The sequence below is a fragment of the Carassius carassius genome, chromosome 38, assembly GCF_963082965.1.
Source record: "Carassius carassius chromosome 38, fCarCar2.1, whole genome shotgun sequence".
NCBI classification, from domain to species: Eukaryota; Metazoa; Chordata; class Actinopteri; order Cypriniformes; family Cyprinidae; genus Carassius; species Carassius carassius.
Genome location: NC_081792.1, coordinates 19,312,199 through 19,418,267, shown reverse-complemented (window position 1 = coordinate 19,418,267; position 106,069 = coordinate 19,312,199). Strand labels below are relative to the sequence as shown.

Genomic DNA, 106,069 nt, shown 5'->3' with positions numbered 1-106,069 from the left:
GCTATATAGCCTAACCCTAGTGGTTAGAGAGTTTGACTCCTAACCCTAGGGTTGTGGGTTCGAATCTCTGGCCGGCAATAACACGACTCAGGTGCCCTTGAGCAAGGTATCAAACCCCCAACTGCTCCCCGGGCGCCGCAGCATAAATGGCTGCCCACTGCTCCGGGTGTGTGTTTACAGTGTGTGTGTGTGCTCACTGCTCTGTGTGTGCACTTTGGATGTGTTAAATGCAGAGCACGAATTCTGAGAATGGGTCACCATACTTGGCTGAATGTCACGTCACTTTTCACTTTTCCTGTAATCGTCACCTCAGCCTTTTGGAGTCTGGTCATCATTGTACTTTGAATGTTTCCAGTAGCTCCATGAATGTTCTGTTAAGTATCTGCTTCTGTGCACTTGTTTCCTTCGCTTTATTTGTGCTCTTGTGTTTACTAAACATCCAGTGAACCGAGGCAGCAGTTTTTCGATACTGTGACATGTTGTGTATACAAATACTCTGTCTCGATATCCATTGTTAAAAGAACTTTAAACATTGTTCCAAGTTTAGGGTGATTTTACAGCCAAGACTTTCCAGACAAAACATTTAAAAGGTAGCTGCTCTGACGCTGTCTTAACTTAATTTTTAAATGTAAACATTACCAACCGTATCGGATACTGGAAAACATTTCAACAGTTTCACACAATGGCCACATGGTGTCAGTAAAAGAGTTAACAGAGAAACACACAGTCATACCACGAGCTTTCTTGAGGATCTTCTACACTGAGATAATCACTTAAATTTGGACTCGGGTCCAAATACCATGTTGACTTAAATTGCTTTCAGTTAAAGCTATTTTTAAAACCTAATTCTCGGTACCAGATTACAGTTGCAGTGTCTTACACTCTCACCAAAAAGGTACAAAAATTGTCAATGAGGCAGACTAAGGGTAAAGCTAATGATACACTATAAAAATGCAGTGCAGTACATAGTAGTTCATTTTATATTTTGTGTTATTTAGTTAATGCTTATTTACTTTAATTTTAGTATCATGTGTTACATGATGGTCTTGTGTTGATGACACTATGATTATTTGTCACAGTTGCTGGAGATGACAGCTGTATCAGTACATTTTACAATGACAATCAAGTTTTAATAGCTCAAATTTATTAACATTTTATAATTTCATGACAATTATGAAAAGTAACAAATATAGTCACAAAATTGCATCCCGTAATGTTTGTTGTCATTGTGAGTTGTCACTACGGTTTGACAGTTATCGTTATGCTGGAAAGTGTGTAGGCATGACAGTAACTCGTTCTTCTTTAATTTATAGACTAAAACAAAAACAATAGGCTTACACAATACTGAGAATCAACCCTGCATGAAAATAAAAAGTGCGGTAGCTAATTTGTAATTTTTGTTTTATAAAACCTTATTAATACGTTTATTTTTCACTGTACAAAATTCTACTTTTTCTTTTGATTTGGAGTAAAAGTAACTTGGACTTGTTTTGGCGAGAGTGACAGCTGGAAAGAGGGCGTGGCCTCACTGCGCGGCCGCTTTTAAAGCAGCGTGATTTACTTTCTTTTCAACATACATCCTGCCCTGCTCACCGAGAGACCATCTGAAACTAAAAAGCGTCAACTTGCAAAAGTTCTGTTTGGAGAGTGGCTAAAAGAGCTGACTTCATTTCTAGCAACTGGTGGGATCGTCGGAACATTAATGAAACCTGAACCGCAGTAATAAGTTGTTCACTTCATCGAAACATCAGCAGAAATCATGACGGCGGAGCAGCATCAGCTGAATTTGGACTACGGCGACTTTGACATGAGGTTTGGTGTGAAGAAGGAGTCTGCAGCTTTGGCACCGGACCGCTCTTTTATCCAGCAGTGCGGTGTACACGTACCAGGCTCCGTGTCCAGCACACCCATGAGCACCCCGTGCAGCTCTGTGCCTTCATCACCGAGCTTCAGCCCGAGTGGACAGAGGAGCGGTGCTGACGATCTCTACTGGACCCTGAGCACGGGGGCTTATCCACAGCACGCAGATCCACACTGTCTTGAACTGACACCTGAGGATGTCCGGGAAGCCTTAGGCGCCAATCTCATGCATGCACACCCTCCTCAGCTCCACCAGGCAGAGATGGAGGGATACAGGAGCATGGGTCAGTTCCACGCACCAAACATGCATCAGTATCATCATCAGCAGCAGTACACCGAGCTCGGCCACAATCCAGACTTCGCGCAAGGCAAAAGCGTGGAGCAGTTAATGGAGCATCTCGACTGTTCATCTCAAGGCGCAACGCACCTAAAGTCCCATAATTTCCACCAGCAGACGCACCACAGGCGCAGCGAGCGCGCGGAGAGCCGCTTCTCCGACCAGCAGCTGGTGTCCATGTCTGTGCGCGATCTCAACCGACACCTCCGCGGCATGAGCAAGGACGATATTATCCGCCTCAAGCAGAAACGCCGTACCTTGAAAAACCGCGGGTACGCTCAGTCTTGTCGGCACAAACGCGTTCAGCAAAAACACACGCTGGAGAGCGAGAAGACGAGCCTGGCGACGCAAGTGGAGCAGCTGAAGCGCGAGCTCAACAGGCTGGTGCGCGAGAGGGACGCGTATAAACTCAAATGCGAGAGGCTCGTTGTCGGAATGAACTGTCAGAGTAAAGGACCCTCTTGTGAAAATCCATCGTCACCTGAATTTTTGCGATAGTTCAGCACACAAATAAGATTTCTAACATTTCTTCTTCTTTTTCCAAAAAAAAAAAAAAAAAAAAAAAACATGGTCTGACCACAGAAACATGCCTAAAAACCAGTTGGAAGACAAGCAAACCATCTAAGTCTGATTTTAGGTGTTTCTGTCAGCAGAGGAGAAAGTTTTTATTCTGTTATTCAGTACTTTATGTTTTTACTAGACTTTACCTCTGACATGTCAAGCTGGTTTTGATAATGTATCTTCTATCTTCTAGTTTTCACAACAGTCTCCATCAGTCATCTCAGCTATGCAAATGACATTTTACCTTTTTTTGGCAATAGAAGCATTGCATTGGTGTTTGTGTTTTTTTGTTTAATTAATCAGTTATACCATGTGTTCCAGTTGTTCCTTGAAACTCTTGAAGAGTAAACGATTGTGATTTCATTGTTACCTCCAGAATAAATTTTTGAAAAAAAAAAAAAGTCATTCGGTTTCCCTTGTTTTGTTTTTTTACACTTCCCCAGAACACAGTTCATGCTGTATTTTATTGCGCGAAACATACATAGCACAGATGTTTTATATGTAACCCATCAACAGACTGACTTGAAACACTAACAAATATGTTAACCTATACACACACACAAAATATCATGAGAGCATAAAAACCCCAGTACACAGGTATGACTGCTTGCAGCAACCTTTGACCTTGCTTAACGGCTGTTTCCTGAGACAACTGTGTTTCTAATGACTCGAGAGACTCAGCGAAGAGCTGCGCGGCACTGATTGTACCAAGGTGGAAATAAGTTTAGCCCTCTGCTCTCTCCTTAAAAGGAAAGCAAAGGCCATCCATCTGAACTGTTGTTTGATTTCTCTTGAAAGTAATTGTTGTACTAAGAACTCCAATAACACTGACCATTTAGCTGGAAAGGCCAGCCCATTATGACAGACTTCACGAGCAAAGTGAGTAATCTACACTCTAAACCACAATGCGCTTTGGAACATTTGCACTTGTAATGAATTAAAAAGATTTAAACATGCAAACTTAAAATGTGCAAATACTTTGGTAATGAAAATAAATTTTAAAAGCTAAATAAGTTGCTGATACACTTTCACAACATTGACATATAGATCTTCAAGCACTGGTTGTTATTTTTGCATTACACAACTCTCCTTCTCTCGGGATCCAAACAACATGTGTGGCAAAACAGCCTTTAACCCTTGACCTTGTTGTCAACTGGTCCTTTAGTGCAAGTTAGTGCAAGACCGACCTCTTTGTAATGACCTGCCACCTGTGCAAGACAGGGCCACAGGTGTAAAAGCAGTTTTTCACTAAGCAACAGCTTTATGATCTCTTTCTCATCCCGTTTAGAATGAAAAGTAGCTTGACATTCATAAGTGAGAATGATTTTTAATTAATAGGGTGCTTTCACACTTGGTTGGATTGGAGTTGTTTGCCCCATTGGTTAGTAACGACGGCGCAGAATAAGTAAAAAAAATGCCTAGCATTGCTCTTTTCACTTTTATATGTATGTTTGTTTCCAAAGTTTCAGTATAAACAGCACTTGCATCTGTCTTACTGTACTGCTGCTCTAAAGAAGCCTGAAGGCGAACAGAAATTAGATATAGGCCTTCAGCTCTCTGCATGCAGTGCGTCAGTAATGCTCGTCAGGAAAGTGAGTGAAAGACACATTTTTATCAAATAATACGTCATTTATAGTGGTCTACTTCCACGATTTGGCACGATTGTGAACTGTGCCTTGTACCCCCAGGCCACCCCTAAAGCAACCCGGGTGTGCACCAAAATAGGTTTATCATTTATTCAGGTTTCTTATTATTCCACAGTAAGCTATTCTGTATATTTGCTGTATATTTACACTGTAGCCTACTCAACATTGCTCGGGTTCCATCTACATGACTGTATACAAATGCATGCATTTTTTTTACATGTAGATAATCATTTGTATCATTAATCTTTGTTTTGTTTTGTTTGCTGTTCTTGTTGTGAGAAGTACTCGATGCACAATGTTTTATCACAGCATATGCAGTGGCGTTGTAAAAGTCACTAACAACCTCTCCCTGCGCAAGATATTTTGGCTAATGTGAACCCTCCCGTCCCCTCCTTCCCCCACTCTGCCTTTGCCCGAGGGGGAGGGGGCCATTGAGTCAGCACTTTGCCCAAGGTGTCTGCTTCTCTGTGGCATCAGAGGGTCACTGAAACCAGAAAGACTGGAGCAGGAAGAGACCAAGAACAAGCAAAAGCGCAAAAAAAGTTGATATTAGATAAACAGAGGCTTTTGAATTTCCGGTAGAAAAATTGTAGTTAGGATGAGCTGGCTTTAAAGTATTTTTTATACATAAATCCATTCCAATGAATGTCAATGTTTAGTATTAATTTATTAACTTGCCACATTGTTTGGCATTGGCAACTGCATGTGTAGTTTTAATATAAAATACATTATATTTATTACATTTATAAATTTAATGTAATATACATTTATATATATCACATTAAATAAAAAAGAATATTTCATTTTATACTGATAATAATATAAAATAATAGTATTGAATATATTGTGTTTGATAACACTGATTAATTACATTAAAAAAAGAATTACCTTGTGCCAGTTAAAGCCTTTACATATTTTTAATAAATTAAATATGTCTATTTCATTTAAAATTTTATTATAATGTACATTATATGTATAAATGTGATATATTTTATAACTGTATTTATAATTGTATATTATTTCATTCACAACTTCAATATAATAGACATTGTATTACATTTATAAATTTAATATAAAAATGTAATAACATTTAAAAACAAGATATATTAAACAAGATCTACTTTGTGCCATTAGCATTTAGAATGTTTTTTTTTTTTTTAGTAGTAGTACATACAACAGTTGTCTGTAGTTTTGGTACAAAAACCCTAGCAAGTTCAGTTCAGTTAGATCACTAATAAGTATTCTCTGGCTGAACATTGAGTCAAGTGCCTGATCTCTCAAGCAGAACTTGGCTGGTCAGAACTGGTCTGTTCCTGCTTTCAGGGTGTTTTGTAGTGTGGATAACACCAATGTCCTCTATCTCTCTCAGCCTTCACGTGAACAGCAGCAGCCGTGTGGCAGTGAGGATGGATGGGGATATATGGCGCTTCCTCTTTCACTTCCTAAATAGAGGTCTGGTCAAGTGACTCTGTTCGAGAGTGAGGGGAGATGAAGTGAAGGAATGCAATGCGGCGACGGAGCAAGTGGTTTCCGCTCAGGATGTCCACTTGTTTCTGTGTTTGGAGCCATGACTGCTAGTGGAAGGAGGGGGGAGGAGAGATTCTTTCTGATTTACTGTTTCATAAGCACTTTAAATCAGTGAAATTCTTGACTTACTTTACTATGTCAGTAATGTAGTGCAGCAATGTTATCTGCAAACAGAAGTCAAACCAAATTGAAGGGAATCATTTTTTTTTTTTTTTTTTTTTTTAGATTTTCATTATTTTAGGCCTCTAATTTTCATGGCAAGGACAAAACAGTTCTTGTTTTGTGTCCTATTTTTATAGTCATTTATACATGTTTGGAATGACATGAGGCTGGGTAAATGATGACATTCATTTTTAGGTGAACTATCACAATATTTTGAGTTTTTTACTGCATACTTATGAAAAGGGTTTCTAAAGTGGAAGCTAAGGTGCTTAGGAACTTTGCAAACTCGTGCATTTCATAGAAGAAAACCTCAGATAAGCAGATGCTCACTGGTCTTTGTGCGTCAGAACTGATGACAACACTTCATGAGCACACAACATACACATGACCCACTGAGGAGAATTCAGGCTTCCTCCCACACTGTCACTTCCTTCTCCCTAACAGACAGCTGCCACTGATACACTTGCCTTTTAGCCTGGCTAAAGTACAGGATTAAACCAGCCATAAAACACTGTGGGTCATGCCTTTGTTGAAGTCTCGTGTGCTTTTATTTTGAAACCACAAACCTGAAGGCTGAACATTTCATGAGCACTGAGTTGACAAAAAGTATTCAAAATAGATTCAAGAATTTGAGTGAATTTCCCAAGTAATGGGCTGAGGCTGGGGTCAAGGCATACAGACGTGTCAAGTAATTTGGCTACAGTTGTCTTGCCACTCATGACCCACAGACAATGTCAGAGGCATCTTGCCTGGGCTAAGGAGAAGAACTGGACTGTTGCCCAGTGGTCCAAAGTCCTCTTTTCAGATGAGAGCAAGTTTTCTATTTCATTTGGAAACCAAGGTCCTAGAGTTCACAGCCCAAGTTGCTTGAAGTCCAGTGTTAAGTTTCCACAGTCTGTGATGATTCGGGGTGCAATGTCATCTGCTAGTGTTGGTCCATTGTGTTCTTTGAAAACGAAAGTCACTGCACCCGTTTACCAAGAAATGTTTGAGCATTTCATGCTTCCTTCTGCTGACCAGCTTTTTCAAGATGCTGATTTCATTTTCCAGCAGGATTTGGCAACTGCCCACACTGCCAAAGCACCAAAAGTTGGTTAAATGACCATGGTGTTGGTGTGCTTGATTGGCCAGCAAACTCACCAGACCTGAACCCCATAGAGAATCTACGGGGTATTGTCAAGTGGAACATGAGAAACGAGAAACCAAAAAATGCAGATTAGCTGAAGGCCACGGTCAAAGAAACCTGGGCTTCCATACCACCTCAGCAGTGCCACAAACTGATCACCTCCAAGCCACACTGAATTGAGGCAGTAATTGAAGCAAAAGGAGCCCCTACCAAGTATTGAGTACATGTACAGTAAATTAATATACTTTCCAGATGGCCAATGATTCACAATTTTTTTCATTTTTTACATTTTTTTTATTGATCTTATGACGTATTCTAATTTGTTGAGATTGGTGAGTTTTTGTTAAATGTGAGCCAAAATCATCACAATTAAAAGAACCAAGACTTAAACTACTTCAGTCAGTGTGCATTAATTTATTTAATACACGAGTTTCACAATTTGAGTTGAATTACTGAAATATATTAACTTTTCCACGACATTATAATTTATTGAGATGCACCTGTACTTGCAGCATAATCAAATGTATTTATAAGCATATCTTTAGTTGCAGCTCAGCACTACTTCTGCACAATTAGAGTGAATTAAGTACAAAATGAGTTGTTCCAATTTAGCAGACTTTAAGTAAACTGGTTTAGTATACTTAAAGTACAGTTGCCTGGTATTTTTATTTAGCACATAAATATGTAAATGAATATGTAGTATGCTGAGTACAAAATAAATGTATTTTAAATATATTTTAGTATAATTTGTTTTTTCACGGGTGAAAACGAATTTTTAAATGTTGTTCGCACACAAAAAAAAACAGCTTTTACAGTGCTTTGCCAAACAGATGACACTGTCAGCTAAAAAAAATGTGTCATGTTCAATGGAATTAAAGATGAATGTTTTTCATAGAATACAGACTTTCAACATGCTTTCGTCTTAAAGGTGGAGCCAAATGTCGCAGATAACGTGGAATAATTCATAGTGAAATGTAGTAAATGACAGTGGTTCCTCATTATTGTTAAATGAATCCCATGCAGTCCAGAATCATAATCGTTTCTAAAAAAAAGAGTTTTATGTACTCCCAACAAAATGTGAAATAGGACAGGGATGAAGGAAGTCCTGCTGCTGAAGTTGCTGTGACATGCTCATTGCTAAATAACCAGTGTTAGAGTATCATTGATGCTATTGATACTTTTATAATTTTAGTTTTATTTAATATTTTGAATTAGATTTTTACATGTTGATTTAAATTTTAGTTAGTTTTGGCAATTCTGTTTTCGTCATGATTATTATTATTATTATTATGTATAGTTTTTTATTGTTTGAGTTTTAGTTATTTTAGTACTTCAACATAAACTAAACAAAAATAGGACATTTTAATTTTTTTCCCATTTCAATTAATGTTTGTTTTATTTCAAGTAATTAAAATGTTTATATGTAGTTGACAACCGTAATATCCCTGCAATTATAGAATCATCTCAACATTTGGCTTTTTGCCTCCATAATATCAAGGATGACATGATATGACATCATAAAATGAGAAAAGAAATAATGGGACAAAGTGTTTGTTTTGAAGAGCACAAAACATTTCACGCCTCCAGATAGCTGGTGTTTTGCCACTTACGTATGTCTCTGCTGATCTGGAAACCAGCGTGTATAGTGTAACAGGAGCATGATGGCGAAAGAACACGGGAGACAGAGAAGACGAGGTTTCCCAGGTGGCAAATAGAGATCAGGCTTCAAAGGGTGTTATCAGGCCTCACCATCTCATGTCGAGCTCGCTTGTCAGCACTTTCTCCACCAAGGGCATTTGACACTCTTGCTCGTATGTGCATCAACAGAATGAGGAAGCAGAGTGTTATTTTGAGGTAACATTTCACAGCAACAACTGGGAACCACAAACATTTAACTGCATTAATGTTTCTCGTAATGAGACCGCATTCTGTATACATCTTTTCTAATAGATACCACAATACACATAATCAAATAATCAAACAAAGCTGAATTTGTAGATGGGTGTTTCTTCAACGTCAGGCTGATCCCTTCGAAACGTTTTTACCATGGCTTCAATAATTTTGCTACTTTATAAATACCTGTTATGTATAGATTTTATTTCAAATTGTTATAATCTAAACAGTAAGATTAATAAACAATTTCCATGACTTGCATACATTTCTACACAAATTCAGATTTCAGTTTTTTCCCTCCATTTAGTGTACTTGGTCAGTGTATATATATATATATATATATATATATATATATATATATATACAGTATTTTGGAAATGACAATAAAAATCATTATATATATATATATATATATATATATATATATATATATATATATATATATATATATATATATATATATATATATATATATATATATATATATATATATATATATATATAATTATTTTTATTGTCATTTCCAAAATACTAGAAATACTGTAAAAGTTTTCTATTTTAATATATTATAAAATGTAATTTATGGCAAAGCTGAATTTTCAGTCATTAGTCTACAGTGTGGTCCTGGAATTATTCTAATATTATTATCAGTGTTCAAAACAGTTGCTGCTTAATAATTTTGTGAACACTAATTAATTTTTCAGGAGTTCAAAAGAACAGCATTTATTTGATATAGAGATTATATTATAATCATTGACTGTCAGTTTTGATAATTTTACTTCATCTTTGCTTTAAATATATATTTGTTTTTTACAACATTTTCTACCGGTCAAATTTTTTTTACAGGAGTTTCTTATGCTCATCAATGTTGCATTTATTTGATCAAAAATACAGAGGAAAAAAGTAATATTGTGAAATATGAATATGATTTGATTTAATATTAAAATGTAATTTATTTCTGTGATGCAAAACTAATTTTTCAGCATAATTACTCCAGTCTTCAGTGTCACATGCTCCTTTAGAAATCATTCTAATATACTGATTTATTATCAGTGCTGGAAACTGTTGTGATGCCAAGTATTTTTTTGGAACCCGTGATACTTTTTTTCAGGATTCTTTGATGAATAAAACGTTAAAAAGAAGAGCATTTATTTGGGAATAGGAATCTCTTCTAACATTAAACAGTATAGTTCAAAAGTTTGGAATCAGTAAAGTTTTATTTTTATTTTTTATTTTTTTATTTATATTAGGCAAGGATGTGTTAAATTGTTAATAAGTGATAGCAAATATTTATATTGTTAGAAAATATTTATATTTTGAATACATTTAAATAAATTAACTTTTCATTAATCAAAGCATCCTGAAAAAATTATCGCAGTTTCCAAACATTGCCAGCATTGATAATTCTAATAATAAATCAGCATATTAGAATGATTTCTTAAGTTTTGATTCCTTAAGTAATGACTGATGAAAATTCAGCTTTGCATCACAGAAATAACTTATATTTGAAAGGATATTAAAATCCATTATTTTAAATGAAATAACATTTTGTATTTTTTATCAAATAAGTGCAGCCTTGATGAGTATAAAAGACTTCTTTAAAATACATTACAAGTCTTACTGATCCCAAACCTTTGACTGGTAGGGTAGAGTATATATCCACTGCTGGTAAAAGAAGTCTCTCCTAACCAAAAGATTTCAATTTTTGAAATCTATAGGCATAACATTCTTAAAGATGACATGCACTCATAGCACATCATATTTATGGTCAGCCAGTGAAAACCTCTGTAAAAAGAGACTGTAAACATTTATTGTCTATTCATGACCGTGAAGACCGACAGCTTTGTTGAAAAACAGACACTTTTAATTGTAACTGCTGGTCGTTTTTATTGCCAGATTTATGCAAATATCCATCTCAGTGCTTGTGCAGTGTAAACAAGCATTTAGTGCTTGGAGACAGAGAAAGAAACACACAAGTATGGGAAAAGATTCACTCTGTCACCTCCACAACGAACTGTGATACTGAGAACAGTAGCGTGCCACTCCCTGCTGTCAAGCCACCATAAAGAAGAAGTGTATAAATACAGCCGATAAACAAAGCACTGAGTCTGCAGAAAGACTTTTTTGTGGTGTGAGAAAACTGCCTGCTAGTCAGTTACAGGATTAGGACAGTCTGTGATGTTTTACACAAAATAATTCGTCCTGATGATCTGGCAGAAATCAAATGAGCTATACTTAAAACCACAGATAGACAGCTTTGCTAACAATTAGCCTTCGTAATGAGTCATAAATCATTACAAAGGTCGTGACGTTGACCAACAGGCTGTGCCATGTAAGTCGTCTCTTAATGTGTGATCCAGTGCAAGGACTTTCAAGGTTTATGTATTAGTAATATTATGTAAACATCAATACACTTTTAAAATTATATTTATGCATTTAGCAGACGCTTTTATCCAAAGCGACTTACAGTGCATTCAGGCTATCAATTTTTACCTATCATGTGTTCCCGGGGAATCAAACCCCCAACCTTACGCTTGATAACGCAATGCTCTACCAATTGAGCTACAGTCAAGTCAAGTCACCTTTATTTATATAGTGCTTTAAACAAAATACATTGCGTCAAAGCAACTGAACAACATTCATTAGGAAAACAGTGTGTCAATAATGCAAAATGATAGTTAAAGGCAGTTCATCATTGAATTTAGTGATGTCATCTCTGTTCAGTTAAATAGTGTCTGTGCATTTATTTGCAATCAAGTCAACGATATCGCTGTAGATTCAATTCAATTCAATTCAAGTTTATTTGTATAGCGCTTTTTACAATACAAATCGTTACAAAGCAACTTTACAGAAAATTATGTTTCTATAATATTTAGTAGTAGCTAGTAGTTTGTGCACTTTTGACAGGATTTTAGAAAAAATAAAAAATAATAATAATAATACAAGACGTAGTCAGCTAGACGATGAACTATCAATATTATTAATTAATAGTAATTATATGATGCAGTCACACATGTAGCAATAATTGTTAGTTCTGTTTGTTGATTCAAGGTTAGCATCATCTGGGGTCCTCTGAGGGTCAGCATCATCTCTTCTCAGGTGTTCTGGATCCAGACTGGAGCTTGTGTAAATCCTAGTTACCACGGGATGTAAATCCCGTGGCAAAACATAGAAACAAAATAGAGACATCATTAGCATAGCTGCTGATCCAACAAAGTAAAATTAGTTTAACCCAAGCTAAAGAATAAAAATGCAGATGCAACTACACTCACAATTTAAGAGATACATCATTCGAATGCTTGGCGAAAGAGATGCGTTTTTAATCTAGATTTAAACAGAGAGAGTGTGTCTGAACCCCGAACATTATCAGGAAGGCTATTCCAGAGTTTGGGAGCCAAATGTGAAAAAGCTCTACCTCCTTTAGTGGACTTTGCTATCCTAGGAACTACCAAAAGTCCAGCGTTTTGTGACCTTAGGGTGCGTGATGGGTTGTAGCGTGGTAGAAGGCTAGTTAGGTATGCAGGAGCTAAACCATTTAGGGCCTTATAGGTAAGTAATGATAATTTGTAACTGATACGGAACTTAATAGGTAGCCAGTGCAGAGACTGTAAAATTGGGGTAATATGATCATATTTTCTTGACCTCGTAAGGACTCTAGCTGCTGCATTTTGGACTACCTGTAGCTTGTTTATTGACGAAGCAGGACAACCACCTAGAAGTGCATTACAATAGTCCAGTCTAGAGGTCATGAATGCATGAACTAGCTTTTCTGCATCAGAAACAGATAACATGTTTCGTAGCTTGGCAATGTTTCTAAGATGGAAGAATGCAGTTTTTGTAACATTGGAAATATGATTTTCAAAAGACAAATTGCTGTCCAATATAACACCCAGATTTCTGACTGTAGAGGAAGTAACAGTACATCCGTCTAGCTGCAGATTGTAATCTACAACATTCTGTGTGGTGTTTTTTGGTCCAATAATTAATATCTCTGTCTTATCCGAATTTAATTGGAGAAAATTATTTGTCATCCAATTTTTAACACACTCTGTTAGCTTAGATAATTGGGAAGTTTCATCTGGTCTCGTTGAGATATATAGCTGAGTATCATCAGCATATCAGTGGAAGCTAATTCCGTATTTTCTAATAATATTACCAAAGGGCAACATGTATATTGAAAAAAGAAGGGGACCTAGGACGGATCCTTGTGGCACTCCATATTTTACTGATGATAAATGAGATGACACCCCATTTAAGTAAACAAAATGGTAGCGATCGGACAGGTAGGATCTAAACCATCTTAGAGCCTGCCCTTGAATACCTGTATAGTTTTGTAATCGATCTATGAGTATGTCATGATCTATGGTGTCGAACGCAGCACTAAGATCAAGTAAGACTAGAAATGAGATGCAGCCTTGATCTGACGCAAGGAGCAGGTCATTTGTAATTTTAACAAGTGCAGTTTCTGTGCTATGGTGGGGCCTAAAACCTGAAATGGGGCCTGAAATTCTTCATACAGATCATTTTTATGCAGGAAGGTGCTCAATTGAGCAGACACAACTTTTTCTAAAATTTTAGACATAAATGGAAGATTTGAAATAGGCCTATAATTTGCCAGTACACTAGGATCTAGTCTTGTTTTTTTAATAAGAGGCTTGATAACCGCCAGCTTGAATGGTTTTGGGACGTGACCTAAAGATAACGACGAGTTAATGATATTGAGAAGCGGTTCCTCGGCTACAGGTAACAGCTCTTTTAGTAATTTAGTGGGTACAGGATCTAATAAACATGTTGTTGGTTTAGATACAGTGATAAGTTTATTTAGCTCTTCCTGTCCTATATTTGTAAAGCACTGCAGTTTATCTTTGGGTGCGATGGATGAAACTGAAGTGTTAGACGCTGTAGAATCTACATTCGCTATTGTATTTCTAATGTTATCTATTTTATCAGTGAAGAAATTCATAAAGTCATTACTATTTAACGTTGGTGGAATATTTGAATCAGGTGGCGTCTGGTAATTTGTTAATTTAGCCACTGTGCTAAATAAAAACCTTGGATTGTTTTGGTTATTTTCAATGAGTTTGTGGATATGCTCTGCCCTAGCAGTTTTTAGAGCCTGTCTATACCTGGACATACTGTTTTTCCATGCAATTCTAAAAACTTCCAAGTTAGTTTTTCTCCATTTGCGTTCAAGACTACGAGTTACTTTCTTGAGAGAGTGAGTGTTGCTGTTATACCATGGCACAGTACGTTTTTCTCTAACCTTTTTCAATTTGATGGGGGCAACAGCTTCTAATGTATTAGAGAAAATAGTGCCCATGTTGTCAGTAATTTCGTCTAATTCATGTGTATTTTTGGGTACAAATAGCAGTTGAGATAGATCAGGCAGGTTATTTGCGAATCTTTCTTTGGTGGCTGGAACAATAGTTCTGCCCAGACGGTAACGCTGAGACATATAGTTAATATCAGTTATACGCAGCATGCACGATACAAGAAAATGGTCTGTAATATCATCACTTTGGGGTACAATATCTATAGCAGTAAGATCTAGTTAGATCTTATTAGATCTAGTGTATGATTAAAACGATGAGTGGGCCAGGTGACATTTTGCTTGACTCCAAAGGAGTTTATTAGGACAGTAAACGCAAGTCCTAATGTATTATTTGCATTATCAACGTGAATATTAAAATCTCCCATGATTAGCGCCTTATCAACTGTAACTACAACCCGAATTCCGGAAAAGTTGGGACGTTTTTTAAAGGAATTTCAAATCACATGAGCCAATATTTTATTCACAATAGAACATAGATAACGTAGCAAATGTTTAAACTGAGAAATGTTACACTTTTATCCACTTAATTAGCTCATTTAAAATTTAATGCCTGCTACAGGTCTCAAAAAAGTTGGCACGGGGCAACAAATGGCTAAAAAAGCAAGCAGTTTTGAAAAGATTCAGCTGGGAGAACATCTAGTGATTAATTAAGTTAATTGATATCAGGTCTGTAACATGATTAGCTATAAAAGCTTTGTCTTAGAGAAGCAGAGTCTCTCAGAAGTAAAGATGGGCAGAGGCTCTCCAATCTGTGAAAGACTGCGTAAAAAAATTGTGGAAAACTTTAAAAACAATGTTCCTCAACGTCAAATTGCAAAGGCTTTGCAAATCTCATCATCTACAGTGCATAACATCATCAAAAGATTCAGAGAAACTGGAGAAATCTCTGTGCGTAAGGGACAAGGCCGGAGACCTTTATTGGATGCCTGTGGTCTTCGGGCTCTCAGACGACACTGCATCACTCATCGGCATGATTGTGTCAATGACATTACTAAATGGGCCCAGGAATACTTTCAGAAACCACTGTCGGTAAACACAATCCGCCGTTCCATCAGCAGATGCCAACTAAGGCTCTATCATGCAAAAAGGAAGCCATATGTGAACATGGTCCAGAAGCGCCGTCATGTCCTGTGGGCCAAGGCTCATTTAAAATGGACTATTTCAAAGTGGAATAGTGTTTTATGGTCAGACGAGTCCAAATTTGACATTCTTGTTGGACATCACGGATGCCGTGTCCTCCGGGCTAAAGAGGAGGGAGACCTTCCAGCATGTTATCAGCGTTCAGTTCAAAAGCCAGCATCTCTGATGGTATGGGGGTGCATAAGTGCATACGGTATGGGCAGCTTGCATGTTTTGGAAGGCTCTGTGAATGCTGAAAGGTATATAAAGGTTTTAGAGCAACATATGCTTCCCTCCAAACAACGTTTATTTCAGGGAAGGCCTTGTTTATTTCAGCAGGACAATGCAAAACCACATACTGCAGCTATAACAACACCATGGCTTCGTCGTAGAAGAGTCCGGGTGCTGACCTGGCCTGCCTGCAGTCCAGATCTTTCACCTATAGAGAACATTTGGCGCATCATTAAACGAAAAATACGTCAAAGACGACCACGAACTCTTCAGCAGCTGGAAATCTATATAAGGCAAGAATGGGACCAAATTCCAACAGCAAAACTCCAGCAACTCATAGCCTCAATGCCCAGACGTCTTCAAACTGTTTTGAAAAGAAAAGGAGATGCTACACCATGGTAAACATGCCCCGTCCCAACTATTTTGAGACCTGTAGCAGAAATCAAAATTGAAATGAGCTCATTTTGTGCATAAAATTGTAAACTTTCTCAGTTTAAACATTTGCTATGTTATCTATGTTCTATTGTGAATAAAATATTGGCTCATGTGATTTGAAAGTCTTTTAGTTTTCATTTTATTAAAATTTAAAAAACGTCCCAACTTTTCCGGAATTCGGGTTGTAGAAGGTCTGAGAGGAAATCTGCAAACTCTTTTAGGAATTCTGTATACGGCCCTGGTGGTCTATACACAGTAGCCAGAGCAAGAGATACATTAGATTTCTTTTGCATGTCTGACAGTGTAACATTTAGCAGAAGTATTTCAAAAGAGTTAAACCTGTATCCTGTTTTCTGGGTAACATTGAGAATATCACTATATATTGTTGCGACACCTCCGCCACGACCAGTCTGACGGGGCTCATGCTTATAACAGTAGTTCGGTGGAGTAGACTCATTTAGACCAAAATAATCATTTGGTTTTAGCCAGGTTTCAGTCAAGCAGAGTACATCAAAACTATTTTCTGTGATCATTTCATTTACAATAACTGCTTTGGGTGTGAGTGATCTAATATTTATGAGCCCAAACTTTAAAAATTGTTTTTGTTCATTTACTTTACATTTTTCTGGTTTAATTACTATTAGATTTTTTCTAGATCCTACATTATATTTTGACCTCACTATTCGGGGAACAGACACAGTCTTAATAGTTTTTACAGCGCAAGTACTTTTATCATTTAAGCGGGTGGAACAAAACTCATCATAATAGTTATTAGAGAATTGTTTTACTAGTCACATGGAGCGAAGTGTCCTGGAGATGTTGTCAGAGAGCAGCTCCGCTCCAATTCTGCTGGGGTGTAATCCATCAGCGCCAAACAGCCTAGGACGCTCCCAGAAAAGATTCCAGTTATTAACAAATAGCAGTTTCTGTTCTTTACACCATGACAACAACCATTCATTTAAAGCAAAAAGTCTACTGAACCTTTCGTCTCCTCGTCGATACGTGGGCAGTGGTCCTGACACAATGATCGTCGCCGTGGGCGTCGTGCTGCGAACCGTCTCGATCAGGCTGCTGAAGTCCCTCTTCAGCGTCTCCGTCTGCCGCAGCGTGGTGTCGTTAACCCCGGCATGAAGCACGACCGCTCTGGGGCTCTCGTCGGCCTTCAGGATCGCGGGTATCTGCGCAGAAACATCGAGAACACGAGCACCAGGCAAACAATGAGTGTGCACTTTACCTTCGGCTAATGTAGCACTTACGTGTCGGACGATGGAGTCTCCGATGATCACAGCGTCGCGTCCTGTCTCGCGGAGGGGAGCGAAGCGGTTCCGGATGGAGATGTCGTAGGCAGGAGGGGGAGAAGTCGTTGCCCGGGACCCGGCTCGCGTCCTCCGCTGTGGATGCACCCAGGGTCCGTGGTGTCCCGGCGTCGCAGTGAAGGACATCTGGGAAGATCGCGTCCTGGGTGCACCGGGCCTGTGCAGAGAAACACACGGAGTAGACGTGGTGGGACTGTTAGCAGCACACTGTATACTTACCCCGGACTTGTGAGCGTCAGCCCGGGATGATTCCAGCGCGGCTCTCCGCTCTCTCAGCTGGGCCTGCCTCACCTCCAGGTCGTGAATCTGCTTTCCCACGGCCTCGAGCTCGAGCTGCACAGAGTGGAGACATTCATCCGCCATTAAAGCAAGTAACAGTGAGTACAGCAGTGGTAATGTGTGTATATAGAGTATTAGCAATGTAAGCGCAGTTAGCTGCAACCACGCTTGCTGATGCTAACGGGCTAAAAGCTAATAGCGGACCCGGGAGATCAAAATAAAACTAGTGATAGCGAGGCGCTCTGATTGTTTTTGTTGAAGAATACAATAGAGGATATATTCACACGTTATATAAACGGAAACGATGATGTATAAAATTGATTTTTGAGTTAAAAATAGTCAATGAAAAGAATATAGTGACGGAGCTCAAACGCAGTACAGCCGCCAACAACAAACAGGAAGTGACGTTCAGTGACCCCAACTAAGCAAGCCAGAGGCGACGGTGGCAAGGAACCGAAACTCCATCGGTGACAGAATGGAGAAAAAAACCTTGGGAGAAACCAGGTTCAGTTGGGGGGCCAGTTCTCCTCTGACCAGACGAAACCAGCAGTTCAATTCCAGACTGCAGCAAAGTCAGATTGTCAAAGTCAAAGTCAAAGTCACCTTTATTTATATAGCGCTTTAAACAAAATACATTGCGTCAAAGCAACTGAACAACATTCATTAGGAAAACAGTGTCAATAATGAAAAAATGATAGTTAAAGGCAGTTCATCATTGAATTCAGTTATGTCATCTCTGTTCAATTAAATAGTGTCTGTGCATTTATTTGCAATCAAGTCAACGATATCTCTGTAGATGAAGTGTCCCCAACTAAGCAAGCCAGAGGCGACAGCGGCAAGGAACCGAAACTCCATCGGTGACAGAATGGAGAAAAAAACCTTGGGAGAAACCAGGCTCAGTTGGGGGGCCAGTTCTCCTCTGACCAGACGAAACCAGTAGTTCAATTCCAGGCTGCAGCAAAGTCAGATTGTGCAGAAGAATCATCTGTTTCCTGTGGTCTTGTCCTGGTGCTCCTTTGAGACAAGGTCTTTACAGGGGATCTGTATCTGGGGCTCTAGTTGTCCTGGTCTCCGCTGTCTTTAAGGGATGTAGAGGTCCTTTCTAGGTGCTGATCCACCATCTGGTCTGGATACGTACTGGATCCGGGTGACTGCAGTGACCCTCTGATCTGGACACAGACTGGATCTGGTGGCCACGGTGACCTCGGAACAAGAGAGAAACAGACAAATATTAGCTTAGATGCCATTCTTCTAATGATGTAGCAAGTACATAGGGTGTTATGGGAAGTGTTTCCGGTTCCGGTTTACCTAATTAATGCAGCCTAAAAATCCTTTAACGGATTTGGATAATAAAAGCATATTAGTATGTTATGTGTATGCCAGGTTAAAGAGATGGGTCTTTAATCTAGATTTTCATTTTGGACTAGCTGTTGTTTGACTAAGCGTGCAGAACAACCACCCAATAAAGCATTACAATAATCTAACCTTGAGGTCATAAAAGCATGGATTAACATTTCTGCATTTGACATTGAGAGCATAGGCCGTAATTTAGATATATTTTTGAGATGGAAAAATGCAGTTTTACAAATGCTAGAAACGTGGCTTTCTAAGGAAAGATTGCGATCAAATAGCACACCTAGGTTCCTAACTGATGACGAAGAAATTGACAGAGCAACCATCAAGTCTTAGACAGTGTTCTAGGTTATTACAAGCGGAGTTTTTAGGTCCTATAATTAACACCTCTGTTTTTTCAGAATTTAGCAGTAAGAAATTACTCGTCATCCAGTTTTTTATATCGACTATGCAATCCATTAGTTTTTCAAATTGGTGTGTTTCACCGGGCTGCGAAGAAATATAGAGTTGAGTATCATCAGCATAACAGTGAAAGCTAACACCATGTTTCCTGATGATATCTCCCAAGGGTAACATATAAAGCGTGAAGAGTAGCGGCCCTAGTACTGAGCCTTGAGGTACTCCATACTGCACTTGTGATCGATAGGATACATCTTCATTCACTGCTATGAACTGATGGCGGTCATATAAGTACGATTTAAACCATGCTAATGCACTTCCATTAATGCCAACAAAGTGTTCAAGTCTATGCAAAAGAATGTTGTGGTCAATTGTGTCAAACGCAGCACTAAGATCCAATAAAACTAATAGAGAGATACACCCACGATCAGATGATTAGAGCAGATCATTTGTAACTCTAAGGAGAGCAGTCTCAGAACTATGATACGGTCTAAATCCTGACTGGAAATCCTCACATATACCATTTTTCTCTAAGATTGTGCAGAAGAATCATCTGTTTCCTGTGGTCTTGTCCTGGTACAGGAACACTATCAACTTATAACTTATACTTATAACTATTTGGTTGTCCTTATATAATATACCAAAATAAAGAATATTAATGTAAATACATTTAAATTAAAATTACTTTTAAATCCCTTTATAAGCTTTAATGTAGCGAGACATGATTATTTTTCCATTTTGAATATATATTTTTTAACACATTTTTAATTCATTTAATATTGAAACAATATGTTGAAACATTGTGATAAGAAGGAAATGTGGTCTCTATTAGCAAATTAATTATTGTTACCATATTTAGTATTATATTATATTATGAATCATAACTTTTTCCAAATATGCTTAATATATTTGTTATTTAAGGATATAAATTTATATAGCAGAAAAATGCAGGTACGTTATTTTCTTTGTGTAAATAAATGTAATTAACATTGAAACCATTTTAAATTATATTATATTATATTATATTATATTATATTATATTATATTATATTATATTATATTATATTATATTATATTATATTATATTATATTATATTATATTATATTATATTATCACATTAAGGAGTGCATAATATTTATATAGACAGCTACATTGCTTTCTTTGTGTAATATTACTGTTAAGATGTCCTCTGCAGTCGACTCAATCAATGAAATCAAAGTTGTGCTGATCTAGCAGGACAAGCTAAGTGTCCCTTCCCCCTCCGTTCCTACACTAGTGGTCCTCTTGACATATGCATCTAAACACATTACCGCTGGTGAATGCAGCTTGATAAACGTCAGCATGTGAAGAAGACTTCACCCTGATTTGTGTTGTTCTTCTGGCCAGCAAGTTTGGAGAGCAGGGAATACTCTTGAGTTTAATTCAAGTTCACAGCACCTCACAAGAGAGATACAGATTGCGCCATCTGCATAATTCAGACAGCGTTCTCATTGACATAGACAAGTGCTTTTGACTAATTGTTTCATGATGGCTTTAGGTTCTCAATCTCTCAAAGTCAAACATGTAATGTAACCCCCTGGGCTCCTGAAGGGTGTGTAAATGTTTATCAATGCACAGTTGCATTCTGTAATCAACCTCTGTGATTTTAAACTTATTACCACAATAAAAACATTAAGCTTAAAGAATAAATATTAGAAAAGTGAATTTTTGCAAAAGGTCAGACAGACTAATTAGTTATTCTGCCTCTTGCCATATAATATGATAGCAGTTGCTGCTTCCTTAACATCGGTTTTTTTTTTTTTTTTTTTTTATTTCTCTCTTTTTTATGTAAGGATCTTGGACCTTGGTCATGCTTGGTCAAACAAATAATTAAAGACGTTGCAGTGCAAAAATAATTTTATTGATCACAAAAAAATTTTCTGTAAAAAATATGTAATAATTAAAACAACATATTTGAGAATCTAAATTTCATCGGACAAAATCTTTTTTTTTTTTAAACACAAGACAAGATTATTTTATCGGATTTATATGCTTGAAATGAAAGAATAAATGCATATGGGGTAAGAAAAAGACTTCAAATGAATTCTCTGAAAAATATAGTTTTAATATTATGCAGTAGAAATTAATATAACTTTGAGTCAACAAGACCTTTTCTGTTTCCTTTCTGAATAATTTCATTAATTTTTCTCTGTCGACTTGCTTTGTTTCATTCCCAGTCTTTTTGGAGTTAATAATGGTCATTATTATTGACCCGATTTGACCTAATTTGGCTGATCATTTAAAAGCCTTTGGAAGACACATGAGCAACTAATTACATCACAAAATCCATTTGAAATCAATTTGCATGAATCAATAAGTGTATGGTGAGTCTGTGAAACAGATACCAAGAAGGCGTTAATCAATACCCAGGAGTACATGTTATTTAACTTGCCTAGCACTAGCAACTGCTTTCCAAACCATTAATTTTAACAAGTTTCAATGTGATGAACCTATAATGATTTTAATTTACAAGTGAATTTTTGTGTCAACTGTTTATATTTGGTCACATCTAATGCTGGATTGCTTAGAAAGGCTTTAACAGCTTCTAGGATCAGCTATAACTTCACATTCTGTCATAAACTGATGAGGCAGATGGAAAGCGAGCAGGTAAAGCAGGCTCACCTCCTCGACTGTGACTGGTTAAACTGTGAGAGTGAGAGGGTTTGCGGTGTATCCAAGCTTGGAGATGGGTTGAGATAAAGACTCTATGAGGCAGCAGCAAACGTTAGATGAGGGTGAGTGAGTGAAGCAGGAAGGGGTCTTATCTGTTTTGAACAGCGCTGTCCTCTCAGGCATCTCTTTAACCACATGCAATAAGATTTTTTTATCTAATTAAGATCAAATAATTACTACCTTAATCTTTTTTTGAAATTTAAACTGAAACTTGTGGTTTTAAACCATTAAAACTGTCTAAGCGGCAATTAGTGTTTCAATAATGCCGTTTGTAATTCAGTATTTAACTTTTCATTAATGCTATTTTGTTGTATTTTATCAGGGATGCTCGGACACTAAACTTTTGGCTGAAACAATAAGCCGAGAAATATTTTTCATATTATGGCCAATAAACAGTTAATGGCTCATATCAAAATTCTAATTTGTCTAAATAAAAAATTAAACAGAAAAATAAAACCAATGGTGCAAGGGTATAATAGTGTCACAACATTATAATGTACAGTATGAAAATTGGATATATATGTAAATATTAATTCTGAGATTTGATGCAGATTACATTTAACAGTATTTACATATTTAAGAATATTAAACGATTAGTGTTTTATAGATTGAGTGAGCGGTAGTCTTAATGAGTCATCTAAATGTTAACAGGGGAAATGAGCATGAACAAATCTCAAGTGATATTGATATATACAAAAAATAATACTGGCCAATGGCATAATTTTATTGCGTATCCCTAGTTTTCATGCTTTTTTTTTAATGAATGTAATATTGTGTAATGCTGCACTGTTTTCTATGAATGCATGAGTTTTATTGGTAGTATATAAATTTCAGTGAATGAATAAAAATATAATCTAAATGTAAAAATGAGCATGCACAATTATATTGTGTATCCATAGTTTTCATTCTTTTTGTATGATTGCATCAGATAATGTCAGTGTTAAATGAAAGAAATAGCTAATCTATATGTACAATTAATTCAAGTCATTATCAATTGATGTCAATTTAAAAAAAAACTGATATGGTGCCATTATATTGTTTTTTGTATGAATGATTCAGATGTATTGGTAATAATTAAATGTGAGTGTTAGACAATAGAAAAGGGTAATCTCATGGTAAAATCAGCATAAATGAGCATGAAAAAAAGGTACATTGTGCATCCCTACTATATCCCCTTCTAAAATACTTGAGAACTTTTCCTCCTATTTCTAGCCAAGAAACTGCATTATTTCTGCATTACAAAGACAAAAGTGCAAAACAGATGAGCTGGCCTGAACGCAGAGCTGCACCTGTCACCTTCCCCAAGCCACACGCTCAGCCAAAGACCACAGGACACAAAGACTGCTTTCACCTGAGACACACTGTGGCTTCTATTAATAGCACAGTTCGGCATTGGTGCTGACACACACATCTAGAGCTAGCGGTGGTGGTTACCTTCACTGACAGCAGTTACTATAATGTGGCTTGTATTACTCATGTGCTGGGAGAGTTTGAACCAAGGTCATGAAGCTAAAACCCTGACAAATAGCTCTCATATTATTTATCTCTGCTCTTTTTGGCCAAAGGAACAGTCTGAAATCAACCCGCTAAGTACTAGGGAAAGATACGAAGCAAAGGGCAAGAACATGTCACACCAGGGAACGAGCAGAAAAGTTTACACACGCCATCAACTCGAATGTGCTGCACTCCGCAGGATCCACAGGGATTGAAAACAACTGTGTGTCATCATCATTTGAAGGCCGAAAATAGGAGCGGGGGCGTTGAAACCGAAATCTCTCCCGAAAACTACAAAAGACACGGCCAGGCTGTTTTGGCAAGCGTCATCACATTGTTGTCCCCTGACTTGTATTTTCATTTCTTTGTTTTGTATCCTCAGGCCAAACACCCTCCTCCAGATGGTGACTGTTCTAGTCTCCTCTTGATGGAAAGTCAGATGTTTACCAGAGAGCAGTGAGGGGGCAGAAGAGCTGACGAGGGCAGTCAGGTAACAAAAGGTCTCCACCTGCGAGTCTAGTTTAATTGGGATGACACATACCAGTATTAGGGATGGATATACACCCTTGTGTTGCCAAATTTGTCCTATATCCCTTTAGAATGGTAAGAGAACTTGCCAATGGCATACAACACTTTCAGCAATTATCTTGAGTAAAGTTCTTCCACCATACAAAAATCTTGCCATGAGTTGCTTGCATCTTTCTCTGTAGGTATTTCTATTCATGCTCCGCATCCGATTGTTGTGATGGGTTCATCCAAAAACTATTTATTCACCCTCATGTTGTCTTGGAACACAAACAATACATTTTTTGTCCATACAAGAAAAGTCAGAGGTGTTCAATGTTGTTTTGACTTTGATTATAGGGACAAAACAGTCCTTTTTTCAAAATATCTTCTTTGATATTCAAAAAAAAAAAAAAAAAAAAAGCAAGTCATATGACTTCTAAAATGTATTTTGCCTTTTTTTTCAGTACAAATATCCTAAATCAACATATATTTACTTAAGAATTAAGTGTTAAAGTGTTACCAAACATATGAATAAGAATTTACATAGGACCTTTGAATGCCATTTTAATGCCCAAAATATCATAATTGCATGTGTAATTTATAGATTCCTCTCATTTTTACCAGTTATTGAATTATGGGCCTACATGGTTTGCGTAGAGAAAGAGACTTTGTAATATACTGATTAAACATGAACTATGTCTTTAGTAGCAACGACTGTTTTTTAAAAACCACAAGCAGGTTTCATTTCTCAAGAGAAGTGATTAAGGTTGCGATCATTGGACAGTCGTTGAGCGGTACCTGAGGGGATGACTGCGCTCAAAACACTCATGAAAACAAGATAAATAATTAACCGCTAACAATCACTTGTTGTTTTGTTTAATCAAGCTATTAATAGTAAAGCTCAGGGGTGGCTTTTGAAAGTATAAAAATTCAAGGTAGTGAACAGCATCTGAATGCTAATTTGTTTTGAGAATGCTGTTTTATGTTGGATATATTTATGTAATGCTTATTCATTTTTATTTTCATTTCATTTTTAAAATGCTGTTTTACATGTCAAAGTTGAATTACAATTCGCATAAACAACCCATTATATAAAATCACTGTGGATTTTACAGCAAACAGCATACAACTAAGAGAGTCATTCGTCTGTATTTTGACACTTAGGCCACGAGGTAGTATGCATAAATCTTCAAAATGATCCAGAAATCAATGAGAGACTGATCCTGTTAAAATAAATAATAAATGTGTGGGAAAAACATAAATAAAAAGTACCTTTCAAAAGCTGAGGTCAGTTAGATTTTCGATTTTTGGATGAAAAGCCTTTTCAAAAAAAATTTGATCAAAATAAAGTCAAAACAGTAATTTTGTGATGGGTGTTATTTACAGTTTTAAATACTTGTTTCCTGTTTTAATATATTTTACATTAAAAAACTTTATTTAGTAGTAAAACTATTATTCCAATCCTTGATCCTTTTAATATGGTGATTTGGTACTCAAATTTTTGTGTGTATAGAAAGTATAGAAAGTGTATAGAAAATTCAAGAGAACATCATTTTTTAAAAATTGAAATCTTTTGTAACATTTTATATATATATATATATATATATATATATATGTCAGATTGATGTATGTGTATATTTTCTTCAATCCAATCTCGTGAAGTGAGTTGCAAGGTGCAAGATAATAGCGCCCTCTTCGGTTTACACAAGACTGTTGCTGGTGTGATATGAGAACAGACTTCCCAGAATTCCTCGTTCTGTGAACACCGTTAACAGACAGTTTTTGACCTAAAATACGGGCAATTGTTTTGTTTTTGTTTTGGTTTAAATCTAACTTGCAATGAGACAGAATAAAGATCTTTTATAAATAAAAAATAATCTATTAAATTATAGTTAACTACATTTGGGTCCTAAAGTGCAGTGAAAATGCATTTAATTCAAAACGTTTCATAACAAAATACCTGCAAACATGGCAGTCAGTTTCAAAAACGTGTCTATAATTCATCTGTTTGAGCTCACCATGGGTTTTTACAGTGTAAAGCTGTCTACAGAGTACAAATTTGCAAAAGCAAATTTGCCCATATGTTTCCCAATATTGATCTATGTTGTGACAAGTGTCATCTAGAACCACCTAATTTAGCCCACATGTTCTGGACTTGTCCTGCTCTGCTCTCTCCACTAATTGGGTTGTTTGGAGTCTTGCCTTCTGGTTACTCGTTGCCATCCCATTAAATTGAGCTGGTAGCTTTTCTCTCTTTACTAGCAAGACATTGTATTCTAATGCATTGGAAGGTCCTTGTGTCCCCTCTCGCACTCAGTGGATAAAATATGTTTTATTTTTGATTCAGTTAGAAAAAATCAAACACAGTCTTTGAGGCTCCATTGTCAAATTCTCACGTTAGTCACGCTTGCATCAGCCGACAGTCAGCTGTTCCTTACATGTACCAATCCAGTCTTGACACCTATCACCTGCGGTCTATTTAAATTTCCATTCTTCAGTGTCTCTTCCATCGCATCGCTGCTTGCAATTAACTCCCTCCTCAAACCCCAACTCCACCAAATGAACCTGTAATCCGATCTAACTTTGTTCTTTCTTTACAGTGTCTTCATTGGAAGCAGTCTCTATCACATTTTTTTTTTACAACGCATGTAATTATGAATTGTAATTATGTATGCTTATAATGGTTCTGTTCTGTACCCCAGGGGGGTTTGTCTTGCTGCTCTCCCCGCTCTGTCCAAGCATGGCTGCGTGGACAGGCGTGTGGACTGTTGCCCAGAACATTACCATACTGCCAACACTAACTGTATGCAATATATATATATATATATATATATATATATATATATATATATATATATATATATATATATATATATATACATACATACATACAGGTGCTGGTCATATAATTAGAATGTCATCAAAAAGTAGATTTATTTCAATAATTCCATTCAAAAAGTGAAACGTTTATATTATATTTATTCATTACACACAGACTGATATATTTCAAATGTTTCTTTCTTTTAATTTTGATGTTTATAACGGACAATTAAGGAAAATCCCAAATTCAGTATCTCAGAAAATTAGAATATTGTGAAAAGGTTCAATATTGAAGACACCTGGTGCCACACTCTAATCAGCTAATTAACTCAAAACACCTGCAAAGCCTTTAAATTGTCTCTCAGTCTAGTTCTGTCACAATCATGGGGAAGACTGCTGACTTGACAGTTGTCCAAAAGATGACCATTGACACCTTAAGACACAAAAGGTCATTGCAAAAGAGGCTGGCTGTTCACAGAGCTCTGTGTCCAAGCACATTAATAGAGAGGCGAAGGGAAGGAAAAGATGTGGTAGGAAAAAAGTATATAAGCAATAGGGATAACCACACCCTGGAGAGGATTGTGAAACAAAACCCATTCAAAAATGTGGGGGAGATTCTTAAAGAGTGGACTGCAGCTGGAGTCAGTGCTTCAAGAACCACTAGAAAAAAAATGTATGCAAGACATGGGTTTCAGCTGTCTGATTCCTTGTGTCAAGCCACTCTTGAACAACAGACAGCGTCAGAAGCGTCTCGCTTCAAAAAGGACTGGACTGCTGCTGAGTGGTCCAAAGTTATGTTCTCTGATGAAAGTAAATTTTGCATTTCCTTTGGAAATCAGGGTCCTAGAGTCTTGAGAGAGGAGAGGCACAAAATCCACGCTGCTTGAGGTCCAGTCTAAAGTTTCCACAGTCAGTGATGGTTTGGGGCGCCATGTCATCTTCTGGTGTTGGTCTACTGTGTTTTTTTGAGGTCCAAGGTCAACGAAGTCGTATACCAGGAAGTTTTAGAGCGCTTCATGCTTCCTGCTGCTGACCAACTTTATGGAGATGCAGATTTCATTTTACAACTGGACTTGGCACCTGCACACAGTGCCAAAGCTACCAGTACCTGGTTTAAGGACCATGGTATCCCTGTTCTTAATTGGCCAGCAAACTCGCCTAACCTTAACCCCATAGAAAATCTATAGGTTCTTAATTTATATTCTAATTTTCTGAGATACTGAATTTGGGATTTTAGCTGTCAGTTATAATCATCAAAATTAAAAGAAATAAACATTTGAAATATATCAGTCTGTGTGTAATGAATGAATATAATATACAAGTTTCACTTTTTGAATGGAATTAATGAAATAAATTAACTTTTTGATGATATTCTAATTATATGACCAGCACCTGTATATAAATACCAGCAAAATTATTTAAATGGGAAAATTGAATTTTAAAATGAAAAATATATATTCTTGAGTGATTTTGTGGAAATAAGAACATCTCTTTTTATTTTTATTTTTTTTACTAAGGAGCTCATATGATTGTCATCAATTTGTCACTAATTTGCTTATTTGAATAGTGACCTAGATATGGTGCAGAATTTTACACATTACTTATTCATTTTATGTTTTAACTTTAATATACTTTTTTTTTATCCTAAAGTTGTGGAAATTGGGTCAGTTTTTTACTGAGATGAACAGCATGATTTACCTCAACTCACCCTCATGGTTAATAAAGTACAATTTGCAACGCAGTTCTTAATACTGAGATGTTTCAAAGATATACTCCACTGTTTAGAAGTTTGTAAAAAAGGTTGTAGGTAAGATTTTTTTGTTTGTTTGTTTTTGAAAGGTCTTGTGCTTCCCAAGCCTGCATTTATTTGATCAAATAATCATTTGATACAGTACAATTACAATAGTGTGAAATATTATTTTATGATTTTTTTTTACAATTATTTATTTATTTAAAAAAAAAACTACTTTTGAATGGTATATATTTAGAAAATCTCTATATAAGAATGTATTAACATTACATTGCTGTATTTAAGCTAAATTTAAAACATAGTGAGTCTTTATAAATGAGTGTTACGTTCCACAACCCCACAAAAATCTCCAACAAACTGTTTGTCATAAGAACAGTTTTATTAAAATGAGGCATTTTTTATTTTTTATTTCAGCATCTTTGGTGAAATAAATATTTGATTGCCTCAAGTATAGTCACTCTACCAAAAGTTTCCAATTTAGTACAACTGTTTTGATTAATTCCTTTCACTAACATCATTCAAGGCACATCAAACACATAATCATGAGTGACTGCTGTTGTTTTAAATATATGGATATAAAAGTAATAGTGTTACAAAGGTCATTTTCATAATTTCACAACATTTAACAACACGGAAAGAAAGAAACAGACACAACCAAATACAGGCAAACTCATTTCCAAAGTCACCGAACAGAAAAGTACTTTGGTTTATTTAACTACAGTATATAAAGACTGCTAATAATTCCCCCATCTAATACAATAAGTACAATTAAAGTGAAGGCAAATGTTTGTTTTTTTTGCATACACATCACTCAAAATATTTTTCTGATTAATCTACAATTAATTCAGATTTTATTCAGATTTTTTTAAAAGTGCCACACTAAAACAAAGAAGACCACCACCAGCGCAGTTCTCCTGTGTTCATGTTACTGCAGACATCTTGACCTGGGCCAAGTCCCCATAATCGCATTATCAAATGTCCCGTGAACCTGCCTGCCCTCCTGCTGACCCTTGCGTCCTCTGTGCAGGCCGGGCCTTTGTGTCAGGTTAGTGAGGTCCACTAGTTCCCTCTTGTGAGAAAGCAGTGTCACCATGTGGTCCAGCTTGGAGCGAATGGAGCTGTAGTGGTGCTGTCGCTCTTTGGTGATCTTGAGGAAGCACTCCCTCAGGTTGACGTCTTGTGGGGCAAGACAGACGGGTGGGTGACAGTCCACCTCTTGTAGGTTGCAAGCGGATGAAGCGCTGGGGTTGATCTGGTCGCTGCTGGACCAGGTTTTCGATTTAAGCTTGTCAGCACATGTTTGCACGCTCACGTCTGCTGTTTGGCAGGAGGTTTGTGTTGAGATGTCGAAGGAAGGTACAAGACCAGAGATCCTCACATCGACAGTCTGAGTGGTAACATTCATTGCCAGTAAACGAGGGTCATCCGAGGTGAGGGCTTCCTCTCTGAGTTCTTGCTCATTCCAGTCTTCACCTAGTGTGGAAGTATCAGAAACTGGGTTACTCTTTCTGTCTCGGTCTTCAATGTCTTTATTCATCTGTTGGATCTCTGGGGTATGAAGTCTGGCTGGAGTGCTTGTCAGACATTCTGATTGAGGCTTTGTTGTTCGTGCCAAGTAGGAGGGAGGCGTTCCAGGTGGTTTAAGGATAAGATGGTCATATAAACCGCTGCTTCTGGCACTAGAGGGAGCTCTTGTATTCGCTGGCAGTGGCAGGGACTGGGCATAGAGGATGCGGAACTCTTCATCGAATTTCTCGGTTATCTGGCCAGATAACTCGATAAGGTTGCTGCTGTTTAGTTTGCCATCTGTCCAGTTAAACCTGTAGATAAAAATGTGGCAAAATAAATAGTAAATGTATAAGTAGAACTGGGGTCAAACCTGTTATGTACTGACTGTCTGACATTTACAAAGTTAAAATCACTTTATTTAATGTTACAAATTACATAATTTATTTGTGATTAGTGTGCATTGTCTGAAAGGTTATACTACACCCACACAAAACAAAAGTTTTTTTTTTTTTTTTCATAAAAGTAAAGCCAATAGGGTCCAAAACAATACTGGACCCCACTGACTTTCATTGTCTCGACAAAATACATTTTTCAAAATATAGAAGAAATTAAGTGGAAAAGGAGTTTTTTTACCTGTATGAACCTGTGGCCACTCTGTTTCCATCAATCAGCATGAAACGCTCATGAACCTTTCCAGTGATCCGAGCACCTGACCTCATGTAGTAGGTAGAACCTGTTATGGTTCGTATTTTCATTTGCTTCAAAAATAAATAAAAATAAAACAACATTTTTAAAAACGCAATAAAAAAAAAATCTAAATACATTACATATAAGGGAAAAAAACAACGATAATAGCACGAAGAGCTCATACCAGCAGCTCATCCAGCTGTACATGAAGGTTTTTACACATCTGCAAGAATGAGGGAAGAGAAAACTGCTCTAAAAGAATATACACAGGAACTCTGCGGCGTGTGCAAGCTTCTTTCAGGTCTTGGAAGATATCCAGGTCTGTCAAGGAGTCTGTCACAATGGCAATCACCTAAGGATAAAAATCACTTCTGATTAACGAGAAATTAACAGCAGTAAACGATTCTTTATGCAACTAAGAATTTATAACCGTGTTTGGATAAACATGGTGGGAAATGAATTAACAATTTACAGCTTCAGCATCACTGAACTTCACTTTCTAGCTCATTTGAATGATTGTCATGACTGTACAGCCGCTGGCTACACACCTTGCTGATTTCTTATTACATTTGGCCTTTAAGTACATGCAAGCTGGAGCAGACCCAGGCTGCCTCCAGGTATAACCTAAATACATTCAGCTCAAAAACCCCTTCAGTTCAAGGACTGAAGAGCCTGTTGTGGCACCTCCAGGTTCAGATCCTTAGAGTTAACAGTTCAGTGTGAAAGACGCCTCTGCACATTCTTACCATTCCACATTTATGATCCAGAGAACTACTTTGCATAAGTCACACACGCACCCTTCAATCACCTAAAAACCCAAAACGATTATTTTTTTTATTAACAAAACTTAAATAAGACATATTGTGATTTTTAAATCACGATAATCTCGAATTAATTGTTATTCTTCTCATTGCTGTTGCTTGGTTTTTGATATTATTTTATCCTCTTAAAAGTTTAAACTGGGAAGTATGAAAACAAATTAATTTCCCAACTTAATAACAGTAAATAAAAAATAAATAAATGAATGTGTTATGAATAAATGTGTTATGGCATTTAAATATTACGTCTAAACGATTAGTATATATTGCTACTTAATTATTTTTTAATTATTAATTCATTCAACATATACAGACATCTGTTTCCATTTTATCAGTAGCTATTTATTAGGTATTAATTTTAGTAGCTACAATACTGTTGTACAATACTACAATACAGGTTTAAAAACAACTAGTAAAACTCTAATATACAAATATTACTACTAGTAAAAAAATACCAGCAACAACTGGAATGCATGCTTGTTGGAAATGAATAGTTGATATTAACTATATCTACCATTTAAATCTGGGAAATTTAAATTACAATAAATTATGTTACAGGTTACAAAAGAATAGTTACTAGTCACTATTGGGATAATAACAAGTATTAATGCTACTAACTGAAGTGATAATCTCTTTTGGAGTAAGTACTAATGTCAATTTGTAGAGTAAAATTCAGAAAGATTGTATATTGTATTACATACTACTAATTTAAGAATGAATACCAGTAACAGAAAAATATACTTCATAAATGTGTTCATAGTAATGATTAAATGTTAAAGCTGGTCATAGATGTAGTCAAGTATCACTGTAATATTGCCTTGACATTCCACTATTCTTGTAAAGTTGCTTTAGAACAGTATGCATTAAGTTTCAGCACAGGGAAGAGCAGATGAATTATTGCTACAGATGAATTAGCAATTTAATACATAAAAGCATTAATAATAACAGGCTACATAATAAAAAATTAAGTATCACGTCCACTTGTCCATGTGTGTTTGTCTAATATATATATATATATATATATACCTCTTTTGCATTTTTTATCATCCTCCTGGCTGCCTCTTTGCAGCTATAAATGCACTCTCCATAACTCGGCTGGAAGTAGGCGGCGGCACGTGTTACTCCACGGAAAGAGCCTGCAGTAAACGCTGGCCAGCCCATCTCTAGTACTGGAGGCTCAATATCAGAGACTTCGGGGAAATAAGTGACAGAGGAGCAGTCCAGTGTGCCAGATTGGTCCAAATGAGAATCGTCTCCAGTCAGAGAGAGTGATTTAGGCACTACAGCAGCGCGGGAAATCCGCCTGATCTCGTCGTCGGAGAGAAAGTTCGGGATTCTCTCTTTCTGCAGGAATCCCATGAAGGACTGGACTCCGCCGGCGACCAGCTCCTCCAGAGCGAGTCTGTGTCTCTCATTGTAAAGCTCTTTGAGGTTTAGATCCTGGCCTGTCCTCGGTGTCCGCCAGGCCGGCGAATCCTCAAGGCACTGGGAAAGATTCATAACTGAAAGATTACTAAGCGAGATGAATATCACACTCTGACACTTGTATCCTGAACTTTCAGAGGTCTCGTCTCTATGTTCTCGTCCCACCGCCAGGCGGCCATTGGTCGGTACAATGTTGCAAGTCAAGATGTTGCGTCACGTGCCCGCCAAGTAAGAACGCTATTGGACAATCTGCCCTGCGCCTATTGGCCAAGAGTTTGAATTCGGAGGCAAACAAATGCGGCGTGTGTGATTCACCTCTCTGTTGTTAAATGAGAAATGTACACGGCGGTGTTGTGAAACTAAAAATGGCCTCATAAAATACAGGAAATAATAAGACATATAAACAATAATTATAAAACCAGTTGAGATTATGGCAGCATGTCTAAGCAGCACTCCTCCAAATCTATCATTCTTGCTGAATTAACTCGTAATACTGTAAGAAAAAATGTACTACTCTTAAAGGATAATTTATAATACTATAAAGCTACAGTGTAAAAACACTAGCTCCATTCTTCTCTGCTGTAATCAAAGAATCCATCGTATACTGTATAGGCCTTTACAGACTATTACCATCATCACCATTTACATTTATTGTTGCATGAAACTAACAAACAAACAACAAGAACAGTTTATTGAACACACTAGGGTCATGTTGTCACACTATTTCGGGTAAGCTGTCAGCCAGCAAAATTAAACAGCAAAACAGCTCTGAAACAAAATAATTCATGTAAAAGCAATAATGTTAAAGATAACAAAAAATATATATATAAAATTAACAAATATCTGAAATTCTAATTGTAAATTGACTATGCCTTGATTAGACTATATGGTATTTTGATTATTCAGCCGCTTTAGCAAAAAATGTGATAATTGCATTATAGCGGACAAATTTCATAAAAAAAATAAATAATAATATTCTACTTGAAGACTTTTTGAATTAGGAGTTTCAAAACAACAAATAAAATCACTGCAAGAGAAAACAGACTTTTATGCCATTGGACTATTGAATTAAAACCTTATTACTGAAATATAATCAATGTGACAACTAAATTCACTTTCGTCTATATAATATTTATAAAGCTAAGCTATATTCATCCTGCATTTACACCCCCCCCCCCCCCCCCCAAAAAAAAAAAGAACTATTCTTGCAGAGGCCTTAATGAAGGAAAAGCACAAACCGCATGGCAACCGTCTCTTAATGGAGAGTAGGTGTTTTCGGGCTTTATCCAATCAGATTCATCTGTGCCTGTACTGTCAAAAAAAAAAAAACTGCACATCTGAGGGTGTAATTGCCACTGTGACGTGAGGGGGAGCCCCTGGACAGCAGGTCTTCCATGTAAAGACTTTGAAACATTATACATATTTTATGTGTGTACACATACAAGGGCTGAGTGTCACACAACCTGTTGATAATAGACCGGTGTTTGTTGCACTCTGGTTGACTGGTTGTTATCAGTTCAGAGAGCACCACAGTAGGGGAACTCTTAGACTTACTTTCACCTTATATGACCCTCTCAAAAAGAAGTAGTTATCACGGTTTCTGAAACTGTTAATATTTCAAATGCAGAACCATTTGCACACAGCTGTCCATATTAAGCATCCTTAGTAATAAACTGTATAAATATTTATTGTGATTATTACCCAAAGATAACAACAGCAATAATAACTGGTAATTGCAAAATAGTCTCTCTACCCTATTCTCTAATAATAATAATAATAATGATAATATGTTAACATTATGATAAAATATCTGCATTTAATTGTATGTTGCACAACATCAACATCATCCATTCAGTTTTATTGCACTGATAATTCCAATAATAATTGCATTCTGTTGCATGTTCCATATCAATTTCCTCTGGTCATGGTTGTGTAGCAGTGGAGATCATATTCTGTTCTATGTTATTCCAGAATTAATATGTACAGCATGCCATACCGATTGTATTCTGTTCTATTCTAATAATGTTTATTCTGTTTCATGTTGCACATCAATCCCCCCCCCCCCCCCCCACATGGCTGTGTAGCAATGTGCAATTCTGTATTTTATTCTATTCTAATAATGATATGAATTGCATGTTGCGCAATAATTTCCAGTTTGGTCGTATGGCTATAGAGAATGTGTTTTATTTTATTTTATTTTATTCGTTTGTAAATATTACGCTTAGTATTTCATACTTCTGTTCGTGCGGATGTTCCAGTCGTGTTTGTAGTATATGTAGTAAGCACATGCTCAACATCGGTATAGTAGCTTGTTTCCCCCCTTGTCCTTATACGACCTACTGACCGAAAGCGCTGCTCCGTATTTCTGGCTATATTAGACATTTGCGCATGAGTCACTCCCTTCAGTGTGTCTGCTCAGCCCGTCCTAGAACAGAGGGGTAGGATCAGGATTTTGGGTTTGGGTGACGCGTTTTAATCACGTGCCCTTATTTGAGAGCGCCTGGCGTACATTTCTTTCCCTTCTCGCCACTCCAGCAGCGCCCATGTAAGCCGGGCACATAATCAGTGTGCCATAAAGCAGTAGATGCTCCTTATCGCGGTGACCCGACAGGTTCACGTTAGTTCACAGGGTTCATCTGAGGAGAGGTCTCGGCCCCTCCTGTTCCCCCGAGACCCGGAGCGGAGCGAAACCTAAATGTTATACATTTCTGTATTAATAACGGATTTTCATTCGCAGTCACCAGAGCCGACGAAAAGGTAGGGAACTTTGACTTTCCAAAGAAGCGAAAGCGATTTATTTAGTTGACGCGAACTGTCTTCAAAAGTAGTTCTAGGAGAGAGAAGCGTGCCTTGTTATTCCACTCATATGCGGCGCGTGAAGTCGCCTCTATGTATAAAATGGCGACAGTAGATGGGAGTGCTTAGTTAAAAAAATTTGGTAATAGCCAAAATATTGCGCGGCGCTACACACTCAAACTCCTGAGAAACGTCTTGCCGGATGGAGGTTACTAGTGCCTCGATACGAAGCGAAGGGGTTAACTTGCCACTTTGTTACAGTTTGTTACTCAATGTTCTCGTCTGCTTCCAATTTGATTATTCGCACGCTACAGCGTGCCTATGTGATGTTACTATAGTCTGTCCATTTCCGAGCGTCACGAGTCAGAGTTCTACTTCAAACGAGGGTCAAAATGGGACCCGTGTCTCGGATTGATCGCCGGTGAAAAGCACGGAAATACTGGCGCATAATCGATTTCCAAAAGTGATCTTTACGATGACGAACCTTTCGGGGGTGCCTGTAGTTTTAAAGCTGGTGCAGATCTAGTCAAGCACGCGCTTTCAAATGTTAATGGGTACAGAATGTTCTCCAACTCGAATTTAAATCCAGATCATAACCTTGGCTCTGATACCACACATTATAAATCATTACTTAGAATCGTGGGCTCTCGGGGGATTTCATCTCAACTCTGCCTCAAGCCTCTCTACAATAAACATCACTTTCTGCTAAAGAACGCTACTTTTTGAAAGTTAGCAGGCAGAATAGCATTGTTAAATGCATTAAAAGTATAGAATGCATGCTTTCTGTAGGTTCTTGAGCATGCAGTGTGTTTTGATTGAACGTCTGTTCTCCAGAGGGAATAGTGTTCTGGTCTAGTGTTGTAATAAGGCAAGGCAATATTGCCTTTCATCCTGAATTTGAGCAATTAGAACAGTATTTACAGTACAAGCATTTAGAATGTGACCTTCCCAAAGTATTTTTGCCTACAGACTAAAAAAAATGCAATTTGTACATCCATGCACAGTTTGCCCTTTATTGTTGTGTCAAAATAGAACGGCGTGACGGCACAGAATGAAGGACTAAATGTTAATTCGCTTGCATGTGCACTTTATTGTATGTTGATTTCCAGTAAAAGTTGCCGGTTTATGTAATATTCCTTGAATTTGGAGAGGAGAATTGTCTGCCTAATGCCAACTGGATTTCCAAGCAGAATTATAATTATGTGTCCTCTATCTCTGTGTCCTCCATCCGTGCTATAAAAGCAGTCAAAATGATTCAATTATTTAAAATGAAAAGCTCACTGTGCACGTAATAACAAAAATGCTCTTATGTGATATCTCACATTATCTTATTAAATTTGTAAATCTAAAGATTGGATGAATGTCGTAGAGTAACAGACAGAAATGAGCTCCATAATAGGAGTATATCCCCAAAACCTCTCTGAAAAGCCATTATTAACCTCAGTAGTTTTTTAGGCAAACTTTTGCTTTAACGGTGGAGTGTCCGTCATACAAGTGTTTCAGCTGTTCCAGGCTGGTTTTTTATGAAGGAGCCTGGTATTCGCAGAGACCTGGCACTTGATTCAGTACAATTCATGGTTCTCCGCCATCTTTCTTTTTTGTAACTAATGAGTGTGTCGCACCGGTGATCAAATTCACATCGCATGAATTATTATTTCTCTCTTATTTGCAGGCTTACAAAGTACTTTCTTTCATGTGCGAATTTCTAAACCTTTTCCATGCTTTCTATGGGAGATTTATTGTGTTGCGAGACTGGCGAAGTAATTCTGAAAACGCAAGAAGCGCCTCTTGTAAAATTCTGTGGTGCTCTGTCCATGAAAATAAAAAAATCTGTCATGATTACAGAGCGGAAAAAGGGACGATCGTCATTTGTTTTCAATTTGTATATTGGCATGAACAAATAGCACAGACAAATAAAATATTTGGAGTTTTGTCTCTTTTGGGTTGGAGGGCTACAAAAAATGTCCCCAAAGTGTGTGCGTGTTTTTTTTTTTTTTTTGTGAAGAATAGAGGATTTAGTCCCCTCTGTGTGTTGTGGGCAAGGAAAGGGAAAGGAGAGGGGTTGCTATGGCAATTTTAACACATGAGTGGCAGCGCAGACTGGCCTCCCAAGAGTCTGTGCAGCAGTCATTGAGGTAAGGGGGGCAAGGCGGGCACTTCTGATGGCACCCAGCTTTCTGTAGTACTCGCATAAGGTTCATTGACTGGGTTTAAACATCAACACAGCCAGCCCAGAAATAGCTGAAGGTAAAAAAGCCTGTGTTGGTGGTATTTTGCTAATGAGCCACATCCTATAATGAAGGTGAACTGTAGGATGCCTCAGTGGCGCTTCGGTCTCTACATAATTAAAGTGGACGTGTTTGACGCTGTCACTGTTATAGCTTGCAAACAGCATCGTACAATGATTGCATGTAGTCACATGCCCATCTTGCGTACTGGCACACACATTAAGGAAATATTTCAATGGCATACAAGCATTGAGGGCAATTCATATGGCTTTCCGGCTCAGTGTCACCACAACCTCTTTTGCTGACCTCCTTTTTTCTTGTACTTATAGAAATATAATTATTACATCATGTGTGCGCTGACCTTTGTTATGGATTTGCGTTAAACAAAAGTCTCATTCACACAGCACTTATGAAAGACGGTCGTGTTAAAGTCGACCGATATCCTTACAGGCTTATTCAGCTCAGCCTCGTGTAATAAAGCAGATCCAGTCTGAGAAATAACAGAGGACGTCATGATCATGTCTGGGAGCACTGTGTATTTTAGGTCATCATTTAAATTTTTTTGCCTGAATGTTTCCTCCTTTATTTAAAAGACAGCTGGAACCACTGGAAAAAAATATATACACACACGGACACCACATTGTTTTAAACCAAAATGTATTTAAAGTCTTCTGAAAGGGAAGCTCACGAAAATGAAGAGAAGTCTGAGGGAATTAATCAGTACACGTTACCCGCTCAAATCTTTATTTGTGCCATTTTTTTTTTCATTGAGTTTGAAGAGGGATGTTAGGATATATACAGAGCAATGACTTCACTATATATGCTTGACACTCATATTAACAGTTAATACAAGATATTTAAAGAACTGTTAAAGCGGAACAGGAGGAAAAATGTGAACCACAGGTGAACTTTATCCTAAAATGCTCCCGCACTGCCTGAAGTGTAGCGTGTGGAGGAGTGCACCAAAAAAGAAGAGGATTTAGAGGGGTGTGGGAGTGTGTGTGTGTGAGCATTTGATCAAATAAAAGAGAAGTGGGTGCAATACGGAATGCAGGACTGCAAACATACTCGCAGCTTCAAAAAATGTAACTTTATAACATTGTTTATTTTAGACCTCTTATCATGAAATTTTTTTCCTGAGTGCATTTTGTTGCTGAGATTTTATTTCAGCGGCCTTATGAAAGATTCTCATGCTGAGAATCTATTGATATCTTTGCAGGCTTATTCAGTGTGGTCCCATGTAATAAAGGACATCCAGTCTAGGATACTTTGGGCTTTAATCAATAAGGAGAGAGGATCTTTTTATTATGTAAGGACCGTATTCCCAGCCCTTTGGCCTCACACTGCATTTAATACCAAGCATCATCACTAACTGAAATGTTCAAGTAGACACAGCCATATTAAATGTGTAACATAACATGATGTAATATTTTAGTTTCGAACTGCTCAAATGTTGGTCATTGTTGTTGTGCTAATTTTCAACCAAATCTACTGCATGCCTTGACTCCACAGGTTGCTGGGATAAAAAGGCCTCTGGTTTCTCCACTAAAGCTACAAAAGTACTAAGACGCACAGTAGCAGGATAGACTGTTTTGTGTGAGACCGGTTCACCCCAGTGCTGAAACACTAGGCCTCTCTTTCTGAGTTCCCTTTTCAATAGCTCACTGTCTGGAAACCTCTTGTCCTGTGTCTAATCATACATCTCGGTTGCCAGATAAAGCATCCCATTCTTTGACGAGTGACCTGTTTTTTTCATATAACATTTTTGAACATCTCCTGCTTGCCCAGTGCTAATCAGGCAAGTGGTTCAAAGATTGGATGGTGGAGTCATCTAGATATTAATGTGTCTGTTGTGGTTAACAAACATTTTATGTTTTATATTAGAAAAATCTGGGTAGCAGATTTTTGTTCATTCGTTCAGACGAACTCTACAAGATTTTAACTCCACTCACACTCTATAACTATAACAAAAATAAAACTCATGTATGTAAAAGATATGCTGCACACATTTTAATAACAAAGATAGCTTTTTTTCTATTCCGGACAAAGTTTTTATACACACATTTATGAGCAATGGTAATACTATTAAGCAATTTTTTGTATAGTTTCTCTTCAGAGACATCTGGTGCATTTTCAATAATCCTGATTCATGTCAGGGGTTAACATCCATTGATGAAATCTGAGTATCATAGACTTGTAAGCAGACTGAACATACAGTAAATGCCCACGTCTGGATGCAGGGAACCAGGATTAGAGCATAAGATGCTGGTGACCTAGTTTTATTTTTATTTATTTATTTTTCTGGCAGGAAGGCAGCCGTCATGAGAAATAAAGGAGTCAGTTGCAAAAGAGTACGTCATGGCCATGTCTAAGAGGACTGTGTATTTTAGGCAGTGTTTTTACTTTAGAATGGTTTTATCCCTTTTTTTCTCCTTTTAAAAAAAAAAACAGCTGCCAATATTGAAATTTTTATATATATATATATGTATGTATATATATATATATGTATGTATATATATATATATGTATGTATATATATATATATGTATATATATATATATGTATATATATATATATATGTATATATATATATATATATATATATATATATATGGACACCACATTTTTTAATCACAAATGTATTTGTAGTCTGATGAAATAGAGGGTCAAGGAAATTCAGAGCTAAACACCAAGCAGAAGTCTTGGGTGGATTAGTTAAAATCATTTGCAGATGCATAATGCATGGAAAAACAAGTATTTTATCACTAGATTTATTCACCACCTAGTATTTAGCTTAAGTATTGAAACTGCTCAGACAAGATGAACTAATTTCTGTGCTATGCTGTCAGCTTTTAAGATGGAGACAACACATTCTTTCCCAAATCTTTTGCTAGCGCCATTATTTTTGTATAGTTTTACATGCATTAATTAGTTTATTCAAATTTCTTGCAGATGTATAAAGTCTTACATCTATATGGTAGATATTAAATCATTACAAAGGTATTTAAATATTTTTAACAACAGAACAGGCGGAAAAATGTGAACCATATATGAACTTCATCCTGAAATGCTTCCTTACTGCCTGAAGTGTAGCATGTGGAGAAGTACAACAAAAAGAAAAAGATTTCGAAGGGGTGTGTGTGTGTGAGAAGAAGAAATCACAGAAAACTGGGTTTGATATGCTATGTAGGAATCCAAACAATCACATTTTTGGAAGCAAACATTTTTGGAGTATATTTATAACAAAAAACAAAAAGCATCTTGCTATCTGTTTATTTTAGGAATTTATTATAATGAAAACATCTTACAAGCACATTTTGTTCATTTTAGCTGCTCATAAAAAATAGAGATTTTATTTCAGCGCATCAGTACCAGCAATGTTCCTGCTCGTAATAGTGAACTGTATTTAGCTCTACTACGAAAAGGTAAATAGAGTTTTAACTTCATATTAGTTATTTGAGTATAATAAACATTTAACAGTGGTTGGTCGGAGCATTTCAGTAAGCTGTCTCTCATTCAGGACATGTTTTATGCATATCACATGCTGACATTAATTTCTATTTTGTATCAGTGTTTTATATCAAAATGTCATGTTTTCTCTCCTTAGGTACACAGGGAGTTGTTACTTCACTCCCTTTTACAATGGGAAGTCCAGATAGCTGAAAATTTCACCAATTTCTGGTTCATCACGGCTGGCTGATGACACCTCAACTCCATACAATTCCAGTATTCGTTTCTAACACTTCATTCATCTCTACAATCCAAAACTATGGCCAGCAAGAGGAAATCCTCCGTTCCTTGTATGATTCCATCAAAAAGCAAGCACATGCGGGAGGACATCATACTAGGATGCTTACCTGAGCTCCTGCCCACAATACCCGAAGACAGCATCCTCAGTATCTCTTCAAAAGATGAGGAAACACAACGATTCCATGATTTCTCGAAAGCTGAACCGAAGACTTCATGCTGGGAAAGGGGAACATACAGCTGCCCTCTGTGCTGCTTTGAGTCCGGAGACTTGAACCTGTTTCTTCAACATATGGACAACTGTCACATGGACTTTCATGCTCAACCAAAATTCTACTGCCTGTCTTGCAAGGTCTCAGCTGTGAAGTTTGAAGGTCTTGCTTTACATAACGCAAAATCACATCCTGAACTCCATTCAGTGCACAAAAGAGTATCCTTGCAGGTTACCAAACGAGATGGGGCTATCACAGTGGAGCAAACCCTGTTTACAGAAGAGGATGAATCCGGAATATCCATTACCAAGACACCCATAATGAAAATGACCAAAGGGGGGCACAAAAAAATTGTTGTCTCCCATACCGTTGAGGTACAACAGGCTGAGCCTTTCAGCAACAAGCCTGCGACTGTAACCAATGGCACTTCAGTAAGGACCTTACCCCTAACAACATCCTCACATATCATTGGTAGCATTAGTGCATCTCCGGTCCATAAAATCCACAACACACTTGGTATACCAGGGATGCATAACCGTGGTCCTCTGTGGAACTCTAATCTGTCACCGCCTGATTCAAATGCTGATCTCCCAAAGGTCATGATCCCTCTAAGTAGCATCCCCACCTATGATCCAGCCATGGATTTAAGCAGTTTTCTTAAGACATCTTTTGGTAAGTTCCCTTACCCTACCAAAGCAGAGCTCTGTTATTTGACCGTGGTCTCTGGCTTCCCAGAGGAGCAGATCAAGCTCTGGTTCACGGCCCAAAGGCTGAAACAAGGGATCAGCTGGTCTCCTGAGGAGATTGAGGACACACGTAGAAAGATGTTCAACACTGTATTCCAAGCCACACCAAAAACATCACGGAATCAGTCACATCACCCCATTTCCCAACACAGTGTTTCTGTCCAGTCTGCCTCTTTGATTTCTAACTCTACACAACAGATACCAAAGGGAAGTGTAATGGGTTGGAAAGGAGGGGTCATAGTCAGCCAGCCTAGTGTGACCCAGGCCACATCCCTTAAGCAGCAGCAGCAGGCAGTGGTCCAGAACCCACAGGTAAATATACATCATGCTGTCATCACTAAGGAAACTGGAAAAGAATTATCTTGTCGGATAGCTGAGAACTGCAATATTGCAGGCAGAGGAGGTAGCGTTAGCAATCATGGACACACTGGAAAAGGATGCAGCTCGTCCATCAAGACTAGTGTAAGCTGCTTGCCTGGCATTCCCCAGAGTCAAAACAGCAGTTACACTGAGGGCAGCATTATGACTCTGACGAACATAGTCAGGAAAATTGACTGTCATGTCAATGACAGGAACGCAAATTGCACCAGCAAATCTAACATCAGTCCAACTTCCATTTATGGGCAACAGAAAGCATCCAGTAATGCAAAAGAAAACAGCAACAGCAGCTTTGCCACCACCAGCAAGTATAACAACGGAAGCACTTATAAAATCACCAGCCACAGTACTATTTGCACTAAAAGGGAGGGAAACATCTTAGACCACACCAGCAAAAGCAACACTGACACTAGTGTCATTTGTAGCAGCAGCAGCATACAAACTGAAGAGTTGGTCCCACAGCCTGGAGGTCTCATGGATCCATCCCTTAGAAAGGGCAAGGTATTACCTGAGCAACCAGTGACTTTGAAGCAAAGCTTTATCCATAACTCATTCCCAGAACAAAAGCAATTTCTTGCACCCCAAGGTCAACCATACCACATACGTTCTTTGATAGACTCCCAATCTGCTGTGGGGGCATCGTTTAGTAACTTGCACCAGAGCTCCCTTCAATCTAACCCTACAGCAAGTTCATGTCTTCAAGAGGAAAGGAGTCAAAACTCCTCTTCATCACTTTCTGCTCCTCAAGAGCAACATTCTCCAAAAACCCTGCTGGGGACACCTCAGGTCCAGTCCATAGACTCTACTGCCGTCCACTACAAGGAACATGACCCAAAGCACTTACTTGCCTTAGACAAAGACTCTAAGCAACCAAATTTTGACAAAGAAAGGTTGCACAGAAACATAACACAAAAAGAAATCGAAGGAAGCATTTCTGAACACCACAGCGGAATTACAAATACATTTTACATGGCTGGCAGGAACGAGCATAGCAATCTAATTAACACACTAGATACTTTCACAAACAATAACACTAACAAGGCTAAACAAGGCATGCAACTTTTACAACAATATATACAGAAAGTGGACCAATGGGAAAGCAACAGTGACTATCATGAAGAGTCGAACGTGAGCCCTATGAAGATAAATGTAATAGCATTGAACAAAGAAGAGAGTTTGTACAAGACCAACAGCAAACAGCAAATCAGCAAGTCATTGGAGAACTTGATCAATGATGGTAATCCTAGCCATAAAAACGAATCTTCAGAATGCCACGAAAGCTACCAGCATGTACCGGTGGAGGCTGAGGAGCATATATCTGATATAGGTAACACTGAACCACATCAACCAGATAACCTTGCAGGGCTTGAAACAGAGAAAGTAAAACGTGACCTACACCCAGAGCGGAAAAGTATTTTCCAGAATCTACACTCTGAAACTCCTACGCTGCCGATAAAGAAAAAATCAATAGAGGGTACCATGGATTTAGACAAATCAAGTACAGAAGAACAAGACTACTGGGACATAAAAGATGAGGAGCATCAGCAACCAATGGACAACCAGAGTTTGAGGGGGCATCAAGCACAAGACAGTCAATCAAGGTAATGGCTGCAGACCATTGATGGACCATTGATCAGTTAATTTGAGAAAAATAAAAAAGCTAATATTGAGTGTCTTCCCAAGAGACACATTGTAGTTTTTCTAGCAACTGACTTGTTGAGACTGACTGAGTCTTCAACTGCTGTCTACTACTCTTGGACTGTCACATCACATAACAGTGTTTAAGGTAATCAAAGTAGCATAAATTTTAAAATTTGTTTAATTGGGAAACGTAAATTTAATTATGTGCATATTAACAACATTTGGCTTTTGATCAACTTATTTTTGATACAGAATTTTGAATTAGTCACTGACACACACACACACACGATTATGTGCTTTATTTAAAAGGCTATTTTTGGGATAAGTGGAGGCAGAGCTAATGAATTATAGATTTGCTCAAAGTGTGTCTTAACGTGAATAAATAATGAAAATTGTGTGTAGCAAAGTGCTAGACTCTTGAATCTCTTGTGGAGTTCATGGTGTGATGCTGTTCGTTGTGTTCGGTCTGGTCTAACACATCTTTTTCTCCACTGAAGGGACTGTCTGAGAGGAGAGCTTCTGAAAGTTTAAAGACTTCACTCTGCAAGACGAAGAGGCAGAGGATCCCATATTCATTCTGAACATTGTTTTTTGTTTTCTTTATATATGACAGCTGATGAGATTGTAACATTTGTGTTGGTCAGTGGACTTGAGTCTTCAGAAAACGGCACAATCCAGAGAGTATCCGCTACAAATGTAGGTCTGATTTGATTTAGGTCAATTCTGTGTAGGAAACTATGATGTATATGTTTGAAACTGCACTATCGAGGGTGTACTGGACATTAGGAATGTCAGTTAGATATTGTGATACTTTGTAATATGTCAGATAATCAGCACTTCTGCAATGCCTTGGGTTTTATTATTTGTTGGGATATTCCAACCAGTTTTCCCTTCTTCATGTCCAGATCAAATAAGTTCTCCATGGCTTATTTTTTTCACACAACATTGAGCAGTTAGCGACAAATCATGCACTATAATTCGCTTTAGTGGTGTCTGTCTGCACACACAACAAATTGGCCAGACATTGCCTTAAACATCACCTTTCTATTTCTATGACTGGCTGCACAAACAAGCAACTATCTTGATGTGTGTATAAAGTGAGGATTTGAAATCCCAACAGAACTGCTGCTATATCTTCGGAGGTGTTTTTTTATAAACATTAACAAGACTATTATATGTGAAAAGCTTAAAAAAATTTTAATTTATGGTGGAGAAAGTTTAAAACAGTGTGCTTACAGTCTGAGGGGTATTAAAGTTCTCACAGTCAGATCAAGTGCTCTGCTAACTGGATATTCTGTGTTTGAGTTATGATATATAAATATATAATATATATATATATATATATACACACACACATTATGCATAGTTTATATGCTGCTAAGTTCAGACCATCCAAAGTGAAAAACAGGTGCTTTTCATCCCTTATTATTTGCATTCGTATCCAATGTTGTTTCTCTTTTAAAAGTTAATACATAAAGATACCATCTGGACTTACAGTATTACCTTTCCATCAGTTCCCATTGTGCAGGTCTGTCTAAAAGAACACAAGTGCACTGGAGTGTTATCCTTTCTACACATTACAAATCTTTTGGAAATAAATGGAGAATGTCAAATATAAGAACCAGCGTCTTGAATGCATTTAATGCCATTGAAATATTCACAATGACTTGGCAAAGATCAATTCTAAAGAAACATCCAACATTGTGAAACAGATGCACATTTGCTTGGATTTATTTGAATCACAACTTTTTTGTACTAAAATAAAGCACATGCAAATGGTCAACACACTGCCGCTTAAAGAGGGAGCAGAAGAAAACCATCTCAAGGGAATAAATGGTTAGAATACTTTCCTGTGCGCAAGAGTCAGAGAGAGGTCACGGGTTCACTTTTCAAAAGGAATGAAATCCTGCCCAAGACTACAGCTTGGCTAATACATCACACAGGCCGTTCTTCCAAGACAAACAGGCAGGGTCTTTTTACGCTGCCCCCTCCTGAGTTCTTCTTCCTGAGGCCTGTTCTCGAAGTAAGACTGAGTGCTCATTTCACATGGTTCTGGGAACACAGGAAGTTCTTTTATCCATTATTCTAAGTGGAAAATATCTTAAAGCATCATGTTATGGCAAATGGAAGATGAAACATGATATTTGGAATTTTTTGAAATTTAAAAAACTCAAACCAAATGAGAGCTTAATTAAAAACACAATGTACAGGATAAGTTGTAGGGTTTTATTTTTAAATAACCTACAATTGAGCAAAAGAAACAACAACAACAAAAAAAAACATGATCAGAGGTTATGGCATGAGCTTGATAAGTTGGAAAATGTTAAATGGCTGCCACTAACAATTTTTTTTCCAGACTGGAGTGGAAAAACAAAATGAAGATGGTTAAAATTCAAGTTAAAACAAGTCTATCTTTAAATCTAGATACAAAAAAAAAAACCTTAGAAAGCATAACACAGACTTTGTTTTTGGCAATGTTGATTTCCCTCACATACCCTTCAGAAATAAAACCCCTTTCGCCATACCCTGAAATAATACATCCTAAAAATGATATTTTCAAGTAACAGATACAGGAGCTTCTTTTTTTTTTTTTTTTTAATTGAAACAGTCATTACACATTAAGTTAAATCCGGATGGAGACTCAAACCCATAAAGACACACTCTGTAGGATACTGGAGAAGGGGGGGGGGGGGATAAAATAATTGGTTCACATTTACACTGGAAACAAAACCCTGATGTATATGCTGAAACAAAAAATAAATTCACATTCTGCATGTTTAAAGGAAATATAGCTGAAGCTGTAGTCCCCTGCAGCTCATCCAAGCATCCTAACTTTGTGGTCGATATAGTTTACACAAGAACTCCAGTTTAGAAGTGAACAGTTCATATAACACTCAATCGAACACACAGCTTTTCATGGTCACATTTCCCATAAAATATCACACCTGGTGTACACATTTCTTCTCCTAAAAAGGCTTATGGGTGTACTCATTTTTTTTTTTCATCTTCTATTAAAATATAGAATTCATTATTAATACAGGAGGGCTAAAAATACAGCAAAACTAAAAATGAAACGACCCACAAAGCAAGTTGTAGTTGAATACAGTAGCTATTGGACCATGTGAGTTCATAGTTTTCAGACATCCTTGGGCCCCTTTTTCCAGAGACGGGAGGGGAGTGAGACAGTAAGTTCAAAAGGTCAAGCCACTGATTCTCCAGTTCCTGGCTTAAAGACCATGCAACCTTGCAAACAGGCTGTCCATACTTCATTCTTAAATGATCGATCCAATAAAACCTACAAGATTACAGGTCAGCCTAAAAAATAAAAATCAGTCACCCGAATCATGAAATTTAGGCCCCCTCGACACGATGCTTGCTTCACATCTTTTCCCTCACCAGGTTCACAACCTGCTGGAAATCACTTAGACTAAAAGGATCTATTCAAAATAAAAAAAGGATGGGGTGGAGGGAGAAGTAAAATTGCAAAGATGATTTAAAACTGGAAGTCTTTCTCAGCCATGTCAATAGCCCAGGCAAATTTCTCACGCTGAGTTTTGTTGTAGATCTTCTCTATTGGGATGCCAAACTTTTTGCACCTGGAGGAGGAGAGAACAAAAAGGAATAAGACACCAAAGCAGAAATGGGGCATCTTCTTGCTAAATGAAAAGATCATCTCACCAGGCTACGGAGATACGTGGGTCCAGGTAGTTGAGCTTGGAGGTACCCAGGGCGATCTGCTTGTTCTCCTCCCTGTCGGTGGCCTGTACCTCCAGCTTCATCAGCTGCTCCTCGATCCTCTGCACAGCTTTCTTCTTGGACTCCACGGCCCTGGGTTGCCAAAACAATTAACATTAAAGCAGCATACAATCACATACGAATGCACAATGAGCATCTAAGGGGCCAAATCCAGTTGGACTCCCCTTCAAGCAAATATTTTGACACTCACTTCTTGGATTTCTCATCTCTGCGTACTTTGGCGTCAGCCTTGGCACTTTTCAGCTCTCTTTTAGCATCAGCAAGCTGTTCCTTCTTTGCGTCAATCTGGTTTTAATGAACAAGTGAATGCAGGAAAGACAAACATTTAGATGGTCCAACAGATCCTGCACTAACAAAAAATACCAGCATAAAGACAACGAGGACAAGGTCACAAATGTCTCATACCTTAGTCTGAAGATTTTGCATGGACTTCTCAAATGTCTTGGGTGGTGCCCTCTGGTGGTTACACAGGATGGCTACTGCTCTGTTAGCACGATTGTAGGAAAGGATCTTTGCAGGAACATTGTCTTCAGCTGAACAAATACACTTTAAGGTCACATATACTGTACATAACATTGCGGCATCTGGTGACTCGGTTACATACAGTGAATAGTACTTACAGTTTGTGATTTCATTCAGCTGCTGCTGTAGTGTGATGGAGGCATTGTAAGTACGGAACACTTTAGCCGTAAGGCCATCCATCAGCTCCTGAAGATGCTTGTTCAAAATGGAGGTCTGCGAGAGAGGAAAGTTATTTGACATTTGTGTTAATTACATCTGTCTTAATTTGAGAATACATTTTTTTTTCTTTTCTTAATAGACTGGTAAAAGCACCGGCTTACATTGAGACGGTCAAAGAGGTCATCCTCCGGCTCCTTGTCCTCCATGAACAGCTGAAGATTTTTGAAAACCTGTAACATGTTAAATAGGATTTTACACAAAAGACAGAACCAACACAAGACTGTGCTAATCAATAGCACTCAGATGAGGAGTTTTCATTTGAACAAGACAGTAATTTGAACAACATTTCATTAAATTAGTGCCTTTCACAAACCCAAGGACACTGGCAATGTACAAAAGACCATAACCAAAAAAAAACATTGAATTAAAAATGAAAGCTACAAGCAAATGAGTCTAAGTTCTAAAAAAATTATGGGGACACGAAACTTCACATAGCATCTACTACCCATGTAGGACAATCAAAACAGTTAATAACTTGGCAAGGGTCCTAAGAGAGCATGCAACAGAATAACAATGGATCCGTTCAATTTCATATTAGTTGTTATTGTGGACCATTGACAACCTTTAAAAACTATAAATAGGATTTTATTGCATGCAATTAGTAACCTGTAAAGTTGCTGAAGAATACGACAGGTGGACTTTTTGGTGTAAGGACATGGGCTGCAGATTTTCAGATATATTAGCTCTATTCCAAAACCTAATGAGACGCCTCAGGCTGCATCCTAACTGAAAAGGATCCTCAGAAGTGGCCGATTTTTAGCAATCTGCACACCAAACAAGATTGCCGTGGACCTCTGTGGAATCTTTTCTATATTTAAATTGAGCATTTATTCCTGGTCCACCATCTTGGGGAGACTAAACTTTTTGTAATAACTTATACGATTTACCCCATCTGAAGGATACATGTGATACTGCCTTATAATTCAACTAAAATTAGTCTTTAGAGGTGTGCTTATGATGCCTGAAAACATTGCCTCTTGTAGCAGCTCACTAGGGTTTGGAACTGAACAAATGTAATGCGGTGGGTGGGGGGACAATAAACTAAAGAAAAAAAAACCCTTACCCTCTTCTCTACGGGGACTTTGTTGTAGTATCTAATGGAGTCTTTACCAAGGAAGTCAAACTCCACCACATACTCCTGGCCATCCAGCTCTTGATGGAGAGTCAGATGTTCCACTCGAAGTGAGCAGCAGCCCACTGTGTCAGCCGTCTCTCCTTCCTCTTTTTCATTACCTGCTCTCAGAGCCAGCTACACCAGAGAAATATGGAGATGCATAACACCGTTCCGCTTTTCAGCTTCAGCTCAAAAAGATACTACAAACCTCATAGTAAATGTACACCAATTGAGAAAAAATAAATAAAAATCAAATGACTGAACCAAATGCTGAGTTTTTTTTAAAGGGTAATTCTGAATGAACCTACTCATCACATGCTTTCAGAGTCATGGGCTTGACATGAAGGATGTTACATTGATCTAAGCAATGCAAACCTTGTCAATGAAGTAAAGAGCAACAGCGCGCTGTCTGATCCTCATCTCTTTTGATTTCCAGTCTTCTCGGTATTGTGCACGGATCCGGTCCACACACTTTTTCAATCGACGGGCCGTTTCATATTTCTGCCAATCCTTCTCTCCCTGCAAGAAACAACATTAAAATTTCCAATAACAAAAAGAAGCCAATAATTATAATACTAATTTTGTCTATAAAGATTTATTTGTTAAATCTACTTCAATGCAAAAATGGTACCAAAGTACACTACAGTTCATAAGTTTGGGTTGAGTAAGATTTGAAAGATTTTTTTTTTTAAATAATTCTTTCAAAAAGGATGCATTAAACTGATCAAAAGTGACTAAAGACAACTTTATAAAATATTTTTCAAATGAACGCTGTCTTTTTGAACTTTCTATTCAACATAAGAATCCTGAAAAAAGCAGCTTAACAGTTTAACAATAAGAATTGAAGACCGGAGTAATGACCTGAAAATGTATATATCGGACATCACAGAAATTACATTTGAAAATAACCCTACTATTTAATATTTCACAACAATGTGAGGAAATACAATCCTTCGCTAAATCAGTGCTTAGAAAACCCAAGTTCTATTTAAATAAGGCATGCCTAGAGAGATGTGCTAACTTACCTTAATTCTTGAACTGGGATTGAGCATGATGTATTTGATAGAGCCTTGGATGTTCTCAGTCCAGGACACCAGCCATGTCACCTTGTTGTCATGACGTACCTCCTTCCACTTTGTCCCAGGTGGTGGTTTAGGATGCTTTGAGTCCCTAAAATGAGAAGCACAGGATTGTAAACATGTTTTCCACCAAATGGGCTGATGTCAGAGTGTGATGAGCACTCATTACTTGCTGCAGTTAACGATAATGTCCTCTGGACGGATACGACGCTTCAACATGCCCATTTTGGGATGGTCACCTCTGCCGCGGAACAAGCCTGGAGGCTCAATACGGAAGTTAGCGATGCGCTCTTTGTGATTGTCCATGAGACAGAAGCCATACTCCTGCAGAATGCGCTCATTCTCCTCTTTAATTTTCTTGAGAAAAAAAAAAAAAAAAAAAAAAAGAGATACAATTGTACTCAGTTAAAACCAAAATAGCAATATTTCACTAGGAGTCATTTTGCCATTTAGAGGTTAAATCTTGCCTGTTTTTCTTCTTTAGTCATGGCCTTCCTGGCTTCAGACTGAGCTTTGAAATATTCGCTCATTTCAGAAAAGTCACACTTGTTCAGATCTGTGATTTTGGATTTCTCTTCAGACGTCATTTCCTAAAATGACAAGATCATGCAAGATTAATAAAAGACACAAACTATTAAAATGCAAGGGGGAAAGACAAAACCTTAGCAGCATTACCTTCCTCCAATCCTTGAAGAAGTTTTTCCGGAAAATCTCCTTAGTGGTGTACTCGTGGTCCAACATTTTTGCAAAGAAGGTGCCAACCTCCTCTGCACCAGAGCTCAGTTTCATGTGTTTTCCTGGTGAGAGACCATAAAATACTATAAAAGCAGGTTCAGAACAGCAGCAAAAGAGCCGAATCCATGTTTTAAATCTTAACATCTGAATGTTTCTAATACAGAGCCAATTACAGAAGATAAGACAAGAACTTAAGAGTTTGGTTGGAAAAACCTACATTGTCTCTAACTGACTACTGGAACAAAACACAGACAGGGGCAAGTGCGTTCAACAGAGCAGAGGTGTTTAAGTTTACACAATCCAACACCTGCTTCTACGATAGTTTTAATGCCCATCCAATCAGAACAAGCCCTGAATAGGAAGATCATCCAACCTTGTGCACCGCCATAGAGTCATTAAAGGACTTACCATCATAATAGAACTTGACATTGCTGGGAAGAGGATCATATGGTGGTGCAAATACAGGCCCTTTGTGTTCCAAAAACTTCCATTTCACACCATCTGTGTACCTTTCCTCCTCCCACCTAAATGGTATGAAAAACACAGAGATGGAGGGATGTAGACCAACATCCCAACACAAGCAACCAAAATAGCTCTGCAATGTGCCGGAACGAGGACATTTTTGATCTGCACCGTATCCCCGAATAAATCAAAAGACGAGGAGTCAGCCTACAATTACTTGACCATCAGAGGATGTGAGACTAACCATTTCCACTTCTCTTCAGGCTCCTTTTTGGCTTTTTTCTTGCCATCTGTGGCAACTTCTCCTTTCTTGCCTTTTGTCTTCTTTTTGGGCTTCATGTCCTATGGCAAATCAACAGATTAACATTATTAATGTTAAAAAAACAATTCTTGGAAAGTGTAATCTAGAGAGATAAGCCAGTGACTTCATCCACGTACCTCTTCTTCCGGTTTCCGTTTTTTTACCTTCTTTTCGCTTCTGTCATCCTCTGTTTTAATTTTTTTGGGCTTGAACTCGGCACTGAAGGAAGCAAAAACATTTTGAAAATGTCTGGTATCCACACAGCTTTCAGACAGCAGTAGCTACGGTCCTATTTGCTCAAATGCTTAACATTTAAATCAAAGATTAGCGAATCAATGCGCCTTCGGGACTACAGAAGACTGCAAGGTTCTCTTAATGTCACATGTGAGTTCAAGATGGCCTGTGATTGCAATGTCACTTACTCATCATCATCGCGCTCTCTCTTCAGAGACTTCACGTGTTTAAGAGAGGGGTAGAAGTCATCATTCTCAGGTTCAGACTTGATGAAAGGGCTGTGTGAATGATGAGACAAACATTATTCTTTTTCTTTGCTCATTTGATCAAATTTGAGAACCCTTCATGGTTCTAATTATGCGATTACAACCATGCCATTGATCTTAAAGGAATCATAAGGAAATTAAATTTGCCTTGATCTTCTGAGATAAACAATTCGCTGTAGAATGAAAACATGCTTTTAGAACTAAAATCCCCTCAGTACAAAAAAACCAACTACTGAAAGAAACCGGTGCTGCGAACATCTGCATGAACATCTGAGTCCAATCTTCATAATCACACCTATTTGGTGTTTTGAGGAAGCAGTGAAGATACCATCATACGCAACAGAAGATCAAGAGTAAAAAAGGTGTAGAAAGTTTGCTATCAGTGGAGGGTATTTAGAGGCTAAATTATTCCCAATATTAGCAAATGAAGTGTTTTTATAAGATTCTTGATCATTTCAGTCTGACTATTTCGAGTGGCTCATTTTAGAAAAATGGAAAGCTATACTAAGACCCCTTTCATTCATATCTTACAGTTGCATCACTGTCACAATTAGAGATGCCACTCACCTTTCAAATCCATTCTCTTTCTCTTTTTTGGGCTTTCCATCGAAAGACTTTTGAGGAAGGAAGTAATAAAATAAATAAATAAATAAAAATAAAAAAACACACACATACACAAAATAGAAAGAGGTAAATAACAGCACTCAATATTGTGTGAATCACAAAAGACTATTTAAAACTCCTCCAGAGCCAGAGGACTTAGCTCAGATAAAACTGTTGTAATGTGAAAGAAACAGGATTCTGCCCACCCTTTCTTCCTTTTTCTTCTCTTTGTGTTTGTCCTTCTGCTTGTCTGATGATCCATCTTTGAGCTTCAGCCTCTCTTTATCTTTATCTCTGTGCTTTTTATCCGAGGAGTCCCTGTGTTCACTGCCAAAATGCAATAAAACATGCTGTGATCTAATTGCCACAATGGTCTGGTCCATCAACAAAATTGTTTCCAAATAGATGATGTTATTTACAAAGGAAGTTGCATTCCTTCCTGCGGTCTGAACACTAAAGGCCACGCCCTGCTTATCAAACACACTCCATGACATGCAAACTAGGCTATAAACCGCCTAAATATCTATTGTACTAGAGAATAACAGAGACGTCATACCTGTTGCTGTACTTTGATTTCTCACGTTCTTTGTCTTTCTTGTGGTCCTTGTGTTTGTGTTCTTTGTCCTTGTATTTATCTTTGTGTTTGTGAGAATCTGCCAACAAAGATTTTAAAGATTAAGTAGCACATTCAAAAGCCAACAAACAACTGGCAACTAAAGTATGTCTCTGGAACAGGAAAGACAGATTCTAAAGCACAGTTAATTGGGGATTAGAAAGAGTACAAAAGAATTGAAACAAAGACCTCAATGTCGAAATTGTTTAATTCCCATAGTTGCTTACAAAAACTAGGCAAAGGATAGTACAGTAGTTCATCTGGAAACATTATGGCAGCTCATTTTGCTCACACCTGGATGAGAAATCCATTTCAGAGCAACCTGTATGAGCCTGCCAAACGCTGAAGACCATTTACAGACAACTGGTTTGAAATAAGTACAGCATGACACATTTTGGGTTGTCCTCGCCTGACCTACTGCAGACACATTAGTCAAACCTTGTAGATTTTGGCACTTTACCTCTTGACGTGAACTGTCCAGTTTTCACTCTCAGCTATGTATAGTGTTTATAGAGGCCCCGTTCTTTGCAGACTGTTTACTCTGAGAGGCCTATTGCTCTAGGAAATGTGTAGGTTGCTAGGCCGGATTGGGTTACAAGAGAGCCAGGCATATTCTACTGACACTGTAATGGACAACGAGAAAGCTGGAGGTGTTTTGTAACAGGCCTCCCAAAAGGGGTAAGCAAAACTCTCTTTTGGTCACAAAGACCAGAAGAACGAACAGGAATTATACGAGGCTTCGGAATCCAAACTAACTTAAATGTCATCCTTTAAGAGCAGAGAGAAACAATGAACCTCGTGTTACAGTAGGATACATTCAAGCATTAAGAGGGACGGGAGTGCTCCGTTAGGATGTGAAATCGAATTCTTTATCTTCCCCACCAAGTACACATGAGCAAATTACCAAGGGTACAAGATATGCACCCTAAATTGAACTCCTGTTCAGGCATATATTCATCAATAAGCGTGGAGTTACCTTATAGGCCATAGTATATATATATATAAAAACTATGGGCTAACCATTCAACATGTTCATTTTAGCCCTTTAGTAAAACATGCACATCTGGGACTGTTGGAGAACTTATTTGTGAACTGTACCCTCTAGTGGACAAGTTCATTGTCAGCAGCACTGTTACATGCTGGAGCTTCATAACAAAAAGAAAATCCACAATAACGACATCTGTATGACTGAAATTAGCCATTTGACTAAAAGAATGTACTGAGGTAAAGGAAACAAACAAAAAGCTACATATACTAATAATAAAAAAATCCAAACACACAATTAGACATGCTAACCTAACACAAAAAACTGTATCTGCATAACTGTGAAGACTGTTACACCAACACTCATTACCTGATATGTAATAAATAAATAAACAGGTTATGGTACACATTAGACATGCAAATGTGGTAAAGTATGGGAAGACCATGCAGAATGTGCAAAATAAAACAATTTTACAAATTTCTTCATTCATGTCACAGTCTAATTTTATTGTGCAAGGTCTGAGCATGGGTTTATGTTTGTTTATGTCCCAAATGCTGTTAAGAACTTGGTGGATGTTCAGTGGAATGACATGGTGTAAACGAAGCTCATGCATCAGCACAGTCACGGGTTAAACATCATAACCGCTCTTATCAAGGAAAGCATAAATGACTACCAGAAGCATCATGCCCATTCAAAATAAGGATGGTGTGGATTGTAAATATGCAAATTTATAAGATCAGCTACATAATTACTGTAGTTTTATAATCATTTACCCCACCTTGCCGATTAATATCACTGAAACTCATTTTAACTAAATTACAGCAAAACGAAAATGCATGATCACTGCCTATAAAGTTCAGATTGATTTTAAAAATATGAACTTGAATTATATTATATTTGAACAATACATTTGAACAAATATTATACCATTATACTACTAACATCTCTTTAACAGGAAGTGTCAGAAATGTTAATGGTGCATAACATCCCTGTCTGATTAACACCTAACTGATTGAGCATCAGAAGTGTGAATAAAATTAAAATTGAGTTTTTATTTACACTCGAAAATTCCACTGTAACGTTACAAGGCTTACTTAAAATTATTATTGGGTCTTGTTGTAATTGTTTATCTGACGCAGATCATATTACAGAATATCTTAAAAGAGAAAAGATAAGTTTTCTAGATACCAGATTCCTACATAATTGCAGTTGCTGCTTTGGTGAGCAAACGTGAATTTCTCATCGAATAAAGGTGTAACGTTATTTGATCTTGAAGGTTTATTTTCGCGCGTGGAATCAGAACAGGTCACGCACGTTCCTCAAACCTTCGCCTCCGTGATCACGTCAGTGTGCACTTAACGTTCACTACACAGACCGCTAGACAGAGAAAAAGAAAATGGCGCAGAGACTAAGTCCTCAACCCCCAAACCCTCACTTTCACAAGCCTCGCTAGACTGTTTTTCTAACTCTACAAACGATCAAGCTACACTAACTGGCAAATAATCTCCTTCTCTTTCGAAATCGCCGTTTTTCGTTGATTTCAAAGCAACATAAATACGATTTTTAAGGGCTTAATGTGAACAATAGGCGCTTGTCAGTGAGAGAGAGGGGACTTAGTCTCTGGGACGCCATTTCTGTCCTCAAAACTAACTGGTCGTTAAGCAAGCTCCTGAGCGATCACGTTAGATCTATAAAACGTACATTTGAATTTTATATTAATGTGGTGATCAGACAAGTCCCACTCACCATTATGTCTGGATCCCGAGTCGATCTGCGGAAAAACAGTGGTGTATAAGTTAATGTAAAATCGTGCCGTGTCAATAGGCTGCTAACTTTCAACTTGATGCTAGTCGGGGAGTTAGCGCGCAAGCTAACAAGCCTGTTCATTAAACAGCGTTTAAATACCACCGCTGCGGAGGACAGGTGACTGTATAAAGTTTTTATTTCCAAAATTAAGCATTTGTTAGGAAACGTAAATGTGAGAAACGCACCAATGGATAGCAAGGGCTGAAAATATAAATTTATTACATTCAAAGCCGACTTCTAGTGCCTGCTAGCTTAGCATTGCTGGGGGAAAATTGCCGCTGCGGATGGAATTTAAACAGCCGAGCTAGTGACTACAAACCATCAAGAAAGAAACAATAATAATACTGACAACCTTAAATCACAAACACTTTACCTGGGAATCGTTGTGGGAATGGTCCCCACTCATTTCTATGGGTCTTACTTTTAAAATAATATAGTTAAAAGCCTGTTAAAGTAAAATGCCGGCGAGGAGCTGTGGGCAGAATGAAGAAAGACACAGTTGTGTAACAGACCAAGCCCGAAATTTAACGCACTGCGCATGTCAGACGCGTTTAAAAGGATAAAAAGGCGTTATTACTGCGCTGGCTCCTCCCACACAGCGCCACTCTGTGACGTCACCCCTGTTTTACCATGGGGGTGGGGGATAAAGCCACGTGGTACCAGAAAAGAGAGGCTTGCTAAAAGTGTTATAAAGATAAATATAACCATCATCATCAATAATAATAATACATTAGTAGCATTTGTATTAGCATCTGACTCCTCAGCCTACTCTGTCACATGGTTAGTTATTATTTAACTTTCATACAGTAGAATAATACAATAAAAGGCATTGAGGGGAAGTCGTGGCCTAATGGTTAGAGAGTCGGACTCCCAATCGAAGGGTTGTGAGTTGGAGTCTCGGGCCAGCAGGAATTGTTGTGGGTGGGGGGAGTGCATGTACAGTTCTCTCTCCACCTTCAATACCACGACTTAGATGCCCTTGAGCAAGGCACTGAACCCCCAACTGCTCCCCGGGCGCCGCAGCATAAATGGCTGCCCACTCCGGGTGTGTGCTCACAGTGTGTGTGTGTGTGTGTGTCTGTGTGTGTGTGTAAATCGCTCTGTGTGTGTGCACTTTGGATGGGTTAAATGCAGAGTATGGGTCACCATACTTGGCTGAATGTCACGTCACTTTATTAGGAAGACATCATTGATTGGTTTAAAAATTTCAACCATCAGGCTCAAGATTATTTGCAGATCTTAAAGTCCCAGAGACAAACATTTTCATACACTGAGATGAGTTCGCCTATTTAAAAAAATTGTGCTTACATGTGGTTCTTGTCATTTTAACAAATCTATTAGAACTATTTGTTTCAGTTTCTATAATGATATTTTGTGTGTGTGCTCACTAACAAGTATGCCTTGCTTCTCAATGCCCACATTTATCTTAAACCTGCAGTAGGCCTATCTCTGTCCAGACAACAGATGTACAAAGGCGGAAACTGTTTTGCAGCCATGTTATATATGATCTTTGTGTCTTTACTGCCTGATAAACGTATAAACTAAACATGATTCACAGTTTACAGTTTAAAGGTCAGTGACCAGAAACTGCCATATGATTTTGCTAACAACAGTCTATTATCATTTATTCGTTTACCAGACTTTTATTTAAACGTAAACCAATTGCTTATTTATTTCCTGGTTTATGTTTAGAAACACTATATTAATTTTACTATAATAATATAATATAATTATTATAAAGCATGTATAATGTAATAAAAAAGCTTGTTTCACTTGTTTGGCAAATCGTGTCAACCAATTCACTGAAAAGAACCGATTCAAAAGAACCATTCGTTTGAGAATCAGACCTCACAGTTTAGAACATTGTAATCGAGTCAAGTTCGTTATTGAAGAGTCAGTGCTTGTGATGTTTCCATTAGAGGGCAGCAGGGCACCAACGCCATGCTTCTCTTCAGTTAGGCCTCACAAAACATTTAAACCCACCGTAATTCTTTTTATTAAATAAAAAAAAAAAATCTACCTCATAGTTTCATTCATAATATTTTCGAATTAATCCGTAACACATTTTTAGGTAATATTTTCTGTTGTACTTATAGTTAATAGTCTGTTTCTGATGTATAACATACAAATATGACTAAAAGAGAGAAAGAGCAGTAAGAGTCCAAACTCTTAAATCAACTACGAATTAAATGAAGCTTTATCATTAAGACAGACTAATGAAATTGGTACAGCATATATATTTAATACAAATATAAACGTCCTACAAATCAAATAGAATATAGGCTATTAATGAGTACAAACAAACTTAGCTAAATAATCTAAGCAATAAATTATGTGATCAAAAATCATACTTATATAAATACAGTTTTTTTTAGAAATCACAAAAGAACAATCTGAGTAAGGAAAACATCAGTGTAACTCCTGTGTCAACTCTAATGATGTAATAACACAAGAGATAATGTCTTAACACATCACAAATGTCTCTGCTCACTCTGTTCTCTGATATAGACACATGTATGAATCACACAGCAGTCGGTGCACCAGCTCACTGCACTGTCTCACATCTGCTTTGGATATTTCCTCTTCAGATTGGGAAAAGAAGTCTCCGACCTCAGGACAGGACCTGATCACGGGAACATTGTAGCCATTGTTATCATCACCTAAGGATAAAAAAAATAAGATATTGAGGGAATAACTAAATTTGAACACCCATTTTAGTGATAAACAACATTTGATCTGGTTATAGAATCTATAATGGAGGGATAAAAAAAGGGTTTGTGAAACCTCAGTGGAGTGATCACAAATTACGTAAATATACAGATTACATTTAAATATGTTGGAGATTTAACATATTTGACATACCGCATCGGTCAGCCATGCTGTCGAAAAAGATCCAGGACCGTTGGTTAGGCCCATATTTGACAAAAGACACATAATGGCTGGTGTCTATACAGAGGACTGCAAACAGCTGCATCTGGTGCCTCTGTATAGGTGCATCTTCTGGAAGATGATCTGGAACTGTAAGTTTTTGAGGTGTATGTTCCTTTCGGGAGGCATGAATGTGAACCTGTAGAAAAGAGTAAAAATATTTGGGTTTGACTGTGGGTGAAGGCATATGATGAAAAAATAAAAATATGTAAAATGCATTGCATCACAGAACTGTAGAAATTCAAAGTAGATAAATTAGATTTTAGTATTAGGTGCACTACCTGTGTGTTGCAAGTGGAGCAAAACTGCTTAATTTTGCCTGGTTGGAGCTTATGGTCCATCAGGCACTGGACACACTCATATTCTGCAAGATGACCACACAGAAAACATTCCTTGGGAGCTGCCAGAGAAATCAGGAGAAGCGTCAAAGATATTGCATCTGAAACTCTCCAATATCTGCTTTCACAAAACAAATATTATCAGGAGCAGATTTCATTTAGAAATATACTTGTTAAACTAACAACAATTCAAGATGTCTGTGATGTCCAGCTCTGTTGAGGGAATGATTTTAGGGAACATCTTGAACTTCTTTCCAAACCGTGGCATCTGAACTATAAGGCAAGATGGATTCTAAAATGAAATAAAAAAGGTTTGATTAATAATGCGTACTTCTGTTTACAATGTATCTATGAAGTAGGAAACTATGAGACATAAACAATTGAATTTAAATCTAATTTACGCTATAATAAATTAACAAACCTCTTCAAACTTTAGATTGCTTGATACGAAAGACATCTCAAGCAGCTGCTGAACTGAAGGCACAGCTCGCACCTGATTCTTCTCTACAATGATCTGATGCGTATAGGCGTCCTGTGCCGAGTCTCCATGTGACCTAAAAAAAAACACATACAGGTGTTAAGATATTCAGTTTAAGCTTGTTTACACAGAATGTACACCAAGTTTTGGTTTCAAAAGTTTTGGGTCACTAACATTAACAAAGTTTTTTTTAAAGAAGTTTCTTATATTCACCAATTTGTTTGATCAAAAATATAGTTATATAATATGTTAAATATGTTATTATGTTACTATTTAAATAGCCATTTTAAATTTATTTTTAAATGTAATTTAAATCTGTTAAAGCAACGCTCAAAAGCAGGCATTACTCAGTCTTTAGTGTCACTTGATCCTTCAGAAATCATTCTAATATGCTGATTTGGTGTATATCATAAGATAACATAACATAATAAAATATCAAATAAGCAGTGCAACTGAAACAAACCTGATTTTGAGAAATGGTTCTATGTGTAAAACATGTTTTAGTAGTAGGGTGATGAACTCCTCTGGATCTTAAGGAAATAGCAGTAAAATGTTTTAGAGATCAGAGTAAGATTAGCTCTAAGCCATAGATGAAAATCTTGCAGCTCTACATCAAACAAGTAAATGGCTGCCCTGGGATAGTTAATACCTTTCTCCTCTGTAGCAAAAGATTTGCAGCCCAGCTGTTTACGAAACATCATCACACTCTCTGCTGGAACAAAGCCTGATCTGTAGAGAGAGGCAGGGGTCATATGAGCACACTCATATGCTCAATTTACTAATTTACTCAAGCTCCACAAACACAGCTGTGCATTAGCTTTGTTACGTGACATTCCTATGTATTAAGAGCCTTTACCTGCGTAAACGGTTCACAATGTCCCATCTTAAAATGTGTGAAATGCCTTCCTCTGTATCTGCTGATCTGTTAAACATTCTGTTGAAAGCTGTGGATGATGTGAAGAGACTGTAAAAGCAGAGAGAGAGAAAAAAAAGAAAATGCATACACACATAAAACAGAATGAAACATGAAATAACATTAGTTTCTTGAGATGTTTACCTAAAGAGAGTGGAATCTAGATAGCAGGAGTTGAAGTGACCTTGGATTCCCTTCATTCTGCCAACCAGACGAGACAAAACATCTTGCTCAGCAACAGGGGGAACATCTTCAGTTAAATCTTCCAGGAGTGTGGCTAAGATGGAAAAAATTAACCATAAAAAAACAATCTTGAGGCCTTTAACATTCAGAATGTTTCTGTAAGCGGAGGAAAAATAAAAGGTCTCACCTGAGGGAGGTTCAAGTGGTTTCGGGATGGATCTCATTCGGGATGAACAGAAATCTGCTGTCTGGTTTGCAGTTTGTCAGAGGCACATACAAAGCTTTGCTTCCTTCACATGTGAAATACAGCTTTGTACCAAATGTCCCATCTGAACATGTTGCCACCTCATTGTCCTGAAAGGGTTTGGTTATTATTTCTTTATTATTTACAAGCATGAAACACCACATAATCAGCACATGCTTTGTACTGAGAGAGAAAAATGTCGCTGCTCACCAGCTCAAGTCCTGCCCAGCAATTTTTCTTTCCCTCTGGAACTCCAATCCATCTGATCACCCCATACACAGTCTGTCCATTCGAAGATATGACCTCTGCCATGGACCCCACCTCCAAAGAATAATGGGACAAGGCATGAATGGAGCTGGATACATCCGTGTTTAATAAGATACTTTGCTTTTTTGTATTGTGTGAGTTGAGAGCTGGCATGGAATTGATGCAAGACACTGTTTTTCTTTTCAAACCTAAAAAGGGAAAACATGTAAATAATATTACTGCATGTATATCACCTGACTTAATTACTTAAGTCATGAAACCATTAAATCTTGGTATGAAGCATACTAGATGCTATGAATTCTTTAGAGACTGAGGACACAGTTTTTCCAGTTTTAAGATAACAATCTTTTTCGCAGTCTAGTAATAGGATCTCTCTTTTAATATCCAGGAGTGTTCAACTGTGTTTTAAGGGCTAAAAAGATGATTAACTGACCCAAATCACAACTGTCTCTCAGTGGTTGCCTGGTGTTTAAATGAGATGGAGCCACCTGGACAATGTCAGCTGCACTGAAGAAGGGAAGAGGGGCAGACTTCTTCAACAAAATATCACGCTCAGTCTCCTATGGAAAAAAATTCAACAGCATGTAAAGAGTTCAAGTGGATTCTTTACATCATTAACATGATTATTTCCTTTGCATTCTGAGTATTTTGTCTATGTGGTCAAGTGGTCGACACTTAAGTCACAGTTCAAAAGTGCATAGATTATGTGGAAGTTAAGGATTTTCCATTACATTTACATTTACATTACGTCATTTAGCAGATGCTTTTATCCAAAGCATATTACAGTGCATTCAGGCTATACATTTATTTACCAGTATGCATCCTACACACAAGTAAACACACAAACATTTCCTCATATGAAAAATTATTAATAAAAATGCTATGTAATATATATCTGAACCAATATATTTTAGTTTACAATTAATATTAGCATTCATGTTATTTTAGTAAAAAAAATACATAATAATAATAATATATATATTGTGTGTGTGTGTGTGTGTGTGTGTGTGTGTGTGTGTGTGTGTGTGTGTGTGTGTGTGTGTGTGTGTGTGTGTGTGTGTGTGTGTGTGTGTGTGTGTGTGTGTGTGTGTTGAGCAGAAAAAAGAAATAAACACAGGTTTGGAACTTGAGTGTGTGCAGATGATGACAGAATTCTATTTATTTTAAAATAACATGTATATGAAACAATCATAAAAGACTTTAAATATATTTGTTTTCATGAATTAATTGGAAACAAATTGGCAGCAGAAGATGCATTTCCTCACCACTAAGTCCAGCTCAAATCCAAGCTTCTGCAAGACTCCTGGTTTGTCTTTCTTGCCTAATTGAATCAGATTTTTGACGAGGCATGGCTGAAGGTCCTTCTTGTGTTTGACCACTACAAGATCATCCTGAGCAAGAGCACAGATTGCAGTAAAGAGCTGGATGTTGCACAGGAGCTCCAGCCGCCTGCTGGTAGGAGAAACGAACAGAAGTAGCTGAGCTTGATGGCATGTGAGTGGGTATGTGTCCTGCTTCTTCACCATGCCACTGCTCCTGGCGCTGCCACCTCCTCCATAAACCATTCCTATGAGATCTCTTGCTGCTGTCTCCGCATCCGCGCGCCCAATAGACCCACGAGATAAGCCCTTCTTACTTCTCTTCACTACAATAAAGTAGCACTCCTGACCTTCCTCGTTCCGTTCCATGTTGAAGAGTGTTTGTTCCATGCAGTGCACGTTAAATGCCTTACGAACACAGAGGGAGTCAGTTATCTACTACTATTCAGTTGTGATGTCATTCCGACATTCCATTGTCAACATGCAACAAAATCATGGCACTTAAGATGCCCATTTGTGTTAGCAAGAAAAAAAAGCAATATCAATTAATTTTCAGTTTATATAATTTTAATGATTTGAATACGTTTGCATTGTAAGATTGAAAGATTATTTAATCAGTGCAGCTTATATTTTACATTACAGAAAACCCAGCCAACAAATATTCAATTAAGTTAAAGACATGTTTTGAGCACCTTCATGTCACCGTTTATCATATTCAAAAGTCTGCACTGTTAGTTACTTATTCGTTTGCTTTTGTTTTTTTCACATGTACTTTGGTTGAAAGCACCTGACCTCGGATATCTGAGTGTCTGACTTCTTTAACTTGATGGACTTGTTTTGTAACTTGTTCTTTGCATTGTCAAATACTTTTGTTGAAATATTAAAGGGTAAAATATAAAGTATATATATATATATAGGTCAATTCATTTTAATTTCTGAATTTCGGATTTACGTCTTTCCTCATGGGGCATGGCTTATCTTACCCCATTTTGCCGTGCATAACAATGACATAAATATTATCTAACTGACTGTGGTTATGTAAAACATTGCAAGTTACACTTCTACAGACCACACCTTTCCACCAACAAATGCATTAATTTTGTAAATCTGCAGCATGTGTCAGCAGAAATCTGCCTCTTTAAATGTAGAAGTGGGTTAACTATGAGTTAACACAAAAAAACATGTCATGCATTTCATCTTCACCTGCTTCATGTGTTCAGATTGCTTTTCTTCAGATAAAACTTTCACAGAAAAAAACTCCCAAATAGCTATGGACGCCACATGGCATAGTTGAAATTTATCTTGCTGCTAGTCAGATCAGGTGATGTCTAGGTATGAAGATGTGTTAAAGGTGTTCACTACTTGCGTGATAGCATGTCCTATGAGATCTTTTGACAGATTTTTAATGTAAATGGTGAGGTTGACCTTTATATCACTGATTAGAACAAGAATAGGATCAACATTATGAAACATTTAGTAACCTTGATTCTGTTGACATGTCATAGCAAAACTGATTTTACTCAGATGGCAACAAATGTCCAGCTTCATGTGGGTAGTACATACTGTTACAACATCATCTTGGTCTGCCTTACATTTATGTGACCTGTTCACATGAAAACACCTGCATTCTGTGAATCTGTGATGTTTATGCTGCAGGGCTATGATGTCCTCAGTGAGAAAGAAAGAAACAAAACAGAATAACCAGTGAACTGCTAACATTCTCTCTGCTCTACTTGAAAATTAACTGAGGAAATCAAGAGAAAGAACGTAAGGGGATAGTTCACCCAAAATTAACATTCTGTCTTGATTGTTGGTAACCAAACACACTGTAAAAAAGTGATTTTTTGAACTTGTTAATAAACATAGCATCAGTTAAGTACATTTTACACACAAATACTATTTTGTCTTTTACTTCAATATATCACGTTTAATTCAATAAGCTACTTGAGGTTTAATTTGTATTTATTTTACTTAAATACATAAGTAAATTCAAATGGAACTGCCTAGGTAGGAATTAAAGTTAAAACTCATAAGTATATTTTACTTGGAACCGTTCGTTATGTTTACAAAGATTCTTTAAGATAATTAACAAAGTTATAATCCCATATTTCCCATCATGCAATGGGGCATGAATAATTAAAATGTACACTGTTTTATGGTTGTTTTTGTTGTTAGTTGTTTAGTTTAGTTGTTATTTGTTGTTTGTTTTAGTAACATACTGTTTTGTGACACATGGAGTTTATTTTCTTCTCAAAATGACCCATTCATAATCAAACACTATTCACTGATTGTTACCGTCATTGTGTGTGGTGTACCAAGTATTCTCTGTGTTCATTTGGATATTCATTTCATTGAGTGGGCATATTATCTTAAAAGTACAACAGTCTGTCTACATGCAGCATGATTGCAAGTGAACCACATGCTGTAATAGTACGGTAGTTTACCAGTTTTACCTTGTTAAAGTAAATTGTATAGTCTCATAGATTTTGTTTAATGCAATGCTTAAGTTTTACTTAAAATACATGATTTTTTTTTACAGTGATAAGCATTACATAATGTAAAATTTACAAACAAAGAGTCATCAAAATTAACTGGGAATTTCCAAGTAAACTTAACTTAAAAACGTCTAATTAATAATACTAATACTTATGTTTAGGCTTTTACTTGGCAAAATTTGTTATCCTTTTCTGAGTGAAAAAAATGTCCAAGCTTTTTTCAAGTAAATCCTACTCCATTTTTAACAGTGCAGTTGCTGGTTACCATTGATTTCCATAGTATGGGGAAAAAAATACTATGGAAATCAGTGCCTATACCAGCAACTTTGGTTTCCATAATTCTTCAAAATATCTTCATTTGTGTTCAAGAAACTCAAGCAAGTTTGGAACAACTTAAGCGTAAGTAAATTATGACAAAATTTTTGAGAGGAACCATCAATTTAAAAAAAAGGTAAGGAAAAAAAAGAAAGTGAATTGGAATTTGTGCTCTGCATTTAACCCATCCAAGAGCACACACACAGCAGTGAATGGTCACAAACACACACACACACCCGGAGCAAAAACTATTGTAACTGAACTGAAATCAGAACAAATAGTTAACAATTTATGACATTTTATAAGCCATAGATGAATTAAAATAATAATGATAATAATAATAATAATAAACAATAATAAATGTCAAAAATTAACTAGAATATTTTATATATACTATCCACCTTATTTTTAACATAAGAGCGGCCATGATAACTTGAATGGCTTTCGGTGTCATTTGTGTCCAGTTATTTTCCTTGTACAAAAATAGTCTATTTTGCTGATTGATACTGCAAACTGGTAATTATTAGCATATTATTTTGAATCATTATCATAATCATAGACACACTGGTTTTCAGGGCAAATAGTTTAACCGTTTACTGCACTTTATTATTCTTCTATTTATTTCCTTAATACAGCTAATGACTTGGAAGTCTTGCACAATCAAAGAAAATAGCTTACTTCCGTGTTACAAATAGTAGACAATGCTTAATTTTAAAGATTGTTCAGCTGACAAAAATAAATAAATAAATCAGTAGACAAAAAGCCCACGCAGCAGTTATCATTTAACACTGTGATACCACTGGAAGACAGTCATGCCTCATTGACCAAAAGAAAAAAAGACAAGGGCTACTTTCATGACTAGACCACACACACTAGGCGAACCCATACACCCCCTCGTGGTTTTAATGGTGCACTGCATGACAATGACATGCCTTGTGCAAAAACCTAACACATATGCCTATATTGAGTAAAACAGCCCAGTTTATTATAAATAAACCACACTCAGGTTAGCAAGTATCCTCTTAACCCTTTGCTTTAAAGTTTTCAACACAATAAATTGATTTCCGTGTATAAGATATTAAACTAAAATTTGAATTCAGCACAGTATCTAAATTAGCTTAAATGTACAAAGAAAGAAAACAAGAAAATTCAGAAGTCCTTCACTTCATTTTATTGCTGCATGACAGTCTAGTACAGTAATACTTTGGCCAACATTGTTTTAGAAACCATAATTTTAGCTGCCACTGAATTTATTGTACACTACATTGTAAATAAAATAGTTCAAGCTTTCATTTTGAACCAAGGTCCTTGCATGCTTGTTGACTCTTTCTGCATCTTAGTGACTAAAGTTGCGACGACTAGGCTGGTGGAGGATCACGCGATGTATGCGAGAGTAGTGTTGAGGAAGACGCTGGCGAATGTGGTTCTGGCGCTGAATGCAATTGCGGCTGAGATTGTGGCGGCTGGACCGAGCCTGAGACCGCTGTATCCGGCCCACCTGTGTCACTTTGACCAGAGCCCCAGCCTGAGAAACCAACCGCTGAGATACTCGAACACTGCCTCGAGCAACAGGGACTTCTGGTTCATTGATGCTTTAGAAACAGAACAAAACACTTATTTAAATCAATCCAATACTGACTTGTCAGAGTCAAAATTTTTGCAACTTCTCAGTAGGAATAAAGTGATACTGACTGCGACCTCTGAGCAGGTGTATTGGTTTTACCTTGCATCACTGACCAAGCTGGCAGCACATTTCTCAGTGCTTGACAGGTTTCCTATCGACTTGAACTGCACCTCACTGGGTTCAGAGGATGTCTCTCCATCTACAGAAAAGAAAAATATAGTATACCATGGAAAGCTGTACTTTAATAAACATGATCACACCTCTGTTACGGGACAACTGATATCTGTGCCAAATAAGTTAATAAAAAAGTCTTCTATTTTGAAGACTGTTTTGCCCACACTGCAAGTCAGCATCCAAAACAACACTTTATTACACAGAATTTTACTGTACTGAGCAAAAAATAAATAAATAAAAATGACAACAATGTTCATTTTTGGTGAATTATCCATTAAAGTGAACACAAATTATTCTGATTATATTACTTACAGCCCCTAAATTATCTGCACTGTATTTTAACCCAATAAAGCATACTGTATACTGTATAGCCTACATATACATATCAGCAGCTGCAATAAATTGCACATTTTGCTCAGTTTGGGCCTCTGAGTAAAATTAAGAAGTTTTTCCCCCTTAAGTAAGCTCCACATTCTCTTATGGTATATGTTCAATCCAATATGATGCTCTTCTGACTATTATTTCATATTTCAGTCTTTACAGGGTTTTCATATCAATTGTACTCTGTACTCACCAGCTGCACTGACCAGGAGCCAGCCCTCCTCATCCGCTTCTGGAGGCGCTGGTTTTGGTACGGTTGGTTCCTGAGTCGGTTTGTTCACGTTTCCAAAGAGCAGGTTTGTGAGCTGTTGAAACATTGTTATAAATTAAATGTGCTTATTCTGAATAATTGGTGGTGAACTCCAATGCCTGGTACACGAGTCTCAAACTTCTTCACTCTGGCAGACGTTACGAGCAGATCTCCGCAGTATGACTTCAGCCAGACCTTGGGTAGAGGAGAAATATTTGTATAAATCTGAACACTATATGATGCAGTCCCTGATTTGAATTATACCCACTAATCAAGACTTGAATTAAAACCAAGCTAAAAGCTATTTTAGGCTCATATCTCATATTGAGGTCACTCTTCCATAAAGTACTCCTCTGGCAGGCTTCATTTTTAATTTTTTTTATTTTAGGCTCAGCCACCGTAAAGAAGTGATGAATAAAAAAGAAAAGACAAGCTTCCAAATACCAAGGCGTTTCACCCATCCATGCAGTTAGAAATTTAAAACAAAAATTCAATATGTTCGAAATGTGACTGCCATTTAAAACCTATATCTGGTGATATTTGTTCATATGGCAACAAAGATGGATGAACTGAATTTTGGGAGTGCATTGTTGGACCCCAGCTCCATTGTTGGCGTCCATTTGTCGTCCCCCATCTGGAGGGTGTGCCATTAAAACAATACATTCTTTTTTCTGCATCGTGTGGAAATGGTTTAATTTCGATGGATTTTATGCAGGTTTTATTTAGTAGTAGCATATCAAATAACTGTTTGTGGAGGATTTTTGGGGGTAGTTGTTTTGCTCCCTCTCTTTGAACACTAATCATTTAGAAAGACATGTCGAGGAAAACACAAGGGCCACTGATTTATCCATTTGTGCAATAAGCTATCAATACACACTAAAACGAATTGTTCTGTTGAGGAAATGTAAATGAAAAATAGTGTAAACATTACTGAAATAATTAATAAAGCTCATTCTGATTCTGATTAAGTAGCGTAAGCTTCGATTAAGAAATGTAATGTACACATCTATACAAATTTCTATACATTCATATTTACAAATAAAACAAATTTGGGAATATACAGATTTTCTCGCACAGTTTAAATAGAGGCTTAATAAAACATACTACGTTACCTGCTTCTTTACAGAGCATACGATTTTCCGACGTCTAAATAGTTTAAAAAAATCTTGTTTATTCCGAGGTAGAGGTGCAGAATATATGCTGTTTTGTTTAGTTTCTTTTAGCTTTCGGAAATTGTTCCATGTAATTTATAACATCGCAACGAACAGCTGATATTAAAAACAAAAAAGCCCAGTGATGTAGACCCGCCCATATCTACAGGCTTGTCCAATAAGATTCATACACAAACTGATGGGTGGAGCCAGGATTTAAACCGGGCATTTTATCCGTTTTTTCATCTATAACCGACCTGGGAACAGTTTTTAACACTATACTGTAAAAGTCATTGGTCGACCGTTAGTCAAACTGATTCCAGTTCAGTCGTGGAGGAATGTAGATGGACAGGTCGAGGGGCGTAGTAACAAAATTTAAAAACCGCACAATTTGCCGCAGCAACTGGGTATGAAGGAGAGTTTTTAAAGGGATAGTTCCCTCAGAAATTAAAATTTGCCTTTAGTTCCAAACCAGTATAGCTTGTTATCTTCTGTGGAACACTGTTGAATATTACAAGTTCAAGTTACTTTATTCCCGACGGTAGATTTTGTTTGCAGTAGAGTCCTCATGCACACATATGAAACAGAGCACATATCACACATCATCAAAAACTACACACTTACGTGAACAGGTTTCGTTACAATTCGCTAACATTGTATGGAAAAGGTGCAATGAAAGTCAATAGTGACTGAAGCTAAATGTCTCAAGCATTCAGCATTACACCAGGATAGTGCAACATCTTACAAAATCTGTCTGCGTTATTTAGCAAATGAGTCTTTATTCACTCTAAATGCCACCTTCTCCACTAATTTTAAAAAGTACCTATAACTTTCCTAGAGCTGACTTAATTAAAACAAACGCATCTAGGGGTCACACTTGTCAATGTAATATTTTTATTTTATTTTGTGATTTGAGAGAAGTTAATGATACTAATTAATATTTATCTAATAATTATTATATTTTCCTCCATATAATACTTTTTTCTAATTTTTTTTTAAATACATTTTTTTATATATTGGAGTTTTTCATGTTAAAGCTGCAGTCTGTAAATTTTGCCTTTTTGTCGCCATCTATGTTTGAATACCTGGAGTTGCAGTTCATTGTTTTGAGGTGTAGCTGTCATAGACAGTAAAAGAAAGTCAGTCAACGTACTTAATAATCAGATTCTAGCCTACGTCTTGGAATATATGACCCCAATGAGAATTGACAGCATGTATTGTCATATGAACAAGTAACAAGTCTGCAACGCTTTGTTCTAATCAACTGAGGAAAAATGCATTAAAATAAATCGTTTTAAATATGTTTCATATAATCTTTCTTGATTACAATCCGCAATCAAAATGATTTTTTAACATTTAATTATTCTAGCTGCTGTGGGAATAGGCTATAATGAAATGATCCGCCACCTGCAGGATCCTCACAGGCGATAGCCTAGTAGCCGGGACAACTACTTTGTTTACAGTCGTGACGTAAGGACGCAGTGCCATGCTCGAATTTCCCGCGAAAACCTACTCAAATTAGAAAACAATAGAAAACATTATTATAAATTTACCGTTGTGAATCGGGCTAAAGTAAGGCGATATTTACGAACACTGGCTGGTTATGTACTTGCTCAAATACTAATTTTGGATAATTTTTTTACCCCAAAAAAGTTACGGACTGCAGCTTTAAAATAAAGACAATACCTTTAGTGGCATTAGTGCCATCTGGAGGGAGTAAAACATCTGCAATTCCATGGATTAGCCATTAGATTCAGATGTATATAAAAGGCTTTTAAAATTCTCTAGTTATTTTTAGACATAAATTCTTACTTTTATTATGTAGTGGATTTGGATATATATTTAGACAAGGTTTTTTTTTAATGTTGTTTTGAAATCTCAGTTTTTGCATTCATTTTACTACAGTCAGACTTGAACACAGAGAAAGACATTTTGTTATACATTACATTAAAATTCCATAAAATAAATAACAAAAAATTAACAGGAATGCTTTATCGGATGTCAATCAATCTGATTTCAACCTCTTTGAGTCTTCTGGCTTACTTTTGCCACATTGTTAATTTACAGCCACCACTTCACTTGTGTTTGTGTCTATGTGTGTTTTGTATTTTATATGGTTTAAAGTCTAACCCCTTACTTGGTGTCTGTTTTTTTTTTTTTTTTTTTTTACTGCAGATATGTATTTTTGCGTATTTCACCTTCATTTCCAGTGGCGGTCATTTTTGACAAATAGGCTATGACCTTTTGTACAGTTCCAATAACGTAGCGATTTTTTTCAGCATAAAATGACCGAGCAACAACGCACATTTTTCAATCCTGGGAAAGTTAAGCTTATAATATGTCAAAAGTTATGTTTCTTTAAGTGACATTTGATAAGCACTTGATAAGCCTTCCAAACACTTAATAGCAGATTTCTGAGTTTAGTGAACTATATCAAACATTGTGGAAAAATTTATTTAACGGACCTTTCATTACAGTGACAGACAGCGACTGTCCATCCACACAGAAAAACACAAGGTGGCGCTATAATCAAAGTTGTACTTCACCCACCAAATTCATTCCAAGCTTCTCTTCACGTCATTTTAAAAGTGCACTTGTCAGCTTAATCAAAATCAGGCAGTAAAACATATCCAGAGCCCATGCATTTTGTTGTATGATATTTTATTTCCTTTACATTAAAACACAACTTGATGACAGTGAATATTTCATTCTTAAACGCTGCATCTGTACAAACGAAATCCAGCATGTGTTTTGATAGGAAGTAGACTTGTGTGGATTTATGCTGCACACGCTGATTCGATTATCATACATTGTGCAGACTCTGGGAATGGCAAACAGTTCCTTCACAAAAGCTTTCATTCAAATGGACAGTGATCTGGCTTTTTAAACACTTTGGCTTGGAACCGCGAAGTAAACAATGAATTTAGAATGGCTTATTTACATGATCTTGATAGGCACGGATTTAACAATTAATTTATGTGTATTACCTGCGCGTAAGAGCGCTTTGGAACATTCACACCTAGGCAGCAGTCAAGTGCTGGGTAATTAAATGAAACACTGACGACAGCGATGGCTGTAGGCAGTTCTTTAGGGCGGGTCCAAGTGGACGTATACCCATTTACTCTGTCAGACTGTTTTAAATAAGTACAGACTCACTAATTGTAGTCCAGTTCAGATCAGTGTGTTCAAGTAACGAGAACTGCGGATTGGCGAGGTCGCTACATTTAACGGACTATCCGAAGTGGAGCGATTCCAGCGAGATTTCCCCCTGAAAATAACTGGGTTTGTTAAAACTTCAGAGTTCAACATGCCTCGGTCTTTCCTGGTAAAAAAGTATTTCACCAGCAAGAGGCCAAACTACAGCGAGTTGGAATGTCAGAACGGTGAGTTTGCGTCTGTTTTATAAAAATCGAATCGATCTAAATGTAAATTGTTTTTCGAGAGTAAATCTTAAAAATAGATTGGTTGGCGTTTTCATCAAGCTTCGATAATTCGGACATCGCAATTACCTATAAATATATATAAATACGAATGTATAAAATTTACAGTTTGGAATTTCGATTTAGACACTTTTTCTTCATTGGATCTGGTTACATGTGAGATGCACATGTGTTTTTCGAGTTTGTACTTGTGTCCTGTGTTTTTTATTGGCAGTCACTATCACGTCTAAAGAGTATATAGCAACATGTCTATTATGGCTGTAAATACCATTAGGAGCTTATTTTCTCTTTCTCTCTTACCCATCAGATACTTTGCTAGACAGATACCCACTAGCAGAACTTCCAGCAGTCACCAGTGACTTCCCAGTAACTTGCTTAACCACTGGACTGGTTTGGGACGTCAGCTTGCTACCTTCCCTACACGATCCCACATCCCCATCCACCCTTTCCCCTAGCCAGGGCCCGCTGGACCTCAGCTCCCCATCTAGTGTCAGCTGCAGCAGCAGTGGGGAAGAAGATGAAGGACGCACGTCTGACCCACCGAGCCCTGATTCCTCAGACACCTACCATCCCCAGCAGACCAGCAGGCCGAGGCGCAGCAACAAGAACAGGGCAGGACAGAGAGAGGAGGCCACTGTCCCAGCCACTCGACCAGCCTTCTTTTGCAAGCACTGTCCCAAAGAATACAACAGTCTCGGTGCCCTGAAGATGCACATCCGCTCACACACACTACCATGTGTCTGTCCCACCTGTGGAAAGGCCTTCTCGCGACCCTGGCTGTTAAGAGGACACATTCGCACACATACAGGTAATTCAAACTTGTTGTCTCACTTTAAGGCTTATTTCACCAGTTACCAACACCATATCAGTTTCATTATTTATAAAAAATTTTTTTAGCAGAGTAAATACTTTCCAGTTTGCTTTGAAAATGTAAAGTTTTTCAAAATTATATTTATTTTAAGGTTTTTTTTTTGTTGTTCTTTTTTTGCTTTTTTATTTAAAGATGTAGCTGAGTAAATATCTTCCAGTTTCCTTTAGAAATTTTTTTATTTTATTTTTTAAAGAAAAAAAAGAGTTCTATTGTTGCTTTGGAATTTCAGGGGGCCACAATTATATATAACTTTTTTTTAAGATTTCACAAAGTAAATATATAAAAAAAAAACATTTGGAAGTCTTTAAAATGTTTCTAAATAATTTCATTAATGTAACACCGTTAGCTTAGTGAGCTTGCCCTCAGTAGAACTGTTTTTCATTGATCACTCATTGTGTTGACCTCAACAATGACACAATAGGACAATGTTATCAATCACTAGTGTGAGAGCAGAGATAAGCACAGATAAGTTGATCAAGAATGCTAGGGATCACTTGTTATCATCCTTGCTGAGTAGCCACTTATTTTGTGTACTTTTGATTGATTCAATCAGTTTACCATGTGACTGTTAGCTATTGCACTAGTATTGTTTTTTAACAAGGATATTTGCTTTTAAAAAGGACATTTATGATTACAAAGTGCATGCATTTAACTGTAGTTTTATCTCTCTCTCTTTTCCCTACAGGTGAGCGTCCGTTCTCCTGCCCACACTGTAACCGTGCCTTCGCGGACCGTTCTAACCTGCGTGCACACCTGCAGACCCATGCAGATGTGAAGAAATACCAGTGCAGCACCTGTTCTCGTACCTTCAGCCGCATGTCCTTGCTGCAGAAACACAGTGCAGCCGGCTGTTGTCCCTCCACGGCCTGAGGGACAACTGAGGGAGGCGGGAGCCATTTGATTTTAATTCAGACACGGTGCCTTGTGAGATAATAATGACCGTGCACTTCTCCTATCAACACCTTCACTAGATGCAGTATGCGACAGGAGAAGGATGAAGTGACATTTCAGCGGACTTCTTAAACATAACACGGTCAATACATTTCCAAATGCCACAGACATTTTGCCAAACTAAATTACTTCAAATGAAGGAATTATGAATGTTTAAAGTATAATAGCTGTTCAGCTAGGAGTCTTGAACCAGGGACAACTGCTGTCAGGTTGGGGGTGGGCTCACATGTAGGGTATGTCTCTCAACATGACACACACACATACACGCGAACATAAGCATACAGACAGACAGCTGTTCTGTGGTGCGGAGGCAGTGTGCTAACAGGTGCCCTGGCCCTGAACGTCACATCTCTGATAACAGGTGGCGTCTACCGAGTTCTCTAGAAACACACATGGAGAGAGTTGTGACGGACCACAGTTGACCGTGTTGTTTTTTTAAAGTTGGTTTCAGTGGGTTTTAACCTGCATGTGCAAGGTCCATCACTTGTTTTTACTGATGTTAGTTTGTTTCACCAAGTTATTTTTGTTACTGTCCTTTATCAGTTTTTGTTGTACATGGACTGAGTTTTAAAATGCACTCCAATTTACCAAAGAGTATTGAAGTCCTGTCGTTTTATATTATTAAAACGAATGATTGGACCATTGAAACCAAAGCCATTCTACTTTTTGTAAATTCAAGAAGTTTTTTTTTTGTACCTCAGTGTTTTTTCAAGTGATGAGATGCGACGTTTCTGTATTTTTATCTGATGTGAAGAAAAGGACTTTCTCAGTAAATAGACAACAATGTTTTATCATATGCTGTCCACTATTCTTGTGGATGTATTGACCATTATATGTAACAATTTATTGATGACACAAATCGTGCATGACATGTTTTCTTAATATTGAATGAGTTCAGTGCAATTTTATTTTGGCATATTTTTTTTTTCATATTTCACGTCTCTTTTTATTTGTCCAAATGAATTTCCAATAAAATAATTTAAGTTTATACAAAGGATTGGATTCATGCTCACTCATTTTGGATTTGGTACAGTTACGAAAAAATTGGGGGGAAAAGACTCACAAATGGATACTCTGCAGTGAATGGGTGCCATCAGAAGGAGAGTGCAAACAGTTGATAAAATCAATCTACAAGTAATCCTCCAGTCGATCAATTAATGTCTCATGAATTGATTAAATAATGTATTGTGAATCTATTGTTAATTGAGGATTTGGAGATGTGTGGATTATTGTGATGCCTTTATCAGCTGTTTGCACTCTCATTCTGACGGCACCCATTCACTGCAGAAGATCCATTGGTAAGCGAGTGATGCAATGCTAAATTTCTCCAAATTTGTTTGGATGAAAAAACGAACTCATCCACATCTTGGATGGCCTGGGGGTGGGCAAAGGTTCAGTAATTTGTGCATTTTTTTTTACGAAAGTTGGAATGTTGGAAACTTCATGCACTCAAAAGTCATAGTTTCCTTATGTAGCAGAGGAGGAGGGGCTACCAGACTCCTGTTAAATTGATACACTAGATGGTTGAGTTCATAGTATGTTGTAATTCATTTGGGACACAACTTCAGTGTAATCTGATGGCACATACTATTTGAAGCTGTTGAAATGCATTATTAGGAAGAGCGGTGCTTCATTTCCCATGAATAGGAGTGACTCACTGGTTTGTAACTGTGATGTTTGCTAGGAGGCAGGTGAATGCACTATGGCAGCACAGGGACAGCTGCATGCACCTGCCCCACACACCTGTCAAACTGCACGCACACACACTTACTCACTCACTCTGCAAACAAAACGGTTTATCCAGAACGGTCTCCCGGCCTGCTTATGCATACGGATGTGTGTTGATCTTATGGGTATGCTCAGATATGTTTTTATATACATTTACATTTACATTTAATCATTTAGCAGACGCTTTTATCCAAAGCGACTTACAAATGAGAACAACAGAAGCAGTCAGGTCAACAAGAGAACAACAACAGTATACAAGTGCCATGACAAGTCTCAGTTAGTCTAGTATAGAACGCATAGGTAGGTTTTTTTTTTTTTTTTTTTTTTTATTAAAAGACAAGAAAAGGAAAAGTGCTAGTGTTAGTTGGTTAAGTGCAGGCGAAAAAGATGAGTCTTTAGCTGTTTCTTGAAACTACTTGAAACTACTTAAATATACAAGACATAAAGATGTCATTCTGGCCTGATGGCGTTTTAGTCATCTGAGTGTTCTGTGTTCATTCAAACTGTAACTTTGCCTCTGGAGGAATTGCTGCAAGGCAAACTGATGGAATGTCTTACATAAATATTTTCATGTTGGAAGCTTTGCTTCTGAGCGTTGGAAGAGTTGCGTGTGTATGCTGCATTGATGTAAAGCGGGTCTATCTGCTGACCTCTAAACCTGGCCTGTGTAACTAATGCCTCAATAATCATACCGAACTAGGATCTAAACTCTGCTATGGAATGCGGTTTCCAGCTTTCAGTAATAATAAAAAGTGACTTTATATCTCACGATGGGACTTCGTTTCAAATTGCAAATTTACACCTCACATCAGGACTTTGAATCTGACATTGATTTTGTATCACGATTGTGAGCTTTTATCCCACAATGGGGCTTAATTTCTCAAAATGCAGATTTATATCTCACCATTGCAACTTTAATTCTCACACGACTTAACACACAATGTTATTATTTATCTCACAATAAGATTTACTTTATACAATTGCAACTTTATACCTCGCATTGTGACTTTATATCTCAAATCTTCAACCTTTTATCTCACAGTGTAGCTTTATATCTTACTTGACTTCATGTGTCACAACTGTTTAGTTTTCTTTTCACTTTAAATTATACAATGTGATTTTGTATCTTGTGTGACTTCATAACACAATTGCAAATTTATTTCTCATAATTCTGACTGTAAATCTCACCATGCGATTTTGTATCTCACAATCGCAACTTTATATCTCGTAAATTGTGACTGTTTATTGTAATCATGACTTTTGAAACTTTATATCTAGGTGTTTTTTTGGATTTCATAAATACATACAATTTTGATATCATGATTGCAACTTGCAGTTGCTATTTTACTATTTTGTGCATAGTTACTTTATTTCGTAGTTTAAACTTTATCATCTCACAACAACCTTTTCATTTTTTACTCTTGAGGTGGATACAGGCTTCCACTTTGTTGTCCACAGCATAAAAATTAGAATGTAAAAAGCTAAAATGGATCCTCAAACAACACTTGTACTGTATGCCCCTCAAATGCTAGTAGTGGAAACGCAGGTCTGCATTTATCAGACTGAACAGTTGAATCCAGACAGTGAGTCAGCTGCTGTCAGGAGCAAGAGTGAGTTCTAATAGTAAGTGGAGGTGCGTATGTGGAGCATGAGGCAAGTCCTTCCATGTGCTGTCCCAAATCGTCTGAAGGAGTTAGTATATTGAGCTTCTTCCTATTTAGTCACCCAACCACTCACAGACAAACACAATCTCTGGAATGCATGTGTCAGGTGCTGACATGTAGTTTACGACAGTGAGGTGTAATCCTTCGAGGGGGTTTGAAAAGAATTGTTTAAGAAAGCTTTACGTTTTGGTGATGTAATTGGGGTCAATTTGTCTTGAGGTGCAGTGCAACAGTTGAAGGACACAATCCTCTAAAGGTTTTGGAAAACTAACAGGAAAACATCTGTATAAAATGGAAGGAGAACAGTTACATGTGGTCGATCTGTAACAAGCCCAGAGGGGAGGGAGAGGAGGCCTAATGAGATGACGTTATCAGAGTTGCTGCGAGAAACTTTAAAGAAGAGATTCCTGATAAAGCTCAAATCTGCTCTGTCAGCAGGTGAAAAGTTCACATGGTAGAATATCTGATTCATCAAACCTTATTCACGCCAAAAAAAAAAAAAAGCACATTTCCAAACCTGGAAGGTTTATGGTGAGCCAACATGCCAGAGAGCAATGCACTGCCAGAGAGTTTGCTGTAATGCAACCCGCAGCCATTTTTAGTGCATATTCTGTGCTAAGAAATGAAAACTAAATATGCATTCTCATATAGTCGTTCCTGAGGGATAATGAGACGTCTGGCTCTGAAATCGGAGAACTCCTTCCCCACTGTGCATTCCCAAGTGCCAGAATGTTCACTGTAATTTACCAAAAGTGGCTGCTGCTGCTGCCATAAAGCATGTGTTTAACATTCCAGCCCTTTTCTCAGGGCTCATGTGTGTCTCTAATACTCCCTTTCTTTCGCTCTTTCTCAACTTTGGATGGCTAAATTTGAGCACAAGTATGATGTGTCTTTGCCTTACTTCACATGAGGATCATCTCTCTCCCTCAGAGACACCCAAAGTCCCAGGCAGGAAATGGGAGTTTACATTGGCCTGACTTTGCAGGGAGAGAACAAGTGGGCTCAAGTGTTCAGTGACTGCAGTACGGCTGCAGCAGGGCCCCATCCCCCCACGCAAGCTTCCCTCCCACGCCTCTCCCACTCAGTCAGGGGGAGAGCGCTGCTAGGGCCTTGGCCCAGACTTGGGGCTCAGGGCCTGGGATACAGGAAGAAGCTGTCAGCCTCTTATAAACATGAGCGGTTCTGCACCCACGACAAACTAGCGCCTGAGGGAATGCTCCAACGCCGCCATACTGTCTGTGTCAAACTGGCTGAATGCAAAAAGTCACGCGTTTCTCACCACAGGTATTCTAAATTTCATTACAAGCATCTCTGCTGTTAGTACACCAGACCACTGTTATGTCTCCTGTGTCTGAAACCAAACACACTCACTGCCCAGTCAGTCAATAAATTAAGAGACAGAGTTTAAGTATGATGGAAACCGGTTACAGACCGCCTTCCAAGGCATCATAACATTACAGCTGATGACCTAGAGCAGTGATTATGAAATGGTAATAGCACAAGTTGTATGAGGGCCGTGACATGGTATATTTAGCACGACTCCAATCTTCAGACAAATTCCAAACCAGACAATAACTACAAAAATAAAACTGTATATTTCATTATAATTTTCGGAAAAATAAATTAAAAAAAAAATGTTTAATTTAAAATTTTATGAAAAATAACTACTAAATAGTGTATATTTTATGTATACCACAAAAATAAATAAGTAAAAATAAAAAAATTTCACAAAAGCAGTGTATATTTTACTTGGAAAAAATACAACAAACGTTTATTTTATTATAATTAACATCTACAGTTGCTGGTCATATAATTAGAATATCATCAAAAAGTTGATTTATTTCACTTATTCCATTCAAAAAGTGAAACTTGTATATTATATTCATTCATTACTCACAGACTGATATATTTCAAATGTTCATTTCATTTAATTTTGATGATTATAACTGACAGCTAAGGAAAATCCCAAATTCGGTATCTCAGAAAATAAGAATATTACTTAAGTCCAATACAAAGAAAGGATTTTTTAGAAATCTTGCCCAAATGAAAAGTATGAGCATGTACAGCACTCAATACTTAGTTGGGGCTCCTTTTCCCTGAATTACTGCAGCAATGCGGCGTGGCATGGAGTCAATCAGTCTGTGGCACTGCTCAGGTGTTATGAGAGCCCAGGTTCCTCTGATAGAGGCCTTCAGCTCTTCTGCATTTTTGGGTCTGGCATATTGCATCTTCCTCTTCACAATAACCCATAGATTTTCTATGGGGTTAAGGTCAGATGAGTTTGCTGGCCAATTAAGAACAGGGATACCATGGTCCTTAAACCAGGTACTGGTAGCTTTGGCACTTTTTGCATGTGCCACGTCCTGTTAGAAAATGAAATCTGCATCTCCATAAAGTTGGTCAGCAGCAGAGAGCATGAAGTGCTCTTAAACTTCCTGGTATATGGCTGCGTTGACCTTGGACCTCAGAAAACAAAGTAGACCAACACCAGAAGTAGGGCTGCAACTAACGATTATTTTGATAATCGATTAATCTGTCGATTATTTTTACGATTAATCGATTAATCGGTTTATGTACTTATATTTTAGTTTTTCCCATTTTTCCCCCAAGTAAATTATTAATAAATGGCCTTTATCATTCAGCATAGATTTAAGAGATTTTAACCATTTTGCACTGTCATATCCTCATCAAACATATACCTGGAGTTGTTTTATTGTGTTAGTAATCCTTTGTCGAACTCTTCTGCAATCAGAACACTGACCCATACTCTAGCAAATTTCACAAGGAGATTTAAAATAATGTTTTCACCATGGCAGTCCTTAGAGCTCCTAAAGTAGTTTAACATCCTGAACAAAGCTTATTAAGGAATCTTTCCGAACATATTTTCACGAAGAATAAGGATAAAACAGAATAAAATTGCAGTACATTGTATTTTATTATTTACTGGGAAAAAGCTTTATAGCTTTTGCTGTGAAATTGTAAACAATCCTTCAAAAAAAGTGCCAATGGCATGAAACCTGAATGGAACTCACAATTTAAAGTAAAATCCATCAGAAGGTTGTCCAGAAAAAAAAATAGGACACACACAAAAAACCTGCTGTGTGAAAAAGAGCAGTGAATAATACTTAGAAAAAAAGTGCATTTCAAATATCTACATTTACCTCTCTCATTCAGTCATAATTAGGCTGCACGACTGAATTTTGAACTGTTAAACGACAAACTGATCACAGAACATGTTTGTAAAGCTTTAAATGTTAACTGTTAAAAAGCAATGTTATCAGCTTTTATGACTAAACATTTGCAAACAACATTGTACTGGAGAATCTGCACAAATGAAAGTCTTAGGGGCCGTTCACAAATCGCGCCTAAAAACGCGTGGAAAACGCTAGGCGCGCCGCTTTCTCCTTTTTTCCAAAGCGCTCGTGCAGTTGCGCCCCTGAGGCGTCTGCCTTTGCTAAGCAACCATGACGTGCTCTCTCCTTGAAGACGCGGAAATTTCAGCAAAGGATAAATGGATTTGCAGCTCAAAAAATCGCTTGCAGTAGCTCTGCTACTAAATTTATTTCAAAATGGAAATCCATATACAACTATGATCAGCTGTTCCTTTCATCTTGACTGAGCTTTTAACGTTGTTACGGGAAAGGATGAAGCTGATTGGTTAGTTCTTGTCACATGACCCGCGGTGCGGTTGCTGCATTCTGAAAAGTTGAGATGTTTTTAACTCGATGCGGTGCGGTGTTGGAAATAACGAACTTGAGCGCGCAAAAGACGCGATATGTGAACGTCCCCTTAAACAGTGCAGTAGTGCAGGTTACTCTTCTTTTTTTAAAGGCTCAATGTAAAGTACTCCCACATCACGCTGAATGCTGCAGACATAGACATCATATGATGTCTATGGCTGCAGAGACGCTGTTCGGGAAGCACGTGACATAAAACAAGGCCAGCTATTGGCTATTCGCTACTTCTCCTGTTGTACAGGCTGAGTAAAACCTCCGGTGGCTCATTACTGCCACACTTTGGTCACCGCAGATTTGAAATATGCACGAAATGAGCCGCTTACGACAAATAAAAGTTATTTAGCAACGAATCGATGACTAAATTAGTTGACAACTATTTTAATAATCGATTTTAATCGATTAAATCGATTCGTTGTTTCAGCTCTAACCAGAAGATGACATGGCGCCCCAAACCATCACTGACTGTGGAAACTTTACACTGGACCTCAAGCAGCGTGGATTTTGTGCCTCTCCTCTCTTCCTCCAGACTCTGGGACCCTGATTTCCAAAGGAAATGCAAAATTTACTTTCATCAGAGAACATAACTTTGGACCACTCAGCAGCAGTCCAGTCCTTTTTGAAGCGAGACGCTTCTGACGCTGTCTGTTGTTCAAGAGTGGCTTGACACAAGGAATCAGACAGCTGAAACCCATGTCTTGCATTAGTTTTTTTCTAGTGGTTCTTGAAGCACTGACTCCAGCTGCAGTCCACTCTTTGTGCATCTCCCCCACATTTTTGAATGGGTTTTGTATCACAATCCTCTCCAGGGTGCGGTTATCCCTATTGCTTGTACACTTTTTTCTACCACATCTTTTCCTTCCCTTCACCTCTCTATTAATGTGCTTGGACACAGAGCTCTGTGAACAGCCAGCCTCTTTTGCAATGACCTTTTGTGTCTTGCCCTCCTTGTGCAAGGTGTCAATGGTTGTCTTTTGGACAACTGTCAAGTCTTCCCCATGATTGTGTAGCATACAGAACTAGACTGAGAGACCATTTAAAGGCTTTTGCAGGTGCTTCGAGTTAATTAGCTGATTAGAGTGTGGCACCAGGTGTCTTCAATATTGAACCTTTTCACAATATTCACATTTTCTGAGATACTGAATTTGGGATTTTCCTTAGTTGTCAGTTTTAATCATCAAAATTAAAAGAAATAAACATTTGAAATATATCAGTCTGTGTGTAATGAATGAATATAATATACAAGTTTCACTTTTTGAATTGAATTAGTGAAATAAATCAACTTTTTGATGATATTCTAATTATATGACCAGCACATCGCTTCAAAATGTGCATATTTTATTTAGAATTTTTCAATATTTATAAATTCATTAACTCAGAAATTACCAGATGGAGCCATTTAAATGAACAGATCTACAAATAATGGATTCAGATGTGGCTGGATGACTTCCTACTTCCATACACTGCATTTTTCAGGTTCTGGACACAATCGGTCCAATCAAGTGTAAATGTTTTAGATGTAGCTCCTTTATTTCAGGTTGACAGGTAGATGTTCAGAACATGCTTCTGGATCAATGGCATGGGAAAGTCCTCTGGGGAGGACCTGACACATGAGCGAATCAAACATTTATCTCGAAATTTACCTCACATGACCCGCACCTCATCAGATGTGCCCCAGTACAAACAGTACGAGCCTAATTACAGACAGAGACACTTGTACATTAACTTCTCCAATTTCTCCCATGAACAATAGCATCTAAACAAAACCACTAAACAAAAACGCAAACAAAGGCCCTCATCTTTCTCTCCAAGAGCTTCAGAGTTTGCCAGAGGGCCGCTGTAGAAGCAGAGAGACCTTATTACAGAATAATGAATCACACACTCACTAAGTCACAGGGTTGCCGAAGATGAATGTGCTCTCTGTTGGTTTTTTTGGAGCTGCATGTTTACTAACCAATGACGCAGGCTGCACTTGATCAGAGACATGTGTTTCTGAGGTCTCAGTTCCAGTGAGAAGAGAGGGGAAAAAGAGCGGAGCGCGAATGTGTGGCGCCTGGGCTCCCTTGGCCCCGACTCTGCCACACACACAGGGGATGGGGTAACTGTGGGGGTCATGCTGAGAAAAATAAACCATGTAAATCTCAGGACAGGAAGCATATACTGTAGCGAGGAGATCCACATTAAGCGAGCGCATGAAGCCTCTAATTTCAGTCCATGCACTGGTTTTGAACCTCACTGCAAGTCACAAAAATCTTCCTATACTCTCAAAGAGGAAACAAAGGCATCTTACAGTGACCTTTGTAAACATATCTATTGAACCTAAAAGTCTGCCCACTAGTGGCACCAAATATAATTACAACCATGACTGTTTTCAAACAGGTTTCACTCCTGTGGAAACATCTAAATACCCTTAAAACAACACAAATATTTAATATACTTAAATATATTGAAAATATAATAAAAAATAGAAGATATATATTGGGAATTTATTCTATATTATAAGTTTAATGCCAATTTAGTTGCCAATTATTATTTTTTCTTGTTTTAAACAAATCTAGCGAAATTGAGTTAGAAAAAATATATAAAAATAATGAAAATATATTAATAAATAAATAAAATAATGGGTATTAATTCTTATACCAATTTTTTATTAAATAATTATTACTAGCAAAGTTTATATTTATTTTAAAATACAACAAGAAAATATCATAAAAATAATATCACAACAACAATAAAATGATTTGTACATTTATTATTCTAGGTCTCTGTTCATTTATAAATACAATGTAAATGTAAATATAAAATATAATTTATATGTAGACACACACACACTTGTAAATGTAACACCGTGAAATGTTAAAATATATCTGTGTCAAATTTAACTTTAACCACAATTAATAAATGCTGTAAAAGCATTATCCATTTTTCATTAATTGTACCTAATGCATTAACTAACTTTAACAAATAACCTTATAACGTTACAAATAAATGTTACTGAATCCACATTATGTCCGACCCCTTCAAACAAACATCAACAGATTGCAATTCCATTTGCTGAATTTGCAATTCCACTAGTAGTGTATAAATTATACACTTCACCTTCAAGGTCTAATAGAATAAAACGTCCCTCATGGTTCTTGTTAAATTATTATTGAAAGTTTACTGTGTTCACAGACATGACACATTGTACCAATTATCATTTAAGACCATGACACACCACTTATATGAAATTTCCTCATCAATGCACATTGCTTAAAGTCATGTAGAAATGCCTAATGACTAATGACTGTAATTCCTGCCAAAACAAGAGAAACATCCTTGACTGTAAAAATAAATGTAGGCGTTGGCTGAAAAACTAGGGGAGTGGGAAGTTAGGCACATGGAGGATGCAGGTCCAATTTAAGGTTTCTGCCTCACAGGTCGTACTCAACTCATTCCTGAGCATAGAGCCTTCTATCCTGTGCTTAGCTCCTGCTGCCCAGGCTTTTCCTCACATATGCGGAGAGAAAAGAGTGTCGTTATTCACAGACTCAACCCCAGATGGACAAGTGTCAAAACTTTACTGTTAGATCAATGGAACCTCGCAGCATTTCGAGAATTTAACTTGTGGATTTCCTGTTGTTGTCGACCTGTAAAAAGGGGCGTGAGATGGAGAGCTACTGACTGTGTGTGTTCTGAACAACTGTCCTTCAAAACATAGAAAAAAAACCACACAAATTAATACTTGATTGATGAAAGCTGTTTATACACCAGAATCACATGGGGGTAGCTCTCAGTTTACTGAACTAAACAATTTAACAAACTAACACTCAACCATACACAGCATATCTTTAGCTGTCATATAACATCATGCAACCCACCAGCACCTTCCCCCAACACAAATACATACGTAAAGGGGTGGTCTTTTGTTGGAGAGAGACCAAACAGCAGCCTTGTAATGAAGAGAATTATTTTGCAACCTCACGGTCAGCCTGATCTACAGGCAGACTCTAATCCTCTATGAGACATCGTTCTGATCTTCTCATCCTGTTGTTTGGAGGAGTTTGACAACCCACAATATCTAAACTAACATATTATGAGGGGGAATTTGTTCATTAATGTCAGACATCTTGAACAGGAAATGAGATGAAACGCTTCCAAAAGTCACAAGCACGAACGCATTCACATTCTCATATATGCTATGGGTGTATCAAGCTCTTTTGAGGAGGGTATGTGAGATTTGACTCCGGACATCCCTCTTTTGGGGAGTTTATAAGGCTAATAATAGGGAATATAATGTTTTTTCAGGGCCCCCAGATTGAAATGGCTCCATATGTGTTGCATTTCAGTCATACATCACATTCGACATGTATGACATTTACTAACTTTAATGAATACATGTTAAACAAAGCAGATATTCTTGCCTTCTTGTTCTGTAACAGCTCTCACATGCTGAAGTGATTAAACGTGCTGCTTGTTGTTTTCCCTTCCCAAAAGTAAAAAAAAGGCTTCACGCAAAGAATGTTGAAAGATTTGCCACCCAACTAAGCTTTGGGTTCTAGGAATGTTGGCTGGAATTATAAAAATTCTAATGAGCCATGAGCATACGGACTAAAATGTAAAAATGTAGATTTAAAAGGTAAAGTCAGTCATGTTATTAAATATTGTCATTGTAGATAAAAAAGTATTTTCCTACATTTGGCTCCTTTACTCTCTGACATCAATTTGTGAAGCAGAGACTCTGTGGTGACCATGAAATCTAGAAAGAGGTGGCGATCTAAAACAGATAATCCATGTAGAAGTATGGCAACCTTAGGAGAACATTTAACTTCACTGCAAAAAATTAAAAAAAAATTAAAAAAGACAAAAAAAAGAGAATATCTACACATCTTCAAACCAAGATTAATGTACTTGAAAAGCAAACCTATGTAAGACAAGAGGCGTTTTATAAGAATTATATATACATAAAAAAAAAAATATATATATATATATATATTTTATTCTTTCTCTAGATTTATATTTTCCTTAAAAATTAGAAGCAAATAATGTAGTAAGAATGGAATATAAAAGAAATATCAAACATATTAAATCATTTAATATAAAGATTACTGATAGTTAAAAAATACTTAATATTTTGTGCAGTGTTCTGGAAGATACCTTTCATAATTAGTCATCATTAGTACTTGGTAACATTACTATAAGAATAGCTTTTCTTCTTTTGCTCCCATGTTCACTTACACAAAGGTAGTTTAGTGTTTAGGCAGTGGCACATGGACCGGCTGGCCTTTCACAGCACAGTTTTAATGCAGGAGCTCAATCAAAAGATCCTGTCTCTCACTGGAATGCTAAATGAGTGACACTCGCCCACTATGCCGGACATTCACACCTTAGATCAAAGAACTGTAGCATAACGGCTTTTGCTCACATACAAGTAGGCTTCGGCCAGCCCTCCTCCACCACCCACCCTCACTTTTAACACCCCAGTGATAAGTCTGAAGTGGGCAAATGGCACAAACACCTGTCTACAGTTCAAACACTGACATCGTCCTTGTGCAATCACCTGTCGGCCAGCAGTTGTGAAAGGGCTTCTCACTTTTACGAAGCAGGAAAAGGGGCTTTTCATTGTCTCTGCGACATGGTCGGTTTGTTAAGTGGTTTGAGTCTCTGTGCCTGGACCGAAGAGCATGAATCACCCTCTAAATGGCCCTTTACAAAACAAACACTCGTGTTTGCTTAGAATGATGCATTAAATGCATGCATTAAACACATGGTTGACACCTAGGTGAACTTACCAAATAGTCCAAAATTTGTTTTAATTAAATTAAGTAGAGTTCATACATATATTTAAAACTGTTTAACTGTTTTATGTGCACAGTGAGAACTAGTGTTGTAAATCTCAGCAGGAAATGTAGAAAAGAGGGATGAAGAGAAAGAGAGAACATCAGAGGGTTGAGGGAGGAAATCCCAAAGCAACCTGACCTCCATTTGAGCCAACATTACACGAGTTCACCTACTCCCTCTTTCCCTTTCTCTCTCTCTCTCTGGGTGTGGTAGGAACATCAAAAGCTCCATGTCTCTATAGACTACTACCATTTAGGACATTTTGGCAAAAACAAGCAAGGTGGCACTGGCCACAAAAACACAGCTGATTTTTGAAACAAGCTTCTAAACAAAGCACACAATTACATGTCTCCCATATAAACACACACAGCAAGTGGATTCTCACAGCGTCGCGAAGCACTAGTGATAGAGGTCTCTTAAAGTGCTGCATTCCTCTGCACTCATCCACAGTAGAGGAAACAGAGCCCTCTCTATCATCTGTTCATTTGGAGAGCTCATGGTCTGCATGTGATTTCAATATGGACACGGCAAGTCAACCGAGGGTCTGTTCGCATTCATGCTAATGCGAGAACGGCTGTTAAAACATTTCAGCAGGAAATTAAACAAATCTTTTGGAATTTATATGTTTTCGTGAAGGTCTTATATTTGTAACAAAGTGATCAACAAGTAAACAAATTAAATGTGTTATTTTGGTAGAGAACGTCTCATGGAATACGAGGAAAACACATGCAACGATTTGGCCTGGATGAAAAAAAACATGAAAAAATATATAAAATAACAATGGGTTAAGAAAACTAATAATAAAATAAATAACACAAAATAAATATGAATACAAATAATATAAATTATAATATACATAATATAATAGAAAAAAATAAAATTTGTATTGTTTTAGGAGTAGTTTTAACTGGAAGACAAAATTATATTTATGTTATAATGGTAGAGATGGCCTTAAGGAATTTTTATTATTAACAGCGGGCTAATGTAATAAATAGAAAATAATAAATGATAAAAAAAAATGTTGTTCTTTCAAAAATAATAAAACATTTATTTGTCTTGAATATATTTAACATTTGTATATATAAAACATTTATTTATCTTAAGGATAATAAGACTTTTTTCTGGAAGTCATGACAAAAATATAAAATTATGAAAATTATTTTGGTACGTTCATCTTAATTTTTGGTCAGCTTGAACAGATATCTTTTACTCACTTAACACTTGTTGCAAGGTTCCTCTTGTACCTGGTTCTCAAAAGAACATAATAAGTGCTCCGTCTTTTCCACAGATGCAGCATATTAGTGTTAGTGAGGGATATGGCAAGTGCAGTGACGGGTGGGGGTGGCCGAGGCACCTTGCAACAGCTGGACTGAATTAACCGGGGGGATCAGGGGGTGCCGGGGGGGCTCTGAGACTGCTGGCGCCAGGAGCAGGCCAGCAGGTCAGGGTGGATGAAGATTACCAAAACACAAGCGGGCAGCCATGCCCTGCGGAGGGATGGGGAGTGGGGGGGGGGGGGGTCGGGGTTCCTGGCTAACAGGCCTTCAGTCACAGGATGGGACGGCAGGAGGACTTCCACTTCCTGTCAGATAACCCTTTCCTGTCCATATGACATCCAGAGAGAGACTGCCTGAAAGAAAAACAGTAAATGCATTGATTCACGTGATAATGGAAAATCGAACAAGGCATGGTTCTTGTCAGAGCTAATGTTGTTAGCAGGTTTTGCTGAGACATACTCTCCCGTCATAGTTCATATCGATGAGCTAACACGACATGAGATCAAGATATTTAGAATTAGTGGGAGAAGGGAATGAAAACAGAGAGAACATTGCTAGAAAGCTCTAAATATAGACGTTTTATTAGATTTGGAAGCCAAATGGTGTGTAAACACACTCAGCCTCCATGTCTGGATGTGAGGAGGGGAATGTTCAAGAACAATTTCCATATGAGGTAGAGAAACACATACGGACATTACAGGCATGTAGACCTCAAAATGTAATCTCTAACACACAAACAAACACTTAAACTGCAAGGAGTTCCTTCAAACTACTTTTGCCTTAGTGTCATCAATGAATCACAGCCCCACAGGACAAAGTAGTTTATAATGCTAAAAAAGGATCTTTAGAAGAAAGAAATTCAAAACTGAATATATGACAGCCTTGTTAACTAAATGTTAATTTTCTATGGGGTGAGAATTGATGCTTTATTCCAAATAAATAGATTATGATCCACAAATAAATGAAACAAGATTCACAAAAATATATCAAATTCACAAATAAATGTACAGAGTTTCACAAAAAAATATAAAACTCACAAATAAATAAAATGAGATTTGCAAATAAAAATATATATATTTACAAATGTGTTTAATGTCACAAACACAACTCTACCTGGTATTTATTTGTGAACCGCTGTCTGTGCATTTGTAAATCACTGCACGCATTTGTGGATCGGTTCCTGTGCATTTGTGGATTTGAAACACTTCTAGCGTCGACGTGCAGATAAATCCACAAATAAGTGGACTCCACCCACCGTTTACTCAAGCCAATCAAATAACGGCCACATTGAGCGGACCAATCGTAGCACGTTATCGCTTCAACCAATCACGTTTTGGCTTACAGCCGGGGTGGGGTGGGGGGGGGACGGCGGGAACTTGAGACCAACAACAGACAGTCAGTCAGTCATCAACATGGCCGATCAGGAGGCAAGACAGGTGAGTGATGCTAATCACAGCATCATTGTAATAATACCCGAAAGAAAACATTTAACGTTATGTGTGTGTGTGTGTGTGCGCGCGCGCGCCGCGCGCTTGTGTGTGTGTGTGTGAGATCTCTCTCTCATGTCATGATGTAGCATGCTACGGTTTAAAATATTTTTAGCCATCTACTGTTCACTTAGTTTTTTCAAAATCTAAGAATATAAATTCTATACTGTGCAGTATTCACCAATCATTAGACTAATATTTCATTATGAACAAGGTTTATTGCATTGAACAAATGTTTTGTTTATGTGGTAATGCATTATAGGACACAGTGAGGCAACAAGTCCTTCATAGACTACTTTCCAGGGTGACTTATGCTCTGGAACACCCTCCTCTGGACATTGAATACTTGCAATTTATTTGTCGTCAAGAAATGACTTTGATTACTGCCATGTCAGCAAACATTGGGATTTCACAGGACTTGGTCAGAGGTTTGATGGACTTGGATTCACTTATTCAGCAGCACAAGGAAGGTCAGCAGGTGGCAACTTTAGTGGAGATTGAAAGATCACAAGGATGTGGACGTCCTAGAATCCATTTATCAAGAGAAAGACTAATCCACTTTCTGAAGCTTGGTTTACCCCAGGAAACCATCAGTAAAATTTTAGGGGTCTCTCGTACAACTATCTATCGTCGGATGAGAGAATGTGATTTGTCAGTCACTTCCCTCTACAGCAGCTGCACAGATGAAGAACTTGATTCATTGGTGTCTGAAATCAAAAGCACAATGCCAAACATAGGGTACAGGGTTGTCAGAGGAGCGCTCATTGCCAAAGGACATAGAGTACAGTGGGACAGAATTCGTGCATCTATGCATCGTGTTGATGGTCTCGGTGTTCTCTCACGGATGTCCCAGCTTGGCTGTGTTGCTCGGCGAACCTATTCTGTACCATACCCCAAGTATCTTCTACATATAGATACAAACCATAAGCTCATAAGGTAATGTAAATTTATTTTTTTAGAATGCATATTTTTATGTCAAGAAATGTGATGTGTATGCAAATATTATTAACATTCAGTTACCAAAATATGTAACATGCAGTTTTTAGACACGAGTCTGTATAAGAGATATACAGCTGTCTATTTTAGGGCTAAAGGGAAAGCTAATATGATGACAAATACTTCAGTAATATTATTCTTTTGTCATGCAACATGTTTTTGCTCTGATGTTTTCTCCATTAAATTAGATACAGCATGGTTATCTTTGGGGGTGTGGATGGATATTCAAGAAAGGTAAGACATTTAAACCTACTTTGTGTAGAATCCATTTGTAAGAAGAACTGTAATATAAATTAACTGTATTTTAAAAATATACATTTTATATTCTTTCAAAAAATAATGTTTGCCCCATGGGTGATTTTTGTTTTTCAGATCATGTATTTACGTATTGCAGACAACAACCGCTCTGAAACAACTCTTAGATTTTTCGAAGAGGCAGTAGATGAGTTTGGTTTTCCCTTAAGGTAATGTTTTATAACCCACAAATTTAACAAAGACTAAATTGTAAGTTTTATCAGTAACGCTGTACAGTCTTGCCCCTTAGAATTGTTTTTATTTGTTATACCAATCATGTAAAAAGCCTGTGCAATTTCATTGTGATGTTTGGGGTTACTTGAATGGAATGTTACAAAATAGACCATTTTACTTCTTTATGATTTACTAATTAATTTACTTTGGTTGATGGTGTCATCATTTAATTTGAACCTGTTTGCAATTTCTAAGAGTCCATTTTTAAAATGTATTTACAGAGTACGAGGAGATCATGGAGGAGAAAATGTAGGAGTGGCGCGACTGATGTTTCTAATGCGAGGAACAGAGAATGCAAGCTTCATTGCTGGCAAGAGTGTGCACAATCAAAGGTAAATGTTACACATTCCTACTCGGTATCATTTATTGGGATGATGGTTAGAGGATTAGTTCACTTTCAAAAAAATTTTTTTGCTGATAATTTACTCACCCCGGTGTCATCCAAGAGATCCATGTCTTTCTTCAGTTGAAAAGAAATTAAGGTTTTTGAGGAAATTATTCCAGGCTTTTTCTACACAGAATAGACTTTAAATGGCAACCAAATATACCATTGTTCAAATAAGGTTCAAATATCCGTCTCAATGCAGCTTCAAAGTCTCTACACGATCCTAGTCGAGAAATAAGGGTCTTATCTAGCGAAACTATGTCATTTTCTTTAAAAAAGAAAAGAACATTGAGACACTTTTAGACCAGCACAAGACGAACAATTATGGTTAAAAAGTATATAAAAATTAAAAAAATTAAAAAAATGACGATAGTTTCACTAGATAAGACCCTTATTTCTCGACTGGGATCGTGTCGAGACTCTGAAGCTGCATTGAGACGGACATTTGAACCTTCTTTGAACATTGGGATATTTGGTTGCCATTTAAAGTCCATTCTGTGTAGAAAAAGCCTGGAATAATTTCCTCAAAAACCTTAATTTCTTTTCGACTGAAGAAAGAAAGACATGGACATCTTGGATGACATCGGGGTGAGTAAATTATCAGCACAATTTTTTTTTGAAAGTTAACTAATCCTTTAAACTCAACATCAATTTCAGTGTGCTTGTGAATTTTTCACCATGTAGCTAATATTGTAATCAGTGTACATTATGTAATAAGTATTGTTAGTGTAATAAAATGTTCATAATTTTCTCAAAACATAAAATCTTGACATTACATTATGAGTTAGTACACACCATGTCAGTCATTTTTATACATGCTGTTTTATCAGGATTGAACGGCTCTGGCGGGATGTTCGAATGTGTGTCACCACTGTGTACTACAACATTTTACATCATCTTGAGGATTGTGGCCTTCTTGATCTAAGCAGCTTCACCCACCTCTTCTGCTGTCATTATGTTTTTTTACCTCGCATACAAGCTAGCCTTGATGCTTTCAGGGATGCATGGGATAACCATTCCATGAGGACAGAGAGCAACCTAACCCCAAATCAGCTATGGGAGACTGGCCAGTATCAGAATCCAATAAGTAACCCTGAGGTAATTATTTCCTCTTATAGTACATTTTTGAATGTACACCTTTTGAAACCTTACAATTGTGTCTGTTACTGATTTCTTGTGGTAGAAATGTTTGTTTAAAACAGGGGTGCCCAATCCTGTTCCTGGAGATTTACCTTCCTGCAGAGTTCCATCCCTAATAAAACACACCTGAACCAGCTAAAAAATATCTTCAGGAACATTCAGTTACAGACAAGCGTGTTGGAATTGAACACTGCAAGATTGTGCCCCCCTGGTTTAAAATGACCAGAACCACAGTCATGATTTTTCTGTTTACCTTTAGATGCAGTATTCTGATTCTGCTGCAGTTGAACAAGAGAGTGGAGGAGACACTGAAGAAATTCACTTTGGGGTCAATGTGCCTGCAATTCAGAGGCCTCAACTCACAAATGAGCAACTTGAGCAGCTTGTGTCACAAATTGATCCACTGCAGGAGTCCGAGTCATTTGGAGTTGACATATACCTCCAGACTCTCACATATGTACAGACATTGGTTGAAGAAAGGGTCATTTGAAGGGTCTTTTTCTGCAGTTGTAATTTTTGTTGTCATCATGAATGTAAAAGCAGGGTCTTTGAGTCCTTTGGCCAGAGGATAGATTTACCAGATGACAGCAAGGTTGTAAACTGTCTAGACACCCATTGTATTATAATACATTTGTAAATGTATATGTAGTTGGGTATAAAGTACAATCTATCAAAGACTTACTGATGTAAAGAATTTTGATATGTAAAATAAAGACGAAGACTTTGGAAGAATGAGATTTATTGTAAAATTTTATTTCTTGAGGTAGTTTATTTTAAATGACTAATGGTAGACAATGAAAATGTCAAATGTAAATGAGTCAATTGAATTCTCTATGTGCAAGGCAACATTTCTAACAGGTGCCTACAAAAAGAACTAGATATGTAATAAATGAAGTGCGTAAGAATGTGTGTCTAGACTTAACTGAGTCCAAATCCAGTATATGCTGTATTTGTACAGGATTTTAAATTGCAAACTGTGTAGACAGCAAAAACCTAAATTAAACAAGTTGATTCATAAATCCCATATCTACAAGGAAGCAACAGTTGTATACAAGAACTGTAGATATGTGAATTAATGAATACAAACCACATATTCTGAAAGTGCCTGTGTATATGCTGTGTTTCCACAGGATTTTAAATTGCTTGTATAGACAGCAAAAACCTAAATTAAACAAGTTGGTTGATAAATCTCATATCTGCAAGGAAGCAACAGTTGTATACAAGAACTGTAGATATGGGAATTAATGAATACAAACGACATATTCTGAAAGTGTCTGGACTTAAACAAGTCCAAATCCAGTCGATGCTGTGTTTGCACAAGCATGCAAAGTAGAAGTGAAATCACCCATTGTAAGTATGTCAGCAGGAAGCATTAGGGTCCTGCTGCAGGTGGAAGCCTTGAAAAACCTCCCCCTCCAAATTTTAACCTGCAGGCTCTTGGATGGCACCTCCCATCCAGTCCAAAATGTCAAGAGCTTTTGCAGCTGGTCTGTGGTAGCTGTGTGGACAAAATCACAAGATGCATACAAACAACTCAACACTTTTTGTAAGGTTGTACACAACCTCGTTCCAAACCCAGTAAGACCTTCGTTCTTTGGAACACAAATTTTTGTGATTTTGTTTAATAAAATCTGAGAGCTTTCTAAACCCTACATAGACCGCAACATGATTATCACTGTCAAGGTCCAGAGAGATAGTTAATACATCGTTAAAATTGTCCATGTGACTACAGTGGTACAACGTTAATATTATGAAGCGACGAGAATACTTTTTGTGCGCACAAAAACAAACAAAGAAACAACTTTATTCAACTGTCTGTGTAGTAAACAGTGCAGCGTTTCCGCAATGTACGTCAGAACACCGGCTCACCATCGTGGTGCTCATGTGAACAGCCACGGACAATAAAGAATCTCCATTCCGGAAGTGCTGCACTGTCTTTACAATGTAAACTTCGTATGAGACTGACGCAGACTAGAAGAAATTGTTGAAAAAAGTTGTTATTTTTGAGCACTTCATAACATTAAGGATGAACCACTGTAGTCACATGGACTGTTTGAAACGATGTCTTTACTACCTTTCTGGGCCTTGAAATTGGTCGTTGTGTAGCTGTCTATGGAGGGATCGGCAAGCTCTCAGATTTCATCAAAAAAATCTTAATATGCGTTCCGAAGATGAAGGAAGGTCTTACGGGTCATGAGGGTAAGTAAATGACAGAAATTAAATTTTTTGGGTGAACTAACCCTTTAAAAGAAGTCTTACAATGAACAGTTTGAACAATACTTTTACAGAATTAATGTAATTAAACAAACAATTTATGATAAAGCTTAAAAAAAAACCAATATGAATAATGATTGTTGCCAATTTGACTTTCAAAGTATTCAGTAACAGGAGCTCAAATATTTTTTGACAAATATGTGAAAAAGGACATATTACCTTTCTGAATGTATTCACGTAGAAACTGTATTTGGCGAGTGACAACTTCAGGGCGCAATCTGTCGTCGTCATCGTCGTCATCTGATTCAGCAACAGGCCAAACAATGTGCTGAAGAATTACCTAAAATTAAAATGTAACAAATCACCAAATCAAACTGCACAAGGACGAATTGCGTCTATTCATCTGAAGGATATACCTCTGGGCCATACTCAGCATCACTTGCCCTTGGGAAGAGCACTTTAACAGCATCTTCTCTTTCAGTGATAAATGGCCAAATCTTTGTCTCTTTGATTCCACACCTCAGCTGCTTTACTTGACATTTAGTCCTATACAAAACCTAGGGAAATCAAGTACAGTAATACAACTATTTCAAGGAAGTGTTTTCTTTACACATCTCTGGGAATTAATGGATCTGAGGAACTCTTATTAGTCACTAAACGCCTGCAGTGCAACAATCAGTGTGTCCAACATCAGTAAAGTCAAAATGAACAAGGTAATAAATAAGATTAGATATTAAAAGATTAACACTCACAGCATGTTGCAGCATCCTGTTAAAGAGCCATTTCCGGTGGTCTTCAGAAAACCCAGGAAGATCCCACATAACAGAAAGTCTCGTGATTTCCTCCCTTTCCTCCTCAGAAATGGGACGATTACCTTCCAGCTGATAATTTTTCTTATTACAAGCTTGCAATTACAATACTTCATTTTTATTACAATCAAATCTTAGTATCAGATAATTATATATTCAGTATATGAGTTTACCACAGACTGGTATAAAGTATGCAGGGAAATAATTTATCCTATTTTCATTTCAGTATGATGATAGAAATGTTTTGCACCTACCAATTGGATAGTATGCCTCTGATCCAAATCAGGACAGTCCTTCAGATGAATCTCTGCAGTCTCAATGGCACCACCCACCAACACATGGATTATGGCAGGGCTAATCCCAGGAAGCAGAGGGCCACCGTGAAGAAATGAGTGGCCAATCATGCGACCAGCAACAACAAATAAGTCGCTATCGAGCAGAGTTTGACTGCAGCATGGAACAAGGTGATCCTGTTCACCCTCAAACAGGAGTGTTATATCTGCTACACCTGAAAAATAATTTAATGGTACACTATTAATAATCATGCATTTTTTTTGTATAAATTAGGATGATATACACAATATTGCAATTATAGAATGAATACCAAAATTGAGAGAAAAACCAGTCCTCAACTTCTCAATAGTCATACTCAGGAGGTGTCTATTGACCCCATCACCAATTGCAGCATCTCCTATAGAACATAAGTTATGTAAGAGAAATGCTATGAAGACTTTCTGCTAATACATATTAAAGATTATATAAAAGAAATTCTGCAACAAATTAAAAAAAGGAAAGAACTGAGAAAGGCTTCGATTACAATATTCATAAATCTGCTAACAATTACCTTCTAATATGCACTTCAGTGGAGCAGCCCAGTTCACTCCCTTTGCCTTGTAAAAAGACAAAATGGATCTTTCTTGGTCCTCAGGACTGTCTTTTAAATCCAGGTGGAAACGCAGTGGCTTTGCCTGGCTCTGTTCCCTCAGCAGAGTCCTGCAGAACAATACAGACGCCATGCCTGGATCTAAAATCTTCATCCATTCTGTGATCATAATAAAAACAATAAAAACAATCAACCATTCTCTCATGAACATGAATGAATAAATAAGCTCCCTACATTGTTCCATTATACTTGGTATACTATAATAAATTATACTTCACAAAGGTTACCGTTTGAATTAGCTCCTGCTTGTACAGATGAGTCCACAGCTGAAGAAGGTCCAGGAAGTTCCTCTGTCTGATGGGGACTGTTATTGGTGGCATCCCTGGGACTATTTCTTCTTTCAAAAACAAAGTGAATTTCAGGTTTTGAAGTTGTCAAATTTAACATTTTTATAAAGTTTTGCAAAAATACAAGTGATACAACCTGTCAATGCAGAAATTTGCATGGGTTGGGAGTAAATCAGTTGGTATCACTGTCTGGCAAATGGGGCAAGTCTGTAAGTAAAACAAACATTTAAGAGATTAAAACAATTGAAGCGACAATTTTACAATATTTAGCAATATAAAAATATAGATTACCCCAAATGAATCCTCAGTGTCTGTAACCTGAAATTCTTCAGTATCATCCTCCAGATCTTGCTCAGATTCGGCTTTCTATTTCACAATTCGCATTCATTATTTTAATGCTCTCGACTACATGAAATTAGTGAATAAACATTAACAAAATTAGAGAAAGAATATATAAAATAACTTACTGAACATTCCTCTACATGTAGAGCCAGCATCTGAAGAGGCATTTTCTGGCCACATGACACACAGTTTGCTTTGGGCATTTTACAAAACTCAGGAGCATCGTAGGGTAGGGGTTCTGTTGAAAGTTTCTCTTGAATTGGAACCACATAGAGAACATTTTTACCATTGTTGGATGCAGATTTGAGTGCACGCAAAGAGTAGCCCTCAGCATCAGTTAAAATCATGGAGAGTTTTCGGCGCCCACTTCCACCTTATTGAATAGAAATGTAAATATTTGAGTATTGTCAGTTCCAACACTCTTCTTTTACATGTACAGCACATCACAAGAACCCAGCAATCAAGTTGAATTATTTACATGAATTTATCACCCTGACAAGTCATTTGAATTATGTAGGCTATAGCATTTTTTACAATAATAGTTTCAAAATAGATTTACATAAAGTCATACTGGTATGTCTATAATGTCTCAATGCTTTATCATATGGCAAGATACAGTAAATTGTCGCAAGTGAAAAAACCCGCCTGTCAAAAAAGTCTGATGCTCAGGCACATGCCTTAGAACATAACCTATCAATATTTCAATTTCTTGCTTTCAAACGCTTAGTGAGAGTAAGCAAGTCTCAAAGTAAGATGCAATCTAAAGATATTAACATTTTTCTAATTTAATTAGCAGACTTTTAAGCAAGATGTTGAGGGAAAATTGGGTACGGCTTTAATTTCAATTACTAACATCTCCAACGTCAGACATAAATATGGTCATATAGCCACTCTGTAAGAAATTTAAACAGGGAGCTAATAGAAAGTATGTAATGCTTTGGGAGCATACCCATGTTCCCAGGGTCCTATGTTCCCCAGATTTATATGGCACATAAGAAATCCATGAAAAAATGGGACCTATGTTACCCAGTAAAATGGTAGCCGATGTTAACACACAAAGTAAACTTTTTAAACCCTAACCCACAATAAAATACGTCAAATTTAACACTAGCTCGACTGAACAACACTGAGAGAGATCCCTCTATTAATTCACTTGCTTGACTTGAGATTGATTGGTGGAGAAGGTATATTTAGTGGAGTACTGTCTGTGATTATATCCAAATGAAATTTGGAAAGTTGTTAGAAGTACAGAAAAAGTTCAGTTCAGCATATGATAATTGAATCTGTGATTAGAACATACTTTATAGCCTGGGGAACATAGTTATATGCTCCTTGTGTGCCATATAAATATGGGGAACATAGGACACTGGGAACATAGGAATGAGAGGCAAAACTGTGGCAAAAGAATGAAAAAATTCCATATTGATGGTAGCAGGGAAAGATAAAACTTCATACTACATACAGAATTCAAACTACATAGGGGGAGACAATTCTCTACTGGCATCTTGTAATAATATGTACTAATATATCAAATGCAGGATAAAATGTACAAATAAAATCATTACCAGTGGCTTTGTAAAACATCCAGCTTCTATTAAGGCATCTTAATTTTGGAAACTCATTCTCCAGTTGATCAAAAATCTAATGAAGATATAATCAATTGTCATTTGTCATACAGTTAGTCATATCAATATATGTGACACGTGCTGGCAAAATGAGTGGGAATGCGCACAGGCTTATTACAAGCTACAACGAGGTAAAACAAGTGAAATTGTCAATTTTGGGTTTCCACAAAAAGTGTGAGTTCATTAAGCCCTCATCTAGCAATTCCAGTGCTCCAAATAGCAAATAAACATCTAAAAGTATCTTTGTTTGTGTCTTTTCTGAGAGGAGCACCTAGTTTTCTCTACTCGCTTCTGGACGACTGGCACTTCCTCTCAGAACTCAATACAAGTTTGGTATTTTTTAAAGCGCAGTGTTACAACTTTGTGAATATTCATAGTGAATTCTTGATGGCATGAGTCTGAACCAATGAAATGTGATTTTCAAACTCATCCTGACAAAACATTCTTACTCGCGCTGACTGACACATCCGAAAAAATGTGTGCACAAAGATTCTATAGATATATACATAGAATTACAGTATTTCAAAATATGTATTCTGTCCAGTATTCACGCAAACATTAGGCCTATCTGTTATGTCTAAAGTGAATGTTTGGTTAACTGTTGGGGAAAATCATCTGATGTGTAACATTATATTATATCTGTGCGGTACAGTAGTTCTTATATAGGCTGTCTGTTTCATTAATGTTACTCAAACAATTGTGGTATCATGGGGAAAAAGTTGAATATATACTTTTCCAATAGATATTTGGTTTTATTACCAAGGACTTTAAGGTATGGTTGCTCTGTGATTTTGGAACTTTCAGAAAACTGTAGCTTTTTTTTTGTCTGATTCCAACAAATCATACATCATTTTGAAGGTTTTATTGAGTACAGAATGTGAACAAGAACTCATTTTTGAAAATTTGCTAATTGCGACTCATTTTGCAAGCACGGGTCACAAATACAATAGGGTGTAAATAAGATTGGGCACAACACACAAGGGCTAATTCTAAAATATTTAAGCTATTTTTGTATTCTAATACATTCAAAAGATGTGCGCATCTTATGTTTTTTCTAAAAGACACAATCATCTTACCTCATCATGTTTGGCAATCTCATTGAAAGTGATAAGTCTTTTGCCAAGTCCCGCATGAGCTAAAATAAGCTCTTCTGAACTGCTCGGAGTGAGCTTTGGTGTGTTCGGAGCAGCAGGTTCAGATAAAACATATATTTGGAGCTCAGTTGTTTTAATTGATGAAATTGTTTGCCTTGGATGTGCCACAAAGCGCTTTTTTCCTCTGGCTTGGTCGGCTTGGGAACTAAACATTGCAGGAAATTGCCTAAATGCATAAGCCAAAACAAGAATAAGTTAGTTATGAAATGGTTTATCAAATGAAATCATCAATGAAAGCTGGGTTTAGGTGGAAAACTTAAGTGCATTTCAAGATCAAACAGAACAAAAATGCTTTCATATAAGCCAAACCTTTTCAGAGCCTGGGACACTCTAGCATCGGAAGGGAGGGAGGGTGAGGGCAAAGATACAGAGGGAGAGGGGATGCGTGTCTGTGGGGGGTTTGATGTGGAGTGGCCAGGCCCTGGTGTCAGATCCCTGGCGATAATCTGCACTAATGCCCGAGCAGCGCTCTCAACTTGTGCAGAAAGGCCCTGCACAAACAGTAATTTTAACACAAACTACAGCTATAGCCTAATATTTAACTGGACAAACTGTAGGTTAATGTAATCGAGTAAACATTCTATTTGAATACAAGGAATAATAATAATTAGGGCTGCCAACTTTTCACTAGTAATGGGAATTCAGATTTTTTTCCGAGAACTGTTTTTCTTCTGATAGTTCATTAATTTCAATGCTCATCCATGCATTAAAAATTCCAATGTCCATACAATCCATCCAAAAATAATATGCAAGCAAGAATAGAATAAGTGTGCCCCAAAGCATAGTATGTTGAAAGAACTATGTCAAAAGTCCCCGGATGGTCTACTATTTCCGGTAGATTTACGTGTGGATCCGTGCACGCAAATAATGTCCACACAACCTATAGATTGTCTACTCTTTTGCTACACACTCAAAATTATATTTTTTTTCTTCACAAAATGTTTAACAGTTACATACTTTTAGGGCGTAACGTTAGTAGAAGTAACTTTTAGGCGAATTGGGCTGCATCACGTCATGTAATAACTCACATTGCATTACAAATAACGACTTGCATTTAGCCCCCTCTTTCAAGTCGTTCCACAGGCTCAGTTCACGCATGATCGTAGTATCAGAGATGGGACGCTATTTTATTTATTGAATATAAAATCTGAATATAACAAAATGCATAAAACCAATCAATATAAAATACTGACACGGAAGGCTCAGTTAATAGGGACAAGGCGTCGTTTTCTTGATTCATTGCGGGGAAAACCGCGTCTCACATGCAGTGTAACGACATGACCCCCTAACCAACACGTGATGACTGTATAATATCGTTAGCCTCATAGCATAATTGCCTAAGTCATATTTCAATGTCTTTGGAAAACAAGAAGAAACAAAAAATGACTCAGGCAATTATGCTATGAGGCTATAACGATATGTGGAAGTTGGCAGCCCTACTAAAAATTGTCAGGCCCAGTCAAAATCGTCACACAACTCCACACATTTCTTCAGAATTGGCTGGCAAAACCATCTAACGTTACAATCAATCTTGTTACCGTAAAAGTTTATTTATAAGCTAATCCTAAATGTAAAATAAATATCGATTAGTTATGACCAATATTGACATAACAGGAACCTTGCTTAACTTCAGTTGATTTATTGTGGTAATTATTTAGCATCACTCACCTGTCTTGCCTCCTGATCGGCCATGTTGATGACTGACTGTCTGTTGTTGTATGGCAAGCCGTTCCCCCACCCCCACCCCCACCCCGGCTGTAAGCCAAAACGTGATTGGTTGAAGCGATAACGTGCTACGATTGGTCCGCTCAATGTGGCCGTTATTTGATTGGCTTGAGTAAACGGTGGGTGGAGTCCACTTATTTGTAGATTTATCTGCACGTCGACGCTAGAAGTGTTTCAAATCCACAAATGCACAGGAACCGATCCACAAATGCGTGCAGTGATTTACAAATGCACAAGAAGCAATTCGCACATGCGTGCAGCGACTTACAAATGCACAGACAGCGGTTCACAAATAAATGCCAGGTAGAGTTGTGTTTGTGACATAAAACACATTTGTAAATATTTTTTTTTTATTTGCAAATCTCATTTTATTTATTTGTGAGTTTTATATTTTTTTGTGAAACTCTTTACATTTATTTGTGAATTTGATATATTTTTGTGAATCTTGTTTCATTTATTTGTGGATCATAATCTATTTATTTGGAATAAAGCAACAATTTTCACCCCATAAAAAGCAAGTTGTCCAGACACTTTCCAAGACTCCAAACTTCCGCTAACTTCACCTAACTTCACCTATGGGGTGAAAATTGTTGCTTTATTCCAAATAAATAGATTATGATCCACAAATAAATGAAACAAGATTCACAAAAATATATCAAATTCACAAATAAATGTAAAGAGTTTCACAAAAAAATATAAAACTCACAAATAAATAAAATGAGATTTGCAAATAAAAAAAAAATATTTACAAATGTGTTTTATGTCACAAACACAACTCTACCTGGCATTTATTTGTGAACCGCTGTCTGTGCATTTGTAAGTCGCTGCACGCATGTGCGAATTGCTTCTTGTGCATTTGTAAATCACTGCACGCATTTGTGGATCGGTTCCTGTGCATTTGTGGATTTGAAACACTTCTAGCGTCGACGTGCAGATAAATCTACAAATAAGTGGACTCCACCCACCGTTTACTCAAGCCAATCAAATAACGGCCACATTGAGCGGACCAATCGTAGCACGTTATCGCTTCAACCAATCACGTTTTGGCTTACAGCCGGGGTGGGGGTGGGGGTGGGGGAACGGCTTGCCATACAACAACAGACAGTCAGTCATCAACATGGCCGATCAGGAGGCAAGACAGGTGAGTGATGCTAAATAATTACCACAATAAATCAACTGAAGTTAAGCAAGGTTCCTGTTATGTCAATATTGGTCATAACTAATCGATATTTATTTTACATTTAGGATTAGCTTATAAATAAACTTTTACGGTAACAAGATTGATTGTAACGTTAGATGGTTTTGCCAGCCAATTCTGAAGAAATGTGTGGAGTTGTGTGACGATTTTGACTGGGCCTGACAATTTTTAGTAGGGCTGCCAACTTCCACATATCGTTATAGCCTCATAGCATAATTGCCTGAGTCATTTTTTGTTTCTTCTTGTTTTCCAAAGACATTGAAATATGACTTAGGCAATTATGCTATGAGGCTAACGATATTATACAGTCATCACGTGTTGGTTAGGGGGTCATGTCGTTACACTGCATGTGAGACGCGGTTTTCCCCGCAATGAATCAAGAAAACGACGCCTTGTCCCTATTAACTGAGCCTTCCGTGTCAGTATTTTATATTGATTGGTTTTATGCATTTTGTTATATTCAGATTTTATATTCAATAAATAAAATAGCGTCCCATCTCTGATACTACGATCATGCGTGAACTGAGCCTGTGGAACGACTTGAAAGAGGGGGCTAAATGCAAGTCGTTATTTGTAATGCAATGTGAGTTATTACATGACGTGATGCAGCCCAATTCGCCTAAAAGTTACTTCTACTAACGTTACGCCCTAAAAGTATGTAACTGTTAAACATTTTGTGAAGAAAAAAAATATAATTTTGAGTGTGTAGCAAAAGAGTAGACAATCTATAGGTTGTGTGGACATTATTTGCGTGCACGGATCCACACGTAAATCTACCGGAAATAGTAGACCATCCGGGGACTTTTGACATAGTTCTTTCAACATACTATGCTTTGGGGCACACTTATTCTATTCTTGCTTGCATATTATTTTTGGATGGATTGTATGGACATTGGAATTTTTAATGCATGGATGAGCATTGAAATTAATGAACTATCAGAAGAAAAAC

The 106,069-nt window shown here is 37.4% G+C and overlaps 8 protein-coding genes and 1 pseudogene across 14 annotated transcripts; 4 read left to right on the top strand and 5 right to left on the bottom strand.

The window, feature by feature from the left end:
• Positions 1–1,562: 1,562 nt before the first annotated feature.
• LOC132119504 (transcription factor MafB-like) lies at positions 1,563–2,731 on the top strand. Its single transcript, XM_059529537.1, has one exon. It carries the CDS (start codon positions 1,760–1,762, stop codon positions 2,693–2,695), a length of 936 nt encoding a protein of 311 aa, XP_059385520.1. The 5' UTR covers positions 1,563–1,759; the 3' UTR covers positions 2,696–2,731.
• Positions 2,732–12,038: 9,307 nt separating this feature from the next.
• On the bottom strand, positions 12,039–18,046 carry LOC132119053 (uncharacterized). 3 transcript variants are annotated; one of them, XM_059528798.1, is made up of 2 exons: positions 17,018–18,046; positions 12,039–12,245 (listed from the first exon to the last, which is right to left on the bottom strand). In XM_059528798.1, the coding sequence occupies exon 1, from the start codon at positions 17,906–17,908 to the stop codon at positions 17,021–17,023; it is 888 nt and encodes a 295-aa protein (XP_059384781.1). In that variant the 5' UTR covers positions 17,909–18,046; the 3' UTR covers positions 12,039–12,245; positions 17,018–17,020. The 3 variants fall into 3 exon arrangements, with proteins under 3 accessions (XP_059384781.1, XP_059384783.1, XP_059384782.1); XM_059528800.1 differs by having other exon boundaries at positions 12,039–12,233; XM_059528799.1 differs by having other exon boundaries at positions 12,039–12,203.
• Positions 18,047–29,402: 11,356 nt separating this feature from the next.
• Positions 29,403–33,496, bottom strand: LOC132119503 (protein FAM83D-like). The gene is made up of 4 exons (XM_059529536.1): positions 32,901–33,496; positions 31,241–31,408; positions 31,003–31,127; positions 29,403–30,680 (listed from the first exon to the last, which is right to left on the bottom strand). Exons 1-4 carry the CDS (start codon positions 33,372–33,374, stop codon positions 29,786–29,788), a joined length of 1,662 nt encoding a protein of 553 aa, XP_059385519.1. The 5' UTR covers positions 33,375–33,496; the 3' UTR covers positions 29,403–29,785.
• A 2,281-nt stretch (positions 33,497–35,777) lies between these two features.
• Positions 35,778–43,877, top strand: LOC132119192 (zinc fingers and homeoboxes protein 3-like; the record flags this gene model as incomplete). The annotated part of the gene is made up of 2 exons (XM_059528990.1): positions 35,778–36,056; positions 41,931–43,877. A coding segment is annotated over exon 2 (1,785 nt), but the record flags the coding sequence as incomplete, so codon positions are not given.
• LOC132119501 (uncharacterized) lies at positions 43,864–46,668 on the top strand. Of its 3 annotated transcripts, XR_009426162.1 has the most exons (3): positions 43,864–45,007; positions 45,090–45,192; positions 45,545–46,668. XR_009426162.1 is itself a non-coding variant. In XM_059529534.1 (2 exons), exons 1-2 carry the CDS (start codon positions 43,881–43,883, stop codon positions 45,576–45,578), a joined length of 1,161 nt encoding a protein of 386 aa, XP_059385517.1. In that variant the 5' UTR covers positions 43,864–43,880; the 3' UTR covers positions 45,579–46,668. The 3 variants fall into 3 exon arrangements, 2 of the variants coding, with proteins under 2 accessions (XP_059385517.1, XP_059385518.1); XM_059529534.1 differs by lacking the exon at positions 45,090–45,192; XM_059529535.1 differs by having other exon boundaries at positions 45,090–46,668.
• Positions 46,669–47,252: 584 nt separating this feature from the next.
• On the bottom strand, positions 47,253–58,272 carry LOC132119500 (DNA topoisomerase 1-like). Its single transcript, XM_059529533.1, has 21 exons — positions 58,116–58,272; positions 57,683–57,707; positions 54,895–54,991; positions 54,545–54,665; positions 54,303–54,349; positions 53,658–53,747; positions 53,373–53,454; positions 53,179–53,276; positions 52,881–52,996; positions 52,413–52,534; positions 52,205–52,327; positions 51,907–52,094; positions 51,684–51,828; positions 51,034–51,177; positions 50,608–50,793; positions 49,646–49,714; positions 49,424–49,538; positions 49,209–49,336; positions 48,994–49,088; positions 48,726–48,875; positions 47,253–48,643 (listed from the first exon to the last, which is right to left on the bottom strand). Exons 1-21 carry the CDS (start codon positions 58,146–58,148, stop codon positions 48,541–48,543), a joined length of 2,277 nt encoding a protein of 758 aa, XP_059385516.1. The 5' UTR covers positions 58,149–58,272; the 3' UTR covers positions 47,253–48,540.
• Positions 58,273–60,114: 1,842 nt separating this feature from the next.
• On the bottom strand, positions 60,115–64,929 carry LOC132119052 (ubiquitin carboxyl-terminal hydrolase CYLD-like; annotated as a pseudogene).
• An 8,940-nt stretch (positions 64,930–73,869) lies between these two features.
• On the top strand, positions 73,870–76,974 carry LOC132119499 (protein snail homolog Sna-like). Its single transcript, XM_059529532.1, has 3 exons — positions 73,870–74,185; positions 74,550–75,050; positions 75,799–76,974. The coding sequence occupies exons 1-3, from the start codon at positions 74,110–74,112 to the stop codon at positions 75,981–75,983; spliced, it is 762 nt and encodes a 253-aa protein (XP_059385515.1). The 5' UTR covers positions 73,870–74,109; the 3' UTR covers positions 75,984–76,974.
• Positions 76,975–95,756: 18,782 nt separating this feature from the next.
• LOC132119051 (uncharacterized) lies at positions 95,757–98,569 on the bottom strand. 3 transcript variants are annotated; one of them, XM_059528794.1, is made up of 6 exons: positions 98,451–98,569; positions 98,101–98,354; positions 97,784–97,918; positions 97,454–97,594; positions 97,257–97,377; positions 95,757–96,321 (listed from the first exon to the last, which is right to left on the bottom strand). In XM_059528794.1, the coding sequence occupies exons 1-6, from the start codon at positions 98,491–98,493 to the stop codon at positions 96,104–96,106; spliced, it is 912 nt and encodes a 303-aa protein (XP_059384777.1). In that variant the 5' UTR covers positions 98,494–98,569; the 3' UTR covers positions 95,757–96,103. The 3 variants fall into 3 exon arrangements, with proteins under 3 accessions (XP_059384777.1, XP_059384778.1, XP_059384779.1); XM_059528795.1 differs by having other exon boundaries at positions 97,790–97,918; XM_059528796.1 differs by lacking the exon at positions 97,784–97,918.
• Positions 98,570–106,069: the final 7,500 nt, after the last annotated feature.

Excerpts from the sequence above, each read along its gene's own strand:
- LOC132119503 (XM_059529536.1), bottom strand. The coding sequence starts at position 33,374 with ATGAATCTTTCCCAGTGCCTTGAGGATTCGCCGGCCTGGCGGACACCG. Across the intron at positions 31,128-31,240 it reads TACAGCTGGATGAGCTGCTG|CAAATGAAAATACGAACCAT; the intron begins GTATGAGCTCTT and ends TTATTTTTGAAG. Across the intron at positions 30,681-31,002 it reads GTGGCCACAGGTTCATACAG|GTTTAACTGGACAGATGGCA; the intron begins GTAAAAAAACTC and ends TTTTATCTACAG.
- LOC132119500 (XM_059529533.1), bottom strand. The coding sequence starts at position 58,148 with ATGAGTGGGGACCATTCCCACAACGATTCCCAG. Across the intron at positions 54,666-54,894 it reads AAATCAAAGTACAGCAACAG|TGAACACAGGGACTCCTCGG; the intron begins GTATGACGTCTC and ends GCATTTTGGCAG. Across the intron at positions 52,328-52,412 it reads TCTTCAAGGATTGGAGGAAG|GAAATGACGTCTGAAGAGAA; the intron begins GTAATGCTGCTA and ends TTGTCATTTTAG.
- LOC132119053 (XM_059528798.1), bottom strand. The coding sequence starts at position 17,908 with ATGGCGGATGAATGTCTCCACTCTGTGCAGCTCGAGCTCGAGGCCGTG.
- LOC132119051 (XM_059528794.1), bottom strand. The coding sequence starts at position 98,493 with ATGACTATTGAGAAGTTGAGGACTGGTTTTTCTCTCAATTTTG. Across the intron at positions 97,919-98,100 it reads AGAGGCATACTATCCAATTG|CTGGAAGGTAATCGTCCCAT; the intron begins GTAGGTGCAAAA and ends AAAAATTATCAG. Across the intron at positions 97,378-97,453 it reads ATGCTGAGTATGGCCCAGAG|GTAATTCTTCAGCACATTGT; the intron begins GTATATCCTTCA and ends TTTTAATTTTAG.
- LOC132119499 (XM_059529532.1), top strand. The coding sequence starts at position 74,110 with ATGCCTCGGTCTTTCCTGGTAAAAAAGTATTTCACCAGCAAGAGGCCA. Across the intron at positions 74,186-74,549 it reads CGAGTTGGAATGTCAGAACG|ATACTTTGCTAGACAGATAC; the intron begins GTGAGTTTGCGT and ends CTTACCCATCAG. Across the intron at positions 75,051-75,798 it reads ACACATTCGCACACATACAG|GTGAGCGTCCGTTCTCCTGC; the intron begins GTAATTCAAACT and ends TTTTCCCTACAG.
- LOC132119501 (XM_059529534.1), top strand. The coding sequence starts at position 43,881 with ATGGATCCATCCCTTAGAAAGGGCAAGGTATTACCTGAGCAACCAGTG. Across the intron at positions 45,008-45,544 it reads GCACAAGACAGTCAATCAAG|GGACTGTCTGAGAGGAGAGC; the intron begins GTAATGGCTGCA and ends TCTCCACTGAAG.
- LOC132119504 (XM_059529537.1), top strand. The coding sequence starts at position 1,760 with ATGACGGCGGAGCAGCATCAGCTGAATTTGGACTACGGCGACTTTGAC.